This window comes from Felis catus, chromosome B1 (assembly GCF_018350175.1).
Source record: "Felis catus isolate Fca126 chromosome B1, F.catus_Fca126_mat1.0, whole genome shotgun sequence".
NCBI lineage: Eukaryota > Metazoa > Chordata > Mammalia > Carnivora > Felidae > Felis > Felis catus.
Genome location: NC_058371.1, coordinates 195,881,196 through 196,025,374, shown reverse-complemented (window position 1 = coordinate 196,025,374; position 144,179 = coordinate 195,881,196).

Below are 144,179 nucleotides of genomic sequence, written 5' to 3'. Positions count from 1 at the left end.
CATCTGTGAATCTTCAATGTCTGGAAGAAAGTGAATGTTTCATGAATGGTTGTTGAATTAAGGAGGAAAGAAAGGAATCAAAATTTATTGAGTGCTCACTTTATAAATATTTTTCTTATGTAATCGGTACAAGCTCAAAAGAACATAATTGTATTAGACATGTTTTGCAAGTGACTGTCCTTCACACTTCCTGTCCATAAATTTTGCTAAAGGTGAATTGCCCTCACCCACAGTCTCTGCTGTCACAAACAATTGGATCAGGGTGGGCATTTGCTCAACTTCAGCTTCCCCAAAGACTGACTAACATCCTATGGCTGGAAAGAAAAATATGAGCTAAGCCAATCGTCATAAGCTTTTAGGAACTTTAGAATTGGAAAACCAAGAGAATGTAGCCAGCTGGAGCCCAAAAGCCACAAACAATTGGGACCAGGGTGACAACAACCAACCTGATACAAAAAAAAAGAAAATTTAGTTTATAGGTAGAAAATAGTGAATGCGTGCTTTGGGAGCTTGGGAGAAAGTGCATGGAGAGAGAGAGGGAGAAAAAGAGAGAGAGAGAAAGAGAGAGTGGAGAGATAAAGAAAGACAGGAGATATAGAGAGAGAAGGAGAGAGAGAGAGAGAGAGAGAGAGAGAGAGAGAGATTATTTCCTGCTTTCCATTTACAGCTCCCAATAACTGACCATACATATAAAAGTTCTTAAACTTAAATTCTCTTGGGACTCATAATGTACTTTTTAAAAAGAGCTTTCTTGAACTTCCTTGAGCTCATCTCTAATGCTCACAATCTCCTGGTCAAAGCAGACATAGTAACCCAATCTTCCTGCATCTTTTGAATCTGTTTCTGTGTTTCTCCCTCTTCCATCTCTAACCAATAACAAATGGGTGAAAGGGTGGGACAGCCAAGATCCCTGGTCTCATATTGGGGCAAATCTGAGGTCTAACCTCCACTCCAGAATCACCCATCAGGATCATCCTACACTAAGTGGGAATTTTACCCAAGATCGATCAGCTTCCCTTCTTCTTTTTCTAACAAAACCTAGATTTGTTCTGATTATTTTATCCTCCCCCGTGTAGCCACGCCCTTCGGAGAAGGTTAATAGTATCACCAGCCCCCAATTTTATTTGGTTGAAGCAAAACATTGAAGGTCCCTCCCTTTGCCAATGATGGATTATGGAGGGAAGAGGGTGCACTTCTGGCCAATAAGATGTGAGAGGCAGTCAGCTGAGCGACTTCTGGGAAAATATTTCCTTTAAAACTAAGAGAGACAACTGAGGTGTAACAATGCTCCCCTTCCTCCACTAGACCTTGTTGTTTCTGCATATGGCGCTTACAAACGTGACAGCTGTCTTAAAATCATGACAGGGGCGGAAAGAACATACTGAGGGTCAAAATCGAAAAGAGGGAGTTGTTGATCTTTCTGGCTTCATTTTACCAAACTGGAGTTGGGCTAGAGGGTTCTGCCTCCATATTATTTAAACCAGCTGAAAGGCAGTTTCCTATTACTTGCAGACAAATTATCCTACTTAAAACACTAGTCTAAAGATACAAATGATTGATAGAAACAGTATGCTGAGCTTTCTAGTTTTTCCAGTTCTAACCAAGACTCAAACCCAAATCTGTCTAGCTCAACCCAGAAGAGGAATGTTAAGCACCCCTTATTTGTAGTGGTCTATTATTATACTGTGTTGACATTTATTTTTCCACGACCACACAGATCCTTCATTAAAAATAATAATAATGCTTGTCAGTAGCAACTGATTAGTGGAGAGTAAATTTCAAACTCTCCATCCTGGCACTGGATCCCCCTGAGTAGATTGACCATAGATTTATCTTGATTCGCAGCTCTTCTCACTCCTTCCCAACCACTCCATTCCAACCCCATCTCCCTGCATCTTTTGAATCCATTTCCGTGTTTCTCCCCCTTCCATGTCTAACCAATAACCAATTGACTAAAGAGCGGGACAGCCAAGATTCCTGGTCTCATATTGGGGCAAAGCTGAGGTCTAACCTCCACTCCAGAATCACCCATCAGGATCATCCTACACTAAGTGGGAGTTTTACCCAAGATTTCATCTTTATTTGGCTTTCTTTCTTTCCTGTCTTCTTTCTCCTTTATTTTTTTTTCTTCTTCTTTCTCCTTTAAAGAAAATTCACTTAAACACAATTTATCATCTCAGAGTCTGTTTGTAGGGAACACACAGACATATTGTATGTCCCAGTCACTCTGGGCTAATCGTGTTGTTCAGACATCCTTGTGTTTCTTTGCCTGTGGCGATGATATTTCCCCCAACTGGAAAAGCTCTCCCCCTCATGTCTGTGTGGCCATACTCTGGAATTACAGGGTACTCAACAATGCAGGCTTTGTAGCCAGGCAGTGTTGGGTTCAAATCGTGTAGCTCCTCCACTTAGAATCTGTGTGACTTTGGGCAACTTACCTAAGCTCTCTGCACCTCACTTTGTGCACACATAGATAAGGCTTGCCTCTCAGTGGTGTTTGAAAATTCAGTGACTTAGAGAATATAAATGTAAAATCCTCAACTTCCTCTTTGTTGGAACTCATCCTCTTCCTCTTACGCTATTAAGAATACTGTTATCACTATTATTATTTAAATTCTCTGCCTAAATTTTCATCCTCTCTGATGTCATTTTCGTTTGCTTCTGCACATACCAAGACCATTACTGACCATGCTCTATGCTTTCGTTCACAATCCTAGTAAATAATGGGTACATACATTCAGTAATTTATTCAACAGAGTTCACCCCCTAAGGCCACAAGACCTTATCTATCTGTCTTATTTTTTTTCTCCCATTGCATATACCTTATGCAATCCTTATCCTTATCTTATCCTTATCTATCTGTCCTATTTTTTTTCTCCCATTGCATATACCACCTTCTCGTTCCTAAGCCACGCCTTCCACCCAGTTGCCCAAAGAATTTGTACTTGAAAATTTCCTTTCTACAATGTTCCTCTCTTGTTACCAGGTAAGTTTCATCAGACGAGGGGCAAGATCTATCACATCGTGTCTTGAACTAACCCTCCCTCAGTGCCATATTCCTCTGTAGCTCTGACTCCATCGGTCTGCTCTCCCGAGCAAGAGTCTTCAAACAGTTGGCTGTCGCTGCTGTTTCCGTATCATCCCTGCCTCTTCGTAGAGATGAATCTTGCGAAGATCAATGACTTCTGTGCTCTGCTATCAGAGTTCACCATTATTTCCCTCCTCCTGTTTGACAGAAGACAGTTTCTTCCCTTTCCTTCCACCTTATGACGTTGACCTGGTTCTTCCCCCACCTAACTAGCCACACCTTCTTCGTTTATTCCTTGCTGGTTTCTCCTTCTCTTTAGCATTTGGTTGAAAAGTGGGAGTGCCTCTGGGCTCAGATCCTAAGCCCCCTTCTCTTCTATGTCCACGCAACCTTTGAAGGCAACTGTAATAGTCACATAAATGTGAATACCTTCCGGAGGCGCCTCCCACATATTGGAACAATGCGTGTCCTTTCATGAAAACCGGAAACACAAAGGGTACCTGGAAGTTATTACCTATTATTTTAAATAGAAAAAAATTATAATGTGTTATGTGTCGGTCTCAAACCTACAACCAATTTTCTAAAACCCAATAAAATGCTTATATACAAGTAATAAACTATTAGGTTAAGATAAAAAGTGCTTAACACAGTGTCTCCTGATCTGCAAACCAATAAAATGATTAAAAACAGGTACCTACTTTGTCTTCAGTGGTATAAATTCTCCACTATCTAACACATTATCCAAACACTACACCCATTTGTTAACACTCACAAATTTTAAAAATATTTGTCTGGGGGCACCTGGGTGGCTCAGGTGGTTAAGTGTCAGACTTCGGCTCAGGTCATGATCTCACAGTTTGTGGGTTAGAGCCCCTCATCGGGCTCTGTGCTGACAGCTCAGAGCCTGGAGCCTGCTTCAGATTCTGTCTTCCTCTCTTTCTCTCTGCCCCTTCCCCACTTGCTCTCTCTCTCTCTCTCTCTCTCTCTCTCTCTGTCTCTCTCAAAAATAAATTTTAAAAAGTTACAAAAAATAAATATAAATATAAATATATTTGTCTGTGTGTGTGTGTTCTGCCTTCCAGCAATGTCCCTGTACTTCCTACGTTGTCCTACATTTGACTTAAATATCCAACCCTTGATGTTCTTGTCCTCACTTCCTCTCTCTCTCTCTCTCTGTCTCTCCACACACACACACACAGCCACACGCACACACACCCCTACTTCCTTCCCCTCTAGTCTTCTCTGACTTAATCAAAGTCCCCATCCACCAAGGTGATTGAAGCAAAAACCTAGGCATGATCCCTTATCCTTTTCCACTTACTGCCAATATCTATCCATCAGTAAACCCTGTCAATGGTTTTTACAAAACACATCTTACATTAATCCTGTCACCCACCTTCACTAGAGGTGGAGTGGCATGTGTATTCCATGAGGTCCAATGATTTTTACTAGTTCAGTTTCCTAAAAAAGACTCCAGACTGATCTTCCTGTGTGGATTCTTGCTTTTCTGCCTCATTTCCATTGAGCAGCTAGATAATACAATCTACTTAGAATATCCCAAAGGTTCCCATTTTTCATGGGATAAAGTACAGATCACAGAGCCCACATTGTGCAGGGGAAGAGGTCCTGAAGCCTGATCCCTCTACACTAGCGTTTACCTCACCTCGAGGTCCCCAGGAAGGTTGCTGCACCTTCCAGAACTCCAAGTCTCCACCAAACCTACTGCAAAAATTCCTGACATTCAATATCTAATTAAAATATAAAAAGTCATTAAAACATTGGAGTGCCTGAGTGGCTCAGTTGGCTGAGCATCCAACTTTTGATTTTGGCTCTGGTCATGACTCACGGTTCGTGAGTTCGAGCCCCGTGTCACGTTCCATGACGACCGTGTGGGGCCTGCCTGGAGTTCTCTCTCACTGCCCCTCCTCTGTTTGCATTCTCTCTCTCTCTCTCTCTCTCTCTCTCTCTCTCTCTCTCTCTCTCAAAATAAATAAACTTAAAAAGAGAGAGAAAGAGGGGAGTCTGGGTGGCTCAGTCAGTTAAGCGTCCGACTTCGGCTCAGGTCATGATCTCACCGGTTGTGAGTTCGAGCCCTGCGTCGGGCTCTGTGCTGGTAGCTCAGAGCCTGGAGCCTGCTTCAGATTCTGTCTCCCTCTCTCTCAGCCCCTCCCCTGCTCATGCTCTCTCTCTCTCTCTCTCTCTCTCTCTCAATAATAAATAAACGCTAAAAACAGTTTTTAAAAAAGAGAGAAAGATTATTAAAAAGGTAAAAAGTTATGGTAAAGAACAATATTATAAGAACACTTACAACATCAAAGGTGTAAACCTCCTTAGAACAAATCTAACAAAATTGTGTCTAAGGCCCTTATAGAGAATATTGCGAAATTTATACAAATAAAAAAAAATACAACTTCAATGGGGAGAGACAACATGACCACAAGTTAAAAGATTAAATGTCACGAAGGTGTCCGCTGTCCTTACAGGGAAGGATTTTTAAGCGCAATTATGATGAAAAAATATCAATAGAAATTTTAAGCAAACTTTAAAAACTGATCCTAAAGTCAATGGGGAAAGTTACAGCCAAGACAACCAAGAGTATTTTTAAAATGAAGAAGGAGGGGTACTTGGCAACCAGATGCCAATATTTTCATACAGGTATAGCTATGAAAATATGAGGCACGAGTGACTAGCTCAAGAGATGAGTATCCCATAGGCCAGCAATAGGCTTGTACGTATGGGATATATGTGGCTCTGTGTAGTCGGGCACATGACAGGTAGCTGAACATTGACATGTGACAGATAATTGAACACATGTTTTGTATACGTATCAACCAACGAACTAGCTGAATAAATGAAAGGGGAAGATTACAGCTCTTTTCATTTTGGATCATCTAGACCACTCTCTATAATCCCAGCTCAGGAATGGCTATCCCACTTTAAAATTCCTTCTCTAGTAGAAAGGGGACCCCCCCAAAAAAATCTAGAGGAGAATAGAGCAGGCAGAGATCACAAAGAGCAAAGGCTAAGTGTGCAATTTTCGATTTGAGGGCAACGTGAGTCGCTTTACAAACCTTCCAGGGGACTGTGGAGGACTCAGAGCGGAGCCTGCTTTCATGCATGCAACTGGATGGCGGTCAGTTTTGTCACAATCGGTCCAGGGAGTACTTTGTCATATAATTGAAGGCCACATGGACTTAGGTAAACAAGCAGCGTTCGTAGTCAGACAGAGCCGAGTTCACATCACTCTGATGTGACCTACGACTGGTCACTAAACCTCTCTGCGACCTGATATTTTTTGTCCTTAGCTTCAGGATGATAAGAGACAGCAGACCATAACAGTAAGGAGTGTGGATTCTGGACCCTACGGCTTGTATTCAAATCTGCTTGGTAGCTGTGTGAACTTGAGTGATTTGTTTAACCTCTCTGAGCCTCAGTTTCATCATCCATAAAATGGGGGAAATAAGAGTACCCACCCCATAGGGTATTTGGAAAGATGAAATGGCTTAATATGTCTAAAGCACACAGAGGAGGGCTTAGTCTATAGCAAGCCCCGAAGATGGTAATAATCACAACAGCAGAACTTACCTCCAAGAGTTATGATGAGGGGTAAATAAAATGACATCTGTCAAGTTTTGGACACAGTGCCTAAAATATCCAAAATGCCCTATAAATGTTATTTCCTGCCTTCCCCCTACACTGTCTTCAACGGGAACAAATGTCGCTTCAGAGGTGGTGAGTTCCCCATCAGCAAAAGTGTCCAAGCAGAAGTTGGTTAACCGCATCTCCAGAATGTTACAGGGAAGCATTTGAGAGTAGGCACAGACTAGGATTGGGCGATCCCAGAGCGCCCCTTCAAATTAAAGATTCCGTGATTAAGTTGGAAACTTGGGAAAGTCTGTCAGAGGGGAATTGTGGGTAACCAAAACTTTCCTGAAATTTCCAGCTCATTTTCCAGGATAAATGCTAAATGCAGCCCCCATCTCCCTAACGCAGCACACCAAATATTACCACACACACACACACACACACACACACACACACACAAACACACACATACACGCACACACACGCATGTACACAGAGGCATCATTCATGTGTCGTAACATAAATCTTTTCACCACAATGACCACGGTTGTCAGTGAAAGAAATACTCTTGTTCAGTCCAATGCACTTGGGTAGCCCAAATAAACAATGGTATAATACCCGGCATTTATGCAGCACCCTTTGGGGCAAGGGCTCGCACTTTATACATATTTCTCGTTTATCATGGCCACATTCCTGGGAGACAGCCTGCCCCTCAGAGAGGCAATGGCATTGGGCTTTTTTGATTTCAAGCCTGGCTGGTGGGGAGAGCCGCGCTGTCTGCATGTTAGAACGTGTAGTACTTAAACGTCCTTCAGCCTTCTGGGGTCTGGCTAAGTGGCCCTTCATGACAGACTTCTGATGCCCCATTGGGACCCACAGTGCCTCTGGCCTCAGATGTTTCTTGTCACCACCACCACCGGGGGGCTTCTACCCTTGTGGGTTGAGAGCGGTCCGGCTCCGAGGAGAAGCTTTGTGATGTGCTGCGGCCACAGCGCCCCCTGGAGGGTGCCCCGGCACTTGCATCCAGTTTGGGAGCAAACTCCAGAGCTTTTTTGGAGGTCAAAATGACTCTCAGCCCGTGCCACTTACTAGCTCTGTGACCTTGGGCAAATTGCCCGACCTCTCAGCCATCCGACCTAGGCAACGGGCCTCACAAGACAATCTGCTCTGCTGTTATTTCGCTGTGAAATAAAACTTGTAAATTCCCTGGCATGTGTAGAAGCTGAATGAAAGCGTTTATTATTTTATAGGTGTCATCGGTGTCATTTTGCCTCCAGGTTACCGATCTTCCTGTTTCTGTACATCCGGTGTTATGAGCCGAATTGTATCCTCCCACGCCCCCGCCAAAGAAAAATTCATGCGTTGACGTTTGAGCCCCAGTAGCTCAGAGTGTGACTGTATTTGGAGATGGAGTCTTTGCGGAGATAAAGTTAAGGGGTGCCTGGGTGGCTCAGTCGGTTGAGTGTCCGGCTCCTGATTTGGGCCCAGGTCATGGTCCCAGGGTCGTGGGATGAGGCCCCGCCTCGGGCTCTGCGCTGAGTGTGCAGCCTGCTTAAGGTTCTCTCTCTCCCTCCCTCTGCCCCTCTCCCCTGCTTCCACTCTGTAAAGAGGTGAAGCTAAAATGAGGTTCTTAGGGCAGGCTCTAATCCACTATGGCGGGGGTCCTTAGAAGAGGAGGACGTTAGAGCAGAGGCACGGAAGGAAAACCACCTGAAGACGCAGAGGAAAGATAGCCATCTACTACTGGTCTCAAAGAAACTAACCCCACCCACACCTTGATCTCAGACTTCCAGCCTCCAGAAGTGTGAGACGATAGATTTCTATTGTGCAAGTGACCCAGTCCGTGGTACTTTGACATGTCATCGCTAGCGGTCTAAAACCCCAGTCTGAGCCAACAACCGTAAGCCCCAAACCTCAGGCCATGAGGTTCTTTGAATGACAAAGGCTTGGGGGAAAGAGCTAAGTCTCAGAAGCATGCTTAAGCAAGCAGAAGTTGTGATTCACACAGGAAGATGGTCGGATAAGCTCCTTGGTGAGAAAGCAAAATAAAAGCCGTTTGCTCCACTGGTGGATACCTCAGAAAGATCACTAGCTTCAGGTCAGAGGTCAGAGAGCAAACCCCACTTCCATAAGCGTTCAGCTGCAGAAACTTTGATAATCATTTATTTTACAGGCTTTGATTTTACCACAGTCAATTCACCTGTCGTGCACACCAGAACATCCTTAAGAGTTAGTATCCTTGAATGTTTAGGGCATAGCCCAGTGACCAGTTGATAGGAGACAAGATGTCACGTGTAGCACTCCAAGATTCTATTTCGAGTTATTCTCAAATCTTCATCTCACATCAGGCGAAAGGGAAATCCACCTTTTAACGAATATTGTTATTAATACAGAAGAGACGAGATGTAGTGGAATCATGGCAAAGGGAGCATTTGTCTCTGTATCTTCTACGTACGTGCCTTACACAGGAGGAGACAATAAATAATGTTTTAACAAAGAGCCAGATCTCATTCTATGCGTTTTATACACTTCGTGTAGAATAAATGTTAAACTGGAAGATGTACATAATTCTTGAGCGCTATATATTCAGGGGAAAAATATCTCTGGATGGGGCGCCTGGGTGGTTCAGCTGAACGACCAACTCTTGATTTCAACTCAGGTTATGATCTTAGAGTCACTAGATCTAGTCCTGCCCTGAGCATGGAGCCTGCTTGGGATTCTCTCTCTCCCTCTTGATCTCTCTGCCCCTCTCCCCTGCTCATGTCAACTCTCTCTCTAAAATTAAAAAAGAATTCTGGAGACACAACGATGTTTTTTGAGGATTAATAGTTGACCTCACGAAGCACAGCACAAAAACCATACCCTGAAGTCCTTTGTCCATGGCAAGAGATGCTAAAACGTCTCAAATTTTGTTCCTACCCTTCTTTGCTTTAATATATACCCTCTCCTCGAACTTAGGAAGTATGTGGGAGTTATTCTGTTTTTCCTAAGACAACTCTCTGACATTTTGTGTGTGGCCCTTTTATGTGTTGCTAAGAATAAGACCATCTCCTATCAAAATAATTTGCTACCTACCTTGTGAGTTTTGAGAGTTAATTAATGTGTTTTCAGTGCTATAGGTTTCTGAGAGGAAATTCCCAGAAAAATTTGGGGTCGTTATCATGTTTTGATTCAATAAAAATTGTCAGAAACAGAAAAAAAAGTGTCTTTGGAGGGCAAGTTTATACCTCTGGGACTTCGTCACAAAAGCAGAGTGACCCCTATCTCACATTTCCCCAGGTATGTTGAAGAATCTCATAGAACAGTCTCATACAGTGGAAAGGGCTTGAGTTTGGCCCTCAGGGAGCTCTGAATCCACATCCCAGGGTGGTGACGTGCTATTTTGGGCATCTGAAGTGACTCTCAGCCTCAGTTTCCATCCCCATTGTTAATCGGTAAGATTAAGCATTGCTATGGAAATAGCAATAAAACCAACCTTGCATGACCATGGTAAAAATATAATCACGACTGACAGGTACTGAGTGCTCGGCATGGCAGTGGAGTGTGTAACTCCCTCCCCATTTCAGAACAGATCTGTTTAGCAAAAGCCTAGGAATGTCAGCTACTAATCATTAGTCTCTCCTCTAGATACAAAGTGGTGAGTATCCGATCGAATCTCCAAATGTATACGAAGCACTCGCTGAACACCATATACAGCACGGCTGTGCCCTGAAGCTTCTAGATTAGCCCAAAAGGAAGCTGAGCCATGGGTAGGGCCTTCAGAGGTGTGTTGGCAGTTTTAGGCAATGAGGTCCAAGCAGCAAATAAAAATAGACCCCCCCCCACCCCCGCCCAACACAAATACATTAAACCTACCCTTGCAAAGCTTACAGTTCAGTGAGGAAGACGGACACACGCAGGAGAAGTGAATATGACCGACTCTTGATTTCAACTCAGGTTATAGCAGGTCGAGCGGTGATCAGTGCCGAGGGGATGACGACAGGAAAGCGAACGGTGCCGGGTGTGGGTTACAGGTTGCAATTCCAGCTGGAGCACCCAGAGGTACCCCATGGGGAAGATGGCATTTATCTAAGCGTGTGAAGGAAGTGAGGTCTTTACTCAGATGTCACCTGCTCAGTGATAAGTTGTGACAGCAGCGAGCACCACAAGACACGGCCAACAGCCTGAAGCCGTAATAGAGAGCCGGACACAGGACCGTGCGCCCCCCTTCACAAGGTCCACGTTACATTTACCCACTGTCACCTGGAGAATCGGTCACCGCCCTTTGAGAACCTATTTGCTGTGCTTATCCAGTGGCCAGTGTCCTTGCGAGCTAATAGTGGTAAACATCTTTGAAGACTATGCTCATTTCGTGGTCAAAGGATCTGTACCCGAAACATTAATTTTTTTAATGTTAATTTATTTTTGAGAGAGAAAGACAGACAGAGACAGAGCACGAGCGGGGGAGGGGCAGAGAGAGAGGGAGACACAGAATCCGAAGCAGGCTCCGGGCTCCGAGCCATCAACACAGAGCCTGACGTGGGGCTCGAACTCACGGACCAAGAGATCATGACCTGAGCCGAAGTCGGACTCTTAACCGACTGAGCCACCCAGGCGCCCAAAGTACCTGAAACGTTTTAAAAGCAGACAATTGTGGGGCACCTGGGTGGCTCAGTCGGTTAAGTGTCCGACTTCGGCTCAGGTCATCACCTCACGGTCGGTGAGTTCAAGCCCCACGTCAGGCTCTGTGCTGCCGGCTCGGAGCCCGGAGCCTGCTTCGGATTCTGTGTCTCCCTCTCTCTCTGCCCCTCCCCCACTCGTGCTCTGTCTCTCTCTGCCTTTCAAAGCTAAATAAAGCCAATAAACAATTTTAAAAATCAAAGAAGAAGCAGGCGATCAGGGTGAGGATGTTGAAAACATCAGGTTAATCAGCCCATTGCGTGGTTGCAGTCTTAGGTTTTTCAAACACGACTGCGTATAACTTGCTGAGATCGGGAACCTGGAGGGCTTTGGCGGCGGGGGCAGCACAGTCCATCCGTCCCGATGAAATGAGCCGCAGAAAGTAAGCGCTCAGAAGCAAAGCAACAGTTCTTTCCAGCTCTGCCCTGGAAAAATGTGTGTGGCTCAGACATCCCATCCCATGTTAGACTCGGCCCTGGAGGATAAAACACAAGACGTGAGAGAGCTCGGTTTCTCATTCCTTCGGCAGAGCCCAGGTCTGCAGTCTGGTTAGCTCGTCTCACCTAGGCCTGGAGGAGGGGTGAGAAAGAACGGGTTATAAGAAATTTCCCCTCAGGGTTGGGTGGCCTGTGCAGGCTGGGGTTTCTGTGCAGCACGATCGTGGTTTCTGCTAGCTCTGAAGATTGCCAGAATGCTTGCAGGGATTAAAAACAGGAAATCCAATGATCCACATAAATGATATTTTCCTAATGGTAATATTCCGCGCATTTAAAGGACACAAACCCTGGAATTGTGCAGGGAAACGGGACCCCTCCTGGTCTGCCTTTCATGTCAATAGCTCCACTATGTGAGTCCTATGTCATTTTTTTACACCCACTCAACCTGTGACTGTCAACTTAGGCAACGTGGGTGCTGAGAGTGTTGCCTTTACCGCTTGTCCCAAACTTGTGGGGTCATTCTTTGTGTGACCAGCCGCCCCCATTGGCTGCACAAGGGAGTCATTCCGAAAATTTGGAGTTACACGGCAAATTCGTCACAAGGTCACCAGTGTCACGTGCCCCCGCCTAAGAATTCTGCGTCTGTGTCTACGTGGGGGCAGCTGACCAGGAGGGCAGACATCATGCAGCAGTGGCTCCAGGGGCCGAGAAAAGGGGGAAAACCTGCAACCCAACGCAAAATATACACTTCTCTGATAGGAATAAAAACCGGAAGAAAATTTCTGAAGGCCAATTTGTACAAATGACCCAGAGCCTTTAAAAATATTCTTACTCTTGGGGCACCTGGGCGGCTCAGCCGGTTAAATTTCAGACTCTTGATTTCAGCTCAGGTCATGAGATCGAGCCCACACTGGGCGCCGCACAGAGCATGGAGCCAGCTTGGGTTTCTCCCTCACCCTCTCTCTCTGCCCCTCCTCCCCCCAAATAAATAAACATTTAAAAAATATATTCTTACTTTTTAAGTAAGATATATATATATGTGTGTGTATATATATATATATGTGTGTGTGTATATATATATGTGTGTGTGTATATATATACATATATATATATACACATATATAAAGATATTCATTGCAGCATTGTTCATATTAGAGGGAAAAAAGTGAGGAAAAATAGAAATATTCAATTACAGAGACTAGTGAATAAATCTTGATATATTAATAAGATGGACGATTGCACAGCTATTGATAATAATTGTTATAAATAACATCATATGAAAAATATTAGCATACTAAATTGCACATAATAGTAAGATTTCAAATATCTGTCTTTGACAAAAAATTTGTACTGAAAAGATAACAGCAGATATTTCCAGGCGGTACTGTCAATGATACGCATCCTATTCTTGAATAGAAGTGTTCTTCTTCGCTCAATACGAAGCATCAAGTGATATCATACGATGTCATAATCAGCAGTCGGCACATTCCAGCTCAAGGGCCAAATCTGGTCCACCGTCTGTGTTTGTAAATAAAGTTTTATTGGGTCACGGTCAGTTATTTGTCTACATATCGGCTGTATCTGCTTTTGCATGATAATGGAAGCTAAGTGACAGTGACTGAGGCCACAGGGAACTCAAAGCCTAAAACATTTACTAGATGACCCTTAGAAGAAAAAGTTGGGGGGGTGTCTGGGCGGCTCGGTCGGTGATGTAGCTGACTCTTGACTTCGCCTCAGGTCATGATCTCACAGTCCGTGAGTTCCAGCCCCGCATCGGGGTCTCTGCTGGCAGCGTGGAGCTTGCTTCGGATTCTCTCTCCCTCTCTCTCTGCCCCTCCCCTGCTCACGCCGCGTCTGTCTCTCTCAAACAAATAAAGACAGAAAAAGTTTTCTGATTCCTCATAAAAATGCAAATCAATGATTCTTAACAGAGGGTATTTCACCCTCATAGGAGCCATTTGTCAATGAGTGAAAATATTTTGGGTCGTCATGAGTAAGAATGTTGGTGGGGATACTGGCATCTAATGGGGTTGAGATCAGCAATCCTGCTAAACATCCTGCAATTCACAGGACAGCTCCCACCACAAAATCCGGCCAGCCCAGAATGTCAATAGTTGAGTCTGACAGAACCCGATGTGCAGATGGATAGTTAAACCAGTCTCACATCCCCCCGGCAGGTTATCCGATGTGACCAACCCAAGCCTTCTGAGATCCCTTCATGAGGTGAACTTTTCAGTGAAACTCCACAAGTCGAAGCACCTTGCCAGAGTTCACACAGCTAGTGAGGGACGAGGTCAGCCCGCAACCATTTTACTCCAAAAGACTGGAAAGACAAACACACTGATAGTTTCAGATGGTTTCAGGGGCCCTTCTAGATGACAGACTGCTCAACGAACCTTCAAGTACTTCCTTAGCTCTTGTGTTTGCCAGCTCATTCTTGTCCATGCACACCTCCCTTGAGTGCCCCTGTCAGAGACAAAATGGTGGCCCGAGCCCAAGGTGATCCCAATTCAGCATGGCAGTTCTTATGTTCTTAAAGTCTGCCCTGAGTTGAAATTGTTTCACTCTACATGCCTTGCCCTCATTTCAAAGGCTCCTAAGGCCCCCATTTTCAGGTTACAAAAACAGTCCTAAAAACCAACTTCTGCCAAATCGCAAGCAATTGACTAAATTACGCTTCCTAATCACCCATCTTTCTTTGCGTCTCAGCCGTCAAACCCCTTCTCGCGACGTGCTGTGGGGCCCCCAGCTTTCCAGCCTCTTCTCTGGTGTCGTTCTAATTGGCACTAATAGCTTCACTAAAATTCAGGCATCAAAAAGGTCCCGCCAATCAGTTTATCCTTTGACCCTGAGTGCTGGTTTCTCCGTCAAGTTCGGGCATTACTAATCCACCTAGCGGTTACTCCCGACAGCTTCCTTTGTCTGCAGCTTTTCTTCTTCCACTAAGAGCTAAAATGACGGCCAGCTGCGTTCATTAAAGTGTCCCTTCCCCTCGCTGACCCGTAAACCCCGCCATGTGGGGCGGCGTCTGTGACTCCTCATGGCCATTGCTGGTTGTCTTCCCTGGAGAGACCTGTAGAGTGAGGCCATTCCTGTGATTCCCCCCCCCCCCCCCCCGCCCCTGCCACCCCCCCGCTTTCTTCCTCACACCTGGAAGGTGAAAAGCCAGACTCCTTTGCCGAGCCTTCGATTTCATCATCTTTGTTTCTGTGCCAGGGTGAAAGATCAGACAGGTGATAAGAGTGAGGTCAAAGCCAGCGCTGTCAGAAAGTGGGAAACTGGGGGGCTTGGAGGGGACGTGCCTTAAGAGGATTTGGCGTGTGTGCTCTGCCTGCCCAAGCTAATCCTCCCTAAGCCACACCATAAACAAAATGTCCTCTTTCTTGGACAAAGAAATGCCCCGGACACCTGAAGGATATTTATTATGGCCCCACTATTCTCTTCCTTGGAGTAGTCAGCCTGCTCACATGTCTGGGAGCATCCTTGACTTCATCCTCCAAACTCAGAGCAGGTTCAGTTCTTTGCCAGGAGCGTCCAGATCTTTCCACTGGTGTGCACTACCGCTATAATCCCTAATATCCTCTAGGAAAAACGATGCTTGGAAGAATGTATGAAAACATTACTTTGTCCTCAGAATATGAGCTCTTGTAGTGACGTTTTGGGGTAAAGGGTGTTTTGACCTCTAACAAAGAGTTATTGGCATCCCCTGGACTGGAAAGACAGGGATAGGAATCAGGGTCTCAGTTGGAGCCCAGGGGGCAGCGCCGCTCACTGATCTAACATAATCACAGAAGCAATATTTCTTTCTGCTGGTCCCTCAAGAAGGGAAAGTGTTTAGTCAGATGAAACAGGTAAGTGGCATGGAGAAAGGTGTTCAGAGAGAATCATCCCTGTATCACCCATGGTATAATTGAATTATGCAGAAGCCGAAAAATGTAGCCAGCATGTGCTGGAATAAGATTTGAATCTTTGTAACGAGACCCCAGCCGGTCCCTCTCCCTACCTCCCAGCCTCAGAAGACGAGTCACATGATGGGGATAAAATAGGAAGAGCAACACTTGGGAATCTGCATCTATCTGGTCATTTCTCTGGTCATTTCTCTGGTTAGACTCCTCCATTTTCACCATACTTTTCTGCTGCCCCTTTCAGCCCTACTAATCCTAGCAACAGTCTTCCCTGCATCAAAAGCTTGACTCTGAACTGGGGTTCAGCTGATCCCTGGCAGGCTGATATTTGTTACGGGCTTAATTGCCTTTCCTCAGAATAGCTCTGCTTTAACAGATGGGAGTGGAGACATAGACACGTGTTCAGACCGCGGTTAAGGATCAATCTAGTCAGAACTGTTTAATTAATTAATTAATTAATCTGATTAGATACCCAAACATATGGTGAGAACGAAGAAAATTCTAAGCGTGACTTCGAAAGACAAGAAACTTACAGTCCGATAGGCGGCATGAGGTATATACAGAAGATACACACACGCGCGCACACACACACACACACAAGCATCCATACAGATAAAAGAGAACAACCTGGAGAAAAGAGAAGTGATAGAAGAGAGGCTGAGGCCACAGCGAGGCAGATGGAGAAACTTTGACTCTAAAGCAAGAAAGGGATGAAGTGATGGAAGTAACGACGGAGTGGGGCGGAGTGATTTGAGAGACAATGAGTATCTGGATGTCTGGGCAAAGGGGGAGTGGGAGACAGACGATGAATGTCACAAGGTTCTGCGTTAGGAAATTGGGTGGGTTCACTGGGAAAAGGGCACAGTTGAAACCACATTCTGGGCAAAAATTGAGGGAGGATGTAGTGTGGATGGAAGATGATGAGTTTCATTTTTGACGTCTTAAGCGTGACACAAATCTGGGTGCCCATGGTGGGGATGTCCTTCAGCAGTCAGATGTCTTACTCTGGACATCAGACACGAGGTCGGGCTGACGATGGAAACATGGAACCTATCAACAAACAAAGAGAAGACTAATTAATGGCTTGAGCCTTACGAACTCTGCTCTTTGGCACTTTCTAGGAATTAGCTGTCTGTTTGTGTGTACAGATCGGCTCCAAGGAATGGTTAACATGAGTGGTTGTCAAACAAAGTGCTTTGCAAAATGAAAACGCCACAGGAAAGCTAGTGGATCATCTCCCTGATGACAGGGACCGTTATGTAAGCCTCCATGCCAGAGGGCCACTGGGCCAACTCTGCTTTTTTCTGCTGAAGTGTGAATCCTCTGAGACCTTTCCAGACAAAGCACATCATCCTGTTTCATATTCTAGCAAAGGCTTGTAGCAAATATCAAATTGCCAGATTGAGCGGGGGCAGCCTCATTGGATTTGATAGATTCTTGCTTTCTTTTACTGCCAACTTTTCGTTGCCAAAAGCTTAGCTTTATAAAAATAGTAAATATGGAACATTAGTAATAGTGATACCTAATATCTGTGCTTTTCATGTTCTGGGGTCTGTGCTAAGCACTTGACATGAATTGTTTCATTTAATCATCATAAAAACCAAATGAGGTTAAAGTAGCAGCTATTACCACCACAGTGCTGTGTAACAAATCACCCCAAAACTCAGTGGCTCAAAACCATTTATCATCTCAGGTCAGCAGTTGGCTAGGTTGCGTCTGTTGCTCTAGGCTGAGCTTTTCTGGGCAGTTCTCCTTCTCACCGCAGGCCAGGGATCAGCTGGGGCAGTTCTGCTGCCTATGTCTCCACACTGCAGTCCAGATTATAGGGACAAGAGGAACAGTCCGCAGGAGGCACCGCCTCCCTTCCACCCACATGCCTATTGGCCAAAGCAAGTCACGTGCCCAAACTTCTGCCTTCAATGGCACAGAAGGAAAGGGTAAAAAAAAAAAATGGAGTCAGTTGATTCATCTACCACAGTCGGCTACCTGTATCATTCCCATTTTAGAGATAGAATTCCACAGATACAACTGTGAAGTTTCATGTTTCATCCTTCGTTTCTTCATTCATTTATTGTTTTCTCTTCTATTAAAAACGATACTGTTGCAGGTAACGTTGTCAAACCCGCCAAACCAGAAATGCATGACACAGCCCCTGTCACAAAAGATCCCACAGTGTATGCTGTGGGAAAGACGTACCTGTAGACACATTTCTGCAGCATGGGACAGCAGCTTCTGTAGAAGCCTCTACGAGATGCTCGATTAAAAAATAAAAACAGGGTTAACTCACTCTGCCTGGAAGAGTTGAGAAAACTCTGTGGGGAGGGAAGAGATAAGAGATGACGTCAGAACTTGGTCTTTGAGGAGGAGGACATGTTCTTGAGTATGTGTCTCATAATAAGGTGTCTAAATGAATGAAAAGACTTGAAAGGATAAGCAGAGAAATGATGTTCTCGCTGCAGTGGAGAGTTTCACATCTAACAAAACCATTATGAGGTCTGAATGAGGACACCAGCTTTTTAGCATGTGGGCATGCATAAGTGTGGGCATGCACACACACAGGCATGCACACGTTCATATACACACACAGGCATGTAGAGACACACACATTCACATACACATCCATGCATTTGCACACATATACACAGACACACACACACACACACACACACACAGGCCAACAGTCATAGCACAGGTATTTTTAGAAGGACGAAAAAACCAACATGGAAGCAATTTTGGCCACTTTCTCTAATTGCTCACCTGCTGGCCCTGTGGGATAGGATTTCAGCCAGGGTGTCACACACTGTGTAATTCACCCTGTGACCTTAGCCACGAAGAGAGAGACCTTCTCTCCCTTTCTCAGGTGTGGTTCAGTCTCTCACTAAAGACCCCCTTACCCTCATCTCTGAGTTCAGATCGGCACTTCTGTTCATAACTGGCGAATTGGCTGTGTCATACTGCCAGGTTGATTTAAAAGGAGGAAGTGTCACCTTAAGGTGCCCCTTCAGGAGGCTGGGGGCCAGCACTGGTAGGGCTGCAGCACCAAACAGGAGCGACGTGAACAACACCTAACTTTGCCAAATGTGTTTTGCATGCTGAGTGTGGTGCTAAGCACTGCGTATACGTTATCGCAAACATCTCTCACAGGCTAAGAAAATAGGAAAAAATCCAAAAAACAACAAGAAGTTTCAAATGTGTATTTTTTTTTCAAAAAAAATGCCTACTGTTTAAGTACCCAATTGTTTATTAAGTACCCAATTAAGGCTGATTCCAAAGTTCCAAAATCTTCCATTAGACCAGAGCCATTCCCAAGAGCACATTGGTCTTGAGCCTGAGGGCTTTGGTAAGCAGGCAAAAGGGTTGACTAGAAAGTGGGGTGTTGTAGAAAGCCCCGCTTTGAACCTCAACTCATCACAAATCTCCTGAGCAATGCTGGGCATGTCCCTTATCTTCTCTGAGCTTCAGTTTCCTGATATCTGAAGCAGAGATCATTAGAGCTACTTTTGAGGTTACGGTGGGTACTCAATGAGATGACACATGGAAAATGCCGTCAAATTTTGGCAGTATAACTTGATTTGGGATTTTTGTACACTGTGATTTTCTCATGGAGCTCTTCTTGGAAGAACTAGGAGAATGAGGGAGAGCAGCAGGACAAAGAAGGACATGGACCTATGTAAGAATGTGGTCTAGATGAAGTCTAGCTTCAGCCTCAATCCCAGAGGAGCTCGGGAATATAAATTGCACCACATAGTCTGTCCTGCCTTGAGATAAGAAGATAGGGCTGGTCCCCCTGCCCCAGCCAGTCAGTATTCTTTAGATGGTAGGCAAGAAGGGCTCACCATCCAGACGCTTCCGGGCAATCCATCACTGATGGGCAATCTCTCAGGGAAGATTGCAGATGTGAGCTATTAGCTGAAATACCTCCTGCACGTGGAGCATGAGCATTCTAACCAAACTGGCTAAAGGGATCCTGAGAGGTACCTGGTCGGCACCAACAGCATCTATTACGGTCCACCCTTGCAGCATCAGATTCATTTCATACCCTCGTTGGGTGTTGGGTTCGTTACATCCTATGGTGGTGAACTGCAGAATTTGGTCACCGTATACGGTGGGTGGTCTGTGCTCCCACAGAGACGCCTAGAGGAGGAAGAGGGTATAGCCTAAAAGAGTGATTGATAGCGTGATTCAGAAGATCAATGTCTTTGGTTTCAGATACTTGGCCTTGAGGTTTGATTTTCTCTGCTACTTGCTCTATAACCTCTGTGACCTACTTAAGCAGATTTGTCCCTTCATCTATGGAATGTGGACACGCGAAGACAGGGGCAGAGATGGGAGTGCAGCCATGAGCCAAGGAATGTGAGGGTTGATGGCAAACAGCAGAAGCTAAGAGACAGGCATGGAATGGATACTTCCTTTGAAACTTTAAAGGAATCAGCACTGCTGACACCTTGACTTTAGACCTCTGGCCCCCACAACTGGGGAAAGGAAGATTCCTTTGATTTTAAGCCAACCAGTTGGTGATCATTTGTATCAGGAAGCTGATAAAATAGCCATGAGAGATTGTTATGGGAAATCAACTTAGTTAACATAAGTACCCAGGGCAGAGACCAAAGCATTGTGGGAAATTTTAAAGCATTTGCTTTTATTGTATTCATTAGAATCATATAGACACAAATGCACCCAGAAGTTGTCTAAGAGAATTTATTGCTGACAGTGTGTGCCTATTATACAACCAGAGTGAAAGTATCAATTTGGGAACCCACACACAATTCCAAGTGGAAGGCTGGCACACATAGACTGGGACGTTGCAAGAATACTTTCAACCCATTAAAAGATTTTAACATTTATTTATTTGTGAGAGAGACAGAGAGACAAGGCGTGGGCAGGGGAGGGGCAGAGAGAGAGGGAGACACAGAATCCGAAGCAGGCTCCAGGCTCTGAGCTGGGAGCATAGAACCCAACGCGGGGCTTGAACCCACAAACTGGGAGATCATGACCTGAGCTGAAGTTGGACGCTCAACTGACTGAGCCACCCAGGCGCCCCTCCTTTCAGTCTTATTAAGTCTCACAATAGATCACGCATTTGCTCTTAGCAATTGTTCACTAAATGTGAAGCCGTCCAACTGGGATTCCACATGCTCTCTCTTTGTTTAAACACAACTCCTTGAATAGAGCGGCAAGGGTTTGCGATGTCTCCTGAACTAGATATAACCTGAACTAGAGTGCCTTTAGGCTTTTCGCCTTATCCTTTCTAAGAATGAAAGTCTACGTGAAGCACATGAGCAATGCCAAGCAAAAGTGCATGTTGATAAGCCAATATCTCCATGGTTCCATATTCTACTCTTTGCATGCTGGATTCTTCTAGAGACGAGGGGCTGAAGTTGGAGAGAATTTTTAAACAGTTTAAGGGAAGAAGAGGTTTCTCTAGGACATCATTTCTGTGCTTCTTTTTTTTTTAATCTTCCAAACAGCAATGAGTGCCCTTATCCACTTGCCGAAGTGTTAGAGATTATTTAGATAACTCAGTTACTGGTGGTAATGAAAGTTTCAATTCAAAACCCTCTTTTGGGTGTAGTGATTCAGAGTGAGAAGTGTTATGTTTGATTTCTTCTCACCGTAAAATCCAGATTTTGCACGGCTATAATGTTCCCTTTACAGGAAGGTTGGCAGGGCCAACATTTAAGTCTAGTGCAACCATGCCTAATGCTATATCCTGTCATTTTAATGTTCCCCATTTCTTCCTTTACCTGCCTTTCTACCATTACACTTTGCCTTTTAAGATGAATTGAAGGATCATTCTTACCCTAGGATTTAGAGTCTCTCTCTCTCTTTTTTTTTGGGGGGGGGGGGAAGGTGGATATGGACAGAGACACTACAGAATTTTTATTTTATGTTATTTTATTTTATTTTATTTTATTTTATTTTATTTTATTTTATTTTATGTTTACCAAACCTGTATCATGCACTCCATCAGGCAGTGGGCGCCTCTGTGCTCTTTCCAGAAAATTAAAAACATAAATTAAGTATAAATGGCCAAAGCCACAGAACAAGCAAGGCCTTCTTAGTGTCCACAGAGAGGAGTTCTATTACCACCACTTGCTTTAGAGAAGGGGGAAGTTACCTGTAATTCTTGTTCCCTTGAAGGTGTGTGTTTTATAATAGGTCCCCATTCACCACCCTGCCTTCCCTGAGGAGTTCTTAGCTGCTTGATTTTTTTGGCCGCATAAGAACTGTCAGTGAGAGGCTAGCACATTCTTATGACCCCTGGGGTAGATAGATTGCAGCTCTAGCCAGAGTTTATACTCTCTGTGTTTCTGGATTTTTATTTTGCCTCAAGCTGTACGTTAAAAGAAGTCCAATCTGAGAAAAATGACTCTGCGCATGGAGGACCACGCTTCCCTAAAGATGCCACGTCTCTATCAGCAGGAACCCGCCTCTTTAAAAAATGTGGAGAAGACGTGAACATTTTTTTAAGGCCCCAGGCTTCCTCAAGCTTCTTTTCTATTACCTTGAACCCAAACAACACAGGCTAACATACGTAAGGAAACATCTTGGTCTCTCTCCCTTCCCAGTACTAAACCTTCTCGGAGCAGGAGCGAATGCCAATTCATTTCAACCCCCTCGGCATCTCCTACTGATGGATAGTGGCTGCCTGTTTGAGGAGCAGTGGAGGCCAGGTGCAGACTCAGCAGGAAGGAGTGTGGTGATCGATCACCACCTTGGGGAAGGGGAAGGAAGTGGCAGTCCATGTGCCACGTATTTGCCATTCCTGGTAAGGACCGTCTTATTCATCTTTGTGTCCCTGTGCCTAGCATGGTGCCTGGCACAGAAGAGCGTTCCATAAATATTTGTTGTACTTAACTGAAGTTTCCATCCAGATCCCTCTTTTTCTGGGGCAGAGGGAATAGTCGTGGTAAGGTCATCATCTATTGGTGGGATGTAATGGTGGTAGGGAGAGGTCCCTCCAAGGGTAGAGTTTTTATGGAGCCAGTAGGTAGGTCCAAGTACCCTATAATCTGTTCGATTACTCTGCCATGGACCCAATGCCGCCCTGCTGTAGGAGACTTTTATGACCGTCAGATCTTTGTTGTTGCTCTGTTTACTTTTCCAAGGAACTAAATTATGGTCTCCATGTACCTGCCTGCCAGGCGGTGTCCTGCTGGGATGCATCTCTCAGTACCCCGACATGGCTCTGCCTCGCTACTGAAAACCAGGAATATTTTGCCTGCGTAATCTATCCATTGGGTTAGACCCTTACAGTCGCTACCCCACTTTTGATCTTGGGACAGGCTTTGGACCTTGTGCTTAAAACAAACCACAGGGCACCTGCAGAAGAACCCAATTTCTGAGCCCGTTCAACAACGCTGTGTTCTGCTACTTCCTGCATCCTTTCACCCCCATTGCCCCTTCACCATGGTGCTTCCCTTATTCTTTCCTGTCGCTGATGTCCCCATAATGGCACAATCTCCATCACATTTGATATAGCAGTGAAATGAGTTGTTTGCTTAGAGTTGGGAAGTCCTGGGTCAAGCACCGCCCCCCCCAACCCACCTTGATTTTTTGAGAAATAATTGACATATCTCCCTGTATACCTTTCAGGTGTACAGCACAATGTTCTGATTTGCATGTGTTGTCAAAGCATCACCACAATAGGTTTAGCTAACACCCATCGTCTCATATTTATACAATAAAGAGAAAAGAAAAAATTTCCCTTTGTGATGACTCTTAGGGTCTACTTTTTAACAACGTCTCCACTTACCATCCAGCGGTGGTAGCTGTAGTCTTCATCTTGTCCATTCCACCTCTAGTACTTTTCATTTTATACCTAGAAGTTTGTGCCTTTTGACCTCCTCCCTCCAATTCTCGCTCTCTATCACCCACTGGATTAAGTCTCATCTCTTTTATTTAGCATCTGTGTGACCCAAGACAAGTTACTGACCTGCTCTGTGGCTTGTTTCTTTTTTTCCTTTCCTTTCCTTTTTAATTAAAAAAAAAATAAATGCAGATAACAATAGTACCTATCTCAGTGGGCTGCTGGAAGGATTAGTTAACGATGCATGAATATTCTCTAACATCTTATAGAAATTCAATAAATAATAGCCGTTATTATTATGATCTCATCCCAGGATCTCTACTACATGAGAATTAAGGGAATAGATGAACCATCAAAAGGCATACAAAAGACCATACGGACAGACATCTAGGTTATCATAGCAAAGATATCAGAAACCCTTTGAGACCATATTTATAAAAGGGCAATGACCACCATCAAAAGACAATCTTAATCTCCAGCAAAAAGCCAGTTGTGGATTATTTACTAATAGAAGGAAATAGAGGAATTAAAGGGATAGCTAGAGAGCATTACATAGCCTTAACTTCTATCACCCTTTTCTTTCCATTTTCTTACTTAATCCTCACCACAACGCTCCTGTTTCATAGCTGAGAATATTGAAGCTGAAAGGTCTTAACCAGCTTGCCCATTATTAGATTACTCAGCTAGTTATGGACCTCAGACCTGTTCCCAGGTCTCCTATCCAGCCCTCATTCCATCGTGCCCTGTTGTCTCCTTACAGAGACATCTGAAAGGAAGGTCTTAGGGCCCTTACCAAGTTAGTTGGGAAAAGCCTGGGAAGACAGAGCTTGTCACTCATACTGAGGACTTTCTCTGCTGTTGCACTAGATGTGACAGTGCTGGGTGAAGATTTACCTGCCAGAGGTTCATCCCTTTCCATTTGGAGCTTTTGGCCTGAGGGTCCTTCTCAGAGGACCCTGACAATTGAGGGAGCTTGGTGTCATCACATCATCAGGTCACAGCCAGGCTCAGAGTGTCGACCTCTGCAAAAACACACCTGAACAAGCATCAGGGGAAGGAGAACACCTCTCTCCAACTGGTGTGAAGTGTTTGATGGAAGAAAAATAACAAATGTGTCTGCCATGAGGAGGCAAACTTCAGCTGTACCTGTTAGAGCGACACTGGCCTTTTTCAAAGGCACCAATAGCCCAACACTTGGGTTTTTCAGCAGCTCCTCAGAAATGTGTTTGAAGAAAGATGATTTCTGAGAGGGCAGTGTCTGGAGGCAAGTTGCCAGGCTTCTGATGAAGGGAGATTACTTACCAGCTCTTTTCCACAAGCTGATAACCCTGTCCTCCCTCTACGACTTACCACGCAGAGTGCCTGGTCTCTTGTGGTTTGGGATCAGAGATCAAAGGACAGAAATCTGTTGGTTGCCATGGAACAAAACCCACTCAAACTAGCTTCGATTCACGGGAGTTGGGAGGTTGTTGGAATTACTAGAGCAATAACAGCAATATCTTATGGAAAATAAGGGTAGGAAATGTAACGGGGCCACAGAAGCCACTGAGCACAGTAAAGGGAATGTTTTCAGGATTGAATGAGATCCAGAGATCCGTACTCTCTCTATCTTCTTCAATTCTACCACCATATAGTTTGTTACTGTTGTTTTATTTGTTGTTGTTGTTGTTGTTTTAAATCTCTGCTTCTTGATCTATTCATCTCTCTCTATATATGGCTTACGTGCACATCCCACCAGTTAAGATATTCCTTAGAGGTTGGTTACAGCCATTGTGAACCATGCACCATTTGTGAGTGAAATCAACTGATGAACCCAGTGTTATTTTTCCGGAAACAGGTGCTCTCCTCTTTAGAAAAAGGGAATCAAAAAACGCAAACAAACATAGCCGTGGGAATCACCCCTGTGACTGAATAGTGGATTGTTGTCAGAGCAGGATCATAGGCTTGTGGGCTTCCCAAAGATGGTCATGTAGAGCATTATGTAAGGGGCTTCAGAAGCGTATCAGCCACCAATAATGTCTCAAACACAATGGCCTTAAGAAGCGAGTGTCTCTATCTCATAGGCTGAGAAAAATAAGCCTGAGAAAATGAGAAGCTAACTTGCTCAACATTACATACACTTCTAGAGCAAAAGCCATGAAAATCAAACCCCCCTCCTTTATTTCTGAAGCTTTCACAGATAATCAGCTACCTGGGTGAGTTTAGCTCTGCCCAAACTCTAGTCCTCAACTCACAGGCCTAGACTCAGAACCTGCAAACACACAGAGTAGAGCCATCTCTTTGGATAGACGCACACTTTGGAGCTCGCGGTAACTGTTGAGGCATAAGAAGCCTGTCTACGCGTCTACAAGGAGATGATCCACCTTAATTTATATGAGAATTCCCAAACAGTTTGGATGAGTATTGCCTCCTTACAAAAAGGCTTACATAGGAAAGCGGATTGTCAGATATATGGAATGAGAATATGGGTATTTCCTATATAATTCAAATATTTCAGCTTATATGAGGATAGTACCCTGCTTGACCACCTATAGAATTATGATGGACCAGCTCCCAGGTCCCGCTGGGCTGTGTCTCGGGGCCCGGGCACCCCCTGTTCAGTGCATCTCAGCCATGCTTGTCTCGGTGACTCTCCTTTTCCTTATTTTCTGCTAAGCAAACTCCTTTCTGATTGTCAAATCCTTTATCCTTTTTTTTTGGATAGGCTCACCCCTTTCATCACTGCTTAGACCTGCCTGGGATCTAATCTACCTTTTCAAAACAACTTTTATACCTCTCCTCTGACCCAGTTGTCTATCCATTTTACAGCTTAACTCACTGAGTGAAGCCCGGTTCTTGGGGTGTGCTTCGTTCTCGCCTCTCGTACCTACCACCAATTCCCAGATCTACGTATTTAAAATGCAACTGAAAATTAAAGCCATTACAGAAGCTTTCCAAATGGGCAAATATTTGCCTCAATTATTCTATTTACAATTCCAAAAATATTTCTTCTGTTGAAGTCTGTGTACAAGAAGTGGCTCCAAAACCATTTTTAAGGGAGTTTTGACATCAATGAAACGTTATGCTGGCAGGGTTAGTGAAGTGCTTGATTAATAAAGAGTCTCAGTGTTTTCAAACACATATTCCAAGCAGCCTCATTTGAAGAAAACCACAAACGGAGAATGCTTTGCTGCTCTCACAGTCACAAGGGGGTTGTGTATTTCATTCCCGCTTACACAGTCCGCTTACTTTGGAGCTTGGGTAGGAAAGAAACATGGCCAGCAGAAATAAGGCTACATTCAGTGACCCTACCCTTCCACCATTGGCCTGATGGGAGAACTTTTTTACCCCTCTTTGCTACTGTTTTCTTAGTTTGTAACCTTTTAATGCTTCATAATTCTCTAAAAGACCATCTGAGAGAAAAGAGGGGGATACCTTAAGACTCCATTGTGTGCTAGCATCTGGGGATCCTGAGATTCCTGATTTCAGAATTTCCAGGCAGAAGTGTTGGCGTCCTATACAGAAACGTAATTGACCATGTTCATGTTAATTACTTTGAAGTGCTTTCCTCTTTTCCAGTGCTCTACAAAAACATAGCAATTTAAATTGGGTCATTATTTCGTATGTCTAAGATTCTACTCAGCTACTTAAGGTAACCATGGAAATGTAGTCAGAAGAATTAATTAAAAATGGGTTCTTTTACTTGCTAATAAAGGAAAAAAGCTAAGTGAGAAGTAAAAAAGGTGAAATGGAAGAATATATTGGCAACATAATTACTATAACAGGGACCTGTAATAATAATTTAGAGATCACAAAATAGCATCGTTAAACCCCTATTTCATTCTACTAATATGTTTTAGGTGCCAGCAATGTGCCAGTCATCTCTAGTTTCAATTACCAATGCACTTCATTTAATGCATTCAACAGTCCCACAAAACACAGCATTACACCAACGAAGAACAGAGAATTCGAGTGACTTATCTGAAGTCACATAGTTAGGCAGTGAGAAAGCAGATATATGGACACAGGTCTAAATCCTTCCACCGATACCCCTATAGTGCACCATGTTTCCCAGGAGTGAGATATAATTTAGACATTAATAGCCCACAAATCTGGCTACTATATTTATTTTTGCTATAAATTTTAATCTACTCCTACTAAAACATTTATAAGAATAATTACTACTCTTACACAGCAAATGTGAGTGTATGTGTATGTACATTTTTTTAACTTTTGTTTTTATATTCTCAGCCATTAGAGGATGCTGAAATGGATACAGAGAGGTAAAAAAAAAAAATTCATTCATTGGTTCATTGAATTGTACAAGTTACTTACTATCTCCCAGTCAACTTGTGCTATTAAAAATCCAGACATGGATAAGACAACCTGGTTAAATTCTCATGGGCAAGAGAAAAAAGAAGAACCAAGGTCATTCAGTTCACTTTTCCATGGTACTGGCCCAGTTCAAGACTTCATCACCCTATAAAGGTCTATGACAATGAAATATTCTGTTTTTCTATCTTTATTCTCTTCCTTTCCAATTAATGAACTAGGTTGTGTTCTAAATAATTAGTTGAGGGTGTTTTTTTCCACGTGGTGTATCATTTATCTATTGCCACATAAAAAATTCTAAACCTAGTGGCTTAAGACAATAGCTATTTCGTTTATTCATCATCCCGAGTCAGGGATTCAAGCAGAGCTCAGCAGGCTCATCTCTGCTCCGTGATAGCTGGGGCTTAAGCTGCAATGAATGGCTTGGGACTGACTTGGAAAGCTGGGTCTCTCTCTTTTCAAGGTGTCACCTGGAGTAACTTGACTGGGGCTGGAAAACCCAAGACAGATGCCCTTCTGTCTGTCATTTTAGTGGTGGATGTTGGCAGATATATACCTTGGTTCCTCGCCTCCTGGTCTAGCTCTCTCTCTCGTGGTTTCTCTCTCCAGCAGGAAATCCTGACCCACTTTTCATAGCACGTGGGTCTCCCCCCCAGGCAAAACTGAAGAATAGAAGTCCTGGAAAGACCTAGGCTTGGAAGACCCAGAACTTCATTTCCATCACATTAAATAGAGCAAATCACATGGTCAGAGGGATTCAGGGTGTGGGGAAGTAGACTCTACCTTCTTAAGAGAGAGCAGCGTGTATATACAGGAAAGGGAGGAATCGTTGGTGGCCATCTTTTTACACAACCTATTACACAACACGTGTGCCTATTCATATATCTTCCATGGTTCTTTATTGCTTGCATAATAATACCAAACACCTTTGCCAGGCAATTCAAGAAATTCTGTGATAGAGCTTAATGTCCTAGTTATGAATTATTTATGAATTACTTTGTCCCTGTCAGACCCTCAACTAATCAATTTACGGAGGGTCCCTGGTGTTTCATCTATCCATCTATTTTCTTTTCCCATATACATTTGAAGGCATAATTATACATCAAAACAGTTAAAATCATTTGGGGAGAAATACTCATCTTTTGGGGAGGCCCACCTCCCCCATTCTTTATCCTTAAAGTTAGTCATTGTCCTGCTTCAGTGTTAGATATGGGAACCAGGCCTGGCCAGGCAGAATATACCCATCTCCCCGGCCACATCCCTGATGCAAGGATGGTAACATGACTAAGCACAGCCGATGGAAGCCTCTTTAAGAATTTTGTGCAACAATCCGGAGAAGGCATAGCTACAACCTCTGGTGTTACACTGACATGAAGTTCCAAGAAATCTTGGAACTTCTAGAGCTATCTTTAACACTTCATAGAGGTAGCCTGCCTGAAATGGGAGCCAATAGAATGGAAAGCTGAGACAAGAGATGAAGAAAGAGAAGAGAATTTTGTCCCAGTCTTAACCCTTGAATACCTTCGAGTCACATGAGCCAATCCATTTTCTTTGGCTAACTTAGCAGGCTTGTGGGTTTTTTTATTTTTTTAATCAAAAGAACCATGACTAATATAACATTTCTCCATGTTCATCTGAACTATAGGGCGCTGAAATATTCCTCTGGAAATTTCCCAGCATCCAGGATCTTGATTCTTGATCACCTGTTATTCTGCCCATCAACCATCACATATGGCCCCCATTCTTCTTTCTTAGCTTCTGATCTCCTTGATTGCATTTAACGCTGATATTCAGCCTCCTATTTCTTGGCCCTTAGTGTTTCTCCTTGACTGTCATTCTTATTCTATTGCTAGCTTCTAACTTAACTCAGTTACCCTCCTGTACCTGCCTTTCCCAACCCAGATCTTGCCAGTCTCATCCAAACACTACCGATTTCACCCCACCCCCAATTTAATACATTTTCAAGTTTCTTCTCAAATATTCTCCCCATTTTAGATCTACATGACTCTATGCTAATAGTTTGGTATACCCTTGTAAAATTTATGCTTTCCCTGAAAGAAATGTAAATTATCAAAACTTACACAAGAAGATTTAGAAAACCTAAAGTGCCCAACAACCATGGAATAAGAGAAAAAAAGCATAAAACAAATTACTGTCCAAAAGCCTCCATTTCACATATTTATGTCCCTGTGCATTTGAGTTAATGTTACAGGTTATTTCTACATTTAAACTGGTTCAGAGACTATATAGAGGGGTACTGCTAAATTTATCAGGCTGAACCAGAATAATCAGATATGAAAACACAACAAAATGAGCCTATAATTAAAGATGAAAAAGTCAAACTATAGATACTATCACTTACAAGTGTGATGCCGATTCCTTTCTAAAATTCCAGCAAATTTAGTCCACAGTATGGTAAGGAATAATACAACATTTTCAAGTATATGTTGGGCAATATTTCATGACCATTTCAGAAAACAACTTTTAGTAAACTAGGAATACAAGGATGCCTCCTTAATGTAACCTACCTAAACCAATAAAGGCATTTCTCCTAAAAATGGGACAAGAGGCTAATTAGTATCTTGTCACTATTAAGTGCGTTTGTTCTCAATGGTCTATACGGCGAGAACGTAAGTGATTTTTACACATTCTGATTCCAGAGTCTGAGCTTTCTATATGAGTTTTAGCTCTCAGCAGTGTATATCCTTGTTTTTCAACTAGTCAGATTTCTCCCTTTGCTTCTAATAGTAACACTTCAAAACTTCTTTTAAGAAACCACCTCTTGGGACACCTGGATGGCTCAGCTGGTTAAGCATCTGAGTCTGGATTTTGGCTCAGGTCGTAATCTCATGGTTCGTGGGACTGAGCCCCATCCTGGGCTCTGTGCTGAAAGCTCAGAACCTGCATGGAATTCTCTGCTCTTCCCCTTGCTCATTCTCTCTCTCTCTCTCTCTCTCTCTCTCTCTCAAAACTAAATAAGTAAACATTTTAAAAAAAAAAAGTCACCTCTTACCTATTACATGTAGTCTTGATGGACATATCAGCCAAGCTGTCTTGTCCTCTTCCTGGCCAAAGAGTAGGCATGCAGCCAATCAAACCCCTAGCCTCTCTCCTGATTCTGTGCAATTTGTATCTTTAATGGAATGATCACATGTGCTAAATAGTTTAAACTGACTCACTCTGGTGGGTGTGATCTCAGTAAACTGTGCTTGTATTCCTTGTATCTTGTTCTCTCCAAGATACTACACATTCCTGCTCCTCAACCTAGCAAAAGCGTCTCATCTTTTCTTCATATCATGCAATCCTCAAGCAGTGAAATCTTACTCATATTTAGAGACAAACCGCCATCACCACTTCCTTTTGAAAGCTACCCAAAGAAATGAAAATCCCATCTATTTCTTTTTCCTATCCTAGCCCTTCACCTCTACCTATCTTGCCACTCTTAAAGCTTTCTACCCATGTTCCACTTAAATATAAACATGTTTTACCTTTATTCCAGACATAAGCCAAGCCATGTGTCCTGTTTTCAGTACAATTAGGATAGGAAAAGTGAATCATTAAGCAGGAATGGAAGGCTAGTTCCAGACCAAGATGTTTCCTAAACTCAGCCCATTAAACCTAAGAAGATAGATAGGGTGTGGTCACTGAATATATTTCTGAGAAGGCCCTGTATGTATGAAGCCTTCTTTGAGCTTCTAACTCCATCTGTGAATCGTGTGGTCAGAGCCCAATGACCAATGTGGTCAGCTGAAAGTACGCCCATGGCCACACACATGGAACAGACTGCCAAGAATGAATGACAGCAGCATCATTGTTGAAAGAAGCTAAATAAAAAATGTTCGTCATTCTTAAGGCTTACACTTCTAAGCCTTCTTTGTTTTCTTCGTAGATGACATCTCTCAAACCTCCAAAAGGCCCTAATACCAAAGCTCATGGAACACAGTCGATTAGACACAAGGGAAACTCAGTCTTCAAAACTTGACAAACCCCAGTTTCAGTACTGGTCCACCATGTATTAGTTACATGATTTACCATTCTTTGCCTTTAACCATGAAATGGGTATACAAATACTAGTTAGAAGTGCCATTCTGAGGATCAAATGAAATCATTCACGTCTGATGGCTACCACAGCGTGTATCAGTTTTATGAGTTCATGTTAATAATTGTCTTCTCTTTTAAAAATGTGAGGTGGAAAAAATTGGAAGAAAAAGTTGTATTCATTGAGGCTGAGTATGGTTTTATAATAGGATGAATAATCGTCCCAAAGATATCAGGAAACTTTATTTTTTTAATACGAAATTTATTGTCAAATTGGTTTCCATACAACACCCAGTACTCATCCCAACAGGTGCCCTCTTCAACGCCCATCACCCACTTTCCCCTCTCGCCCCCTCCATCAACCCTCAGGTTGTTCTCAGTATTTAAAAGTCTCTTATGGTTTGCCTCCTTCCCCCTCTGTAACTTTTTCCCCCCTTCCCCTCCCCCCTGGTCTTCTGTTAAGTTTCTCAGGATCCACATAAGAGTAAAAACATATGGTATCTGTCTTTCTCTGTAGGACTTATTTCACTTAGCATAACACTCTCCGGTTCCATCCACATTGCTACAAAAGGCCATGTTTCATTCTTTCTCATTGCCAAGTAGTATTCCATTGTACATATAAACCACAACCTCTTTATCCATTCATCAGTTGGTGGATATTTAGGCTCTTTCCATAATTTGGCTATTGCTTAAAATGCTGTTATAAACATTGGAGTACAAGTGCCCCCATGCATCAGCACTCCTGTATCCCTTGGGTAAATTCCTAGCAGTGCTATTGCTGCTCATAGCGTAGATCTATTTTTAATTTTTTGAGGAACCTCCACACTGTTTTCCAGAGTGGCTGCACCAGTCTGCATTCCCACCAACAGTGCAAAGATGAAGCCAGGAAACTTTAGATGTTACGTCATATGGAAAAAGCATGGCTGCAGATGTGATTAAATTAAGGGCTTTGAGATGGGGAGATTATCCTGGATTATCCGGGTGGACTTTAAATGAAATCACAAGCATCCTTATAAGAAGGGAGCAGAGAGAGTTGACACACAGAGAAGAAGATAAGGTGATCTGATCAGGGAAACAAAACGGAGCGAAGGAGCCACACGTGAAGGAATGATGGCCGCCACCAGGAGATGATAGTCATGGACCAGATTCTTCCCTCAGGCTTGTGGAGGCGTGCAACCCTAAGGACTCATTGGCTTTTGCTCAGCTCACTGTGGATTTCATACAGCTGACCTCCACAGCTCTGAGAATAAATTTCTGTTCTTTTGAGAACTGTTTGTTACAGCAGCCACAAAACTAATACCGATTTTGATATAAAAATGTGCGGTGCTCTCAGAGCAAATATCCAAAAATGTGAAATTGGCTTTGAAATTGGAAATGGGTAGAGTTTATAAAAGTATTGAGATGTGTAATAGGAAAAAAAAAAGATTGCCTTAAACATACTCTTGGTAGAAATATCAAGAAGAAAGTCACCAATGATGAGGTCTCAGCAGACAACAGAGGCATGCGTTATTGGAATCCTGATAAAAGGTGCTCCTTGTTACATGGAGCAGAAAACCTCATGGAACGTGTCCTACAGCCACGTGGAGAGTAGAATTTGTAAGTGATGAGCTGACGGACTTGGATATTTAGCTGAGATTTCTAAGTGACATACTGAAGGCATAGCCTGGTTTCTTCTTGCTGCTTCCAGCGAAAATGCAAGAGAAAAGGAATGGACTGAGGGAGAAAGAAACTGGTGAGCAAAACAGAGAGAAGATTTGGTGACTTGAGACATTGTCAGTCTGTCCGTATTGCAAAAGATGCTAGCAAATTAGGATCTCCACGGTTAGGAAAGCATGTTCTGGAAAGAAAGATGGCTTGCAGTGGGACAATATACAAACGATGAAAGCTACCATGAAGGAAAGCAGCATCACAAAGAAAGCACCGAGACGGAGGCAGTGTCAGAATATTGAACCTTCGACAGAAATTTCTCCCGAAATCTTCCCGTGAAATTAAGTTCGGAGGAATGCAGGAGAATTAGAAAATCTGTCCCTTACAAGGACAGCAGGGTGAGTTATTTCACATCTGATGATCTGTGTTTTTTTCTGTAAAATGGAAGAGATTGGAAGGAGGAGAGTATTACCTGCTAAAAGCAAGAAGGTGGGCGGCCACGTAGAAAACTCCAGAAATGAAGTCAGGGTCTGAATTGGCTTCATTGGAATAGTGATGATGACTATGATAAAAGGACCGACAAACACCAATGGTGGCAACTAATATTTGTAACATATTTACAATGTGCCAGACATGATATGAAGAATTTTAAGAGTCACTATCGCATTTAAGTAGCACATAAAGCCTAGGAAGGAGATTCCCTTATTATTTTTATTTTTTATTATTATCTCATAGTGCATAACATAATACAGCACATAACATCATCTACTATGTATAACACAGTAAATGTATAATACGTGGACATACGTGATATGACATATAATTAATATATTATAAATATATGTCTACTTTTTTGTTACTGTTAGTTTACAGAAGAACAAACAAGCTCAGAGAGGTTAGGTAAATGGACTAAACCCACATACCTGGTATACATCCGACCATGGATTCAAATCACGGTCTGCCCACTGCAAAGTCTGTTTTCTTGACCATTATAGTCACCATCACCATCTCAAGCCCTCTCAGAAGTCTGCATAACTTTCCATCAGTACTCCTTATCTTCCCAAATCAACATCATTGGCCCCTGGCCCCATTTCTCCACCAAAGGAGCTCCTCCCACCATCATGAGGTTCCCCCACCACTCACATACCCATCCTTGCTTCTCTCAGTATTCGATGCCGTGCTCCCCTCTTCCCCATGCACCTCTTCGCTCCATTGCCGGCAATGACACCACGCTCGTAGATCCTATTTCTTTTGGTAGAGCCAGGGATATCGCATTTTCCACAAGCCTCGTCTGAAGGTTTCACTGAAGCGAGTATTACCCCAGAAGACTGCAGAGCTGGTCTTCATTCTCACTCTATCACTGAGCCTCGGAGCGGCCTTGGGCACTCTCCATTTCCTCTACACCTCAGTGTGCTCATTTCCAAATAAGGGAGATGATCCAGAGAGTCTAAATCAACTCCCACAGTCTATAATTTCAAGTTCATAAAAAGGACATTGAGAAGGAGAAATCTTGGCTGTCTGCCTCAGGGAAAAAATAATTAAGATATCACTTTGCAAAAGGAGTAAGTGAATTTCAACAGCATCATGCCTGTCTCTGCCTGGAGTTGGCTGCCTCTCCAGGCCTGGACTCCCTTTTGGACACCATAAATTATCCAAGGACATAGGCTAATTGACACAGTTGAGAGGAGAGGGACACAAATAGTCCCAGGCTTGGAGAGTGAGACCTCTGTGGGGAGGTTAATAGAATTGGAACAGCTCAGACTGGAGGAACAGCCGCTGAAGGGAGCCATCATTCTGCCGACACATTCATAAAAAAGATATTGTGAGAAGGGCAGGGATCAGTCTTCGTATTAATCAACAAGGGCAGAATGAGAATTAACAAGCTGTAAGCTGCAATGAGGAATATCGAAGCTAAATATCAGGGAAAATGTTGGACCATGGGGAGCAGTTAGGCAATGGAACACACTGCTAAGAGAAGCCATGAAGTCACTCTAATTGGGGACATTCAAGTCAGAGAACAGATACACATCTGTCACAGGGGAGGGAATTCCAGAGGGAAATTGAGAGCTGACTCTCACAGACCTCAGTGACCTCAGTGTAACCAGCCCTCAGCTTCATTGGTGGACACAATCTGGGGTCCAGTGTGAAGGCCAAGTGGGGTGAGATTGGAGGAGATAAACATAGACTCAGGAGGGTATAGTTGCTAAGACCACAGTTTTTAGAGTTTTCATGAACTGGATTCAGAACCTAACTCTGCCACCTACCGACTTGCACAGTTTTCTTGGCTATGAAATGGGGACCATGATGACCACCCTGTAAAGGCTGCTGAAGGGTTACAGAAGGTCATGTCTATGAACCACTTAGCATGGCATCGGGCACATGCGAAGTTCCAGGCAGATGATGTGTATGATGAAAACAGGTGCTCTCTGGGGCCGAAAGCAAGGCAGAGGGAAGGTTCCAGTCCCCAGCTTGTTTCAGTGGTGGGTCCTCTACCTTTGAAGAGGACGGGGCTGGGTCTCCAAAACTGTGATATTCAAACACTGATTATGTCTCCCTTGCAGGAAGCATCAGTGTTGGGAGGAGGGCGTGTCCAGATTTGATGGGGCCACATGTGTGGAAGACAGAATGCATTTCTGGCCTGCCCAAGTGTTAGGGAGTACTACTGGAGGCCCAAAACGAGAAAATGAGTTTGGAACCATCCGAAGGGTAGGAATCTCTGCCTGTGGTAGATGTTCTCTGTGTCTCACAGCATGCCCCTTCAGCCCACCTCTGAATCTACCCACAGTGGCGGACGGTCCCACATGAGCTCATGCTCAGGTTATGACAACGGCCTACTTCTAATGCTGATCTTGCCACTTTCTGCTTTTGAAGGCAGGCTTTCCTGAAGCTAGGGGAGTCGGTGCAAAGGTAGAACCCAGAAGGGCAGGTTTGTTAATGCCTGAAAGGTACCCCTCAACCAACACAAGTTAGAAGCCAATGGGTATGTCACCCCACCTTCCCTTCCTTCTGGTAGAAATTCTGGGATGTATTGACTCTTCAGAGGTCTCCACAAATCAAAACCCCTCTGCCTACAGCAGAAATACCCCTCCTATCAGCTTTCATTCATGCTCTGAGTTCGTTTCCCCATCCTCATTCCTGCTCCCTGGGATTACTTTCCGAATAAACTACCTGCACACATTCCTGGGTCAGGTTCTACCTTGCAAGTAAACAGAACTAAGGCCATGTCTGAAAAAGACAAAAACTCAGAAGGTCAGAAATTCGAGGGACGCTTCAACAGACCAGCTTTGAATATTAGGACTCACTGTAATAATACTTAGAATAAGCATGTGTCCTCAGTCTTTAGTTTTGAACATACGTTGACATATATTGGTGTTTTAATTAAGAATTGCCCCTTATGATATGACTTCCATCCTCCTCACAGATGTGAAACAAAATTTTAAGACTTCCAAATGACTTCTATCTTTCTCTCTTCTCATATCTGTCATGGCCGAGATGCTATCTTGGTCCTTTAATCATTATTTTTATGGTTCAATCTACTGAGGCATTTGCCTTCTGAGATTTACAGAGAGCATTTTGAATTCAGAATTAGTTTCCATCCAATTCCTCTCCACTTCATGTGGATATTTGTGTCTTATCTTCCCAAAGAATAGGAATGGACAGAGGTCATGGACACAGCCGGCAGCATATGGTTATCATTTTATTGTCTGGATTTATGCATTATAGCTGCTCCTAGCTGCAAGGGAGGCAGGAAATTTGTTTCGTTCTAATGTGGAAATGATAAGCAAAAAAAGGAGTAAAGAATGAACACTCAGCCAGTGGAAAAGATTTTTTAAGACTTTATCAGATGAAATTTTAATCCCAGGTTTTTATGGAGAGCGATGGAGCTATTGAGTTTTATTTAAGGAAACTGTGACCTGTTAGAGATCATTTAAAACTCCCACAGATATAGAGGTGCTGGAATAATAATCATTGTTTGTTTCATACATTATGCTGGTACCTGGTATATAAAAAGAATGGGGCGTCTGGGTGGCGCAGTCGGTTAAGCGTCCGACTTCAGCTCAGGTCACGATCTCACAGTCCGTGAGTTCGAGCCCCGCGTCGGGCTCTGGGCTGATGGCTCAGGGCCTGGAGCCTGCTTCCGATTCTGTGTCTCCTTCTCTCTCTGCCCCTCCCCCCTTCATGCTCTGTCTCTCTCTGTCTCAAAAATAAATAAAAACGTTAAAAAAATTTAAAAAACAAAAAAGGAATGGTGTTATATCTACCGCCGTGAATCTCGCCGTGAATCTCCCAGTGTATTAGATCCGTAAGGAGCTTGCAGCCTCTTTGGAATACACACAGATCACTGCAGTGTAGTGTAGATGGTGCAGCGACTGTGGTGGGCATACAGCATTGTGGGAGCAGAGAATTGGGGTGGGGGCACCTAACCCGGTTCTCTGGATGCCATTCAGAGAAAACTTCCTGGAAGATCTGTGAAAGGGTTTAACAGGTAACTTTGGATTATAGGTGGTTGATTTTGCTTAGAGTGAAAAAGAACCATTAGAGTTATAAGCAAGAGAGGGAGGTAATCCGATGGACCCTTTATAAAGAGTGGTCTGTTGGTTACGTGGAGACTGGAAGTAGGGAGACTGGTGGCCAGTCCCTGCAGTTTGCTGGGAGAGAGAAGGTGGTCTGTTCTGTAGCAGGAGCTTTGGAGACGCCAAGGAGAGATCAAATCCAGAAGATGTTTTAGAGCTATTATATGTCATTGAATTGAACGTAAAGTCGAAGGGAAAGAGAAAAAAACAATGACACCTAATTTTTTCAGCTATGGTAGTTGGAAACACGTGGGTTTTATTTGCTATGATGGAGAAGACTGAAGAATGGACGACGTGGGAAGGGAGATCTCTCATGTTTGTGTTAAGTTTGAACTGCCCATAAGTTAATGAAGTGGAGATGTCAGGAAGACTGGTTCGTACTTAGAGGAAAGCCTAAAGCCCATGGGGAAGCATGATCACTTCCTTTATGGAAGCTTCCATGATGCGTCCATCCCTAAATCTGATTTTTCAGGGCTTCTTTAGAACCTCCAGCCTAGCTCTTATCCAACTCTGCCACGATTCTCTTTATCCAAATTTCTACCTACCTATAACCTTGTTGAGTTCAGCCACTACACTTTATTTATCTTTTCATTCCCATCAAAAGATCCACCATATGATAGGATGGTCACAGATATCTTTTGGTGGCAACAATATATATATATATATATATGTGTGTGTGTGTGTGTGTGTGTGTGTGTATATATATATATATCTTTTTTTAAGAATAAATGATGGGGCTCTTGGGGGGCTCAGTTGTTTGAGCTTCCAACACTTGATTTTGGCTCAGGTCATGATCCCAGGGTTGTGGGATTGAGCCCCACATTCTACTACATGCTGAGTGTGGAGTTTGTTTAGGATTCTCTCTCTGTCTCCCTCTCCCCCATCATGTCCTCTCTCTCTCTCTCTCTCTCTCTCTCTCTCTCTCTCAAAATGAATATTTACAAAAAGAATAAGTGAACATCCTCATTGAGTAGTAAAAGCATAAATGACTATAATCATCTTCTCATTCTCTATATTTTGCAGGTACTGAATGTGACACGTTAGGGACTCTCAGCCCATCTTCCAATTTTAAATCTGTAATTCTTGCCTGTAGACCATGCAGAATTGACTACATTGACTGGTTCCCATGGAGTCTAAAAAGAAATATCCCACTTTTTAAAAATCTTTATTTATTTTGAGCTAGAGGGAGGAAGGGGGAATTCCAAGCAGGGTCTGTGCTGTCAGCACAGAGCCAGACGTGGGGCTCGATCCCATGAACCATCATGAGGTCATGACCTGTACTGGAATCAATAGTCATATACTCCACCAATTCACTTTTTAAATAGATTTTTCACAGGTTTTAGAGACACTAGCAGAATACCCATCCCTTGGCAAATCCTGTTGCTTACAGAGGTTACTGGGTAAGTTTTATTAACATTTGATTAAACTGGACTACTGAAGAAAAATGTGTCCGTACTGGGGGATGTTACCAATAATAGTCCGTACGTACACTCTTTCCGTTTCAATGATCATTTTCATTCCCTCCCTTTTTTAATATAAAAGGACTAACCTCTCAGAGTTAAGTCTTTGTGCATAATTTAAAAATGAAGCTAGAATTTGGGCCACAAAATTTGATGTACATTTCCCTGTAACTTCTCCGAAATAGAAAATAAAAATCTCCATGTTGAAAATGTTATGAAATATGTTGTTTAATTGCACAAACTTTGATCCAACATGGAGTAATACGTTCAGACACCAAAGAGTCTCAACATAAATTAGGTGTTTATTTTGCTTTCCTTTCTTTCAATTCATATGTACCCTTAAAGATTTGCTGCTTATGAGTGTGTTGTGATTATAAGCGCTAAAACATGTTATCTGCTTGGGATTTTCAAAGTTGTAACTTCGCAGTCAACATCAATCTGTAGCCTGTTTCAGTTACACTCATTTGCAGTGATTAATTAACCTTGTGGAAAAGTTGACACTTCTCCTGGGGATCATTCTTTGTTATTTTTTACCATGCTTTTTTTTTTTTTGTATTAAACTACTTATGTGTATATCTCCTGAGGCCATATAATTTAATACTTGGTGATTTCAGATAGATTTAATTGGTGGAAAACCTTACATACTATTGCTAATGTAAGAGAAAGGCTTAGGGAAAGCTAAATTGAGTTTAGAAATTGTCATACCGTCGTGTTTGCAATACTTACTGTAATAGTCTGCTTTTTTTTTTTCAGATTATTTTCCCCAAAATAAAAAATAAGTGGATTTCTATGAAGGAAAAGTGACTTTGTGCCCCCTACCTAGAACAATGCCTGCCACATAGCATTTGTGTGATCACTTCTTCCTGAATGACTGACTCGTTTATTTAAAAGCTATTCTTGGGGCGCCTGGGTGGCGCAGTCGGTTAAGCCTCCGACTTCAGCCAGGTCACGATCTCGCGGTCCGGGAGTTCGAGCCCCGCGTCGGGCTCTGGGCTGATGGCTCAGAGCCTGGAGCCTGTTTCCGATTCTGTGTCTCCCTCTCTCTCTGCCCCTCCCCCGTTCATGCTCTGTCTCTCTCTGTCCCAAAAATAAAAATAAACGTTGAAAAAAAATTTTTTTAAATAAAAAATAAAATAAAAAAAATAAAAGCTATTCTTACTATCGGGATGATCTTGCTTCTTTTCAAAGTATCAACGGTTTGATCATGTAGTGATGTGGCAACAATACTCAGTCACATGGGTACCGCACTTTAAAATTAACAATGTTGAGGTGTCTGGGTGGCTCAGTCGGTTAAGCTTCCGACTTCAGCTCAGGTCATGATCTCGGATTTCATGAGTTTGAGCCCCATGTCAGGCTCTGTACGGACAGACAGCTCAGAGCCTGAAGCCTGCTTCAGATTCTGTGTCTCCCTCTCTCTCTCTCTGCCCCTCCCCTCCTCGTGCACCGTCTCTCTCTCTCTCTCAAAAATAAATAAACATTAAAAAAAAGAAATCAGTTTAAAAAAAAATAAAATAAGCAATGTAATTTGCAATTCTCAAAGTGCTTTCACTCCCTGGAAATTCACAGAAACTTCACGAAGCAAAGAGTATTCACGTCTCCTATAAACCAAGGCTCCTATAAAAGGAAAGACCTAGACTCAACATAGGTCTGAATTTGAATCCATGTTCTTTCATGTGGACCACATTTAGGGGGTAGAAGACATCATGACATCAGCCTCTGGAAGGCTGATGACGTATGTGGGATTAATAAGCCCCATTGTATCTGGATGGTGTCTTGTGGAGCAAGGAGTGGCCACCACCTGAAAGAGGTGATAGTCTACCGGAATGGTAAGAATTAACAAAACTGGGGAATGGAGATGGGAAGGAAGAGAGCTCCAAGCACAGAACTAGAAGTTGCACTCTCCTCCACCACCCCCCTTCCCCCACCCTGCTTGTCTCTCTTATCCCCCACGTGGTATTACTGTTTATACTCATCGATCTCCTCCTCGCCCACTACATTGCAAAGAGGCAGGGACTCTGTGTAACTTATATACCTCTGCCTCCCCAACTCTTGGAAGGGACTCTGGCACATTCTAGGCACTTAATACATTTCTGTGGGGTAAATTAATGCTGAAGGGAACACATGTGCAGGGTACATGACACAGCAGTGGTCCTTTGGAGAAACTGTAAGCATTTTCATCTCCCCAATAGGTTGAACTGTATCGGATGCTGATGTTTGACTGCTCTTTATCTATTTACATGGAGATTTTATATAGTTCATCTTGATAGAACATAGAGAGGAAATCAGGAAGGGGAGAGCACTTAAAGTTAGAAGCCAAGGAAATGACCAAGTTAGGGAGGACTTGGCATGTTGAAATAACAGATAGACTGACTAATGAATGGATCAAGAAGATGAATGGATAAAGAAGATGTGTACACACACACACACACACACACACACACAATGGAATACTACTCGGCTATGAAAAAGAATGAAATCTTGCCATTTGCAACAATGAGGATGAAACTAGAGAGTATTATGCTAAGTGAAATAAGTCAACAGATATCATATGATTTTACTCATATGTGGAATTTGAGAAAGTCAACAAATGAACATACGGAAAGGAAGGAAAAATAAGATAAAAATAGAGAGGGAGACAAACCATAAGAGACTCTTAAATACAGAGAACCAACTGAGGGTTGCTAGAGGGCAAGTAGGTGGGGGCATGGGCTAAATGGATGACGGGAATGAAGAGGGCACTTGTTGGGAGGAGCACTGGGTGTCATTTGTAAGATATAAATCCCTGGGTTCTACTCCTAAAGCCAAGACTACACTCTATGTTAACTAACTTGAATTTAAATACATTTAAATATATATATTGGATAGATCCTATGAAAAATTGGTTGCCATTGAGGGGACTGACAGGACCAGAGAGATCTCTCTGATAACTTATAGCAAAGGATTCAGAGGGAGAAAATAGAAGTCAGAAGGTAGCACGGAAGTCATTGCATCATTAGGCAAGAGACGGTTTGCGCCAAAACCCAGTGGCATGAAATGACTCAAATATGTTTGCTCACAGCTGAGACAGGTGGGATTTACTCAAAAACTGGGGATGCATGAAATGGAAGGAAATACACAAAAGCACCTAAGTAGAATTTTCTGATCTGACCGAAGCCAGTTCACTCACCACAAGATCTGAGATCCCACCTCCTCACCCTTTTGAATTCTTAGGGCCTTCGTCCACCGTCTTCCTTAATAAATTTGCCTTGTATCATTTAAGATGCTTTTAAGTGTCTTAAAAGATGCACTATTTATAATGAGCAAACCCCAGGATTTCCCCAGGCAATCACCCTAGACACAGCTAAAAACTCAATAGACAGGCAGGTCAATGTATCTCTGTCCCTGTGGGTGACTTTTGCAACTAGCTTGCTTGAGACACTTCACCAGGATAGTACAGTGTGTAAAGTCTAAGTGTTTTTTTAGTACAACTGGTTATATCTGTTTAACCATTTCCATGCTAAAATTATTCATGCTTGATCCTTCCAGCTTTCAGACGTCCGCTTGGTGTCTTCTGGATGTCATAAGAATCCTGTGGTAGACAGGACTTTGGGTTAATAGGTGCATTTATAGATAAGGAAACTGGGATCAGGGATATTATATCTAAAAAAACAATGATGTAAAGGAGACAGAACACTAACCCTAGGGGGACAGAATGTATTTTTGAGCACTGGCCCATCAGCACTGTTTATAGCAGCTCTACTCAAAGTGTGAGCCACAGATGTTTTAACCCGAAGCAGTGAGAGTAGATTATAGAAACTTTTATCACAATTTGGCAGAATTACTTTGTATCTGTTGAAGCTAATAAAAAAAAAAAATCAAGCTTCCATTTTATAAACTTTTCTTTTTTAAGTGTATTTTTTTTTGTAATTCATCTTTATTTTATTTTGCAAAAGCATCAGTCCATGATTAATTGAAAATTTTAAACATAAATCCTTTACTACAGCTCATTTGAGACATGTGGAGCTCCCGGAGATCAGGCAATTACTGAAGCATGCTAGGTTTTAGCCTCATCACTTTTAAAAACTGAAAACAATACATCATTCCACCTCACAGGGCTGATGAAACAATAAAAGACTTAAAGTAATAACTAACATTTGTTAGTTATAGGTCCTAAGGGTAGCGATTTCCTTTTTTTTTTTTTTTTTTTTTTTTTTTTGAGAGAGAGAGCATGAACAGGGATGGGGCAGAGAGAGAGGGAGACACAGAATCTGAAACAGGCTCCAGGCTCTGAGCTGTCAGCACGGAGCCCGACGCAGAGCTCAGACTAACAAACCATGAGATCATGACCTGAGCTGAAGTCAGATGCTTAACCAACCTAGTGCTTTTATAACCAACTGAGTCACCCAGGTGCCCCTAAGGGTAGTGATTTTTAATATATTCTCAGTAGTAGCCTCAAGAATTGGCAGAAGCTGAGCTAGTGGAGGATGGGGCTTGGTAAACAATTTCGACACCACCCTGGCCCAACTCCTCACTGTCTTTTCAAGCTAAGTGGGTTTGTTTTCACCTCTTTTATTTCTTTATTTAAAAAAATTAATGTTTATTTTTGAGAGAGGAAGAGAAAGAGAGTGGGGGAGAGGCAGAGAGTGAGGGAGACACAGAATCTGAAGCAGGCTCCAGGCTCTAAAGCCATCAGCACAGAGCCTAATGCAGGGCTCAAACCCACAAACCATGAGATGGTAACCTGAGCCAAAGTCAGACGCTTAACTAATGGAGCCACCCAGGAGCCCCTCCTTTTTTTTCCAAAACATTTTCGCCTCTTTGAAATGTAAGATTTCTGTTCTATGATTGCCATTAAGGAAAGGTGTCCATTAAAAAAAAATTCCAACTCTTCTCTAGAGTGTACAAAGTGCTTTTATACTCATTTAATCTTCACAAAAACCACGTGATGACCAGACTATTATTTCACAGATGAAAAAAATAAATGACAAGCTTACAAGGTGGTCAGCATCTCAGTTGGTAAGTGATGGATCCTGACACAAGCCTGAGCCTTAGGATTTCATACCCTGGTCTCTTCCTGGCAACCTAGCAAATATAAAAAAGAGCCTACGGTTTCTGGTACATTTTTTTCTTTCCTTCTACTTCTACATTTTTTCTGCAAAGTCTTGGCTCACAAAAAGAACCCTCAAAAAAGAAAAAAAAAAGATCTTGAAGATCACCAAAAAGTACATATTGTGCTCAGGAAAATCAAATTTATACTTCCTACACACATCTCCTTACTGATGCTTGCTGTGTGTGTGTGTGTGTGTGTGTGTGTGTGTGTGTGTATTATGGAGGGAATTATGTTCCTCAAAATTCATATGTTCACGTCTTAACCCCCAGGGCCCCAGAATGTAACTGTATTTAGAGAAGGTCTTTAAAGAGCTAATTAAATTAAAATGAGGTCATTACAGTGGGCCCTAATCCAATATGGCCCATGTCCTTACAAGAAAAGGAAACAGGGACACAGACACCTCAGAGAGAAAACGATGTAAAGACACAGAGAGAAGACAGCCATGAACAAGCCAAGGAAAGATGCTTGGAACAGATCCTTTCTCATAGCCCTCAGAAGAAAGCAAAGATGTCGATACCTTAATCTTGGACTTCTAGCCTCTAGAATTGTGAGAAAATAAACTTTTGTTGCTTGAGCCACCTAGTCTAAGATACCTTGTTATCATATTAAAAGGATATAGCGAGTGTATAATATTTACAACAGTGTATGGAATCACTTGTTACCTTTTATGTTCCAGGTGATAAATACACATCCTTTTATTGGCTATTCCACAGATTCAGGAAATATTGCGTTTGCAATCCAAGGCAAGTGAGTCACAATTTTGAGCTCCTCCTCTCTTCTTGTTTTCTTTTAAAATTCTGCATTTTCAGAGGAGTGCTAAAGCCCACTGACAAGTATTTTATTAACAGGAACTGAAATGTTCTTTGGAGCTAGCTTCCCAAATTTCTACAGAGATCTCACTGCCATCCGTGAGGCCATTAGAAAGGCATCTGTCATTCCCAGACTTAATTTTTCATCTTGAAAAGGGAGGATTGACGAGGATTATCTCTAAGGCAATGCTTTATGGGTGTAAGAGCACTGAACTTGAAGCAAAATTGTCTGAATCCAAGTCCTGATTTTATCACTGTCTAGCTATGTGATGTCAGGCGGGTCTCTTAGATCCTTTGAGGTTTTATTTACTCTTTGGTAAAAATGCAGCTAACATACTGAAATTGCAATGTGGCTATAAACACATGGCAAGATAATAAATGTGAATACAGTGGGAACATTGAAATCTCCAAACCAAACTTGATTTTATTTTCCTTTCAGTTCTGAAATGCTAGGTCTGTAAGCACTTTGACTGGATTGGATAGTATCTCAAAACATAATGTGAACTAACTTCTAAAGGCCAAGCAAGATTGCATATGTAGAAAAAACAGTTCAATCATCCTACATTTTTATTTCTTACCAAGGTATTTGAAAAGGCAAGAAGGATGTCTTCTGGACATGACCATGACATGCCAAAGCGTGATGTCAGTCAGTGTGGAAATCGATCGTCGCCTCTTCTAAATATCCCTGCTGCTGGCTGGGAGGTCTTGGATATGTCAGAAGTTATTTTGCCTCATCCAACTTCCTAGTAACAAGCATCTCCCAATGTTTGGCCAATAAAAATCCACTCCTTTGTGCATGCTGAAGTTTAAAATGCTGCTTTGGTCGATTACATTATAAGCTCAAAAACTTTCTGCCCAAATTTTCCGCTACTAGATGTGAAGGCAGATGCCTTTAATTTCAAATGAGCAAGTGAAGATACTACAGATTCTCAATGAAATGATAAGATCCAACTGCATTCTTAATACTCACAGTCAAGCCTGTGGACTATCTTGTAGAGCCTAAAGCATGTATCAGCAGAGACTACAGTTCTCCAGAACAGTCTGTCCCTAGAGCAGAGATGGAGGTGGAGTTGAGTTAGCAACTCAGAAAGCTGAGAAGGTATTGAATAATTCATCTATTCACTCAACAAACGCTCATTAAACATCTGTTAGATGCTCATCAGGGTATTCCTACAAGGGAAAAAAAGTAACTTGGCTTTTCTTTCTTAATAAAATTCAGTAAACATGTTGAGGGCCTAGGGTGTAATCTTCTAGAAATAAATGTGAATATAAGAGAGGTTCTTTCTTTCAAGAATTCATTGAGGAGACACACCAAATCACTTATTATACACACAAGGGCCAACAGCAAAATGGATGTTACTACTTTATTAATAGCAAAGTCAGCAACGGACAAACTGACAACTCATTACAGAAGATGCCTTAGATGTCTATACCTGAAGCAGAAGGTTAAAGCCAGATCTTTGATCACCCAGGCCCGTGAGATCGAAGCCTTGAGATCTTGCTACCTTTGACCCACAGCAAAGACAGAAGAATTTGTGGAAGCACCAGAATCCACTTCTTTGGTTTCAGAGAAGCGAGAAAGTGAGACAGAGAAACAGAGTAAGAGAGAGTGGCAGAGAAATTTGAGAGGTATGAGAGGAATCCAAAAAGAATTTTTGCTTATTTGACCAATCAGATTAATGATTTCCCTTCCTTTACCTGGAAAGTAAAGGAGATCAGTGACAGGAAAATGTTGAGGCTTTTCCTTCTCTTACATGTTAGAGGGAAGAAGCTAGAGACAGAAAAATGAGTTAGAAAGCTATCGGAATTGGCCAAGGATAAGGTCCTCCGATGGACCCTAATGCTGTTAATACCTAATAAAAAGGTATATCTGAGAGAGTTTGTGTGAGAATAAAGCCATAAACAGGTAGTCTCTGAACAACAACAGAAGAACCTCAAAAGAAACTACATTTTTGAAGCCTAATCATCCAAGGTGATGACTACTAATTTACTCAACATTTTAAAGCACCTACTAGGTGCATTCATTGCACTAGGCTTGTTGCTCCATAGATACAGACATAATCTCTTTTGGGTGTTATATGTAAGTGATTTATCACTGAATTCTACTTCCAAAACTAATATTTCACTCTATGTTAACTAATTAAACTTTAAATTAAAAAAAATGTTTAAATGTAAAAAAAAAAAATCTTACACTTTCAAGCCAGCTATATCCATAAACACACAACGGGAATACAATATGGCTGTCACCATAAAGGATGAACATGCCATATGGAATCCTTGCTGTGCCCCAAAATGTGGAGGAAGTCTCCACAGAGAGCAAAGATATGAACTGAGTCTTTGAAGCAGGAGAAGGGGGTCACTGAGCAAGTTGACAACATAAAACGAAAGTTGACTAAATGGCCAAAGGAAAGAAAGTATGGCAGAACACGCTGTGCGCCAAGAACCATTCACTTGTCTTTTGAGCTCCTGCCCTAGATGGGGACACAAGAGTACATAATAGAGAAAGTCTCTGCTTTTATGAAGATTCCACCGTGGTTATACAGGAGAGGGAACACAGGCAATAAACAAATAAATGATAAAGATATTATTAGAAACCAGCACAAGTGACCTAGAAAATAAAATAAGCTAATGACACTGCCCCAGGAGACCTATTTTATTTGGGGAGGGGGTCAAGGAAAGTGTCTTTTGGTCATGACGGTTGCACTCGAATGTTAGGAGCAATTCAGGTATGTGAGGACGAGAGGGAAGAACACTCCAGGAAAATGGGGTAACAAGAGAAAATGCTCAGAGACCAGAACAGGTTTGGAAGTTTCAAGGAAAAAGTCAAAGGTCCACACAGCTGGAGCTTGTGAGTAAAGGATCAAAGAAACAGGAAGTGGCCGGATCACGTGAGACCTACGAATATCTGACATGGCAGGGCATAGAGTGGGGAAGCTGGCAGCAAGATCAGATCATGAAGAACTAAAGATACTCCACTATGAAATCAGGGCTCCCGCCCATTGTATTAGTCCAATCCTGCTGCTATAACAAAATACAATCAACTGAGCAGCTTATAAGCAATTACGAAATGTGTTTTCACAGTTCTGGAGGCTGAGAAGTCCAAGATCAATGAGCCAGGGGATTCGGTGTCTGGTAAGAGCTCACTTCCTCATAGATGGTAGTCTTCTCTCTGCGTCCTCACATGGCGGAAGGGGTAAGGGAACTCTCTGGGGTCTCTCTTACAAGGACACTAACCTCATGCATGAGGACTCTTTTCTCATGACCTAATTGCCTCCCAAAGGCCCTGCTCCTAACGCCATCATCTTAGGGGTTAGAATTTCAACATATGAGTTTAAGGGGGATACAAGCATTCCGTCCATTGTACTCATAAAATTGGAAACTAGTGAAAAGGAACGAGATTATTAGGAATAAATTCTAATCTCGGCTTGGTTAGCCAGCCCAGTGGGTTGAGGTACCCTTACCCAGACCACATCTAATCTCCCAATAGCTTAACGATGGTCTATAAAGGGATGCTCCTAGCAGGCGAGACTAGGGACTAAGTACAGATAAATTGCCTATGTTACCCTGGAATGCAGAGAGAAGCAAGCACACAAGATTGGGGTTTTTTCTTCTTCTTCTTCTTCCCCAAGCCCCTTGGACACAGAATGTCCTCTGTGAACTAGCCAGGAGAAAGAAACCTGGCTTTACGGTGCATGTAATCTGGAAAGCAGGGAAAGAAACATTTAAGCTGTTACTCAAACAAGTTTCATTCCAATTACTACTTTCCTCTCTGTCAGAATCAATTATTCTCACTTTTGACGTGGCCACGGCTTGCTGAGGTGAGGGAGGCCTCTGCCTCCCTATTTTTCTCGCGATCTTTTTTGTTTGTTTGTTTTTGGCCGCTTTTTGGTTGTGGACGGTTGTCTAGCGTTGTTGTTGATTTCCCCGCTGCAGCCAGCACCACAGAGTTGCTTTTCCACGGCCACAAAATGAAATGAATGTACACAGGGAAGGGAGCCTCGCTCCAAGTCAAGTGCTGGACAGCTTAGCTTCACATGCACTCAGTTTCCCCAGCAGAGACCTGTTTGCTCTCATGGCTTCAAGACACAGTGACCGTTTGCTTTGTGACATCCCCAACATCAGCACTGGACTTCGGCCAGACAAGGAGTGACGGGCCAGCTCGGTTTTGCCTCGTGACCCTGGGAGAGACGCTAGTCCCCGACGACGTTGATGGCCTAATTGTAGCAGCACACTGAGTGAATCACGCCACAGTTGGGCGCCTGTCAGCACCTCTGTGACGCTATCAGCTGAGGCTGTTGAGTGTTCATGACATTGAGAAAAGGGAAGTGAAACGAGAACTTAAGTATTTCCTAGGATGGGGCTATTAAATTGAATTTGACCAATGTTCCTGCAGTCAGCTTGGGTCCCTTTCTGTTCTGCCGTCTTGCGTTGCTTTGCGGCATTCCTTGCCCTGTCGTCTAAAAGTCAGGCACGGCTTTCGAAATGATGGCCAGTGTGCGTGTTGGCGGGGATGAAAATTTTTATTAAAATGTATTATATCGAAAAATGTTGGGTTTTCTTTTTTCAGTTGCAGTTTAGAAACATCTCTTAAATCACATGTTGCTTCCTTGTTCATATGCCAATGGACTCCAGGAAATCTGGCTTAAAACTCGGTAGGGTGACAGTAGGGAAGATGTGGGAACATTCAAGGGTGCCCTTAACTTGTTTTTGTTAGAGCATATTGAATTTATTTCTGTCCTCTGCTTATTTCCTGACTTTTATCACATTTACGATTTTGCTCACAGTGTTCCTGGGCTTGTCTTAGTCAGTTCTAGCTTCTGTAATAAATTACCGTAGACTAGGCGACTTAAACAACAACTTATTTCTCACGGTTCTGGAGGCTTCTCCTTATCCCCTCATGTGACACAGGGAGAGTTATATGATACTTAGAATTTAGGTGAGACTTTGGACTTTAGAGTTGACGCTAGAACGAGTTAAGACTTGGAAGCTGTTGGGATAGAAGAATTGTATTTTACCTACAAGAAGGACATCAACTTGGGAGAGCCAGAGGCAGAATGTTATTGGCCGAATGTTTATGCCCCCCACAAAATTCATAAGTTGAAACCCTAATGACCAATGTGAAGGAGTTCGGAGATGGGACCTTGGGAGGTGATTAGGTCATGGTAGAGGCCTCATAAGTGGGATTAGCTGCTTCTTCAAAACTTTGCTTAGAAATCTCTTCAGTTAAACATCCAATTTCATTGATCTCAAGATCCACCTTGCACAAAACACTAGAGCACAAATAATTCAGTCAAGTTATTTGCTGCTTTATAACAAGGATAGCCTTTTTTTCACTGTCCAGTAACATGCTCCTCACTCCCATCTAGGATCCTACCAGAACAGTCTTGACCATCCGTATTTCTATCAACATTCACAAATCCTCTCAGGAGACAGTAGCTTTCTTGCAGCTCTCCTTTTTCTTTGTTGAGTTCCCACGAGAATCTTTTTCATAGTCCATTCATGACAACCCTGGCTTTCCCTAGCATGTGCCACAAAACCCTCCCAGCCACTACCTCTTACCTACTTCTAAAGCTCCCTCCACAATTTGAAGTGTTTGTTACAGCAGCACCCCGCTTTCAGTACAAATTACTGTCTTGGGTCATCTTGGGCCGTTAGGACAAACACCATAGATCACAGTTCTAGAGGATGAAAAAATCCCAGATCAGGGAGCCAGCAAATTCAGCGTGTGGTGAGAGCTCTCTTTCTGGTTTGCAGACGGTCACTTTCCTTCTGTATCGTCACATGGCTGAAAGACAGAAATCATCTCTCTTGTGTCTCTTTGTATAAGGGCTATATTCAATAAGCTAGTGTCTGAAACTCTTTATTTGCCAGATTTGCATCCATATCCATGAGTTGGCTATATTTGAGACACACACCAGAAATATCAGTCCTGTATCTGACGTGCAATCATTTTTCATTCTTCCAGAAGAATATCAGACACAGTAACTCAAGGAGGCAAGAAGTGGAGATTGTTTTCTTGTCTGCTGTATACACAAAGAACTGAAGTCGTGTAAACATAAAGTGGTTTAGGGTCTTTTGATGTTGACTTGTCCGCCTCTCATCCCTTCATCTAGTACTGGTAAATAATAACTGCTTAATTGTTAAATAACGAGCGGTTAATTTGTCAGTCTACTCATTAATTGAGGAGAATACAGCATCCTTGACTGTCACAACTGCTCCAACAGTTTTTGGTCTCTAAACACACAACCCTGTGCTCAGTGCGCATAGGAACATCCAATAATGTGCTGCCTTGGGTACAGGAAAAGATGGCACGAATGCCATTATTTAAAGACTTTGAAAGTGTTTTAAAAACGCTGGAATCATCATCATTAGAAACATAAGAACTTTATTTGATGTCCTCACAATGATCATATGGCTCTGAGTTGTTTATAAGTTACACATGGGAGGAAAGGAATGGCGTCCCATAGTGAGTGTTTTGATGCTCGTGGCCCCTGAAGGTCTCTCTCTGGTCGTCTCGCCATGTTCTTCCTTCATCACCTCTTGCTTCCTTTATCCTCTGAATTAGAGTGTTTAGGCTCTTTCTGCCATCAAAGGACCTAATCTGGATTCTCGCAATGCCTACCAACAGCAGCTTTCATGGCCTGGAAAATCTCTGTAAAAACTACCACCAGCAAGATCGCTCTAAGATACCCACTCAGAAGCCCAGAAGCTAGATGCAGTCTGGTCCTAAGAGGCAGACCTTCACCCCAGAGGTGTTTATTTTTCTTTTAATCAATTAGTGAAGCAACACAGACATTACAGAAATGCTGAGGGCTCTCTCCCAAAGCACCAGCAGAACGAGGTGAGAGAAGCCGGGAGGATCCCCTGGTGAGTCTGGGCAAAGTTCAAGACAGCCCTGGGCTTTCTCAACTCAGCTCAAAACTCAACTGCTCACCGCAAGGCCTTCTGAGTGATTTTTGTCCCGCTGACATTGGGCATTAAAGGAAAAGATAATGACCGGCCTTACTGGCCCCTATGACCTGGAAACGATAGATAAGCATGTGAGCTGCTGTCTGCCCAAGGTTGCAAAGACAGTGAGCCTCTGTGCTAGACGGTCTCAGAATAGATTCACCGGATGCAGGTAAACCATCTCTATGTTCCCTTTCCCTGGCGGCGTTTTATCCACGACTAAATGACTCCTGTGATGGACTCTTACCACTTTCTAATGTTGCAACTATTAAATTAAATAATTTCAATTGCTGGATATGCCTACAAAATATATCCCAAAGTGATCTTGCGTTATTCATTGTTTTGCTCTATGGAGGCAAAATAAACGGGAATGTTTTCCCACTTTCTATAAGAAGTCTTCAAATATCTGAAGATAGGAGGTTTACAACCCTAATTCTTCTTTCCAGGCTAACTCCACTCCTCACTCTACTCCAGCCTGGTTTTTACTCTCACTGAAATTCCTCAACATGCCCACCAATAAACTTACAAATAACTAATCCTGTGAACAGATTTTAGTTCATACCTTACTGAACCCCTCAGATGCTTCTGACAGGCATAATTACTTCCCCCTTGGAACATTTCTCTTGACACGTCTTTCCCAGTTGTACACACACACACACACACACACCGCACCATCGCATGTATTTTTAGTCACCCTTCCGCACTAGTCTTCCCTGCTTTAATTACCCACTAAGTGTTGACATTCCTTGGATTCTTGTCATTGCCTTCTTCTCTTATCGCTGTAGGAACCAGCCTACAGGGAATGCATCCATGCCTGTGCTTCAATTGTCATCTACACATTAATGGCACCCAAATTACACTTCCTGTTTGAGCATCACATGACTATATTCAACTTCACCAAAAAAACACCTCGCTGGGGTCTCAAACTCAGTAAGTGCAAAACTAAGATAATTGCCTTCCTCACAAGAATGAGTTCTTCCTCTTCTGTGTTCTTGCTCTCCTCCCCACCCCCCCGTGCTCCCCAATATAATAAGTTGCTTTGCCATCTATCTCTTCAATGACACAGTGAAAACCACCTACAACTTATCCTTGATCTAAATAATTGCATCCACCATTTTCCAACCAATGAGGAATCAAAGCTGGGATTTAAACCCAAGGCTCCTGCCTTCTTGATTTGAAGCCAAATGATTTTCCATATATTTATTTTTGTGTATTTATCTTTGTAATATATCTTTTTTTTTTAATTTTTTTTTCAACGTTTATTTATTTTTGGGACAGAGAGAGACAGAGCATGAACGGGGGAGGGGCAGAGAGAGAGGGAGACACAGAATCAGAAACAGGCTCCAGGCTCCGAGCCATCAGCCCAGAGCCTGACGCGGGGCTCGAACTCACGGACCGCGAGATCGTGACCTGGCTGAAGTCGGACGCTTAACCGACTGCACCACCCAGGCGCCCCTGTAATATATCTTGACCCAGGTAAATATATGCAAACACAACTTCTCAGAGAACATTTACTATTACGTGATGAAATTAATTTCAGTGACAGATACAGCATTTATTTCCATTCCATTCCATTTCATACCATCTTCAAATGGTATGCAAATACAGAATTTGATACATCCTACAATTGGTTGTGAAATCTTTTTCTGTCAAGGAGAGGTGAGGCAACAAGGCAAAGTTCACAGCTGAGGCCAGGCACGCTTTGCCAACGGTGAACTTAAACAAGGAGAACTTTGACACTTGCAATAAGGGGAAACCTTTCCATGAATTGCTGCTTTATTAAAACCTTGCCCAGCAGATGCAGTTTAAGTGGAAAGGGAATTTATGCTGCTGTTTATAGGACTGTGGGGTCAGATGTCAACCAGGGTCTTCTTAAGATGAACTTGAGGAGCTTGCCTCTCCTATGTCAGCCTCCACCTTTTACCTGATGACAAATATTTAAGAATTGAATAATTCTGTGAAGGAAGACATGATGCCTTTTACAGCCTGCAACCTAAGGGTTGCCATGGATGTGAACCTCAGCGTTTCCACAGCATTTCTAAATATTTGCAGAGAACCATTTCCTGCTTCAAGAATTACAAAAGTCTCACTTGGAGATTAAACACTTTAGGGCTAGTCAATTATTTCAGGGGAGTTGTACTTTGTTGAAACCAACGTTCAGATATGCCACAACAACATCGGGGCTTGGCAAGCTTGCCTCATCTAAGAAGTTCAAAATGAAGGCTGAAGGTTCCATCCTTAGAGCCCTTGGTCAGAGTCGGACAACACAGTGGGCTGTTACATAGGGGACCATTCTCTTGAAAGCACGTGGTGGAAATTGGGCATGAAATCCTCTATTCAGGAAAATACAACTTGGTATTATCCTAAAATGTGCATGATTAGGTGAACACATTCAGATAGAATAACATTTCCTCCCCAACCCGCCCTCTGAACCTTCAGTCGCCTCTCAAATGATTTCATTATTCAGATTATAAAATTTAACCTATTTGCCTGCTCTTGCTGCCAAAAGTTTGCAAACTGTTGCTGGAATCTGCTAGATATTCTGAGGTTGAATTGTCCAGTGTCTCATTTTTGCACTCGGTATCAAATATACACGCTGTGCAGAAGAAAATAGTAGCCACCATTTATTAAATGTCTACCACGTTTCATACTCTATGTGACGCTCTATGTTGACCTTGTCTCCATTAATTTTTGTAAGTATTCTAGGAGGCAGGAGTTATTTTAAATATGTGTCTATTCTGCCTTAATATAAAAAGAATTCAAGACAAAGAAGACGATAGTAAACTTATTCTCTGAAAGAGTGATCTAAATCTCAGAGTACTTAGGTAAGTTTCTAAGGGACATACAGCTAAGGAGTGGCAGAATTGGGGATTTTACTCCAATAGACACAACTCCAAGGTCATGCGGTGTCCACCACACCATCAGTAGGGATTATAATTATTAGCAAATTGACTGGTGGCCCCTAGTGGAATTGAGGGTGGCAGAGCAGAGCATAAGATTCGAGAAGCAGCTGTTAGATGGAAAAATCCAGAACCAGGAATGAGAAAAATCATTCTTTAAATATCTGTGGCATTTAATATCTCACAATGGGAGTACCACAGCCATTTTTGATGAGATGGTTTTTTTTATTAAGCAGAACTGCCCCCACGTTGCAGGATGGTGTCCATTGCTCTTTCCAGAAACTTAACGCCAGTAGCATCCCTTGTCATTGAGACAAACAAAAACACCCTCTGCATTTCCAGATGCCCTTTCAGGGGGCAGTACTGTTCCCGGTTACGAATCACTGCTTAGAGGAAGGGGGGGACCTATGATTCTAATAATTATATGCATTATTATTCTCATTTTTCCAGAAGCGGAAACTCTAAGTTCAAGTTTGTACCTTTGGAATGGAACCTATCACTGAATGGTGCTCTATGTTATTCTCTTAACCCAATGATACCACTGTCATAATTGCCATAATATTTCTTTTCTTGCCAAGATGATAATCTTTTACCTAAAGAATCATTTTATAGACACATATGCAGATCATTTGTTTCCTAAAGCAGGACATGGGTCTTCTATATTCTCTAGAATGTTCTTCTTATGATACATACTTGAATAATCTGCTTTTTTTAATTCCAGTATAGCTAACATACAGTGTTATATTAGTTTCACGTGTACGATGTAGTGATTCAACACTTACATACAACACCCAGTGGTCATCACAAGTGCCCTCCTTAATCCCCATCACCTATATCACCAACCTCCCCCCCAGGACCCTACCCCCTGGTAACCATCAGTTTGTTCTCTACTTAGAGTCTGTATCTTGGTTTCTCTCTTCTCCTCTTCTCTTCTCTTCTCTCTTCCCTTTGCTTACTTGTCTTGCTTCTTAAATTCCACCTATGAATGAGATCTTACAGTATTTGTCTTTCTCTGACTTATTTCACTTAGCATTATATTCTCTAGCTCCATCCATGTCATTGCAAGTGGCATGATTTCCTTCTTTTTATGATTGAGTAATATTCCATTGTGTATATATACCACATCTTCTTTTTCCATTCATCTATCACTGGACCCTTGGGCTGCTTTCAGAATTTGGTTGTTGTAAATAATGCTGCAATAAACACGAGGGTGCATTTATCTCTGAATTTGCGTTTTTGTATTTTGGGGGTACTGAGTGATGATATTACTGGATCATAGGGTAGTTGTATTTTTCATTTCCTGAGGAACCTCCATACTGTTTTCCACAGTGGCTGCAGCAAAAGGCAAACCAACGTTTGTTCCATTTCTGCTTTGGAGTCTAAACAGGGAAGACTTCACAAAATAAGTGGTGATCTGGTAAATACTAATTCAACATTCAATATTAACTTAATATTTACTTAATATCTAAAGAGTGGTCATACATAAGAAATGGCATCGTGATTGAGACCACAGCAAAGTCTGTGACATGGGAAAGCATTCAGAATATGATCACACTTAGCTGGCCCAAAGGGTTCAGGTTATTTCCAAGTAGGAGAGTGACTTAGGGTTTCTGCAGAGCCTTTGAGTTGCACTGAGCAATGGCAGACATCTCTCTCTAACCAGTGTGGCCCCATGTTTGTCCATTTTTGCCCTTGTGCATGAGTGGCAGAAAATGACGATGTCCTAGCTACAAAGCCTCTACTATAGTGTGTGTTTCTAGTGAGCACCCAGGAAAGCATGAACTCCCAATAAACACATCACAAAGCACTAAATAAAAATGCAGACTCTTCGGAGTGAGCCAGATTTCATTAAGGCAAGAAAAGGAATGCGTACCACCTCTCTGGGACATTTAGTACAAACTTCAAGCCTATAATCTGCCATCCAACTTTAACTCCATCTTTCATTAACACCCAAACCTGATTCCCACATCTCTCTTTGCATCGCTTTTTTGATAACGTCTTCCTTTTTTATTCTCAACCAGCTAGCCTATCTCCACCTATTACCACCACCCTAAACTCATGTTTTGCCCTTCTCTGCTCCACTTTTCCCCTGGAATCAAACTCGCATAATGGAGGGAAGTTTCCAGAGTCATCTCTCTTCTTGCATCCAGTTGGGTGCAGCAGTTGTGAGGGGAGGTCCAAGCAGAAAAACAGAATAAATGTAGAATGTGGTGGAGCACTTATCTCCCACTCCCTCCCCACTGCTTCCCCGACTTGCTGACGTAGTTCTCGTAGTGGCCTTCTTCCTCCTGGACCACAATTCCCATAAACATTTATTCCTCTATGTTGTGGGGCTCAGTGGGCTTTGAAGGGAACTTTTTCCAGTCTCTGAATGACTTAACTGCCCTTGATGATTCCCCCTGAACCCTGACTCCACCTTGATAAATGGTTCCCCTTTATGAAAGTCTCCAAAGTCGAACCATCTGAGTGGAATTCACTTTTGTTGGGATTCTAACCAGTGTGTCCTTCCTCCATCGTTATCCAGCAGGCCTTGGAAATCCACACCTGTAATCAGCAAGATCCTCTTGATCACTGGCCCCTTCACAGAATGTTCACTCTTCCATCTTGCCTAGAAACCTAGCTGACTCTTTCCAAGTTCACTTTCTCTGTAGCTTTGCAAGTGGATGATCTTTTATCCCACGCCTCGTGTGGCTTAGGAGCAGGACTGGCCCATCATGATCGTTCTCTGGCCACACACCAAAAGCAAAGGAACCCTTAGAGCTTAAAAGGGTCATGCTATCCTGTTTTATCTCCATCTTAAGTTGTTGCTGTCATCCACTGAACTTCAAGTCTCTTCTACTCATTCATTGAAGTCTTTAGGTGTTAATTCACCTTTCACAGCATTACTCTTGTCTTTTAGTGACATCAACATTTCTTCATTCATCCAACAAATATTTATTGAGTGCCTATTGATAGACCATGTTGTAGTTACTGGAGATACAGTGTTGAGCAAGACAGAAAGAAGCTCCTACTCACACACTAGTGTGTGGGGGCAAGGGATGAAATTCGGCGTGGATTAATCATTTAAACCTCAGCTTAACCAGTGTCACAGATGACTACTCGATAGGGCCCCAGGTATTGCGCAAGAGAGCAGCCCTGTTAGTCTCTTTATTCCTCACTTTCCTTACCTCCGAAGACTTTTCTTTCAACGTGACTTTACTTTCTCACTCCCATGTGTCATAGTCACATTGTCCTCAACTAAAACCTGCACTGCCTACAAAATCTCAAATTTAAATATAGAATTCTCTGGTTCATATCTTCTATTCTGTGGCTCACTTTCTCTAGTGACCCTCCTACAAGTAGTTTAGCCTCGCCAGAACCTCCAGTCGATTGATACCATTTTTTTCTCACTAATCCTTAGGGTTTTTTTTTTTTTTCTGTCTTTAGGACAAATGAGAGAGCTGAACTGAGACTACACATTAAGCCAGAGATTCTCAAGTAGACTGAGTGGTCCCAGCTTACTGGGACTGATAACACAACATCTTCCCTTTGTCCACCAGCCCAAGGGTAATAGTGCTTTTTGATGTGGTTAGTCTCTGGGCAACACTGTTCAAGTTGGCAACTCCATCACCTACATAACCAAAGCCCTGCAATAATATTCTTCTGTTTAAATTCTTCAAGTTGCTGGGGGAGCCAGAGGGGAAGTGAGTGAGGGGATGGGTGAACTAGGTGATGGGAATTAAGGAGGACACTTGTTGTGATGAGCACTGGGTGATATATGACATTGTTGAATCACTCTATTGTACACCTGAAACTAATATCACACTGTGTGTTAACTAACTGGAATTTAAATAAAAACTTTTTTTAAAAAGAGAGAAAACACCTATATGTTCAGGAAAAAAGAAAGAGTTGACATAGTTATAGAATTATGAAACACATATATTTCTACTGGAAATGTAAATTAAAATAACAAATTAAAATTGAAAACAATTTACATCACCTTACATAAGTGGGCATTTACATACCTAGCACTTGTAATTCCTAACAATTAGAGAAAATCTTGCCCTTAATACTCTTGTGTGAAGGCTTGTACAAGATTAACATATTTTTTAATATTAATAATCAGAAATAAAGAAAGAAGGAATCCCAAATGATAATTAACAATGGTATGGATGATAAATTATGAAGTTTAAATACATATGATAAATTATGAAATATATATAATGGAAAAAACTACCTTAGAGAACTTTAGTGGTTATTATTTACCTGTTCTCTGCCTCAGTATCTTCAAAATATCGTATCTCCTCTTATTATATTATCAATACCAATAATGGTATTATCACACAGAAATTAATTCAGAGAAAGCACAGTATAAAGATTGTTGTGTCCAGTGTGGACATGACAGAGTTTTTGAGACAGCCCCATTATATGAGAAGCAACACTCATTCACGTGGTCAACATCTCAGACAAGCTACCCAAAAGGTATTAACAAGATCTTTTGCCATATGATCATGACCTTTGCCAAAGAATGTCCAAAATACAAGCAAAGTGGCCAGAAGGAAATAATCTCCTGGTCAAAATTAAAGCTTAATCAGATGTAAATTTATGACATTAATGAAGTTCCATCTCTATCTCCAAAAAGCTGGGCATTAGCTGAGTCTCACCACATCTTAATTTCTAAGTCTACAATAACAGCTTAAAGACTGATCTCTGCAATCCAACTGCTAGAGATTTTGTCTTGTATCCATTGCCAACTATATGACTTGACATAGTAAACTGTCTGTGTCTCAATTTTCTTATATATAAAATAAGGATAATAATGCATAGAGTGATTGAGAATATTACAGCAAATAATATTTATAAAAGGCTTCACCCAGTAGCGGGCACATTCAAGTTCTCAATAAATATTTTGGCTACATTATGGAAAGAGGCTAAATGCCCATCAACTGATGAACGGATAAGGAAGATGTGGTTTATATATACAATGGAATACTACTTGGCAATGAGAAAGAATTGAAATCATGCCATTTTCAGGAACATGGATGGAACTGGAAGGTATTATGCTGAGTGAAATAAGTTTGTCAGAGAAGGACAGATATCATATGTTTTCACTCATATATGGATCTTGAGAAACTGAACAGAAGACAATGGGGGAAGGGAAGGGGGGGAAAAAACTAGTTACAAACAGAGAGGGAGGGAGGCAAACCATAAGAGACTCTTAAATACAGAGAACAAACTAAGGGTAGATGGGGGTGGGGAGAGGGAACGTGGGTGATGGGCATTAGGGAAGACACTTCTTGGGGTGAGCACCGGGTGTTGTACGTAAGCCAATTTGACAATAAATTATATTCATAAATATGTATACATATTAGTTATATATAAATAAATATTTTGGCTATAATTAGTTAGCTGTCTCCATCACGGTAACTGTTTAACTCCTAGAGGTCACTCCCCATTTATCTTTATGACTCCACATTCCAAAAAATCCAATATATAGTGTCTGTTCAATGGGCATTTGTTGACTTGCATTCTTGTTGATCACAGAAAACCCAATGAGGTCTTTAGCATTCATGTGAAGCTTATTCAGAAAACCCTTAGGAGTTAATTGGTACTGTGCTCTTGGTAAAACATGGCTTCCTTGGTAGCAAGAGGGGAAAAGTCTATATTTTAAAAGGTTTCATGGACTGCCAAGAACTGTTATAAAACAATATTTTGATGAGTTATACAGTAAATGAATCAGAAACATATGAGCTTAATTTCCCTGAAAATACATGTGGGTTTAAAAATGAAAGGAAAGGAATCTTGGCACATTTCGCTATGCCAAACCCAAAATGTTAGAAAAACATTTTAAGATGTTAGGATGCACAAATCCTAAATGCAGCTCAATTTGCTCATCCTTCAGTGGCCTGCTCCCAATGTACCTGTTGAGTCTGGTCTGCCATAGTCATAATGAGGAAAACCTAAAAAAGAAAAAAGAAAAAAAAAAGCATATTGGCATCAGACAGGAAACCAGGAGTTCCAAGTCTAGGCCTGGCTCTGTCACTGGCTAGCTGTGGGACTCTAGATTAATCACTTAGCCTTCCTGGACCTCAGCTCAGGAAAATAGTTCATGACTTTCAGACCTCACAGGGTTGTTAGAAGCTGCTAGAATAGAGTTTAGGAATGTGTTAAGCCCCGAATGGTAGGGGCCAGATCCCAAAGTGAGATGGTGTCCTCAGGGCAGGATAAGTGTCCAGAGGACCCCAGATCAACATGCCCGAGTAAAACGGGCATGGACATGATAAACACATGGCCAGCTGTCGATAGCTCTTCCACAAAATCAAGAAGTCATCCATGGTGCATTATCTGAACTCCTCATGCTCACCCGTAACCTCAACTGTCCTTTGCATCTCTTGCCTTTTGCCATACCTGCAGAGAAAAAAACCCACCATCAGATGGTTGGAGACCTCAGGTGTAAGGTCCTCAACATAAGTTGGACTCTCAGAGGTCTTTATCCAGTTTTTTGTTTCCGTTATTTCCATTCCGTTGCCGGGTCTGCTCTTTTCCATTATGCTAACTTCAGACCCATCAATGAATTCAAACCCTCTGCTAAAACTACAATCCTCTTATTTGCAGCAAATCTGGGGACAGCAGGCATATGAACCAATCAGCATTACTCTCCCCTCTCTATTTACTTTTGTCAATACCCACCTGTATTATTTAAGTATTGCTGTGCAACATATTGCGCCATCGCTTAGCCACTTAGAACAACATGTATCATCCCAGAGAGTTTCAGAGGGGTGGGAATTCAGGTGTATCTTGGCTAGCTGGTACTGTCTCAGGATCTACCCCAGTTTTGCACTCAAGTTGCCAAGCGGGAGTATAGTTGGGTGAAGTCTTGGCGGGGGCAGGGGGTGGGGTCTACTTCCAAGCTCTCTTACCTGGTGGTCGGCATGTCTCAGTTTTTTCTTGGGCAAGAGGCCAAGAAGTGAAGAGGTGAAGGTGGTTTTTCACCACATGAGCCTCTCCCTCAGTTTCCTGACATGTTCTCAGGACATGGAAATTGGCTTTCCCTAAAACAAGTGACCAGAGAGGAAGAGAATACCCCAAAGACAAAAGCCAATCTTTTATAAACTAATCACGAAGGTGGCACAGCATCAGCTTTACTAGGAAAGTATGAGAACCTGTCACAGCCAACAAGAGGTCATGGAGGCTGTAATGTAGTAATCAGGGTAGGATTCTGGAAAGAAAAGAACATCAGGTCAAAACTAAGGAAATTCCAATAAAGCGTGGACTTCAGTGAAAATAATGTGTCAATAGGGTTTCATTGATTATAACAAATGTAGCATACTAATGTCATAGGTTAATAATAGGGAAAGTGGAGGATGCCTGGGTGGCTCAGTTGGTTAAGCGTCCAATTCTTGATATTGGCTCAGATTATGAGATCGAGCCCTGTGGCAGGTTCTACACCGAGCATGGAGCCTGCTTGGGATTCTCCCTCTCCCTCTGTCTCTGCCCCTCCCCGGCTTGCACTCTCTCTGTCTCTCAAAATAAATAGGCAAAAAAATAATAATACGGGGTCGCCTGGGTGGCTCAGTTTGTTAAGTGTCCGACTTCTCTCAGGTCATGATCTCACAGTTCATGAGTTCGAGCCCCGTGTCGGGCTCTGTGCTGACAGCGTGGAGCCTGGAGCCTGCTTCAGATTCTGTGTCTCCCTCTCTCTCTGCCCTTCACCTGCTCACACTTCTCTCTCTGTCTCTCAAACATGAACAAACATTAAAAAAATTAAAAAATAATAATAATAATACAGAAAATGGGTATATAGGAGCTCTCTACTACCTTCACAATTTTCCTGTAAATCTAAAACTGTTCTTTAAAACAAAACAAAACATGTTTCAAAAAGGTGGTCGTTCTCATTTTAAGAAATGAATAACTTTTGAAAGGTACCATTTTTTCACACATTCTACTAGCAAAGGATTTTCAAAGGTAGAGAAATTCAGTGTTGCCTAGAAAATAGGTACTCACACTCTGGAAGTATAAATGTATGCAGCTGTTCGAGAAAGCAATTTGTGTTATGTCACAGTTGAAAGAGGAATACAATTTGATTTAGTAATCTCATTTCTAGAATGTATTCCTATGATGTCTAGTGCATTAGTGAGCAATTGTACAAGGACGCTTCTTGAAGCTAAATGCTTATCGGTATGAAACTAGGCAAGTATATAGCCCTATACCTGTACATCCGATACTATCCAGCCACTAAAATTATGTACCTGGAAACCTTGTGCTCATATTCCAGTTTTGGTACAAATTTGCAGTGTGGCCCTGTTTCTGTAAGTGTAGTATGATCCTACAGGTGTAAATTTACACACACACACACACACACACACACCCTTATGTATGTATATAGATGTTAACGTATTAGCAGTAGTTAATGGAGAATGTGGCATATAGAATTATCATCTTTATATTTTTTCTGTTTCTTATTGATTGTTCCAAAGTATTATAAATCTATTTTATGTGTTAAGGCCATATGATATTTGTTTTTAATTTTCAGACACCTAAGGCGTATCTTACCTTGGTGAATGAGTCAGTAACCATGAACCCCCCCTTTTGCCCCACGTTGAATGCCCAAGGATCAAGATTCTCAACGTCCAGCCCCATTTTCTGACTGTAGCTCTTTGTGTGTGTAGTTTTTTTTTTTTTATTTAAAAAATTTTAACGTTTCTTTATTTATTTTGAGATAGAGGGTACAAGTCAGAGAGAGGCAGAGAGAGAGGGAGAGAGAGAATCCCGAGCAGGCTCTGCACTGTCAGCACACAGCAGGACTGGGGGCTGGATCTCATGAACCATGAGATCTTGACCTGAGCCCAAGTCGTAGTCCCAGAGTCAGACCTTAACTGCTCAATCGGCTGAGCCAGCCGGGTGCCCCCTGGCTAGAGCTTTTTGGATCTTAACCAGCTAGGGGGGTGGGGGAAGGATTGCAAGGTGAACAAAAGGAAACTGAAGCCTCTGGCCGTTAAACAACTTGACCAAGGTCACGCTATTAGCAAGAGGCCTCAGCGGTATGCATACGTTGATCTGTTTCATTCCAGAGCCAGTTTTACAACCGCCCACCATTGTTTTGAAAACTGAACGGAAACTGTTCAGATCTCCACTCCGCTCAGTCTTCCGTGTGGATATCGAGCCCCTTTAAGTAATTTCTCAGATCTTTTCCTTTATCACCTGTGAAACTGAGGTAACCACACCCAGTTTGCAAAATGCTGTGAGAAGTGCCAAAGCAGGCGCTTAATAAATACATCTTGCAAAAATGGATAAATGTAGAGATGATAAACATTAGCAAACCAGAGTATGATGACCAATTTTGTCGACGTACTCGTAGAGTTAACAGGTTCCTAATTATAAAACATTCTTTACACGGATTATTCATTTTAAGCTATAGAATTGTATACATTTTACTCACCACTAAGTGGTTTTTTATCACTTTGATCTTTCTCAGAAATGTTCATTCTTTCCCAAATGCACCCTATAAACTCTCTTGAAAGGTGTTTATTTTTTCCTTTGGAAAAAAAACTACTAATTCTTCTGCTTGCCAAAATAAGGAATATATTATATAGGTAGTTAAAGATAATATATTAAATTGTATTAAAAGCATTTTATCAATTTCATAACTAGAATAGGGTACATTAACAATAAGGATGTTTTGACATTAAGAATCTGTCAATATAATATCTAGAAATATATCCAAATCTCAAATAAAATACCTGGAATATTTCTATAAAGTAGAAAATTTAGGAAAATTTGAAAGTGAAGCTATAGTGCAAACATTGATGCGTCTCATCAGCTAATTGAAATTGACACATATTAAGAAATACCTTGGGATTAGCGCTGGGTGTTGTGCGGAAACCAATTTGACAATAAATTTCGTATCAAAAAAAAAAAAAAGAAATACCTCAGCATCAGGATTATTTTCCCCATTTTATGCCAGTATCTGTCAATTACAGGATGAGAGCATAAATAAATACACATATGAAGGTTGATCTTAATCAGGTTTTTTTTTAAATACAAGAACGTAATTTTATTTGACAATTGCTTCTAAAGATTTATTTCTTAAAAATAAATAAAATCCACTTGTTCCCTATATTTAAGTCTGGTTTTTTTTTTGCTTGTCCCTTTTTTTCTTTGCTTGCCTGTTCTGTTCCCTAAATTCCATTATATTATGCACAATGTTGCATAATGTTTTTAACTATATAATATACATATATAAATATATAATGTATTACATATAAATATACATTTTATAAAGTACTATAATGTACAAAATATTGTATATTTTTAAATGTATAATATAATATAATATAATATAAAGAAAAGTAATTAATTAATTCCCACACTATAATTCAGGAAGTGACGTCTTTAACTCCCTAAAAATAAATAAAAATAGAAAGACACTAAAGTAAATAAATAAGTCCCTCTTTTGAAAAGGAACACAAAGCTGAGAAACAGGAAACTGAATTAAAATTCTTTAGCATTTAAACTTCCTAAGTCAAGAATTTCCACGGGCCTGATAGGGATGAGCTCAAGGAACCAGTGCTGTGGCTTTATCGGCAACGAGGATGGTTAAAATCCAGGACCTTTATGACCTGCTCAGTGGAGGGTTTACATTGAAACTGTTATAAATTATTACAGAGGTGAAGCCAAGCCAAACAGTCCAACATAAATATATCTGCAGACACACTGGCTACTATATATTCTAAACACTGTCAGTAAATGAATAAACAGAGGTTTCTAAATCATTTAAGAAAATATATTTATTCGCAAAATCAGTAATTTTTATTTTGTAGCCTGCACCCCTCCGTTAAAAAAAAAAGAAAAAAAGAAAAAGACCTACTATATCAAATGTGTTGGAATCTGTAAAATCGCGCGGACTCCCAGGCGGCTCCTTTCCTGCAATAATGGCTAGAACGTCGTGCGTCTCTGAAGGATGCGTGAATGTTTTTCGGTTGGGACACTTGACGAATCGCTACCTGTTGAAATGGTTCCACTGCGTGACACAAATTAAATATTTGAGCCCCACCATTTCGGCAGACTGACTCCGCATCTGTATAAAGGGACAAAGAAGTATAACACGACAGTCTGATTTTCCTGGGGTTTCGGGGAAAGCGGCAGCACGGCTGGCTTGCCCGTATGGGTGAATCACAGCCAACCAGAGGAGACCAAAGTTTGTGGTCTGCTTTTATTTGCCTAGTCATATAACTCAGGCCTTTAAGTCTGCACATTGTTGACCGAAACATTAATTGTGGCAAAATAGTTTGTGTCTGTACCGACAGAGTAAAACCAGAGTAACCCACATGTATGACCATGAATTAGTTTAAACAAGGGGATAAAAGCTCCAAACCTCTGAAGTTAAAGTCACTGAGAGGTCTGCTGTTGAAAACAGCTTCAATGGAAATGAGGGGATTTGGGGGGTGGGGGAGAGGAGAGGAGGGTGGGATGGGTGCCTGTTAAAGTAGTAGGGATTGGAAGTCAAAGCCTTTCTGGTTAATATTTCTTTCTCTCTGTGCCCCGGTATTAATCAATGTAATTGTCTTTCTCTGTCATCTGAATTCCCTTATCTATTAAACAGAGCCAACTTGTGATAATCTGCAGCCCACTTTTCCTAAGAATAATTTGCCTTCACTTCTCCCTTTAGATAGGTAGTATCTATGACATTTTGATACAATCAACAAAAATTGGACACGGGGGAGAAAACCAAACCCAAAAGTGTCAAGCTGGATGTCACAGGATATGAAAGGTTTCTTCGGAGAACACGAAAGGACATCTCCTAAGACAAACGCATCTAAGTTTAGGATGCAGGTCTCAGTGTGTGAATAAAAGTTAATGCTACTTTTTTTCTCCTTTCACCCGAAGAATGTCCACTTTGAGGCTGAGCTAGAGACAAAATATACCCTCTTCCCAATGTCTTTGTTTCGTATTACCCAGGCTTCAGGACATCAGCGCGGGAAGTTCGGTTCCCGTAAGTGAGGGAAGACTTTATCTTCTCTTAAACAGCCCAGCACCCCTTAGGGTGAACAGATTTGCCCAGAGCCCGGCCAGCAGTAACACGTGACCGTGGAAGATTACAAGCATTCCTCACTGATGGGAATAAAGCTCCAGATCCCCAAATGCCATCCATTCCAATGGGCTAGGACAGGCTTTGTTCGTTCATCGGTTTGTTTCTTTGGGGCAGAAAGTTTTTTTAATTATAGGTGAACCACCTTTCCTGGATTTACAATAGAAATTAATGACTCTCCCACCGACGTGTCTTTGGAACTAGCTCATCGTACCAGTTTCCTAGGGCTGCCATAACAAAGTGCCACGAGGCGGGTGGCTCGGACAACAGTCTGTTCCATGCCTTTCTTGTGTAATGACAGGCAGACCTTGTAGGCAAAGCACTTCAATTTCTGCCTCTGCTCTCACATGGCCATCTTCTCCCTGTTCGTCTACCCCCTCTTCTAGTAAGGACGCCACCCTACTCTGGGATGATCTCCTCTTGACTTATCTCTGCGACAACCTCGTTTCCAAATAAGGTTACATTCTGTGGCACTATGGGTTAAATAAATAAATGAACTTCAGCATATAATTGAGGGGAAACAGTTCAGCTCCTAACACCGATCTATCCATATATCATGCTTCTTCAAGGCTATAAAAGTATTTCAGCCTTAAATGCTCGTACCTAGCAGTTCTCGAAGGGTGGTCCTACAGCCTGCAGGACCTTCGCAAGGAATCTGTAAGGTAAAAACTATTTTCCTCAGATGTTCAGAATTATTTGACTTTTTCACTCTTATTTTTTTTTTCACGGGTCCACGGTGGACTTTTCGAGACTCTTTATAATATGTGATGACACCATCCCTCTGATGACTAACAGCATCGGTGTGCATTATCGTGTTTTTCTAGAATTTTCTAATGTTGTAGTTTTAGAAAATAAATGTGTGCATTTTCTGAGATTAACTCAGGCTTATGCTTTAGTACTTCTGCTGTGGTTTTAGCTTTACTTTGGAAATGTCTGCTTTAACCTCTGTAACCTATTTTTGTCCAAAAATCATTTGTTTGAAATTCCGAAATTAACTTGTGCCAACATGAAACAACAGGCAATAAGTACACTTTGCTGTATTTATTTTTACACTTGTATTTCAGCATAGATCATTGGCTTAAAAAGGGAGATTGGAAGATTTGTTCTTACGTTCCATCTGCACCATTTACCTCTAAATGTATGAACAGTATGCTGAAAAAGATATGCTGAAAACTGTAATATGAGGAAAGTAGAGAGAGAACTGTAAGTAAAAATGTGACTGTGGAAAAAAAACATTTTACTTGATTACATATCACACAATACCACATTTTCTTTAATGTTTTTATTTTTATTGAGACAGAGGGAGACAGAGCATAAGCAGGGGAGGGGCAGAGAGAGAGGGAGACACAGAATCCGAAGCAGGCTCCAGGCTCCAAGCTGTCAGCACAGAGTCCGATGCGGGGCTCAAACCCACAAACTGGGTGATTATGACCTGGGCCAAAGTCAGACGCTCAACCGACTGAGCCACCCAGGCGCCCCAGCAATGCAGCATTTTTTAAATAGTATTAAGGTGCCAGTTAAATTGAGATGTTATTCTAAAATCAAGGGTCCAGAGTTGGGGAAACAGAAGCGGAATATTTTAAATCAAGGTGCAATAAGCCCTTTAAGCCAACAACTGTTTGTTGCAACTTTTCAAACTAAAGTGGAAAATCCACGGACGCATCTTCCAGGGCTCATTATGTGCATTGGCTGAAGATGGACAGTCAGTAGCTAAGAGCTGAAGAAAACCCGCTGCCGAATGTCTGCTGAAGAAAGTCAGCAGAAATCCCAGCACGGCCACTTTCCCGTGACACAGTAACTTGGCAAATGAAAGATGTGGCTGCAAATATGAAGACTGAGTTAATATCTCTACTGCAGAATTAAGCCATGTTTCACCATTATAGACTCGCAGGGAATTTTTTTAAGTGGACGAGAAAAGCCAGTGTTACTTAAGAACGTCTTTAATCAAGCACCAAAAGTTATTAATGTTATGACAACGCAGCTCTTGATTACCAGCCACGTTTTAATATTTCGTGGGGTGAAATGGGACGTGTCCATACCGCACCCCTGCTTCAGAGCTCCGTCTTTTGGTCACCTCCGGGACAAACACTGATGCAATTGATTGACTTCCAAGTTGAACTATTATTTGGCGTTTTCTTGTTTTTATTTTTGCTTTTGCTTTTTCATGAAATACCATTTTCATGGGAAAGAATGGCTGGCAAACTATGTTTATTCAAACTTGATTATTAGACAAACATTTCCTGGAACATTAATGAAGTGAGGCCGTGTAGTCAAGAAAAACAACAGAGTGCCGCTTGTGATGCCAATGACAAAATTCAAGCTTAAAAGTGAAAATTAGAACTTTGGAAATCTTGTATCCCCCACCATGAGATAGACAGCTTCCCAATCCTTAGACTTTTCTGATAAGATCGGTGGTGATATTAACAAATGGAAATCTTAGTATTACTTTAGATCTGGATAATTTAATGACCTACTGTTTGTTTGTCTGCTTTTTCAAATGACCATTATACAATGTTACATAATAGGTCAAGATGGACCAACAGATTTTAGTATAATAGAAAACCAAAAAGTTTATCAATACGGTTCCAGATTATACATTGCAACTGACCTGTTAGAAACTACGACTGGCAATTTTATTGCAGTATCCAAGAAGAATATCCACAATTATTTGTAAACTTAATTACAGTGCTCTTTCCTTGTTTAATTATACACCTGGGGGAGGCTGGATTACCTACATATAATTCGACCAAAACAATGTATCACAAGGACCGAACGCGGAAGCAGGTAGGAGAGGAGCTCTCCTCACTTAAACCAAACGCTGAAAAGGCGTACAAAAAAGTAACACAATGACATTCTTCTCACCCAAATATAGTGATTTTTTTTTAATTTTTTTTTTCAACGTTTATTTATTTTTGGGACAGAGAGAGACAGAGCATGAACGGGGGAGGGGCAGAGAGAGAGGGAGACACAGAATCAGAAACAGGCTCCAGGCTCTGAGCCATCAGCCCAGAGCCCGACGCAGGGCTTGAACCCACAGACCGTGAGATCGTGACCTGAGCCAAAGTCGGACGCTTAACCGACTGAGCCACCCAGGCGCCTCAGCAAATATAGTGATTTTTCGCCCAAGTATGTATGTTAGCATTTCGTAATTTATTATTACTTTTAAACGGATTAATAAATATTTTAATTTTTCAATTTAGATACATATAGTAAATAAATATACATACATAACTAACATCCCTTGGGGGTTCCCAATATTGTCAGTAGTAAAAGCAATCCTGAGATCGTAAAGTCTGAGAACTGCTGATGTAAACAATCACTGACAATCTTTCTTTACCCGTCCCCTTGCTCTTTGAATCCAACTTGCTTGAATTCAGTTTCATGTTCTTTATTTCAAAATCATAACTCCAACCCCTGCTAGTATAGCCTGTGAGAGAGAGTCACTCTCTGACTCTCCAGGATGCTACATTAGAAGGAAAAGGGAGATGAAGAAAGGAAGGAGAAAGAAGAGTGGAAGGGAGGGGAGGGGAGGGGTGAGGAATGGTTGGAGAGGTAAACACTCTTTCTAACCCTCCCCCTATAACAATCCAGAAACTAAAGTGTCAATACCCGGGGCAGCAAGGAACTTCCAGGACCCAGACCCAGCACTAAAGCAACATCTGTTCTCACCTACGGATGCTATTATCATTCTGACTCAGTTGTTAGGGTGCTTAAATAATACAACATATGTAAGGGGCTAGCACAGTGCCTGGGGCATAAACAAGCGGGGTGACTGTTACATTTTGTTATAATTACAATTTCCTCACCCTGCTCCTAACACTGCCTAGCCCTTGACTTGCAGCCCTTGACTCTTGAGCGATGACTATATGTTGCCTTATCTTTTCACAATAGGACATCATCAGTCTTGAGTTATGCAATAAGGGCTGAAAACATCCCCAGAATATTCCAAAACAATATTTGCTTTGGGATGCAACCCAACACCTTTCAGAGGAGCCTGAACAAAGTGTTCGAAGCATATGCATACCTTCTAAGCATTGGCTTTCGCTGCCGTTTGACAGTTGCTAAAGGAAAAAGAGCGAACTTGCAAAAATACCCCTGAGACACTTCTTGGTATTTGAGTCTGGCTCAAGGCAGAAAATATGAAAAGCCCTGTGTGAAACCTGTCTCTGGTTAGAGACCTCTGGCCAGCAAAGACTGACCCCAATACTCTTCATAAAGCAAACAAGCCTCTGAAAACCTGGCCACTCACTCCCGAAGCCACTCAAATTCCAACACTGGGAATCGGACTTATTACTAATACAATTTCCTTCATGAGGAGATGTTGGACACAGAGAATATCCCAACTAGGGCAATCCCGATCCCCAATCCTTCCTATTTTACTTAGGCTGTAGGTGTATTTACACAAAAGTTTGGGCAGCTTTAAACCACAGCTAGTCAGAAAGCTCCTGGACGCTCGGACTAACTCATCCTTCCCCACTTGAAAGGCATCTTTTGGCCCTAGAAGTAGCCAAAGGAGTTTCCGGTTCACTTGGAATCCAGGACTCTAGCACAACACGGCTTTTTGCTTTTTCTTTTTTTTCCTTCTTCCCCTACCTGCTCAACCAACAAGCAAGCTAAGACATTAAGTACTTTTCCACGGCTCTCCACAAATACAAAATTCTGCTTTTGCTCACATATAAATAAGGCCTCAGAGTTTACAAAGTGCTCTCTTACCCGTTTCCTCATTTCATCCTCACAGAAGCCCTGAAAGCGAGGTCGTTGGAGGCCCCCAGTTGTTGTGGGGTAAAATAAAAACAACAGCCTTTGGAGTCAAGGCAACTGAGCTTAAAGTTCAGAAGTGCTGGGAACTAGCCTTGTGACCGCATATCGGTTAAAGATTAGGTAAACCACGAGAGATTAAAACAAAAAACTAACATAGTAGCAGCTCAGGTCTACTTACCTGTCATATCACAGAATCCAGAAGTTTACAGTCTCCTAGGGTGAAGTCTAATATTTTGTTGTTCCACCGTCTTTCACGCGCGGCTTCCACATCATACCTTAAGACAACTTCTTGGGCTTCGTCCATCCAGTTCACGTTGCAGCCATCGCAAAGGAAGAGACATTGAAGAAGAAAGGGAGCAGAAGGTACTTAACAGATGTCCTCCAGGCCGCCGTATCTGCCTTCTGCTTACATCCCAGTAGTTAGAACTTGGTCAGGTGACTATAAGAACTGTAGTCTTATTTTAGACCATGTGGCCAGCTAAAAATCTCAAGTCATATTGGCAAAAATTAATGAGATGAGTTTTGAGGAACAACCAGCAGGCTCTGCTCTACTCTTAAGCAAGTTACATGGACTGTGTGAGCCTATTTCCTCATTTGAGAAACACAGAAACCCTTATTCACAGGCTGGTCCTTAAGCACAGACCTGACGCATCGAGGCAGATGCTACCCGAATCCGGGACCTTATTCTTGTGATAGGTGAGCTTCCAAGATCCTAGCGTGGATTAAATAAGAACCCAGCAGGAGAGTAGAGGTTTACGTGCCAAGCACAGAGAAAGAGGCATTTTTGGGTGAGATAGAGAAGGAAACCAAAGTCAGCGCTAAGGAGGTAAAATCAAACCAAAGATAATGTGATAGAGTGGGAAGGGGAAAGACCTGTGAGATTACTTGATCGATAGCTATTTAGTAGCACTGGATTTCCTTTTATATTAGATGTTGATAAGGGTGAGGTTCTAGAAGAATCAACCCAATTTTGAAGTCTCGTGTCAAAAATAAATAAATAAATGAATAAAATTTAAAGATAAATAAAATCTTAAAAAAAAAAAAAAGGCAGGGGGGTAGGGCTGCCTGGCTGGCTCAGTTGGTGGAGCATGTGACTGTTGATCTCAGCATTCCGAGTTCAAGCCCCACGTTGGGTGTAGAGATTACTTAGGAAAATAAAATCTTAAAAAAAAAAAAAAAAAAGCTAAAGTCTAGTGTCAGTGCAGGAAATGATAAGGACTACATGAGAATATTTGTAAACCAATTTTGTGAACTATGTAGTGCCACTCAAATGTCAGAAATGCTGGTAGTGTTGCAAATCAAAAACACTATCTTACCACATTTTTGTGATCTTAAGTGGAGACAGCGCCTTAAATCTCAAGTGTCCAAAGTGTGTATTGCTGAAAATGGGATTTAGAGCCAGTACAGGCCAGGGACCAAAGAAGCTTCCACCTCGACTGAGAATACAGTTGTCAGCTGCCCTCCAGTCTTAAGCAAAAGGGGCAGCTCTGGATTGAAGTTGAGGAGACCTGGTCTCCTGACCTCATTCCATTCTTCACTAGCTTTGTGGCCTTTGGAAGTCACTTGGCCACACTGACCCTCAGCATACCCAACCATAAAATGAAGTGTTGTGTATCTATCAGAGAGATCCTGGGTCCACATATTAAATAAATATTAACACAATAATTTCTCTGCGTCACAAGCTTTGCTAGAAGCTGATCAGCTATCATGCACTACCCAGTGTAAAAGCCTCATTAGGCTGTGATGAGGAGTATAAGTTTGGAGGCAGACCCACCTAGAACCCTGGCTCTGCTTCTTGCTGGGTGCATTGATTCTGGCCAAGGCACTTACCCCCTCTGTGCTGAACTCTTCTCATCTGCAAAAGGAGGACAATAGCAATGTGTGCTTCGTAGGACTGCAGATGCATGTAAAGTGCTTCTAGAATAGTTTCTGTTCAATGTATAGACTATGCATTCAATGTATATTCAAGGTATAGTGCTTCTAGGATAGTGTTCGATGTATACTAGCTAGCATTATTATTGATGTTGGTGGTGGTGTTCCAGCAAAAGCAACTGCTTTGTCCACTTCCATGTACTTCTTATTCTTGGCTTCGCTATCCAGATGCTCCCATGGATGCCATTTGGGGCGACTACTACATGACAAGCAATTGACAAAGACACGGAGTTCCACTGTCTGTTTCTTAAAGCAACCCTGGAATTGTTCCTGATGCTGTAATCAGAAGAAACTCAGGCTTTGTCTAAGTTCACACTGTTGACAAGCAGTAGCCCTGAGGTCTGAATGAAGTCTCTCTGGCTCCAACAACTGGGGTTATTCAGCCTCAACCGATTTGATTTTTATATCGCTACCTAATATGTTCCAATTATTTGTTTCTCCCACCTCTCTGCATAGAAGGAAGAGGGATTTTGCTTAATTCACCCCTAGATGTTACTTATAGCATAAGCCCACAATCTTCACTCAAGGCCTCCATGGGTCTCATTCTCTGCGCTGCTCTGTCATTGACATACTTCCTTCCTCTTAGTGAATTCTGAGCTACTCTTCAGAGGAGACCTCCCTTCCAATAACCACGCGTCTCCAATCTTGCTACATATTCCGCTTTCCATGATTCTCTTCCCTCTGCTCATGCTATGTGACAACTCAGGCTTCTTCTTTAATATTCAGCTCAGAAGGGGCCCATCGTAAGTTACGAAGGGAAGGTACAGTGAGTGAAGGTTTCACTGAAATCCACTGCAACTGGATCTTTATTTATAGCATCTTTCTACTTCTATAGAATGAGGATGGGACATGCAGTTCCTTCATTTTCTGCAAGAGGCAAGCTTCCCCCAGGTTTCCAACTGAAGTCTCATCCGTCAGACATTTAGTGACCTCAGACCCTGACGAACGGACTTAGAGAGAGTGGCCCCTCTGAAGGTGCAGTGTATGCTGGCCGCATCTCCAAATATGTGCAATTATTCCTGCTTCCCCAGTGTAGCCAGGTATTTATTGAGATAATTTGCAATTTGAATCAGAGCCATAGATGTGACTGAATAGAGCAGTTTGAGGCATACTACGTAAATGCAGTCAAAGACCTTCTGTGCATCTTAATTCCTAGTTTGAGGTCACTTTGCTCCAACTGCCCTTGAAAGCGTAAGTTCAGCTGCATCGCATCTCTTGGGGCTGAACTGTATACATGTGCACATAATTATTATGTTTTAGTTTATGACACATTTACTCCAAAGAATCACACATACCTGACCTCAAGCCCGCTCTGGGAAAATGGGACAATGGCAGTCCGTGTATTTGCAGTCCGTGTAATACACGTCCTGGAAGTGAAATAGACAAGGGCAGGCAATTTTGTTAGTCCTTCGACAAAGGATGACTCTTCAAACTCCTGAACAACGGTGATTTTAAAGATCCCACACTCAAGCAATACCTTATCAGAGCTGTGCAAAGAATTTTGTGAAAAAGGGTTTGCATTTTAGTTGAAAGAATATCTTACCAGTTAGACATATAAACGGGATCTACGTAAAAATATAAGCCTTGTTGGTGTCGCAGAAAGAACAAAGGAATGGAGTTGGAAATCAAGATAAATTCCACCTCAGCTACATGCTGGGTAACTTTGAGCAATAACCTTAAACTCCACTAAACCTCAGTTATCTCAGCTGTAAAAATTAGAATAGTAATAATTTGGGGGAGCTTGGGTGGCTCAGTCGGCTAGGCTTCTGACTCTTGATTTCAGCTCAGGTCACGATCTCATGGTTCGTGAGTTCAAGCCCTGCATTGGGCACTGCTGGGAGGGCAGAGGCTGCTTAGGATTCTCTCTCTTCCTCTCTCTCTGTTCCTTCCCCACTTGTGCTCTCTCTGTCTCTCAAAGTAAATAAACTTACATTTTTTTTAAAAAAAGAATGGAAATAATTTGTAGTTCCTGGAGGATCCAGAGTCATTAAAGGATGTTTTCTATGTTACGACTTTCCTAGGAAAATAGAGTCTTAGAGATGGCTGCAGGTATAAATATGAGGACAAAGAGAAGAAGGCCTGTGCTGTGATTGACAGATAGTCTGGCTAAAGCTGAGTAACCTCAAGTCCTGGATCTAAGTTCCTGCTCCGAAAGCCCAGCCACCTAGTCACGGCAGCCTCAGAGGTGAACGGCTTCAGTGAAACCAACCAAAATGCACAGCAGATGGAGGTAACTCACAGAATGCTACTGTAACTGGATCTGAACTTGAACCCTGTCATAAAACTGCATTGGGAAATTGCATAGCTATTTATTCGAAAATGGAAGTAGGTCCATGTCAGTCGTTATTTCAGAACTTAAACTGAATTGTGGCCAGGCACTGGGGAAAGTTGAGATCTCATCAAAATAAAATGGAAAGGGGTGTGTGTGTGTGTGTGTGTGTGTGTGTGTGTATCCAGGCAGGTTGGTGGATACTTCTCAGAAGAAAGAGTAGAGAATGAGGGAAAAGGATGGCAAAGAGACAAATGACCAGGATGCTAGAAGAAAAAAAGGATGTCTAAGGTTTACCTTAAAGTTATTTGCACTGATCTAAAGTGCCATTATCTCAAAAGTACAGGGAATGTTTCCATGCCTACTCTGGCCCTGTATATATTGTACAATTTTTTTTTTTGTCATTATGAAGGAAAGGTTGAATTTCCTGGATCAATGGATAAAGGAACAGCCACAAACCCAAAATGAACAAAGATAGCAAATTAGAGGGGCACCTGGGTGGCTCAGTCAGTTGAGCGTCCAACTTCAGCTCAGGTCATGCTCTCGTGGTGAGTTCGAGCCCTTTGTCGGGCTCTGTGCTGACAGCCTGTTTCGAATTCTGTGTCTCCCTCTCTCTCTGACCCCCCCCATCTCTCTCTCAAAAATAAATAAACATTTTTTTAAAAGATAGCAAATTAGAGCCAAAAGTGACCCCAAGAATATGAACATGCCCCCTTTACGCCCCCATGGAAAACTCTCAGAAATATTAGGAAGAATATTGAACTTTTCTATAAAGACATTGTGGGGATTGAGATGATCTTATCTAGAACTTAAGGGGTAGAAATAGACGCAATGTTTTCAAAGAGGAAAAAGACTGTGTCCCAAGAATGAGATTATTTTGAAATCTTTTTGAGTGTAGGCTCTCTCTGCCATTAAGTCATCTGTCTTGATCAGAAGGGTTTTTTTAGATGAGTGTCAAACTATAAGAATGGAATGATCTTGAGGAACATTCTTTTTTAAGATAGTTTCTGGATTTTTAGAAAATAAGGTGATCGTGGCAAATTAAGAATGTTAATTCTTACCCAAGTTTTATTGACCAAGAAGCCCTCTCCCCTGGGGAGGAGTGGAACCAATTGACCACATCTTTATCTGCTTCCTTCTCTCGGACGTACTGTTCTGATTACCTTCAGTTGGCACTGTTTCTCTCTCATCATTTTATTAATACCATTTTCTATGACTCAACCTTATCATGCTCCTGTAGCCCAAACTTTGCTAGCTACCTCCAGATTAGAATAACCTCTTGAGTCCGTCCCCACTGTTATTTTAGGCTGCTTCTTTTAGGCTGCTTCCCCCACCATGTGCCGACCTTGAAGTTTAGATTTTGGAATGTAATCTTATATTTTTTTTTTGTTTCCAAGTCCTTAGAAGACAGGGAACTGTAGCTCTGAGTATAGAAAACTAGTGTCATGAACTTGGCACCCCATCGATGTCCAATACATATTAATCTCCTTTTTTTTTCCTGTGGGAGACACAAGACCATCACAATCTATTAACGAACAAGCACTTCGTAAGAGCTGGAAGTGAGTAGTGAGCTAATAACAGAGGCTGCTATATAAAATATATTGACAAAGTCAGTTAAGAAGTGCTGTGTCTTTCACATAGAAGACTAGTAATGTGGATTGTAACTTGAATGCACAACCTATCTTTCCAGTTAAGAAATTACCCTGTCCAGGGGCGCCTGGGGGACTCAGTCGGTGAAGCGTCCGACTTCGGCTCAGGTCATGATCTCGCGGTTCGTGAGTTGGAGCCCCACGTCGGGCTCTGTGCTGACAGCTGAGAGCCTGGAGCCTGCCTCAGATTCTGTGTCTCCCTCTCTCTCTCCCCCTCCCCTGCTCATGCTCTGTCTGTCTCAAAAATAAAGAAACACTAAAAAAAATTTTTTTTAAAGAAATTACCATGTCCATGGAATAACCATATCCACTTTATTGTAATACTGTGTAAACATTCGGCCCCCTTGCTGCCTTTCTTTCCAGGGGCTATTTCTCCTCTTTCAGCTTTGCAAAAGAATGAGGAAATAAGAATTGGAGGTTAGGGGCTTGGGTTTTGTAGTTCGTTTCATTCTAAGAAGGCTACTCAAGATTTGAAACCTGAAATATTTGCTGCTTATCAAAACAATCCCTCCAAAGATGGGATGGAAAGAACAAAATAAGCGAAGATGTTTGGCTGCGGTGAGATTCCAGCAGTCTCAGAGAATCTTCACTTGTCCCATTGGGTATGCCGATGCTGCCTACACCTCCGTGTCCACTGAAGGAAAAGAGCATGGCTTCCCATGAGTTATGGAGTGGCTCTAGGCAGCTAGCCAATGAAGAAAAATAGAAAGCAAATATGAGTTCCTGGATGGGGATGAGTGGGAGGAAAATGAACGGAACACGTATTGTGTCTCTACTTTGTGCCGGGTGTTATGGCTAGGATGGTTTTCTACAGTTTGGGTAGAATCCAGTAAGAAAGATATCAATATGGTTGCCATTCTAAGCGTATGGAACCTGATGTGCTTACAGTTACACAGTTAGTAAGTGTCTGGGATACTTAAGGAGGTCTTTGGGGCTCAAAAATTCTATCTATATCTACTATGCCAGTGTTTCCTGTGTATGTCTGAGTAAGAGAATCACCTGGAGCACTTGATAAGATATATTTTTGGGCCTCCATCTGGAAATCTTGCATCAGTAAGCCTGAGATGGGGGTAAGCATGTGAAATTTATCAATTGTATCAAGGGGTCTATATGACCTAGCAAGGCTTGAGTCCCCTGCTGCACCACGATACCCTCCCAGAGATACCCAAAGTATCAAAATATCCCAGGGTATCAGAATAGCCCAAGACAGATAAGGAGTTAAAGGCTTTAAGTGTCTCTATTATCTCCCTTCCCTTCCAGCCTTTGTCTATCCATTTCATTATATATATATATATATATATATATATATATATATATACATATATATATATATATATATATATATAAATTCATGTCATGTCAACTCAGCTTAAATCACCTCTTTCCACAAACTGACCTGCCAAACCCCTATACAAATTTTCTGAAGTCCGCTCTGGAGACCACTTAGTTTGGACATCGTCACTCTGGAAAGCCTAGGCAAAAAAGGGGAAATCAAATGATTGTCCACATGAATGTGGTTTATGGGACCTGAAAGTTCTCTTTCTTAACTCTCATTCCTGTGTCTGCTCTTCTGTCTCTGCATGTTTCTGCACCTCTGTGTCTCTGAAACTTGTATGGATTATCTGCGAATGCCTGCCCCTTGCCACTGAGCTCTGATGTGCTTATGAGCTCTCATTTATTAAGGCAGGGTTTCTAGAACCTTCTCTACAACAAGCTTATTTCGTAGGAATCAACACTTAAGCTGTTGTGAAATATTTCCCTTGAAGTGCCCCAAATGACAGAGGAAAGTTACCTGGGCCCCTGGGACATGTGCAAAGGAAACCACAGCATCCTACAAAAAACATGAGACTCATTTAAAGTTTCTATTTCTCTTAAAACTTCATACGGCCTGGGCTTTCCAATATTGAAAATAATTTAATGTTAAACCCATTAATTAAAAATTTAATATATGTCATAAAATTGTAATTTGTGTAAAAAATAAAATTATTTAATAAAAATTAAATTAGCGAAATAAAACTTAAATGTTTAGACTTAAATATGGGCTTTCCATGTTTAAGATATATTGCCATTTGCTCTCATTAACAAGCATATTTTCTTAACATGGATAAAATTGAATCTCCATGTAAATATATGTAGATATTTTTATACTTGTCTCATCTAAAGGCTTTGCCATCCTTATGCACAGCTGAAGACTCATGGTATTCATCCACCAGCATGCTTTAACACCTCGGCTTAAATAAGTTTACTAGATCAGCTAATTTTCCCAAGACACAATGTGACCCAAGACGGTAGTACCCTTAACAGCAGGTGGGAAAGACAAGCCATTAGCAATGGTATGAGTTTACACATACCCTGATGCTGAGTGTTAAGTAAAAGGCACTCCGTCTGTTGACCGGTCAGTCGAGTAGAGGTATCCGTTGGGGTCAGACCGGCTTCCCAAGTCCTCTCTCCCTCGACTCCAGACTGAGTAGTTGTGCCTAAATTGTCTTCCAGATTACATATGGCTTCCCCATGCACCATCATATTTGATCTTCCCGTTAATTACCTTTATAGAATTCACAGAGCAGAAGCTGCAATGAGAGACGGCAAGATGGCAAGACTTGCCCAGAATTACATAGATAGTCCAGTCTCTCTTCAGGCTCCCATATTTCTCCCATTCCCAGCAATATCTTAGACATTTTCATAAGCACGAAGCGCATTTGGCCAATCATGGCTGAGCTGAATTTATTATTCCTATTTAAGGAGATCGGGAGTGCCAAGCTTAGAATTGCAGCTCAGTCCTTCCACCCTTCTGCAACTGGGGTCATTTAAACACCTCACCCTGCTTGCAAAAATCCTATTGATGAGTTGACTAGCATTTGCACACCTCCCCACAAACCAGCTTTTAGATTCCAAATACGGAACTGTGCACTGCCCGACTGAAACATCTCTTTCTGTGTTATTGCTGTAAAATCAAGAGACTATATTTTCAAGTTCCAAAGGGCTAGACTGAAGTCAATATTTGTAAATATTAACTACCACATTTTTTCTTCCAGTCTGATAACAAGCAATCCAAATTGGATTGGGGTCTGCACAAAAAAAAAAAACAAACAAAAAACAAAACAAAACAAAACAAAAAAAACCCTCTCCATTTATATGAACTGTGCTCTTTAGCAGAATGGTGGTGGTATAAAAAAAGGGCCCAATTCAGCTCAGAAGCCTAGACTCTTTATCGCCCATCAGTCAAGGTGAAAAGCTCTCTGAAACTCCAGTGAGATTAGATTTAACATAAACTTCCTGAGCTGAATTCCATTATTGCTAAAATAACTAGAAGGAAATCATTTAAATATTTTCCAGAATGCCAATATTGGAGATTTCTTGGCTTTTGGCTAATAGAATTTTGAGAAGAGTTCATCCTCCCTCAAAGTGTCAAGAATGACTTAAGTTTTAGATCGAAAAAGGACATTACAGGAGTGTTAGTTCAACCTTCCTGCTAATGAAAGATATCCTGACAGAACTGAACCAAATTTTACTCCAGATGTCCAGTAATGGGTTCCATTACTTCCCAAGAGGTGTCCTTCCCGTGTTGAACACCAAATCATGTTGGTAGATATAACCAAAGTGACAGGAAGTGACTATAAGGCCCTACTGCTTCCCCTAGACAGAGAAAAGAAATAGGTGATAAGCTTCTTGTCTTCTTATAGCCAGGTTTGATATGGCCATGATGAAAAGAGTTAATAGTTCAAACATCTGCTAGAGATCTCATTCAGTTAAAAGAAAAGCATGCAATAACTTCTTAACTCCCCCAGGTATTATTTCCATTTTCGGGATATGGAGAAAAAGAAGTACTGTGTGGACAGTATTCGTAAGAAGTAATTACTAGTTATATGGAAATGATTTCAACTTGAAAAAAGGGATTAGTACATTATATTAAATTTCATATAATTGAGAAAATCAACTTGGTACAAAATTGGACCTGAAGCAACTTTCGAAGAGCCAAAAATAAAAGTCCGTGTAATCTCGTGATATTCCAATTCACTTACCCTATTACCTTTCCACCAGTTGGTATTCACTGAGCGTCTACATGCGCCATGCTCTGGGAGGCATAAAGGGAGTAAAGATGAATATCTGACTGGAGGAGCTGGCAATCTAGCAGACAAAACAAATAAATCCAGGATTCAGGCCTGTGATCCTAACTGTAAGACAAAACGTTGTGTTCTCTTGACTTTACTCTTCTCCTGTAGGTGTAACAGGATTTGGACAAGGAGTTCTTTGAGTGTCCTTGCAGCTGTGAGTGGCAAGATCACTGATGGGAGGGCTCATTCCAACATTCAACTCAAGTCAGCACAAATGGCTTTAAAGTATTTTTTTATTTACTGATTTATTTTGAGAGAGAGAGAGAGCAAGAGCTCACGAGTGAGGAAGGGGCAGAGAGAGACAGAGGGAGAGAATGCAAAGCAAGCTCTGCACAGTCAGCACAGAGCCTTCACAGGGCTCGATCTCACGACCCTGCGATCATGACACGAGCCAAAATCAAGAGTTGGATGCTCAATCAACCTGAGTCACCCAGGCACCCCAACACAAATGGCTTTAAAACACCTCTAATGAGCATTCTAGGAACATGGGAGGGTGAGAAGAAGAAAGCTAAGGAAGATAACACTTTTAAGTGCCTAATATTATTAGTTGTCATTACGCTGGGTGTTTTACATTCAATATCTAACTTCACCAAAAGAAAAATTACATGGAGCTAAGTGTTATTATATCAATTTTATGGCAGAGGAAACTCAGGCTGTGTGGATTCTACCATGTGCCTGAAATCACATACTGGTAAGTACCTGAGTAAGGATTAGACCCTTCTAAGTTCCCAACAAAACTTCACATCGCAAGGCTAAGATCAATCTGTTTTCCAAGGTTTTGAAAGTGTATTCCAAGTTCTGTTTTTTCTGCATCCCTTATGTGATATCATCGACAAGACTGGTTGATTGAATTTAATTCAATGCCGCCTTCAACTCACATTCCAAAAAATGTATCTGCCAAATTTTGGAGACACAAAGATGAATGAGACATGGTTTCTTTCTTTGAAGAATTTAAGTCCAGAAAAGGAGACAAAATGCTAACACAGAAAGAGAGCAGTGCAGGATGTGTTTGTAGACATTAACCCAGGTGGTGTTGTTCACTGAGTCACAACTAACTCCCTCTGTGATGGGATTCCACTTGGCTCTCTATCCTCTGCCCTCCTCCCTCTTCCACAGGCTCCACTGACATTTTCTCAGCTCCTGGACCTCTCGTGCAGCCTTTCTCCCACTCTGCTTGGGTGAGCTATGGTGAGGTCAGCTGTAGATCAAGGGAGGGATGCTGGAGAAGGTTTTGCATGTTTGATGCCCATGGTTCTCTGGAAAGAGCACAGCCTGCGATGTAGGGCCACATGGGGAAGCACCAGGGTCACTCATGAAGAAAGGGGAACTGTGGATGGCACCTTTATGTGATTTCCAGGAGAAAGACTGGGCAAGGCAGGGCGAGCAAACCGATTGGATTCTTTGAACAGCTGGAGCAGCACCTGGGCCAGGGGTTGGCCCTGGTTGTCTGGCCCATGACTCTGGGGATTTTAGTCTGCACTAATTAGTGGTCTGGAGTATGAGATCCCAGCAATGGAGGCAGTGGCAGACTGGACTTCATCAGTTGTTCCAGAAGGGGAACTAACTGGTAGGTAGCCAGGGTCCTCCAACTGGGTCAAAACAGCATTTTTTAAAAACTATATACACTGTATGTCATCTCAGACACCCTGGAAAGCTCCTATCATTAAGTTCATGCTGTGTTGTAATTGCTTATTGAGTTTGCCTTTCCCTCTTGATTAATCTGGCTCCGTGAGGACAAGAACAACCCTAGCGTCTAAGATATAGAAGATGGTCTGATAAGTGGTTTGCGTAAAAAATAATGGCATTTAGGTTGCGTTCTGAAGGATGAATAGATCTCTAGGAGCACGTGTGTTGGGTAGAAAACATAGACAAAGGGAGAGTAGACCAAAGGCTTCAAGATATTCCAGAAAGTGTTATTTGAGAATGACAAATGTTGTTAGGTTTTTTAGGTTAGCATTCGGGGAGAAATATCAAGGTGTAATGAGGTTAGAAAAGATAACTTGAAGTCTGATTAAGAAAAGCTTTAAATGTTAGGCTAAGGGATTTTGATGCTACGCAATGGAGTGTCATCAACTCTCAGCACTAGAAGATGGCTGGATCAACAAGTACCACGGGTGGCTTCTCAGCATGAAAGAGAAATAGGAAAGATCAAATGTGTCCTACCATGACCGATGTCCAGTGTTTAACCAGCACGGTTTAAGTAGAAATGCTTTTGCCCCCACAGCCAGCCTCCACATTCAGTTCCCTGCAGGGTCCATGATCAGATACAGTGTCATGTGTTGATGAACTCCAAAAGGAGCTACAAAGAAATCCCTCAGCTCTTATTACCAATAGATTATATCTTGTGTTTCACCTCTTTTCTGAGTGTAGAACGAGTAGATGAAAAAGAAGCCTCCAGAAGTATAGTTAGTGCATATTTCCAAGTAATATGTAATGCATAATATATAATTGCTAAAGTCATAAAATATCTGGTCTCTAAGCAAGTTATATTTATCTAATGACTGTCCAAAGATCTTTAAATTACTGTTTAATAACTATCCTGCTCTCTTATTAAGGAAAAACCATACATGGTGTGATATTGTACTATCGTTTATTATTTTTCTTCAGACACAGACATGACACCATAACATTAAGAAGTCATGTCTTTGGCCATATTCAAATAAATAAAATACACTAAAAGCCGCAATCTGTGAAAGATCGCAGGGTTTCCACAAGAAAATGAAAATGTAGATGCAGACCTCTGATTTGTTCAGTCCCGTCATGAACCCTTTGCAGTCTGCTCCGCATGAGACACAAAGGGCTTTTGTGACGCATATGCTGTGCATCACAAATGGAGAGCCCCAGCCAAAGAAAATATACAGTTACCAGAAGAATAAACCCAGGATGAAAAGCACAGAGGTAGCATCAATAGACGTCTAATGTGCCATTGGCCCCATCTGGTTAGAATCACATCATCAAAATTAGAACTGGAGTAGACCTTCCAGGTCATCCCTGGAACACCTTGCCAACACAACAATCATCTTTTTGAGGACCAGGTCCGGTTCAATATCATGTGTCTCAAGAGACAAGAATTCCACGGATTCTGTGGGCGAGATATTTACCATATTTAAAGAGACAACTGTAGTCATAGTAGAGATTTCAGTCAGTAAAATAATTGCATTCAGCCTTTGAAATATAAGGCATTGGCTTTTTTTTTTTTAAGTAGGTATTTTCTCCATAGAAAACAAAGAGCTTGGTGCCTGAAGAATCACAAATGGAACAGACACAAGAATTGCTACAAGTGGCACACAGATCTAAGGGAACCTCAGAACCATGTCAAAGGACCTCACAGAATCAGTCCAAAGAAAGTCTATGTCAGTGTGCAGTCTTCTTCTATGATAAGGAAGGGGCTGATGCAGGAGCTTGCTCAGGGGCTGGAAAAAGACATAACCAGAGGTACAGGCTCTCACTCTAGGTAAGAGAGTACCCTCAGTCATCTTTTGGAGCTAGTGGGAGAAAAGAGGACAATTGGATATTAAGAGACATCCTGTGTGGAAAGCCAAGAGGTAGAATCAGAACACGTGTCCAATTTTCAAAGATAGAGCCTGTGGAGTCAGGAGTTTGGAAGGAGGAAGATAAGATCGAGTACAAACAATTTGGGTTCAAAAGGAATGAGGGGGATCTTCTAAGTGATTCTGTTTGAGTCATTTTAGGGGCGCCTGGGTGGCTCAGTCGGTTAAGCAGCCAACTTCGGCTCAGGTCATGATCTCTCAGTCCCTGAGTTTGAGCCCCGCATCGGGCTCTGTGCTGACAGCTCAGAGCCTGGAGCCTGTTTCAGATTCTGTGTCTCCCTCTCTCTGACCCTCCCCTGTTCATGCTCTGTCTCTCCCTGTCTCAAAAATAAATAAAACGTTAAAAAAAATTTTTTTAATTGTTTTTTAGTGAAAGCTTTGGTTCAAATGAGGCCTTACATGGTGGCTCGGTATATGTGAGACATATACAACATAGAAACAGCAGCCTTTCTGAGGGAGACGTGACGTGGGATCAAATCAGTAATACGGAAGCTCTGATGCCCAAACCTACCTATTTCAATGGAGGACCTTGCTATACTTCTGTGGAACCCCCAGAGTTGATTTAAAACACGAATTTGCAACAGTAGAGTTACTAATCAATTATGTTGAGTATTCTGTGGTGGGACACATCAAAATGGAGGAGGTATTGCTCTTTAATAAAGAATTCTACCCATGGAACTCAAAGATTGTTTTATTTAGGGCAGTATCCTATTACCTCGCACGTCCATGTGACTGAGTTGTCCTCACAAACACCACAATCATATTTGTTTCCGCAGACCGTGTGATGAGCTGCCTGTGAACACTGTCTGTGGCTTGATTTATGTATACATCAGCAAAGCAGGCCAGCCCAGCTTAAAGGGTTCAAGATGGGGAGTGTAGCTAAGAGACAGAATGGTATGTAGAGTTGAAAAGAGAGAAGAGAGAATAGCCAAACTAGAAAACAGGAGAGGAGTTAGAAAAATAAACCCAGGGTCAGTAACAGAACCACCATGGATGAAACTGGGTGCTGTGGTTTATGGATATGCCATGAGTATTACAACATGGATGTTTTCTTGAATCGAATGCATAGACCATCCTTCTTTCTTGCTAACAGAAATATGCCTTTGTTTGGATAATATACTCTCCTCCATCCAACCAAGTTTAACTAGATCAGTCATAGTAATTCCTTTCACTTTGCCAATAACTGACTTAGGAATAGGCATATGATGCCATTGTGAGCAAAGGGGAGCTCTAATACACAACTTGTGTGAAGAATTCCCTGCTCTATGATGGTTTAACTGGAGTAAGATGGTCCCTCTTCTTTCCCAGATGGTAAGTCTGAATAATTGAAACTATAGCAGTCATCCTGTGGCTCTGAGATAACTTCCCGAGTGATAATGTTGACACAGCTCGAATCATCTAGGGGTGCCTGGGTGGCTTAGTCGGTTGAGCGTTCGACTTCTGCTCAGATCATGATCTCGCAGTTCGTGAGTTCGAGCCCAGCGCCGGGCTCTGTGCTGACAGCTCAGAGCCTGGAGCCTGCTTCAGATTCTGTGTCTCCCTCTCTCTCTGCCCCTTCCCGCTCATGCTCTGTCTCTCAAAACTGAATAAACGTTAAAAAAAAAAAAGACAGCTCGAATCATCCATATTCCACTTCCATTCTACTGAATGACCCAACCTTGAACTTCCCTACCTTGTGGCTTCTCTTTATGGGAAATATTACCTTTTTTTTTTTTTTTCATTGCTTAGGTTAGTTGAGGCAGAGGCTTCTGTTAGTTGCAGGCTAAGCATCTTGACTGATACCAGAATATAGAAAGCAGCTTTATAACCCAACCACAGTTGGAATCCCCTTAGTCATTTCTTATACACGTTGTTTGGTATCTGTCACTGAACTGAATCTTGAAGCAGCAGATATTCACTTAGTAGAGAAGGCCCAAGAAATATGACTGCAGAGGGACATGGCTGATTTTGTAAGGTGAAGCCACACTTTTATCACAGAGTCCAAGTGAACAGTTTAAATGTTTATGCCTACTGGACTGACCTAGGACACATGGAAGAAAGAAAAATCTTTGAGAAAAAAGGAAAATCAATCAATAACGTGTGTAATCTCCTTGAGCATAGGCACCATGTTTTCTGTATTTTTGGGTATCCAATACTCAGCAACAGGCCTGGCATATGGTAGGTTATTTACAAGTGCTGAATTAAGCAATTGAAAGAGACTAGGGATCTAGTAATTAACATTATTCTTTGTTTAATCTCGGCCTTTCCAGTCGCTTATGGCATATTTCAGTAGATAAGGCTGGGCTGGCACCAGGAACTAAATGCAAACACTAGTTTGCATATTAAGCATGAGTTGCAAACGTGGCACAATCATGGGAATCTGAGACAGAGACTGTTGATTATTCATTAAAGTTAAAATACATGTTCATCTTCCCAGGATGGCAGTAAGAGTCACAAGGCATGAATCTAAAACCTACATGCGTGAACATCACAGCTCACAATAATCTGACACGTCCTACCTTCTGTGACCTTTCCAACAATGCTGGGCTCACCCTAGACTACAGTTTCCAGACTCCCTTGCACGGTTTTTCCATGTGAAAATTTCCACATGGAAATTTGGAAAGCTAACAGAATGTAAGTGAACTTGATGGATGCCATTTCTGAGCATAACTTTTAAGAATCAAGTGTGCTATCTTCATGTTCTCCCTTCACTACCCTGCCAGCTGGACGAAGACAACAATGAAGCCCGGAGAGAGCACCAGAGTCACAAGCTGGAAGGCACCTGGGTCTGTGAATTACCGTGACAAACAGTCAACACCAGCCAGTAATAATATGCAGTTGAGATCGTTCTGTTACATATTATGCCGTCTTTTTTGGCCCACTTTAAATAATCAACCTGTCCACACCAGTTTGGCTTATAAGCAGAATACCAGCCTTGTCGACATCGCCAGATGATAGAGATAACTCTGTTTTAATTTTTTTGTTTTTGGTGAAAATGGATGTGTTATATAGTTCACGATGCTCTGATATACACTAGTTGGTACTAGCCTCCCAACAATCCCATGAAATAGACAGAGTAGATATTGTTACCCTCATCTGAGACATGAGAAAAATTGATGGTCAGATACTGGACAAATTATCTAAATCTACTGAGTGCTAGATTTAAAACTCAAGAATAAATCCTTTTACTTCAAAGTCTTTGCTTTTTTTATTCGAAATATGCTGAATGCCTGCCTCCATACAAAATATCTTCTTGATGGTAACTTGACTGCAGAAATTCTCCCAGGGGATTAGAGATTATTTTCAGAGCTTCAACTCACTTGAATTCTAAATACAAATTTAAATATGGAAAGATTTATAATTCCAGAGGATTTAGCAATGAGGTCGGCTCTACTACAGACTTTTTTTTTTTTTTTTAGATTCTCTCCGTGCCTCAGACTTGGATGGTTCCCACTGAGGTTGTTGACTCATTCTTCCCAAAAAGAAAGGCTTCTGTGATGCATCACTAAGAACAGGTCAGCCCCTCTACTTGATCACCTCTCATGATGGAGCACACACTACCTCAAAAACTTTCTCGGGGTGCCTGGGTGGCGCAGTCGGTTAAGCGTCCGACTTCAGCCAGGTCACGATCTCGCGGTCCCTGAGTTCGAGCCCCGTGTCAGGCTCTGGGCTGATGACTCAGAGCCTGGAGCCTGTTTCCGATTCTGTGTCTCCCTCTCTCTCTGCCCCTCCCCTGTTCATGCTATGTCTGTCTCTGTCCCAAAAATAAATAAAAAAACGTTGAAAAAAAATAAAAATAAAAAAAAAAACGTTCTCAACCTCTTGTTAGGGTGACCAGCTCATCCCGGTTTCCAAGAACTTTTATGGTTTTATAACTGAAAGTCCCATGTCCTGGGAACCCCTCAGTTTTTACCAATCTGGAAAAGCTGGTCACCCTATTACTGCTGAACAGTGGAAACTATTAATTTCCAATTGTAATTGAAATGATAGCTGCCTTGCTGTAACTTCTGACTAGTTTCTATTATGCAACCAAAATTTATTTCCTGGTGATATCTGGATTGTCCCTGGTTTTCTATACCTACCAAAGTCTACAGTAAAACTGCACTATCATAAACTGCAAGACCAGTAGATCAGGGGCACCTGGGTAGCCCAGTCAGTTGAGCGACCAAGTCTTGATTTCAGCCTACATTATGATCCCAGGTTTGTGGGATTGGGATTGAGCCCCACATCAGACTCCACACTGAGTTTGGAGCCTCCTTAAGATTCTCTCTCTTTCTTCCTCTGTACGTTTCCCCTACTTGGGTACTTTCTCTCTTAAAAAAAAAATCAATCAATCATAGATCTAAGCTTTTAATCTTTGGACTAGATAGACAGGGCCTGATGTCACACTATCAATAATCCCCGTCCCCTAGATACATTATTCCCTCTATAAGCCTATAGTGTTACCCTTTTGAAATTGTTTTCCTTGTTCTCCAAGTAGAGTTTTATGATAGAATTAATGACAATGAAAATAAAAATACACCTACTGTAACCTTTCATGGATAAAGATAATTTATTAATTAATAATTGAATCTTAAAAAGAAATTAGTTATTTTCCCACTTCATGTTCTTGAGGGAAAAAATAATAATTGTCTTCTAAGATTTCACCATTGAGCTTACTGTCTGTGAGAATTGAACTTTTTTCTTTCTTTCTTCTTTCTTTCTTTCTTTCTTTCTTCTTTCTTTCTTTCTTTCTTTCTTTCTTTCTTTCTAAATATAAGCGCACCACTTACTCTTTGGGGAAAGGAACAGTCTCTGTTATTGGGTACTGAGGGACCACCAAAACCAGGAAATTCATGTTTTATGAGTTTTCCCCAAATCAAAGCAACAGGGTTATGGTCAACATCACCCTTTCATTCCCACTGGGTACTTCCAGAGAGGTGCCTTTGGGGGCAAAGGAAACTTTTTGCAGTGTAAAGCACATGCACTTCATTGCTTTCTTTCCTGCTGAAAATCAAGACTGGGATCCTAAGAGCCCATAAGGTTCTACACCAAGCCAGACGGGTCTCTTTATGCTGTCTTGACTTTCTTGCTACTTATGATATCTGCCACCTGATAAAACACTTCATAAACCCAATTCTTGAATGTATAGTCTCTGTACATAGCAAAATGAAAACTAAAATGATGAGTATTATCACAACGACCAAGATGAATCTGAGAATTTTGAGAAGCAAATGTTTTTAGCGAAGATTTAGATTGACAGTACTTTGGGAAGGTTATAAGGTTAAAACAATGTAGTCTTGTAAATGGTGTAGGATTTTTGAGGGCTAAATTTTCAAATGGTAGGATGTTAGAATGAAATGGGACTTCAGAGATCATTTAGTTAAACCATCCCTATTCTGCCAACGGGAAAACTGAAGTCCAGAGAGCACAGATCATCACACTGATGGTCCATGGAAGATTCTGCAGACAACCAGACTGATCTCTCATTCAAATTCAACAAGTCATAGTGATTCTCTACCGTTGGGGAGTGAGGCAGCCCTTTGAGAATTGGATTCATGTCATGGAACCTGCCAAAATGCACATACACTCAAAATTTCTCATGTAATTTCAGATTTATATACCTTGGGAAGTTTGTCTTGGGATCCCCTTGGACTATGCTCTTAGGCCATGCTTGATTTTCCAAGGGAAAAAATCAGGGAATTCCTGAATGAGCTCTATATTAAACGGATACTTAAAATTAAGAATTCAATTGTTTGAAATTCAATACTTTTTAAGAGAAATCAATTTTGGGCTGTTGTTTTACATTCAAACTAAGGCTCTATGAAAGTTTTATGTTAATAGATTGTTTGGACACTAGCATTAAAATCAGAAATTCACTCAAGGACTAGTAGGGTAGGACCTGGGTAATGTCACTCAAATTAACACCTTAAAATGTCTAGATCTAATTTTTCTAAATCTAACTGTGATTCAAAATTTTTATAAAAAGTTATGGAAAACAACTTAAACTTTTTTGCCCCAATTTTAGAATAACCTCTACAGTCCAACTATACTGCAAGTCTTTGATGAACAGTGATAAATAATTGATACTAGTAACTAGTATTTGTTGTTCCCTTACATGACACCAAGTGAGTTTATGGGTTTTATCTTTTCATAACAGTATAAGTTGGGTATTTATACACATTTTTAACAGTTAAGAAGAATCAAATCTCACAGAGGTTCAAACATCCCCTAAGGTCATCAGCTAGTGCAGTCATCCGCTCTCAAACCAAGAGACATTTGGTGATTTCTGGGAGCATTGTTAGTCATCATATCTAGGAAAGTGATATTCACATCCCTTATCTCAGGCCAGGAATGCCACTAAACATCCTACAATGTATAGAATAGACCTCCCTCACACAACAAAAAATTATTTGGCCCCAAATGTCGATGCAGCTGAGGTTAGAAAACCCTAAATGATTAAGTGTCAGATAGAGAATTTATACCTAAAGAATATTAGCCAATAATGCACACTCAATATTTGCTCTCAAAGTACATGTTCAACATTACTGTTTTTTTAAAATAATAATAGTTTTTCATTTTGAAAACTTTGGTTGTGCTCACTTGACAGTTTTTAAGTCACAGTTTGTAGACTTTAAGCTACAGGACTGGGTAAATCTGGGTAGATTATGACAACAGTATTTGCATATGTGTGCCCCAGGAGCTGGTAAGAAGAATGGAACCTGCCCAAGACAATCTCAGGGACAGGTCCAACCCGATAGGGCATCAATACTTAAATAAATATCTTGAAGATCACATTTGGGTCACATTTTATTGGGGGAGGTGCTTTGTAGAGATTGGTAAAATTGAGGAAGCTTGTATGTTTAATATTGAATTATTTTTCCCAAGCATCTTTTATACAATGAGCTGGGATTGATACAATTCTTAAAGTTGTAACTCAAGGTCTGCACTCAGGGAGATGTCATCCAGGCTGGCATGGGTTTTAGCTAAGTACAGGTCATCAGTTCCACGCTGTGCCCTGGGCAGAGAGCAAGCTGCTACCTCCTGTCCTCATCCACCATTCCACTAGGAGGTAAAGGCCATGCAAGCCCTCAGAGGTCAGTGGAGAAAGCATGACTTTGTGAATCCAAAGCAGACTGAACAGACCACTCTTTTATCTTGGTGCAAAGGTTCAGCCTTTGTTCCGGGACTGATTTCTTTAAGTGCAATCATGGACAGCCTTTAATCAGAAAAAGAAATCCTGAGGATTCTGGCCATTGCCTCACACAGTAAGTCATGGATCTCAGACCCCACTTATTTGCATTAATCCAGTAGAGCATCGGATACGGCTCTAATGGGGCATAGAAACAACTCCTTTGTGCCAGATAGTCTATATTCATTTCGCAAGTATTTCGCAAGCATTTGATGTTAATTGCACAATTTTTTCATAGTACATACACTGGTGAAACAAAAAGGATAGAAGAATATTATTATGCTCTTAGGACTTTTACTCTAATTAGAAAAATTAGACTATTAAAATAATAAATTTGCCATTCATTTTATTTTCCAGACATTAAAAAAGCACCTATCATGTATGAAGCACTATGGTAGGTATAAAAAGAAAGCATAACTGAATACATGAGCCCTCTCCTCAAAAAGCTTATAATGTAGTGCAAGAGGCAGATAGATGTATAGTGAGAAGAGAAAAGAAAGGAAAGGAATGGAAGAGGAAACGAATTAAGGCATAAATAAGGACTCTAACTTTTCCTTTTTGAATCACCTTAGGAAACATTAAATGTTCTGAGACTTAGTTCTCCCATCTGTGAAATAGGCACAATTATACCTATTTTGTGGGAAAAAGAAATTTTTTAAAAGTGCTATAATAAAAGAAAGACTATGGGCATTCGCTTGTTCTCAAGTCCAGAGATTCCACAAAAGACACCCTTGACTTCTATAGCAGCCCTAGAGAAGCCAATGCTGGACAAGCTCCTCCCATTCTCCCCATCAAGGATGCTCCAACCCAGAAGAACCAAGGGGATCCAGACCCTGAGACCAGGAGGCTAGAAGAAAATGGAAAAGTGATTTGGCCCAGCCACCAGGTAAGCGAAAGACACACAAGGACAGGGGCAAAATAGGTGGAATTCGCTCTCTCAGGGTTTCCCAGTGTGTTCCTTAGATGACAGGCTTTGACAACATGGGTTGCTAGAACATTGGCGGTGAACACTATCTTCCTGACTTTTAATCTTCAGTCTTGGCTGTGTGTCATTACCATCTCCTAGAGTTTGTCTACAAGTATAGATGCTAAGACCCCACCCCAAACCAGTGAATCAGAATTTCTGGAGGTAAAGCCCAAGAAGCTGTATATTGAAGAAGCACTTTAGGTGATTACGAAGCAAAGTCCAGTGTGGAAATCATGGTACGAGAGCCTTATGGGATGAGGAGAGGGGTGTTGTGGAAAATAAAACCTTTTCACTTCTGATTTAGGTTTGTCAGTATGCGGGAGTGACTCTCAAGATGAATTGGGCTCATACATGAGAAGACGCATTCTTTCTTTGATTATATGATTATTAGCATGTCTATCTGCCTGGATATTGTAACACGCTGCCCTTCCCTCCAATGTCCCATCTCTGGGAATCCTAGCTCTTCTTTCTTAACTTCCACATGCATTCACACACCAAATCCTGTTCATCCAACTTTTTCTTTATATTTCTCAATCCTTCTCATTTTCCTCTCTCCATTTATACCACCTTAGTTCGAGCCTTCATCATCTCTTATGTTCTCATTTTGGAAGCCTATTTTATTTATGTGAGTAAGAAGACAAAATTAAACATTAAGGTGGAAAAAGAAAAGTGAAAGGTGGGGGCTAGCATGTAAAGCAACTACTACATGTAAACCTTGTGCTGGGGTCTCCATACGTTACCTATTTTTACCCTGCCAACAATCTCATGAATTCAACGGACACCCCAGACTACTCTATAGAGGAGAAGCTAAGATGATTAATGATTATTTCCAATGTTGCACAGCTAATAAATGACTAAGCAGATTCTTGAAGCCAGTATCCTTCCTACAACCAAAGATTTTAAGAATTTTTACAATAATTGCCAGGTCATCCTTCCCAATGGCTAATCCACATTCCAAAGTTTTACATAAATATCTTTTCATTGTTTTCTTTGCCTAATGGACACAGGGACCAATGTTCCCTGTCACTCATCTATTTGAGTGACCTCTTCTGATTTTTAAGTTAATCAATCAGTCTTTCATACACTGCATTCAGTTTCCATTGGATTGGCACTGGGGGCCAGAGATCAGGAGGGAGGGAGATTACAAGTTCACTGCCTTTGGAGTACTTAAGTCCAATAGAAGTTTGACAGATGACAACCAGGCAAACCAGTTAAGTGCATTCTCTGAAGTCAAGTCCTGAAATAAATAGGAAGGCTGTGTGTGAAATGAGGCAATAGTCCAACAGCCCTCTTACCCAGCTGAGCGACCTCTTAGAGAAATAAACAGCATCCTTTTAACCATCCAGACAGGCTCATGGTTGAGTCCATTTATCTGTACCATCTACAAACAATATTTAACTTAATCTAAGGCAAAACAGGAGCACAAACATTGAGGTCTGGGTCTGTAACCATTCCTCTAGCACCGCAATGTTTATGGGAACATTCAAGGCCAAGAAAGAATATGTGGGTTCTCAGTAGACCTGGCCCTCCTTGCTGGATGCCAGGTTTTTACTTATTCCTATAGCATGTGCTTCAGAAGACCTACATTATCTAGTGGTCCTTTGGAAAGGGGCTAGGGGGTATATGAAGTCAAGAGTTTGTGATTCTGGGCTGAGCTGTACTTCTCACTAGTTGTGTGATGTTTAGGAGTGTCGCTTAGTTCACTCAGTCTCTGGTCAAAAGTCCAAAAAGGGGGTTGGGCTAGATTCCTCTAAAAAAGCTCTTCCAGCTTCACAACTCAAGAGTTTCATATGAATGAGGAGTTCTAAAAGAGAAAGTAGGATCAATGCTTCTTACCTGAGGAGATATAGAAGTAGGCTAAGTAGAAAGAAGATCTTGGGGCATCTGGGTGGTCCAGTCGGTTAAGCGGCCAACTTCAGCTCAGGTCATGATCTCATGGTTGTGGGTTCGAGTCTCTCATCAGGCTCTGTGCTGACAGCTCAGAGCCTAGAGTTTGCTTCACATTCTGTGTCCCCCTCTCTTGCTGTCCCTTCCCTGCTCATGCTCTGTCTCTCTCTATCTCTCAAAAATAAGTAAACATTAAGAAAAGAAACGAAAAAGAGAAACAGAAAGAGGGTCTTCCGGCTCCCTCTATCTCTAAGTCACCTGTGTGTGTGATTGCCATTGTCTACCAGTGCTGGCTAGGAGTGAACTGGTGCTTTCTCCTAATCCTACATGTCTGTCCTGTGCACCTTCCCAGTGACATACCTGCTAGGGCTGTCTCTTAGGCTCGGCACACCATCATTCCCAGGTATCACACAGTGTGTCAGAGAGGGGGTATCAGGTAGCACTATGCCAAAGTACAATCCATGGAGTCTAAGGTGGCATCCTCGGAGATGCCAAGGGGAAATTTGGATAGAGGCCAAACAGAGAAGCAACTTAAATGACTTCTCCAAATAGATTTGGGTCTTCAAAGGCCTGGGTAATATCTATTGTTTTTGCCTGCCCACCATTCATACCTCTCCCTCCAGTGAACACAGCCCAATTTCTCCCCTATACTCAGTGCATACAGTTTTGGTGTGGACCTGGGAGCCAGGCCTGAACCAACCACATGGTCTATACCCTGAATACAGTAACTGGCTCAACAATGGGTACATGACCTATCTGGGGTTAGTAAGAATCTTACGAAGGTTGAAGAGAGAATTCTCCTAAGACTACCCGCAGTAAGGATGATGTAGCCCCGGAGCTGCCATGAGTTATGGAATATGAAAAAAAAAGCCAAAAAAAAAAAAAAAAAAGGAAAGCAGAACTCAGAGAGGAAGAAAACGGGTCATGATGATACTGACTAAATCCTTTGATTCAGCCATGCCTGAAACTACTTTTTCATTTATGCAAGCCAATGGAGTCCCTTTTCTGCTTAAGCCAGCCAGTGGGTTTTTTCCCACTTGAACAGAAGATCCATGACTTAAAATTGAATGCAAACATTGGACCTCATATTTGCTTGCTAAAAAAATTTCAATAAATGGTTTGACAGATTCGATGATCTCTAAGACATTTCCAGCTCTATTATTTGGTGGTAATTTTTTTTTGTATATATAACTAATCTGTCTGAGAAAAGCAAGATAGTAGAAAGGACAGCAACTGTGAAATCAGGCTGACCTGAGTTTGAGTGCCAACATATGCTTGTAAGTTTCTATAAAACAGGAAGTAATTGTATGTGGAATCGAAGAATTTCTTTCCAGGATTAAAATTAAAACACTGAGCACTGAATACATTGCCTACCACAAATATGCAGGCAATGGATGACAGCTGTCATGACTTTATTTGTTCATGGAACCAGAAGCCTCATCTAGTGGTGTCTACTATGAATGTAATAATTACAATTACAATGGTAATAATTATAATTTCAGGCTCGATATAGTTTACAAAATATCTTCTTACCCACTGGCTTATTCCTCCCACTATCTCATGCTCAGAAGGAGTGACATTGGGTTTGATAACTCCCACTTTAAAGAAGAAACCAAGGTCTTGGAGCCAGTAACAAGCAGAGTCAGGACCGAAGTACCAGTATTTTGACCCCAAACTCAGAGTCCGAACTTCTCCACTATGCAGCCCAGCAGGTCTATGCCCATAACGCACATTCTCTTTCATAGTCCCCACTGATACCCCCTAAATTGCGTATATAACAGATTCATAGAGTAATGGAGCTAGAAAAATCATTGGAAATTCCAACCTCCACCCCTGAAGACTTCCACCAATATCATAGTTAAAAGTGTAGGGTGGAAAGTAAGAAAGAGCAGGGTTAGAATGCACCAATTTAGGGCTTTATGACCACAAGCATGTAGAAAAGTCCTGCTGAGTTGTAGTTTTCTTACTGTATTGTAGGGGTCCTCCAATTGTTTGCCTCTTCTGCTTATAAGAAGAATTAAATGGGCATATATTGTAATCAGCATAATGCCTCTCACATGGAAACTATGAATGGCATAAATTATCAAGTTACTTATTTTTGTGATTAGTCTTATTATAAACCCACGATTCGGCACTACCTATGCTTTTTCCACTCCCTATCTCTCTATACTATAAACTTTAAGAAATATATATTGCACTGAGGCGAGAGACTGTGTCTCCATTGCCTTTGTATCCCCAAATCAATTCCTATTTCTCAAATGTCACCTTTAGTGAATGATTACCATGCTAAGGCATTTATTTAAGGTATTGTCCTAAGGGAATCATTACCTTTGAATTCTTACGAGGGCTCCTTTCCCCTCACCAGGGAGAAGACCACAGAAGTTAGTGATGGTGAGGGAGTTTGAATCATACATTTTTGTTCTTTCAAGGGTTTTGTGTGTGTGTGTGTGTGTGTGTGTGTGTGTGTGTGTTTTCATCTGTGTTTACCCCTTGCTTCTTTACACACCTGCTTCTGATCCAGTGAGGGATAGAGGGGCTGGGTGTGAACCCCATTAGGGAAGATTTGGACTTTATCCTTTGCTTGTGTTCTCCACTTGTGATGTGTATTAAATTCTCTTTGGGACACACGCTATAAAGTACAAGAGGCCTTTTTGATTGAACAGTGAAAGGAGCCTATTAGAAATGTGAAATCATAATTTCTGGAGGTTTGGGGACTTAAAAAATGTGGACAGCTGTTGGCTGAAGAACTGAGAAATGTTTAAGTCAGGAAAATATCCTAGGTAATGGAGCCAGAGAGCCTAAATCGGTGGTAAATACTGCTAAGCCATCATTACACACTAAATAGTTATTAGTCATCTCTCTGTTTTTAACGGAAAGCTTAAGGGTCTGAAGTCCCAAGCTTAGACTCCATTCTCTCTAACAAATCAAAAATCTCATCCCCTCCAATAACAGAAATCTGCCAAGAGAACATTAAAGGTCAAGCTAAACCCACAAAAGCAAAGCAATGCCGATTTCAAAGACCCTGAATGGAAAAATACAATTAAAAGTCACTAATTCATTCTGAGCAGGAGAAACGATTGAGAGCTTGATTTAAGGTCAGGAGCCCAAGGGGCAATGGTGAAGGGAAGCAGGAACCCCAAGCCAAACCATAAGCAAAGTGGCCTGGAATCTCTCAAACTTGGCGGGAGCCTTTCCCTTTCCAGCCCCCTCTTGGGTGAGTGGGTCACAGTGTGGTTGGAACGTTGAGTTGCCCCCGTGGGACCAATATCGGGAACTGAATGTGAAGACCTGGCCTCCAGTGGGTAGGCCTGTGCTGTGGACCTGGCTCTGTCCCAACTCCACAGTGATTTTCCTGCATTACCCTATACAAATCATTCACCCTACCCTGCCCTACTTTTACCTAATTACAAAATAATTTCTTCTAATGAGGCTCGGCTTACCAGTAAGCCTGCATTTTGTGGTTTGATGAATGCCAAGAAGACACCGCTGGGACTTGAGGCCCAGCTCCATAGTGTTCACATCCCCCCATTATACTTCTCCCATGTCTGAAATACCACCATTTATAAATATATTTCATCTAAAAAACATCTTTTGAGTGCCTAGACATTTTTTTTTCATGCCAGGCATCGTACTAGGCACTAAATATACAAGAGTGAATGAAACAAACATGGATCTCATACATGGGCTGGTTGGAAGAAAGAGACTGAATTAAACAGGTAAATGCACATACACACATGTGAAAATTGGGAGTACCCTATAAAGTTACTGAACAAGTTACTCTGGGAAATATTGAAAGTCTGAGTCTTAGTTAAGGCCACCGAGAAGGTGATTTATGGCTTGAACAGCAAGTGGCAAAGGCATTGTCTGGAATCTCTGGAATACAGGTAGATTAGATTATTGGCCTGTAGCCTGAATAAGAACCACCCCAGCCACCCCAGACCTATGTCCCTCATATACCATAATAAATGTGGATGGCTACTAAGTTTTGGGGTAATTTATTATGTAGCATTACTGTGGCTGTAGCTGAGTGCCATGAAATTCAAGAGAAAATTATAAACTTTGAAATGCCAAACTTGAGAGGGATGTGATATTCCTAAATGGGGATGATATCAGTTCAGCAAGTGAATGCACAATTTTGTAAATATACAATGAGTTCTCAGCTCATGATAAACCTTTTGGAGTCTCCAGCATAAAGATTATATTTAAAATCTTTGGTATGAATGACACCATCCAGGGGAAGTGTATAGAAAGAAAGGTCAAGGAGTCCTTCAATATAAAGAGGTCATGAGAAGGATACTTCAAAAAAGACTAAGAAATAAGAACCAGAGAGGCGATAGGAAAACAGAAGAGCATGGGAACCCAGCATCCAAGGGAGAAGATGTTTTCAGAAGTAGAGAACAGTCGCCTATGTCAAAATTTAATATGAAACTCTATCGGTTTTCTTCTGCTGCTATAACAAATAACCACAACCCGGTGCCTTCAAGCAACACAAATTTATTATCATACAGTTTTGGAGATCAAAAATCCAAAATGGCTCTAACTACACTAGAGTGTCAACAACAATGCATTCCTTCTGGAGGCTGCAGGGGAGAATCAATTTCCTAGCCTTTCCCAGCTTCCAGGTGCTGCCCACATTCCCTGTTTCCCTCTCGTACTTAGAAAAATCCTTGTGATTACTTTGGGCCCACCTGGATACACCAGGAGAATTTCTCCATCTCAAACTTAGCAGATTAGCAACCTCTGTTCCATCTGCTACCTTAATGTCCCCGTGCCCCATAAAACATAATATACTCACAAGGACCAGGGATTAGTAAACACACAGCTCTGGAGGACCATTGTTTTGCAAACCGAACACACTAAATAGGATGAGCTTTGCTTTTTGGGAAAATGGACAGACATTTCTAGAAAAGTTTAGGGCTTCTAGTATGTTAGTAGTTTTCCAGAATATTAAAATAATATCTCTCTTATACACAGAATTATCAGAAAGACACTTGAGAAATCAGAGAAATAGATCTAACCATAAAGAAAACCCCCTTCCGCTACTTTTCCAACCATGTGGTGGTGGGGGAGGGGGGGGGCGAGCACAGAATAGAAAAATCAAGGAACAAACCAAAAAATTCTAGAATAAACAGAGATAATCCGCATAATATGAGAACATTTAAAATTATTCTAATGAGGATTCCCAGAGATAGTTGAGAAAAGATCATTTAAATAAGATAAGCATAATGTGACATGAAAGAATTGATTAGGGGACAAGAAGGTATTCGTGGACATTGAAAACATGGTGGCTGAATTTTGTTTTTTAAATTTAATAAAATGGTCTAGGAAAATACCCCAGAACACAAAATAGAAACAAAGAAAAGAAGAGTAAGATAAAAGTGAAACCTTAAAGGATCAACACAGAAAGGTCATCCTTCACCCAAAATAGTTCTAGAAAAAGAGAAGAGAGAATATGAAGACTTAAAAAAAATCCTGCAAGATAGCAGAGAAATGGGATATATTACTTTGAACTCAGAATTCCACACCTAGTCATAATACTAAGTGTGAGAGTAAAATAAAGAAATTTCTAGACATGGAAGGAATTTGCACATTTGTCTTCAGGTTTCTGGGGTTAAAAACAAACAAAGAAACTTAATCATGTATTCCAACAAACCAAAAAAGATACAAGAAAGAGAAACTTGTGAAATTAACTCATAGTGTTGATAGAGGCTGGGTTCTCCAGGTCTCCCTAGGCAAACAGTGGATCCATTTCCCGGCACGCCCCCCATCCGCATAGGCCATCTTTTTGCTCTTTGTCAGTGGAATATGACTAGAACTCACATGTGCCACTTCTAGCCCAAAGAGATTAGAAGCACACATGCCTTCCCCATCTCCAACCTGCCTGACCACTCACTGCCTGACTGCAGAGGCGATGGAGACCTTTAAGACCTGCATGAGGCACCGGAGGGCAATGTCCATTTCCAGAAAGTCTGCCTGACACAGAGCTGTCTTCTCGTCCTATTTGGACTGGGATGTGAGTGAGGAATAGACTTTTAGAAAATAAACTTCTGAAATTTGGAGATATTATAGCCTTAAAGCTAGCCTGACTAATATAAGAATATAATGGAGGGGGGAGAAATTCTGGAAAAATGGCCCTGCAGCAGGCTTGTAAAGCACTAAGTCCAAATCTAAGCAGAATTCAGAGGACTTCAATAGTTTTATGTATAAGAAAAAGTAAACTTTATTAAAGGATATGATTAAAAAGCCAAGAAATTCTGTGCACATGGTAAAGAGAGTACACCAAGAAAAAATAAAGGGTTTATAATATTTATGGTTTAAGTATAAAGTGAACTAAGATGTAGCATGATATTGAGCAATTAGAATAGGGGGGAAAAAAGGCCTATTTGAGCTTAACTTTGGAAGCGTTTTCTGTCAGTCATAAATGACGTAGAATTACATTTCCTTCACTCTGAGTTCAATCCCACCACTTGGTTCTATGACGCAGTTGCTGTTATGACATTGACATTGTCATAATACTGTAAAGACTAATTGCTTGCTTTCCAATTTTTAGAACCAATTTTAGAGAAAAAAAACCAAATATAGTCATAAAAGAGAATGTACATATTGAAACTCTGACATTGCATAAGTAATCGTACAACTGACATCACTTGGGAGATTCAAGGAGGCAGGAAGGTCAAGGGTGTGCTGAGGCTCTAATTTTCTCACTGTAAGTGGCGGGGCATCAGAAAACCCTCTCTAGATTTGATGGATCAAGACACACAGTTTTAAATATAGCCTTGACCCAAACTGGGGAGTAGTGTATGTGACCCAGTGGACTAATTCTCATCACAAAGGGTCAACAGAAATATATGTCATAGCAAAATGGTTAACATTACTTTGGTAACAATTAGAAGAAATAAAACCATAAATAATCCTACTAACGAGCTAGACTCTGGAAGGAGGGTCGGAATGGGGAATAAGATTAATTTCTCACTTACTACTGGCATTCGACCTTTCAAAGAATGTACCTATATTACTTTTATGGCGCCATCAACCAAGCCTGGGAAAAGGAGGCAGAACAGGTGTGCATGAGGATGATAGGAGGAGGAGTGGATGAGGGTTTCAGTTCAAACTTGTCGAGTTACTGATTTTCACATCTTTAGATCAAACGCAAGCATTCACGCTAAACTCTCTGAGAGTGGGATTACAGAAATACACCGATACACAATGGAGGGCTTTGGTGTACTCACTTTGAAATCCACATTTTTTATTTGGGGAGGAATTTTGTGTTCAAGGTTTCTGTTTGTTCTCAAATGCATCCACTTCTTTGACTTAGAAGAATTTCACATTTAATCACGTTGAATAAAACCAAAACACCAGCAATGGCTCGTTCGCTCATTGTAAAGATCTTATTTTATTTTATTTATTTATTTTTAATTTATTTTTATTTTTTTTAATATGAAATTTATTGTCAAATTGGTTTCCATACAACACCCAGGGCTCATCCCAGCAGGTGCCCTCCTCAATGCCCATCACCCACCCTTCCCTCCCTCCCACTCCCCATCAACCCTCAGTTTATTCTCAGTTTTTAAGAGTCTCTTATGGTTTGGCTCCCTCCCTCTCTAACTTTTTTTTTCCTTCCCCTCCCCCATGGTCTTCTGTTAAGCTTCTCAGGATCCACATAAGAGTGAAAACATATGGCATCTGTCTTTCTCTGTAGGACTTATTTCACTTAGCATAACGCTCTCCAGTTCCATCCACGTTGCTACAAAGGGCCAGATTTCATTCTTTCTCATTGCCAAGTAGTATTCCATTGTGTATATAGACCACATTTTAATTCATGTTTTCCAATGTCTTCTCGAGTGCTTACATTACTAAAATATTTTATGAAAACACCAGTTTTTTGAGTTTGTAGGTTTCCTACCGTACCTTAAAGTCATGTCTCAGGAACTTGGTTTGTCATTCAGTTAACAGGCTCCTTTCTAAGCCCCTTCCTCATGGGCGGCATGTGGTCATTTGTTGGTCTTACCCAAGGAGAAATGCACAACAGAGAGGTGTACATACGTGCCCGGACTTTGGCAGAGACAGAGGTCAGGATGCAAGGGGTGTAGCTGGTGGTGATTAAAGTGCTGAGAATACCAGCCATGGATGTGAGATGAATGTGCTTGGGCAGAGAGTAGAGGGAAATGAGATGAGAAATAATGGCCAAAGTCAGGCAGTCCTTACACACCAAGATGCCGACTTAAGCATAAAGCACAGAGACGAACGTGTAGGTGGAGGGAATGGATGCGAACTCACTAGACTATGAGTCACTTTAGGGCAAAAATTGTCATTGCTGACCTTTCATTCTCGAATCTTCCTCTCCCTGATCCCATTATAGACACATCTCAAATAGTTATTAAGTGAGATGGCAGAGGAAGAACTCAGAATGCGCGAAGATGAAGAGAAAACTTCTAGCAGACCCAAGAGAAATTACGTTTGCTGAACACGATTGTCGCCATAAGGTAGGACTTTGTCCCCTGAGCACGAGCGATGCAGAGCGCCTTTTATATAGGAAATGCTCAGTGGAGGCGGAGGCCTCAAGCAGTGCAAAGGGGGACAGAGGATCCCAAGTGGGCTTTGTGCTGACAGTGGAATAAATGAAGTGCAGGGATGCCTGGGTGCCTGAGTTAAGTATCCAACTTCAGCTCAGATCATGATCTTGCTGTTCCCGGGTTCGAACCCCGCATCGAACTCTCTGCTGTCAGCATGGAGCCCACTTTGGATCCCCTGTCCCTCTTTCTCTCCGCCCCTTCCCCATTCATTCTCTCTCTCTCTCTCTCTCTCCCTCTCTCTCTCAATATGGGCTGAGATAGGCACATAGGAGAAGAAGAACGAGTAGGTCTGTTCTTCTGTCTAAGTGAAGGAACTTAGCAGAAACATAAAGTCAGTGTTTTCCTGAGGCCGTCCAATTGGAAGCAATGAATTATTAGCATGAATACATGTACTTCACCTCTTAGGTGCTAAAGCCAGTTTAAGAGTACACAGGTGAAACCTGCTTTTCTCTCTCTATTTCTGTATCCCAACCTATGAGTGTGGAGCAAACTACACTGATATCAGAAAAGCAGCAGGATATTAGTACTGTATTAATCACAAAACTACTTGGCGCATTTTCTTTCCAGGAGCAGTCGTTTGATTTCTACACCACAGGTGGAGCTTGGGAGGAACCACTGCTGGTCAGAATTCTGCAGGCTCTGTGTCACCAAGGTAAAGATACTTTCCTTGGAGGCTGGGCCATTCCCAGCCAGTGAGAATTTTCACAGTCTACATTTCTCTATGGGCTCTCGTCAGTTCTTGGGATACGTACATATATACATATTGAGAGACAGACAGAGAGAGCGATCAGTCTTAAATACTCCTGGTTCTTCCAAATCCCAACCATTCAATCCTTTTCTTGGGAGGATGCATGGCAAAGTGCAGTCAATTCTCATTATCTGCAGTAGCTATGCTCTATACAGTCACCACAAAGACTGAGTTAGTGCATACAGAGCCATTGCTCCTAGGGGAAATGGAGGGTTGGGTTTTTACAAACCTCTGGCCACAAAATTTTTAGCAACCAATCAGTATGTAACCTTGTTTTATATGTGTCTGTGTTTAAAGACGTCTCGCTTGATATATATCGTTCACTCATGAGCATTGAGTTCGTAGCCAACGGCACCGTTGCTCATGCCGGGACAGAGCTAATCTGGCACATTCTCTGTAAGGCGCATCACAGTCGCCTTGCGCTTGGGGGCACTAGACAGCACTTCAGGGCTAGGCTTGGGAGCCACTGAAACATCCAAAACAGCACCAAGAAAAAGCGCCAGAATTCAGAACACTTTGCACTAAGTGGGTACTGAAGAAGATGCTTGTTTGCCGTAAAAGGTGCAATAAGAAGGCAGAGCGCGTCACCTCGTTTCATCTCGGAGCAAAATGTGTGCGGCAGGTGACTGCATATGTTCACGAATGACCACGCAAGCACCACGAGAGTGCATTTGGATGTTACGATACATTTGAGCAATAGGTCAATTCGCAAATACGGGATCCATGAATAATGAAGACCAATCGTATTTTTTTTAAAGCTGCTCTCTGTTATTCAGTCCCTGTTCTATGCGCTAGGTTTTTACCCCAGGCAGTGCTCGCAAGAACTCACTGAGGTAGGTACAATTCTCAGCCCCAAGTCAGAGATAAGGAGACTCTAGACTGAGGGGCTCAGGGCTGGGGCCAGCATTCGGTCCGCAGCCACACGACCCAACACCTGTGCTCCCAGCCACATTCCCGGATGCAGGGCACAGTGCACGGGTCTCTTTCTCAGCCTGGCCCACCCGTCAGCATGCTTTCCTAAGTCAAACAACCATATCCCCCAACTTGAATTAATGTGAACTCTCCCTGAGGGGACAGAATGAGGCTAGGATCGGTTTTTGTTTTAAATGGCACTTGTTTCTTTCTTCTTGCCAAATACAGACAGCAGTTCCTCTGCGCAAGGCGCTGGCACCCGGGGGGAGGCGGTGGTTACCAGGGATGTGAGTAACCGGCAGCTGCAAAAGTGATGAAAGCTGCTGAGGCTGAGACCCCCCAGCCCCCGTATGCCCCACTGAAGGGATTCCATTCAAGTTTAATTTGGTGCATTTACTCATCCCACGGCCCTGGACGCACGGGGGTCTCCACACCTCAGTGGCCGTGTCAGTCCAGTGAGGGCAGTCCCCCTGCCGAGTTCTTCCCCACCATGATGGAAGGGGTGGCAAAGAGCCATGAGGGAAGGGTGTGGTTCCCCCTGCCTATGCTGCCCATGCCCTCACCACCACGTTCCACCTGCCCCATTTCGCTCCCCACACCCGCCCCACCGTGGCTCTGCACGTGGAACACATATGATTACCCTATATCCCCAAGAGCGGAACCGAATGTTCAGGGCAATCATGAAATGAAGGTAGGGAACAAACGTCCCGCTAAAGACGCCGCTGACCTTGAGTTTGCGGGCGTGCAATGGCTACGAAGGGATTTCGCATTTACTCCTCAGCACAGCCCTGCGGAAAAGGCATTACCCTCTCGGTTTTACAAACTAAGATGCCAAGTCTTAGAGAGGGTCGGTGATTTGCCTCCCATCATCGGGCTGAGAAGCAGGAGAGGAAAAAGTGCCTCCCAGTCCAGGGCTTTCTTGATGCATCTGGCCAGGGCAAGAAGAGAGGCAGAGCCTTGGAGCAGGTGGCGCAGCACAAACAAAGGCTCACACACCTGATGCACTGCCTCCTCACACAACTGCTGAGGTCTCTCCGTTCATGCCCTCGGTGGACACTCATGACCCCCGCAACAAGCCAGGGACAAAAGAGACACAGCTTCTGGAGCCATACGAAGACGCACTGGGGAAGCCAGGCAAAGCGAAGCACGGCAGGTGTTAGGAGAGCAGGTACCGGAAGGTCCCAAAATGCCAGGGAGTCCAGGGAATGCTCACGGAACAATGACGTCGTGGACGGTACTCTAAACACGGTGGCAGGAAGCAGCTGCAAGGCAGAAGGAGGTCCAGGTACAAGAGGCCAAAGGTAGGAAAGACTTTGGAAAATCTGAGAAGCTAAGAGTCCAGAGAAGAAAGAGGAGGGGGCGGAGGACGAGCAATGGGGCTGGGACAACAGAGCCGGGTGTCGTAAGACCCCCTATTTCAAGGACCCAAAGAGCTCAGTACTGTGGGCCTGCCACTGGGCCTCTCAGCTGTCCAGGGTTCCTGCCTGGGGGAGGAAGTCAAGCCCATTAAGCTCTCTAATCTCTCCCCCCTAGGTCATTTCCTCCAGCTACGAATGAATCATACGGTTCCCTCCTCCCCATCCACATGGCCTGGGTACCACGCCTTGGAACAGGGGCCTGTTTTCCAGGTGCGGTCTCACCAGTGCCATATAAAGGGGGATTATTCCCCTTCCTGCAGCTTGACTCCTCACACAGGCCGGCCCCCGGCAGGGCTGGCTTTCCTTGCGGCCAGATCACATTACGAGTGAATATCTAATTTGCAAGTTCTATGTCATACCTCAGTCTCACAGCCCTGCGGCTTCCAAGCGAACATTCACTTCTTCCTCCTTCAAAATTAGCCGAGTGCCCAACAACGGGAGGAGGCGAATGGAATGTACAAATGGTCGAATAAAACGGGAAGGCCCGGAGTTGCTATCTGACCACGAGGACGTAACTTCATCCCTTAGTTAACAACCTGTATAACGGGGTCCTAATTCTTGCTGCTATTACAGAGCCCAAAATAAAGTGGAACATTTAATGGACTGGAATTCATGTCCTAATACCAGCTTTCCCACCGACCATCCCTCTTGTCTTCAGTCTCCCCATCTGTAACATAAACAGATGGAAATAAATAGGCTCTAAGGTCCCCTTTAAAAACAAGGGGGTTTCTATGCTGGGCTGTGTGACTAGTGGCTGAAAGATTGTTCCAAGAGTTTTGAAATCCTAAGAATTAATATCATTGGTTACCTTGTTATATTTTTTAAGCTCTAGATCACTAGGATGTTTTGGAGACGACGGCAGAGGGTAGGTAAGGGTAAATGATTTTTGGTAGAGTAGTATCATGATCCCAGTTCTCCCCACTCCCAGATCTGTACTATGTAACTTCATAGAACATCTCACCATAGTTTTGTTTTGGCCTTTTTTTGGAACAGTCTGATATGGGTGCATGTGATACAAGAAGGCTCAAAAACTTTATGCATATTGGGGTTGCTTCTCTTCCTTCCTCCATAGCCATGCAAAAGACATGCCCAGGAACCCACTGGCCCCAGAAAGAGGAGGAGATGATGTAGAGAAGAGTTAACGTACAGCCACGCAAGCAAGCCCAACCAAATTGTAGCCTCATGAACAATCCCAGCCAAATCCTACCAAGCCCTTCCTGAAAGATCTGATCCCTGCCGATAAGCTAGAAATAAATATTTGTTGTCATATACCACTGAGTCTGGGGGAAATTTGTTACACGGCGTTATTTTAGCAGATGACACAACTCTGAACCTAAGTGCTTCATAATTTCTTTAATCTACAGAAAAAAACCGTCATCTCTAACTCACCTCTCTGTCTCAATTTCTCTATTTTCATCTGTCTTCTCTCTTTCCTCCCATCTCTCTAAATGGTGTGTCCAACACTGAGCCAACACTAACCCTACTGTCTCTGGCCCAGTCCCTTCCCTGACACTGCTTTATCCATCACCTCATCTGTCAAAATAGTTCATGCATCTTGTCTCTAAGCATGACTTTTCTCAGGAGGTGAATTTAAGAAGAAAACATTATTTGGACGAAATAGGTTATCACAACCCATTTTGTTTGGGGGATTTAAAAGAAAAGTGTCCAGGGAGCTTGGGGGGCTCAGTCATTTAAGTGTCTGACCCTTGATTTCGGCTGAGGTCATGGTCTCACAATTCATGAATTTGAGCCCTCTATCGGGCTCTGTGCTGACAGTGCAGAGCCTGCTTGGGATTCTCTCTCCCTCTCTCTCTTGCTCTCTCTCTGTTCTCTCCTGCTTGTGCTCTCTCTCTCTCTCTCTCTCTCAAAATAAATAAACTTTAAATAAATAAGAAAATGAAAATGAAAATAAAAATAAAAATAAAAGAGTCCATCCCCTGGTAATTCCCAGAGGGACAAAAAGATAAGCATCCTAGAAATAATCTCGACCAGCTCTGTTGGTCTAAGGTTTATACCCTGGGAATGGCTCAGTAGGAGGACTTTGACTATAAAGCAGTATCTAGGGCTGGGCTGGTGGAGGGGGCGGGGCAGTAACAAGTGTGGAAGCTCCTTAGTGAGGCTTAGTATGGAGGGAGGATCATAGAAATCATCATAGCCCGTGCAGGAATATGTCCTCACACATCAGCCTAGGCTGTTACAGAAGGCAAAAGCCTCACGTATGGTGGCGAAGTGTCCAGGGATGTGAATCTCCTGCACCAACAATTACCATCCAGAGATTCAACTCTGGATGAATTGAATCCTGATGAGTAGAAGGGAGTCGGCTTTTTTATGATAATCACTATTGGCTCTTACTCTGAGACAATATAAACAATAAAATAAAATGTATTTACTTATATTTATGCTATTGCGATTTACTTTTTAGAAATGTTAAATATGCTTCCAGAAACTTCTTCAAATAAATTTTAACTTAGGGTTCCCTTGGTTAGGGCCCAGGACTAGAAACTAAAACATTCAGTACACTGCTTTTATTCTTCCCCTTGCATAGGAAGCCCTATGTCAAAGAAATTTGAAATAAAAGTAAGGGCTCTTAAGGGGGGGCATGTAAATATCTTATGGGAGGTGGACATTCAGTGGGTATATTGCATATGATTTATAACAGCAAGCATTCAGAAGATGTGCATTAAAATGTGCATGCATTTCATAAAATTGTTTCTAGAATTCTAGCATTGATAGAATTTAAATTCCATCAGACAAGACACTCTGTCACTTATTTGTAGCTATATACTTAGTGCTTCTCAAGGTAAGCTCAGATATTTGTGGAATGGATGGATGGAAGATGAACAGATGAAACATTAAATATATATTAAAAATATATAATATTATATTGATATTATATATATTGAATACCCACCATATGCCAGATATACCTTTAAGCTGAGGGGATACAAAAAAAATAGGGGTGCCTGTGTGGTTCCGTCAGTTGAGCATCAGACTCTTAATTTCAGAGTTATTATATTGAGCCCCACGTTGGGCTCTGAGCTGACAGCACAAAGCCTGTTTTGGATTCTCTCTCTCTCCCTCTCTCTATGACCCTCCCCCCTTCTCTCTCTATCTCTGTCTGTGTCTTTGTCTCTCTCTCTCTCAAAATAAATAAATAAGCTTCAAAAAAAACCAATAAGACAAAATATTTACCTTGAAGAAACTTCAGCCATCCAATTCTGATAATATTTGACAATCCAACAATTAGGCTGCTCTGATTTATGGTGGAATATAACATACATCTTTAGACAAATATGGTTTCACTTGGAACAAAAGCACTTCGTTGTGTCATCTCGACCAAGCCATTTTTGATAGAATGTTTTTCAATGAGCTTACAATCTCGGTCTTTGGGTGACTGTAGCCCCCATCGAATAACAGGTCTTTGAGGACCAGAACAACATTCCATTCTCAATTCGTGACAGTTGCAGGTGCGTAAGAAATATCCATGTTCGTAGAATCTCCAACCGAATTAATGAACACATCTCCCAAGTTTAAATATTTATAAGAACAAGCCTTCCCATTAAGTCTTCATTTTTAAAATACATAAATGAATGAAAATGAACAAAAGTTTCATGATCGCAGGCCGATTGGATGATTCTTTCAAAAGCGTGCACATCATCCTATTTTGCAGAGCTGTGTGCGGACAAAGGACGCTATGAGGTATGAATATGCTGAGACCAGAATAGGTCAAAGACAAGAGGGGAGTGGGGACGATGTCCTCTAGCTCTTCCCTCCAGGAAAGATGTCTCTTTCCTACTCTAGTTCTGAAGCAATTGTACATAAAATAAGGATGTTGGAAAGCGGGAAATAAAATATTAACTTTATACTGGTAAAGACTAGGTCCACGAGGTATTTGGAGTTCCTCACAATAAACCCCAGAATTACACAGCCATCTGCAGGCCACCACAAGCTGTGCTGGGTCACCACAAAGGAGGCAAATCTCTACAAAAACTGTCCTGCTCGTAGCAGAAAGAACGAGGTCTCTCTGTGGGAATCTGGTTTCCAAGAGAGAGAGGGGAGACAGTGGACAGGCTTATGAGTGTCTAGTTTCTCCTTCGTAATTCAGTCATCAGAAGAGCCCTCAGGAACCACCGAGTGAGGCAACATGAGAGGCCAGAAGTGTTACTCTCATGGGTGCTCCCCACATGGAAGGATACATACGGAGTGGAGAAGCATTCCTGCTAATCGAATCTTAGTCCCAGAGGACTTGGGGACGGGCAGAGTTCTGGATCAAGTTCACTTCTGAGAAAGGGTGAACTTGAGAAGTAGGGTCTAGGGGGTGATCTAAGATCAAAACCATCAATGACTTGGTTGACAAGAAGCCTCGAAACAAGCCTGGAACTCCAAGGTCTCCCAGATAAGTTCTGTTGTTGCAGGTGCCCTCCATACCCCCTCCCTTTCCACTGAACCCTGGCAGCCATGTATTTCCTCTGTTCTTCTGTCACAGCACTTTGAACTATATCATTCTCCCCATTCTTTTCATAGTCAATTTCATATCCCTGCATGGTGCCTTTTTGTTTTAAGTGTCAGAATTTCCTTCCCTGTTTCTTGGGACGGGCATGCATGAAGTGCAGGTCTCGATCTTCAAGAGACTCTTTAATTAATGCTTAATTTACTGTGTGGCATACAGTGAAGAAAGGGGCATATAGCTTCGTGTAGAGTCAAATGATGCCAAGGGAAAAGGAACGAAAAAAAAAAAAAAAAAAAGACATCGGGCATTTCCAAAGCCTCGACTCTGAAAGTTGTAGGTTGACATTGATTAAAATACCACACATTGTAAAACGTGTGAAAGAAAGTGAACTGGGGCCAGCAAAAATAGTCTGTTCCCTCAGGTGAGTAAAATCTTGGATTACATGAATTGCATGGATGCTAGACCTAGCTGGAGGTTATCCTAATTTGAACAAGGCATCATCTTTCCACACCGCAACTGGCACTTCATCGTACGACTGACGTCAGAACGACCAGGAATGGTGTTTCTGTAACATGGATGGTCGTTTCTTAACTACAGCACTGGGCTCTCCGAGGTCACGTGTTTCAGGAAATCACTTGCTTCAATCGCTTTGCTCTGTGCAAGGGGAAGGAATAAACATTCGTTAAGTATTTAGGAGACGCGTATATCCTGCGGGTTCTATTTATCTTGAAGAACCCTCAGTAATACAAGAATCCAACGAGCGTCTGCTGTTTACGGTGTGGGTACCTGCCTTCTCTATCTTTCTTCTTCACATCTTCATTGAGATGGTATTCACTGCTAGAAAACATTCACCCTTTTGAAGCGTGCACACCGATGACTTTTAGTATATGCAGTCCATGACCGGAGTCTAAGTTTGGGACACCTTTAACACCCCACGAAGAAGCTCCATACTCCTTAGTGGTCACTTGCCACCTCTCACCCCATACTGCTAGCCCCTGGAAGCCACTAGAATGCTTTTTTGCCTCCGCGGATTTATTTGCCCCTTCTGAACATTTCATATAAATAGAAGCATGTGACTGTGGGCTCTTGGGGCTGGTTTCTTTCACTTAGTGCCATGTTTTCAAAATTCATCCGTGTATTAGCCTTTTATCGTACTTTGTTCCCTTTTATTGCCGAATAATGTTTCATTATATATAGATAACATATTTTGTTCATTCCTTCATCGACTGATGTACGTTTAGGTTGTTTCCACAATTTGGTTATCATGAATAATGCTGTTATAGGTATTTGTGTGCAAGTTTTGGGGCGGACATATGTTTTCATTTCTTTTCCCCTTAGGCCTACGAGTGGGACTGCTGTGAGAATGTTCCTTGATTTCTGAGCAAGGGGAAGAATCCTTGGGCGGGGGGGGGGAAGGAGACTCTGTATAAGTAGAACCAAAACCACTGATGCTACCGTATCAGAGTATACCAGCTTCCTCTTGCTGCTCTAACAAATTACCACAAATTTAGGAGCTTAAAACAACACCATTTTAAAAAATTTTACTGAAATCCAAAATGGGTCAACAGGACTGCACACCTTCTGGAGGCTCCACAAAATAATCTATTTCTTTGCCTTTTCCAACTTCCTGAGGCAACTAGCTTTCTTTGGCTATGGCCCCATCCTAAATGTTAAAAGCTAGCAGCCTAGTATCTGCAAACTCGCTCTCATGCTCTCTCTCATTCTCTGCTTCTCTGTCATTCTCCTCTCTCTCTCGCTCTCTATCCCTCCCCAATAAGACTCTCATAAATTGTGGGGTCTATTAATATCAGGAGCTTTGAGGGTATCATGTCCAGTCCATTGATATTATAAACTTGAATTACCCAAGTATAGAAACTTGAATTAATTTGGGTTTTATTAAACGAGAGAAATACATTTGCTATTCTCATTTGGACAGTTAAGAATATTAGTACCACAGAAGTACTTGATTACAGTTGTTCTATTAGTGGATCCTTGGGTTAGACCTCTAAGGATCAAACCTGAGCTCTATCATTTACCAGCAAAGTGGCTTTGGCAAGTTATTTAACCCTTCTGTGCCTTAGTTTCTTTATCCATTCAATGGAGAATATAAGAATATTATTTCACAGGCTTGTTTTAAGAATTAAATAAAATTTAAAAAAAAGAATTATGTAAGATAATGATACACGCAAAGTGCTTAGGACAGTGCCTGGAATGCAGTAAATGTTAATATATGCTTACGATTATAAAACCATTTAAAACTTGTTTAAAAGAGTATCAGTCAGGTGAAACTATATGAAGCAATGAAAATGTGTTTCTATGAGAGAGATAAGTGATTTACAGGAAAGTCTCCAGCTTTGTGTCTTTATAAAAAACTATTTTTCAGGCTACCAGTGTTTAAGACTGAGTCAAGCTGGTGGTCCCGGTGCTGAAATATTTGGATATTATTAGAGATCCTAAGCCTCATAACAGAAAATGAGGCTAGGGGTCTTTAGTGTCCCAATGTAGCTTTAATTTCCCCCTGCAGAACAACATTCATAATTACCATATGGTGGGTAACATCTCTGGAGGACCTACCGTGTGCCAGGAACTGTTCTGAGCACTTAATAGAAATTAACTCATTTAATCCTCACTCCAGCCTGTAAGGTAGATCATAATCTCCATTTTATAGAAACAGAAGCTGAGGTCCAGGGAGTCTAAACATCTTGTTCAGTGGTACACAACCTGGTAAGAAGCAAATCCAACAGGGTAAGTTTGATCTCTTGTTCTTAGGGGTGTGGATCTTCCACAAGGGAGACGGTGAACATGGTGAGTGTGGGAGCCGTCTCTGAAGCGATTTTTTTAAAGAGAATCAGTTGGGTAAAGTTTTATGAAGCCATGAAAATATGTGTCTATGAGAGAGAGAAGTGATTTACGGGAAAATCTCCAGCGTCGTGGAGATTTTGAAGTCTGAGTTTGAAGTCTGGCTTTGTGAGGTACACAAAGCGTGGGCAACCTCAGGCAAATTGCTTAACCTCTCTGTGCCTCATCTGTACATGGTGGTGGACATGACCTCTACTTCATGGCGTCACTGTGAGGAGTAAATAACATTTACAACATTGCCTCACCCACAGCGAATGCTCAATAAGTGCCTCCAAATCAGAATAGGGTTTTGTGTGTGTGTGTGTGTGTGTGTGTGTGTGTGTGTGTGTGTGTGTGTGATAAGTTCTGCCTTTTAAATATCTTCAAATATAGGGGCACCTGGGTGGCTCAGTCAGTTAAGCGTCCAACTTCGGCTCAGGTCATGATCTCGCGGTTTGTGGGTTCAAGCCCCGTGTCGGGCTCCTTCGAATTCTGTGTCTCCTCCTCTCTCTACCCCTCCCCTGCTCATGCTCTGTCTCTCTCTGTCACTCAACAATAAATAAACGTCAAAATAATTGTTTTAAATATCTTCAAATATTAAAGAAAATTAATTCTACCATGTATGCTCCATCACACTCCTTGATACTTGCTTTTAAGCTCATCAGCCTTCCTGTGAATTTTCTTATTCATTTGTTCATTGTCTTATTTCTTCAGCAAAATGTTTTGAGCTTCATGCATGAGCTAAATCCTGTATCAGAGATTCTCACATCGAATCCTTACAAACCACCTGTGCATACGATATTTTTGTCTCCATTTTCTTTTTTCAGTGAGAACATAGAGACTCAGCAATGCTCTGCTGGGTCGTGGAACGAACACACTGAGCAGCCACAAAAGACCGTGAGGTTGGCTTCGGGTAGTTGCCAGCTCTTGACCTTTAAAGGCGGATTAAATCTGAGCTTCAGTTTCCTCATCTACAAAACAGAAATGATAATATCTACTTTCCAGCGTTCTGGTGCAAGTAGCTCAATATATTGGTACGCCCACATGAAATTAAGGTTCTGATAAATGGTTACTTCTGTTATATCTATTCATTAATTTCTTTGTAAAATTTAGTCTGCTCTTTCTAATGAGACACTAGCGGGCTCTTTGCATAGAATGCATTAGGGCAAACTTTCATCTAAGTTTTTTTTTTTAATGTTAATATAAATGATGAAAAGGTAGCCTGGAACATTTTACACATCTGTTACAAAACTCCTGGGAGTTGACTTGAATCCAAAGCAGGTGGCTGGGCAGGACATACTGGTCTGTATGCAGAGCTGGACTTCCCTCAAAAGCCCACAAACCAAGGAAAAAGTCCAAGAGAACTGTGAGAAAACAGTAATTAAGAACTACAAACACAGCTTCTCGTCCTTGTGATAAAGTTCCTGTGCAGAGCCATAGAGAGATCAATTCCACATTTTGAATTCTTGCCCCTAACTCCAAAGCATAACCAACAGGAATGAAGCTCTATTAACACAGAGTACCAATCATGAATCAAATGTACTAGGTATTTTATGTGAAGTATCTCTTTTTATTATCCACAAAACAACGGTTATGGGTTGAATTATCCACCACCCCCCAGATTCATATGTTGAAGCCCTAACCCTCAGCTCCTCCGAATGTGATTTCATTGGGGTATAAGGCCCTTGCAGATATAATTAGTTAAGATGAGGTCATTAAGGTGGGCCCTAATCCAATATGACTTATGTCCTTTTAAAAAGAGGAAATTTGGACAGAGACGTACACACACACACACATACAGAACATCATGTGAACATGAAGGCAGAGATTAGACTGATGCTTCTATAAGCCAAGGAATACCAAGGATTGCCAGCAAACCCCCAGAAGCTAGAAGAGAGGCATGGGACAGATTTTTCCTTAGAGCTGTCAGAAGGAAGCAACCCAGCCAATACCTTGATCTTAGACTTGAAGCTTCCAGAACCATGAGACAATAAATTTCTGTTGTCTAACCCAACCAGCTCGTGGTACTTTATTATGGCCGCCCTAGGAAACTAACACAGCAACCCACAAAGAGAGGCATTGTTGGTTTTTCGGAAACTTACACTTAGAAAATTTGATTGTCTTGCCCAAGGCATCACAGCTGGTGATTGGTAAAGTTGGTGGGACAGGCTGCTAGGCTATGTGAGTTCCATTATCCACTTTCTTTCTAATCTTTATGTAACAACAAGATGTCCCTTGTATTTGCACTGGACAGCTAAACCTTCTCAGAAATCGAGTATGTTTTACAAAATAACTCACAACCAGAAAGACTGTTGACTTACCCCCTCGAGAAACATCCCAATCTTAAAAAAATAATAGCAAACATTTAAACAGTACATTTTGCACTTACTGGTATTGGCTTAGGTTTTCACAGAAACCCCTATGAGCGAATCTTGCCATCCCCAAGGGGGAACATACACAAAGAGGCTGTGAGATTTGCTAAAGTGAGGCAAATGAGCATATGCCCAGGCCAACCCTGGAGCCATAGGTACCTAGTCTGCCATGTTGTCTTCCTACCATGAACAAAAGCTTAACCTGCTTCTTCCACATCTGATATATCTGCTTCTTAACTGTAACCAGGCAAAGTACTAGGTGGTCAGAGTATGTATCAGAAAAAGCATGGGGGCGCCTGGGTGGCGCAGTCGGTTAAGCGTCCGACTTCAGCCAGGTCACGATCTCGCGGTCCGTGAGTTCGAGCCCCGCGTCAGGCTCTGGGCTGATGGCTCAGAGCCTGGAGCCTGTTTCCGATTCTGTGTCTCCCTCTCTCTCTGCCCCTCCCCCGTTCATGCTCTGTCTCTCTCTGTCCCAAAAATAAATAAACGTTGAAAAAAAAATTTTTAGAAAAAGCATGGCCTTTGGAATAGGACACATGTGAGTTTGTCAGTTACCTTGAGCAAGACCCTCAGTCTCTTTAACTGGAAAGTGGACTATAGTGAAGATTAAGATAAACTATAAAAAGTATCCCACAGAGAATTCTACTATATAAGTTGTATTACACTATTCCAAATAGCACTTGGCTTAACCCCAGCTTCCTTATTTATTCAGGGCACTGTCTTGAGTTTATGTCCTTCACTTAGCTGTTGACTCATATACATACAGATTGTTGCGTTACGTGGCGGAAATAACACTTTCTAGATTTTTATTTCTATGCAAATGCAAGGAATTAATTGTAAGGAATCTACAGAGATACAAAAAAAAAAAAAAAAAACAATGCCCAGAACATAGAAGGTATTAAATACATTTTGCTTGGGGTGCCTGGGTGGCCCAGTTGTTTGAACATCCAAGTCTTGATTGCAGCTCAGGTCATGATCTCAGGGTCTGTGGGAGCAAGCCTCGTGTCAGGCTCCGTACTGACAGTGTAGAGCCTGCTTGTGATTCTCTCTCTGTCTCTCTGCCTCTCTCTCTTTCTCTCTCTCTCTCTCTCTCAAAATAAATAAATAAACTAAAGAAAACATATTTGCTTATGAATAAAAGCTATTACACCCACCTAACCCCCAAGATTCAGAAGAACTTGTTGCAATGGACATAAACAGGATCAGTTTCACCCAGACAGTATTTGCACGAGTGAGAAAATGAAGAGAGCCCCTTTATTCTGGAAAGTTAGAAACCATAATCACTAGGTTCATTAGTAAGAACATCTCATGTCTTGGGTTTAATTCTAACTAAAATGCAAAGTTTCATTAAAAAAAAAAAGAACTCTGTGCAATTTCTTCTAAGTTAACTGTGAATTTCATTTTAAATCCACTCATCCCCTAATTCAATATTATTACACATAAAACATATTTTAAAGCATGTCCCTATGCAAATATTTCTTAGAAATACATATATGGATTTGTCTTGGAGGAATTCTGATAAATGTGTTGAGATCCTTGTCTAAACTGGGTTTGCTATTTGATAACTGGGGATGTTAGGAAAACCTATCTCATACTTTTCCTTTGGACACCAACCCCAAGTGATCACCGAGCGTTCAAAGTCAATACCTATTAATGCTTGTACATATGGTATTAATTCCACATTAATTCTGTCAAAAGTGATATCATAGTTAGAAGTTCCAAATGATGACATCACTAAAACAACTTGGTTTTCATGAGCGTGGGACCAGTCAGTGCCAAAATCCAGTTCAATGTATTCATCCGTCTATTCTGACAAGTTCAGTTTAATTAGTTCATGGCCTCATAACGAACAAGAGACTGGCTTTCTGTCCGATTGCCAGAGCCATTTCTATTCTCTTCAACTTAAGTGCCAAATGCTTACACTGCTTTGCCCAATTTATACCTTTGCCTATAATTACTGGTCCCCAAGGTGTGATTGTCCTTTTTCATAAGAGTTTGTGCAGCTGCCAACATGAAGTTGTAAATAAATTGTAATACCGTTGCTATGAGGTGTAAAAATCCCACAGCTCATATCCAGAGCCTTGTATAATAAACTCGAGTAAACATTCCATTTCCTGCAAATGATTGTGGTCTGTGACTAGATTTAGAAAACAGGGCAGTAAGTCAGCTTTCTTTAATGAGTCGTTGAAAACAAAGTCGTATCCCATGAAACCAAAACCTGTCTTTGACAAAAACAAATAGCTTATTTGTAAAAGACCCTCCAAAGGGGGATAGATTTTTCTGAAGCTCATGATCTGAGTTCCATTTTTGCAGTTGGAAGAGCTTGAACAATAGCGACCCTGCTCTCTCAACAGCACCCACTGCCAGTGAAGCCCAAGGCATTGGTTTTCTAACAAGGGAGATAATGTGCTATGGGAGGAAAGAAGGCGAGAATCAGACGGAGAGAGACCCAGCTTGATGGCTGACTCTTCTACTTGCTAGCTGTGCAACATTGGTCATTTAAAACCTCTGTGCCTCAGTTTCTTCAGCTGTAACTAGAGAGAATGACCTCCACTCAGAGGGTTTGGTTTGATCACACAATGAGATAATTAAAAGCAGAACACATGTCTCTAGCAATAGTCCTGTCTGACAACAGGTGACACAGGATTGGCAATTTCTTCCTCTTTTTTCTTTATAATAGACACAAAACCTACATTTCTCGATTTCCACAGAACCAACCCTTAGGCTTTGTGTGTAATGGGCTGCAATTAAGGAACAAGCCATATATTTTTTTTTTCTAGCACTGCTGTCCTTAAAAGCCTCGATAATGCTTTCTTTTAAAATTGCCTCATCTGTGAAACATGGTCAAGACTGCCAAAGGGATACCCTAACTACAAACTCTATAATGTCTAAAAATTTATTGAGACTCTTGGAATTGTTCTCATTTTATTTTTTGAATCAGAAGTTTCCCTGATTATCTTTCTTGCTTAATTACAATAGAATTTAAGAAACATAGATGCTTTATAATAAATCAGAATTTTATCTTATGAAACACAGAGAAACCATGGCTTCCACTTTACTATGAGGTAAAGTCTGTAATTGAATCAGTTAGGTCAAGAAGCAATCATTGATTAAGGTCATTGTGTGCCCAAGAGCCCAGATCTTTTAGTGGGAAATTAAATTAATCAAGGCTAACAATTCATTCTTGTATATCGCAAAGGCCATTAATGCTACCGAATTTTTTTCACATGGTTTCTCCAACCATGTATATTTCTCAACTTCCTTTGTAGTTAGTTTGGGCCCACTGGACTGGTTCTGGCCAATAGACCAGAATCGAAAGCGATGTGTATTATTTTCAGTTAAAGGAAGTTGAGAGTCAGTGTACCTCCTCCACATCTCTTCCCAGCTTCAGAGACCCTGGAAAACACGTACCAGGCGTCATAGTAGAAGATGAAGTAGATAGAACCCGATGATAGAATTTTGTGCCAGTGAGTGATCAGATATCATATTAAGTATGTGGTGGTCATTCGCTGCAATCGTTTGTATGATCCCGTGCCCTTCTATTAGATCTCAGTTCAGAGTTTGCCTTGCTTTGTGTTCTAGAAAAATCATCCATTTGTTTCTCAGCTTTTACCAGATGCTGTGTATAATTAGGGTCACATGGCTAGTCCTCCTTTAAAAAAATAAAAATAAAAACAAAATTAAGTTCTGTCATTCAGTCATGCTTGGGCTTCCAAGGAATGTTTCCTATTTTCAGTTACCATGGGAAATCCACCATCATTTTGGTGACCATAGCATCCTCCAATGGGGGTCACTTCTCCTGGGTCCTACCACGTCTGCTGGGCACCCCATTTTCCCAAGGCTTCAGTGTCTAAATTGGCTTCCTGTAGTTGCCATGAAGAACTACTATGGAGTGGGTGGCTTAACAGAACAGGAATTTATTATCTTACAGCTGTCGAAGGTAAGTTCAAAGTCAAGGTGTTGGCAGGCTGCACTTCCTTCCCTGCCTCTTCCAGCTTCTGGTGGCTGCTGGTATTCCTTGGCTTCCTTGCCTTATATCTCTGTTTTATCCCCACATCACCTTCTCCTCAGTGTGTGGCTTCTCTTCTTATAAGGATACTTTCCATTGGATTTAGGGCTCATCCAGATAAGCCAGGAGGATGTCTTCATCTCAAGATCCTTAACGTAGTTACATCTGCAAAAATCTTTTTTTTTCCAAATAAGGCAATATTCACAGATTCCAGGCACTGGGACTTAGACATATCTCTTTGGATGCCATTCTTAGGCCTACTAAAATACCTCCTATGCTGATGTGAACAACACAGAACACTCCCCCCCATTTATGTTGCCTTCTGACCGCCGCTTCTAAAGCAGAGTTGCTTTGCTTCTCAATGTCAGTTCTCTTTGCAGAAGGATAAAAAGGATGTTCCTTTAGTTTCTTCCTTGCAGCTCCCACCTCCCTAGGACTCAGACACAGGCTAGGGGAAAACAGATAAGCAGGACTTCATTAGACACTAACTGTCAAGGCCAGGCCCCCAAGCCAAAATTTTCCTTGGGAAGAATATTTCTTCCGCTAAAAGACATGAGGGTCCCTCCTCCTGGCTAACCTACCTAGCAGTTCACTCGCTCTTTGCTAGGATTTTGGTTTCTAGGGATACTCAAAATAGAGCCTCAAACCTGCACCCCAAGTATAGTTAGTTTGCGTTTCCTAGTTCCATGAGACTCGTAACCCCTAATCCCCGTAACCAGACTTACTCATTTCTCTCTTCTTGTCTCTCACTGTAGATAGGCCTATTGATTTTCACTCAAGGGCACCGAATGGATCAACTAATGTCACATTTCAAAATTAAATTGTCAGTATTCCTATTTAAATAATTAATTGTTCTGTGACCGTACTCATAACATATCAGAACAGAATCGGACCTTAAATCATGTTTTTACGACTCTCATTTTATAGATGGGAACACAGATCCCAAAAGGGCAAGTGACTTACTCAGGATCACCTGACGATTCACACCAAGTACAATTATTTGTTGGAGTTACCCAAGAACATTGGTTTCCGGTTAGAAAACCAGGGTTTGGACCAAACCCTGGCACTTACTACCTGCTCGAGACTGTTCCAAGGAAGCCACATGGCCTTTCTCCTCTTTAGCTTTTTCCTGCTCTGCAGAGTGGAAATAGATACCACCCTTCTGACCATCTGTGCAGCTCAAGTAACCTCACACAGGTAAAAACTGTCTTGTGAACACTCCTCGACCAGAACGAGCTTCCTGAGAGCAGAGAGCATATGTCATCCTTGATTGCCACTCCAGCATATAGCTCAGGGACTGACCCAGGAGCAGTGTTCAGGGAAAGTGGAGACAATGAGCAGGTGAATCAATTAGTTAATAAAAACTCATGCTGTGAGAGAGGAAATTAGTATTACCCTCAAATAAAAGGAGACTGTACAGAAATAGGGATTAAGAGCATTGGCTCTGGAGCCTGGGTGCCTGGGTTCAAATCCACCACTTACTAGCTGTGCTACCTAGGGTAAATCACTTAACCTCTCTGCTTCGACTTCTCATCTGTAAAAGGAACAAAGTACTGGTACTCATCAATGGAGTTACAGTGAGACACACCAATGATACAAGGCCTGACAGAGTGACTATCAATGAATATTTTCATTGTAAGTGTCATGTTTACACCCTTTCCTGGAATGCATTCTAATCTAGCTCCCCTTTTGTGTTTTGCATCCCATTTCGGCACTCTGCCATTACGATGGGTTTCCACATGTTTTATCTTCGTTTCAATTATTAAAAGAAAGCGGTGATCACAGACATCTTGGTATTAACTTATGCGTGCTCACCATAACAAAAAAAAAGGCACACAGACTGACAAGGATAATACAACAAGATGACATCTGGAAGCCCTCTGATACTGTGAAAAAAATGCCACTTTGAAAGAGGATGCCAGAGTATTCGACGCTTCACCAATGAGATTCTTGGAAACTCAGTCAGGAATGCTACGATTAACCCGCGCTTCTCTCTTAGTCGCTCTCCTAGGGCTCCTTTAAATGCCTTTGTCTATTTCATCTGTCCTGAAGTCTGGTAATACCATGATTTTATTGTCAACAAACGGCTACATGTTTACAACCAAAACTACCAGTTACTCCAGAGAATCGTCCCCCTCCCCCTCACTTGCTCTCTGTGGCACTCCTGGAACCCACCTCTTCCTCCAACAAACTTACATTTCACATTTCAAACTCAACACAAGTGTCCCTGTCACTTCAAAAAATTCTCTACCCACTCCTCCTCCACACACTTAACTGTCAAATCCAGAAGGAAAGGACCCAACTCTGATGTAAATTTCCATCTACAGTAACATAAGACAGTGCTTCTTATGTTGTACGTACCCAGAAATGTCTTTTTGAATGAATCATAAATTCATGAAAAAAGGATTTGGGGTTAACTTTGATAGGTTGTTTTAACAAGCAGAAGGCCAAAAAAAAAATTAAGAAAAATTTAAAATATATACTTGGAATTAAAAAAAATACATCTTGATTCTTTTCCTGATAATTGGGGAAGATCAGTAAAACTTGGCATTATTAATCTAGCTTGTGGAATACTGATGTTCTGTAGAAATTTTAAGACCAATTGAATTAAACTATCCCAAACCACATAAAGCAGATAAGAGGGTAAAATGTGGTCAGCTAAAAAAAAGTGACAAATGTTTTATTACCGCAGCTCAAACTCAATCAATGCCTACCCACACTAAGCCACAAAGATGAGAAAAATAATAACTATCCTGTCCTGGGACCTCCTATGCTTTAATGTTTACAAGTCCATTCTTTTTTTATAAATATTTTTAAAGTTTATTTATTTTCGAGAGAGACAGAGACAGAATGCGAGTGGGATAGGGGCAGAGAGAGAGGGAGACACAGAAGCAGAAGCAGGCTCCTGCTCTGAGCTGTCAGTACAGAGCCTGATGCGGAGCTCGAACTCACGAGCTGTGAGATCATGACCTGAGCTGAAGTCGGACGCTCAACTGACTGAGCCACCCAGGCGCCCCGATAAGTCCATTCTTTTTACCTTGCAATCAGACATTATCATTATTATTTTAGAAATTAAAACAAAAAAAAACCTAAATGAATGTTAAATGAACTACCCAGAGGGAAAAAGCCAGTGACTGGAGAAGCTAGAATTTGAATTCATATGCATTTGATACAAAGTTCATGTGCTTTTTTCCTCCACCAGGTTTCAATAGGTTGGAGAGTAGAAAACAACCCAGAATTTGAAAATAATCAGCTACTTGCACAACCCCTGTACAGATCATCAGAAGTTTGAAAATCCAGGAAAAAAAATGTTTTCATATAATGGAATTGTAAAACTATGACATGCAGAGCAGAACAAGAAGTGCTTTATCCAGATGCGAAACTAAAGTCTAGGAAGGTTAAGGAGCTAGTTCAAAGTCATATTACCCTCAACTGTTTATACGTGCTTTTATTAAGCTCTTCATTCAATAACTAACTCATCAAAAATGTTTGAACAGGTATTTTTCTAGTCACCAGAAACACAGGGATAAACAAGAAATGATCCCAAGCGTCAGGAATTTTATAATCTGTTAAAGGAGACAGGCACACAAATATATCATGGTAACACAGTGCAATCTAATACTCCTAACACAGCCTTCCTTTGTGTATCTTCCTAGCCTGACTTCATTGTTTTTGAGCCCTCCATGGTCCCACATCCAAGAGCTCCAGAGAAAACACAAAATACTGGAAATATAGATCTACCACAAAGTTAGTTTTATGCATCTAATGACCCTGGCACAATTAGAGAAGGGCTGTAAGTTATGATCTGTCCTCTTCCTCTCTCTCCTCTTGGTAATTACTCCTTCCAAAAGCCTATCACTCTCATAGAAGCTACCAGATAGTCCATGACCTTCTCTACACCTACTCTCTGCTACAACTATTTTGCCTAAGTTGGCTACCTGTGAGAAAACTTCCCTGGGACTTTGGGTCTTGGTACCAGGACCAGCAAGATTAGCCTCCCTAGGGCAAGTTATTTGCCCTCTCAGGGTAAATGACGTGAGACATAAATATCAGGGGCCATCAGTATCATGTGATGGAACTATCACTTTTGGAAGAGAGCCGATCTATATCTGGAATCCCTAATATCTGACTACCTAACTGCCACCACTTCTTAGATATCTCAAAGCTACTGCAACTCAGTATGTCCAAAGCAAACTTAGACTCTTTGCCCTAAACCCGGGCATTTGCCAATATTCACTGCTGCAATGAGCAATGCCCGAACCCGCTTAGTCATGCAAGCCAGAAAGTTAGCATCTACCTTAGGCCTTTCCTTCTCCAACACCCTTCATAGCCCACCATTTCTTGCCCTTATCATTATCACTCCTAAATAGTTCTGTTTTTTACCCACATGTCTCCATATGTATCAATCATAAGCCCAAGCTACAAAAAGGTTGTAACTGATCTATCACCATCCACTGCTGAACCCACAGTCCATTCTTCAGGAAGTGGTCAACTTCAAATATTCCAGTCTTGGCTAAAACCCTCCAATGTTTTGCATGTACTTCTTTAAATAAAACGAAAGTCCTATAATACTCTGGCCTTTGTCTCCCTTCACTCTCTCCTCCATGCTCAAGAGGACCTACTCAGTCACGAGATGTTTGCAAACAATCTTAACTCCTACTTCTCCACTCAGGAATCTCGCCGTCAGGGGAAACACCTGTCACCCCCACGACCAAGCCAAACCCCTCATCATCTGTCTACAGCATCTTGTATCTTTCAGAAAACCAAAGTGACCCGAGCTCAGCTGACGGAACGCAACACAGCTATGGTACTCCACCGTGTGATTCTCTGAATAAGATGAATTTCTTCCACCAAACTCCATGAGGTAAGAACTGAGTAGGTAGAGACCAGGTTTGCTTTCTCTCTCCATTATGTCCCTAGACTCTATCACAGTACCCATGCAATGAAGCCGAAATATTACACGGTGACCCTTAATTTGTTCTCATGCTTTGCTCTGGTGACAGTAGAAAATGACAAGCAATTTCAAAGGTGGAAAACGGAAGCGAAATCTCTTCAAACAATTACAATTTACAACTCCGTAGAGAGAGATCTCTGCTACGCTTTGAGAAATCTATGCAAGTTCTCTTTCCCCCAGACGGTTGACTCCATGCCAATCCCTGCCTTGCTCAGTCCCAGGTAACTCTACTGAGCACCAACATCCAGGAATTCTTGCAGAAACCATCGTCGCTTCCCTAAATTCTGCTCAATGCCACGACCACTTGGGGAGTGCCTAGCACTCTAGGTGAGGAGGACTCGGGATGGAAACCTTGGCCTCGGTCATCAATATGCTCCCAGTCAGTAGTGCTCCGGAAGACCACTCCCTCCAGGCCCCTTTCTCAGATACCTGCTCCCATTTCTGCTCTGTTGCTCAGTCAGTAAAACCTGCAATAAAAAATACTGTTGACACAGACACTTCAGTGGGAACTTAGCCAGCACTGGGAGCTTTTGTAAAGCAAAAACAAAAACAAGCATCATTTGGGCAATTTCTCTAAGTTTTCCTTTAAAAGCATTAGCATTCTTTTTTTTTTTTAATTTTTTTTTTAACGTTTTATTTATTTTTGAGAGAGACAGAGAAAGAGTACGAGTGGGGCAGGGGCAGAGAGAGAGGGAGTCACAGAATCTGAAGCAGGCTCCAGGCTCCAAGGTGTCAGCACAGAGCCCGATGCGGGGCTCAAACTCAGGAACCGCGAGATCATGACCTGAGCCAAAGTCAGACGCTTAACCGACGGAGCCACACAGGCGCCCCCATTAAGCATTCTTTATTCATAGATGAGCTACATGCTGCCTCCAAAGAACCATCACTGAGATTTGTAGAGACAATAAATAGTCCCCATGACTCCTTACAACAACCTGGTTTGGCAAGGGACAAAATGGTTACCTTTATGATCAGTTTTAAGTGTTTCTGACTCAACCCTAACACTGTATCTGACTGACAGCCATCATTAAGTACATCTTCACTGAATAAATAGAAGAGTAAGTGAATGGGTGACTGCTTTGTCCTGCTCTCAAGAGGTGTATGTGCCACTGTAGGACTACCTCCCGATTCCCAAAATCTCTCCGTGAACCCTATGTTGATATTGAGTAAACATACCTGGAAAGAAGCAATTTAGGGTGGTTTTAAGAGCAAAGATCCTGTTCCCAAACTTGTGGCTAATTTTATGGCTTAGAAGTTTTCATGGGACCCATTAATAACCTATGTTTTACCTTTTGAAAAAAGAAACGAAGGGTTTGACCTGACTCACCTTGGAGGGAACATCCATACCATCCTGACATTTTGAGACCATGCAAATGCCTTCATTTGCCGCAGCCTTCTGGCTCCTCCACCATCTGGAACGACAGCCAAATAAAAACATTAATTCTGTTCTTCAGAGATGCTACCGATAAATTACACATGGGAGCTTTCCAGAAAGGACAAAAGAGCATATAGGTTTTATTAGCGGGCAGTGTCCCATCTCCTGGAGGAAATGTACTAGGAAGAGCGGGGTAGAGTTGGCCTGCAGGGTGCTTGCTGTAGTGACAAAAGCAGTGGACGGAAAGTCCAGACGATGTCAATTTAGCCCCAGCTTTGCTGCTAAGGAAAGTAATCAACGTCCCCATGCCTCAAATTCCTCTTCTCAGAATGAAGGAGTTCGATCTCTAAAACCCTCACAGGTCCCACCCTCCACGACTTTCAAACCTCTTTGATATTGGCTGCGTTCTAGCTATTTCGTAATTAATATGTCACATGTCCCAACCCAGTCACCAGGTAGAAATAGACATGTAACTTGTAAATTTCTGATTGCCCAAAAGATTGTTCTAAATGAAATTTGACGTAGTTGATCTTAAGATATCACAAGACATTTTTGCAGGGGAAAAAAAAAAGGCCGAAATCCTGTCTTGGCCAGAAAATATTCATAACTAACAGACTTTCACCCAATATTGAAAATGAAAGTGGCTGGGGCAAAGTGTGCCAGAGACTTGGGCACTTCCCCAGAGCTTCGCTTCATGTCATAGAAAAGTCGGCTGGTAAAACATGGCAGAGATCCCCGCTGATAGTCCCAAGAATAATAAGTGTTTCTACCTGATAGTAGTGAATAGCGTCTTCCAGTTGGCGGCAAGCATTTCCTTTCTAAATAGCTCAAAACCTAACGTGATACAGTTTGTAGATTTTGGGGGCAATTCTTGGAGTCTAATAGAACGTTGCCTTGGATGGTTGAAATACACTACAGTAAAAGGATCCAGGCTCCTTTCCGCTAGGAAAGGGCACACCTAATGCTATTTTAAATGGCCTTGTTTTTTAGGAAATGGTCCTGTCATTCAGGTTGAAGGATTCAATTGCGTGACTAATTATGTTTTCCTTTGCAAACTAGTTCACCATCCATTATGCAAAAGACTTAATGAGCTATTTCTAGAGAGGGCAGGCTGCATACAGTCTTCTCTATGAAAACATTCGCAGAATAAATTTAGAGCAAAAATGCCAGCTCCAATACCATCTTCTCCAGCGGCCCTTCTCATTGGTAGAATTAATCTCTCTTGTGTAACGTGCTATTGGAACTCGTTGATTGTTCTACTCGTACATTTGGGTAAAAACGAATACATTTAAAACACAATAGAGGGGAGACCGCAACTCACTTGGACATGCATGGCATGGCATCTCTATCTTTTATATTAAAAAAATATGACTTTTATCCCACCACAGAAAAAAATGCAACAGGACTATTGATTCACAACTGATCAACCTGATTTCAGGTACTGCTGATGGTTATAGGAATCGGCAGACTGTTCCGTAACTTTTTTTTTAACTCTAGAAGGCGGAATGCTATATTGGCATCTTTATATGATGTGAGCATGTGGTAAAGGGGCAGAGTGGTGCTCTCCTCTGCCTTCCTCTGTACCCCATGCTCTAGTAATCTTGGATCATATTTTAGTTATTTTTAACAGCTTTATTAAGGCATATTTTACATATTTCATGCCCAGTCATGGTAACCCTCATCCCTACCCCTTGCCCCAGGCAACCCTTAATCTACTTTATGTCTCTATAAATTTCCCTTTCTAGACACTTCATATCGATGGAATTCTATAGCATGTGGTCTCTTGTGTCTGGCTTCCTCCACTTAGCATCATGGTTTTGAAGTTCATCTACAATGTAGCATCAGTAGTTATTCCTTCTTATTCCATTGCACAGATACGCCACATTTTGTCTATCCATTCCCCAGTTGATGGGCATTAAGCTACTTCTACTTTGGGGCTATTATAAATAAAGTTCCTGTGAACGTTGACTGGTGCACACATCAGTGTGTGGATATTTCTTTCGGGTAGATATCTACAAGTGACCTTTTTACTGTTTTTATTCAATTCTTGCACTCGCGTTAACTCATTGGCCATGGGTCTATATAAGTAAACCCTCCCCTGTGGAAGCACATTAAATGAGTGAAGTTTATTCCCTTGCAGGGAAAATAAGACATGCACAAGGAGAATATAAGCGATGTCCTAGAGAGGTAGATTTTGAAGGAGGGAGATAGTGGGTTCGGTAGAAAAAACAGAAAGACTTGCTGCATGAAAGTCACACTTGTGCAGAGAATAAATGAGATTTCAAGAGCTGGACTTTCTCCATGCAGACCACTTTCTTTTATTTATTTATTTTTTAGCTTGTTTTATTATTTTTTTAATTTACATCCACATTAGTTAGCATCTAGTGGAACAATGATTTCAGGAGTAGATTCCTTGGTGCCCCTGACCCATTTAGCCCATCCCCCCTCCCACAACCCCTCCCATAACCCTCAGTTTGTTCTCCATATTTATGAGTCTCTTCTGTTTTGTCCCCCTCCCTGTTTTTCTATTATTTTTGTTGCCCTTCCCTTATGTTCATCTGTTTTGTCTCTTAAAGTCCTCATATGAGTGAAGTCCTATGATTTGTGTATTTCTCTAATTTCACTTAGCATAATACCCTCCATGTAGTTGCAAATGGCAAGATTCCATTCTTTTTGATTGCCGAGTAATACTCCGTTGTATATATATTCCACATTTTCTTTATCCATTCATCCATCGATGGACATCTGGGCTCTTTCCAGGCTTTGGCTATTGTTGATAGTGCTGCTATAAACATGGGGCTGCATGTGTCCCTTCGAAACAGCACACCTGTATCCCTTGGATAAATGCCTAGTACCACTTTCTTTTAAATGCCCCATATTGCACTTACTTACACCAAGTGTGAGGAACAACAGTCACACTGATTTCAGGGTCAGGATGTATGGCCTGTGGGCTTGACTCAGTCTCTCTCTAAGTGTGCGTCTAGATTCTCTGGGTTTTGTGGTTTTCTCACCATTCTCTTTTTTTTTTTTAATTTTTTTTAACGTTTATTTATTTTTGAGACAGAGAGAAACAGAGCATGAACGGGGAGGGTCAGAGAGAGAGGGAGACACAGAATCTGAAACAGGCTCCAGGCTCTGAGCAGTCAGCACAGAGCCCGACGCGGGGCTCGAACTCACGGACTGCGAGATCATGACCTGAGCCAAAGTCGGCCGCTTAACCAACTGAGCCACCCAGGCGCCCCTCACCATTCTCTTTAAGAATCACCCCTTTCCTCTTGAACCATTGCTCCATTTTACCTCTGACCTGCACAGGGTTGGAGGAAGACGTCCTTGAGATATTGGATAGAAGTTGCTTCTTCAAAAAAGTATAAGTTTTCCTCCAAATCTATGCACAATCTTTTATAGAAATGGACTGACATGAGAAATAGCTCACAAGAAGAGGTCCCCCGTATGCAAGCTGACAACAGGGAGCTCGGCTGTATTGTAGAACAGCTGAGCGGGCCCTACCTGACTACCAACAGGCGTATCTCCCTGATCTAGCGGGTACCAGTCTGCTCTCTAGACATGTGAACCTAGTTGTGCTAGCCTTTCTGCTTCTTTAATATGTCCAGTTACATATCCTGTTAAAGCCTTTGAATTTACTATTTCCCCCTGCTCAGAACGTTCTCCTTCCTATAATCCAAAGAGTTAGCTCCTTATTATTTTTCATTATCTACTTGTAAAGCCGTCCTCTGATGGAGACCTTCACTGACGACTCCAGGCAAGAGTGACATCAATGTATGTGGTGGACCCAAAATGTAGTAGGTGCTCAACACATCAAAGCTAGAATTAACCATTGATATTAACACCAATAGTTTGCTAGGACTGCAGTGACAAAGCACCACAAGTGATGGCTTATACCACAGAAATTTAGCTCACGGTTCTGGAGCCTAGAAGTCCAAAATCAAGGTGTCAGCAGGCTTGTTCCTTCTGAGGGTTGGTTGGCAAGGATCTGCTACAGGTCTCTATCCTTTGCAGACACCCACCTTTCCCTATGTCTCTTTATTTATTTTTTAATGTTTATTTATTTATTTTGAGAGAGTGTGTGTGAGCAGGGGAGGGGCAGGGAGAGAGGGAGAGAGAGAATCCTAAGCAGGCTCTGTGCTGTCAGCACAAAGCCCAACATGGGAGTCAATCTCATGAACCGTGAGATCAGGACCTGAGCCAAAACCAAGAGTTGGACGCTTAACTGACTGAGCCACCCAGGTGTAAGATCATGATCTGAGCCAAAATTAGGAGTCAGATGTTTAACCTACTGAACCACCCAGGTGCCCCTCTCCTATGTCTGTTTAAATCATCTTCCCAGGGTGCCTGGGTGGCTCAGTCGGTTGAGTGTTCGACTTCAGCTCAGGTCATGATCTCACAGTCTATGAGTTCAAGCCCCACGTCAGGCTCTGTGCTGACAGCTCAGAGCCTGGAGCCTGCTTCAGATTCTATGTCCCCCACCTCTCTGTTCCTCCCTGGCTTGTGCTCTCTGTCTCAAAAATAAATAAAAACATTTTTAAAAATAGTAAATCATCTTCCCTATATGTGTATCTCTGTGTCTAAACTGCCCCTTGCTATAAGGACACCAGTCATATTAGATTATGGCCCTCCACCCTGATGACCTCATTTTAACTGATTACCTGTATAATGACCCTATTTCTAAGTAAGTGCAGACTCTGAGGTCCTAGGGACTACACTTTCCCAAGTAAATTTTAGGGAGACATAATCCAGCTCATAACACACACTATTAGTCAAAATCCTATGAAAACGACATTGTTCCAAAAGGCAATTACTGTTGGAGGAGCACCAATGGAGATGAAAGCTGGACAACTCTAAGCAAAAAGCAGACAATTGCATGGGAGGTCTTGCCCATTGGATGAGACGTACACTCAAATGCATTTGACTGACCTACACTGCTCTTCAGTGGGGCATGTCGCTGTCTCAATAAAGCAGACATTCTCCCGGTCAGGAAGACTAGCCAAACCAGACCGGGTTTTCAGTAAGGAGCTCTAACTCACCCGGACCACTCTCTCATGCACCATGTAAAGTCAAGAACGCATTTAAGCCTGTGAACACTGACTATTCAAACACTAAACTAATCAAGAGTATGGAGACAAAGACAACAGAGTTAGCTAAAAGAAAAGTCAAACCTAAAATGTTTCTCTGTGTTATAATTCACTCATCCTGCCCTGGCTTATCTACTTTTTCCTAATTGAAGGTCATTGTCCATTTACCAACAGCTTAGGTCTGCTACACAACCTAATTTTTTTTTTTTTTCTGACCAGTGGAGAGGATGCAATTAAAAGAAGGAAATGAGAATTTCAATTTTGGATAAACAACAAAGCCTCTGACGTGCAAATGATTACTTGCTCCTAGTGAGGTAAAGTAAGTGTGAATGTGTAATATTTGACATATCCCAAAAGAATTTGCATTTTAATGCTACATCTTATGAAACAGGTTGAACAAGAGCTATCTTAAAGTCAAAGGAACTAATACGGAGATCAAGAGACTTGGCCAAGGCCCAAAGAGCACTTGAGGCAGCAATGTGTGGGCTGACGTGGGGGCTCCAATCCTGACTTCTAGTCCAGCACCTTTCCCAGATTTTATGGCTTGAGGAGAGCTACAAGAGAAATGTAGAGGAAAGGGCAGGTGTACTTTGTTCCAACATCAGTCTTGGCCACCCCCACAATTTATGGGTAAAGTTGTCTCAGGTCACCCAGTGGGTGGCATGGATAAACATCATTCCATGCTCAAGAACACAATATGACTACTCAAGGACTTGGACATTAAATTTGATGCCCCTTGAAATATTCTAGGTTCACTACGTTTTTAAGGGTGTGTGTGTGTGTGTGTGTGTGTGCCTGCGTTTATGCTTTAAATATCAATCAACTACCAGAAAAATGAGCATGGATAAAACAGGTCAGGGAGAAGCCAAGGACATGGAGAACATAATGAACCCCATGAGGATGCAGTTACCAACCTCTTAGGTAACTGCTGCTCTAGGTTTTACACTTGGGTCTCTTTGGCCCAAGAAGATATGGAACATGTGAAAAAAATCCATATGGAAAAATGTAAAGACATTTTGCAGAAAATTAGAATCTGGGCTTAAGAGAGATGAAAATTTCTTCAGAGGCTCTTGCCAACGCACCTCATAGAGGACACATGGAAACAGACCAAAGCAGCCTGTCAGGCGGCCTCGGCCAGGGAACATATTTTTTAAAAAAATATGTTTGTCATTTATCTCGGTAATTACAATCCAAAGCTGTAGTGCATTATGAAGGTTAGAAACTTGAAACATGGTGGAGGAATAGAGAATATGTTTCCTTTTTTTAAAGTTTATAACTCAGGAGTTGAGCATCTTGATGTCCAACTTGCTATGACATCAAAGGAGTTCAGCATGGGAAATGGAGAATCCATTCCCCACCCAGCCCAGCTGCTCCAGTGTGCCTTCAGCTGCTTATTCTTTTCTGCTTCCACTAGAATTTTCTAGAATATGTGTCAGTTAAGAGCTGCACAGCATCCATATTTGTAGCAGGAAAGAGAACCTATCGCAAATCATCGTATCTCAACTTTTGATCAAGGAAGTCAGTTAGGTTTTCTGAACCTCAAGGTCCCTGATTAAGCAGTCTAGTGAAAAGCCACCAACTCCAGAGGACAGGTCCTTAGATACAATAGAGGTAAGATACTTCAGGTGGTAACCTCAAATGGAAGGAGATACCACCATCTATGGTGCTGAGCATTAACACTGGAACCCAAAACCTCAGAACTGACAGAGGTTATGCCAAGTCTGTCCCAACCTCAGGAACGACTTTGTATGACAGTCACCTAGGCCTTTGTGCCACCACACCTCAAGAATGTCCTTTCCCCTGCTTTGGAAACCAGGCCCTATGGTCTCTTAATGCGAAGCTCATTTAGACTTCTGTATCTCAGCTCAGACGCACTCAACAATTATGTATAGAGTCTCCGTTGTGTGCCTGAAATTTAGCTAAACATTGGTCAAAGTCAAGTCTTAAAATACGGAGATACAGGACGTAGGGCATGGAGGGCCATGCTCTGACTGTGGTCAGATCAATTTTTCCAAGGCTGACAGTAATGAAACCAGTCATCACAAAAGCCTGACAGGTGCCCGGTGGTGCTCTCCGTGCTGTGCATAAGCAAAGCCGGTGGGGGGGGGGGGGGCCTTTGAAGAACCATCCCTGTGATCTATTTAGACCACACACATTCTGCTAAAAGGAGACAAATACTCAAAATCATGGGGTAAAAGCCACAGGAAAGGTGGGTGTGAGGTGTTAAGAACAAAGAAAATACTTACCTCTGTCTGGGACCTCAGGGTGTGGGGTCAGGTACAAGTTTCTCTCTGCACCCACTCCCATATGAGTAAGGATTAAATTTAAAACACGCATAAAGGTCCTCCATGAGTGTAAGCCCTTGTACATGTCCTAGGACCATGACATTATCACTCCCAGAGACAATAGCTCTTATCCACCCCTCAGGAATCAGCTCAGGCCAGAGTGACTGGGTGACCCAGTCAGTAAAGCGTCTAATTTCAATTCAGGTCATGATCTCACGGTGAGGGAGTTTGAGCCCCACACCAGGCTCTGTGCTGACGGTGTGGAGACTGCCTGGGAGTCTCTCTCTCTCCCTCTCTCTGTTCCTCCCCTACTCATGCTGTCTCTCTCCCTCTCAAAATAAATAAATAAGCATTTAAAACATTTTAATAAAAAAAAATAAAAGACCCAGCTCAGGCGTAGTGACATCCACTATGCCCTCCCCTAACCACCCCTACCTAGGTACATCATGCCTCCTTTCGCACTCTCATAATACACCACGTCTGCTACATCCCAGCACCTGCCCTACTTCGTTGAAATCACCACTGTTGCCCTGGGCTCACCCTCTGTGTGCGCCCCTAGGGAGCGGAGACTACATTTTATTTTTCCTTACATCCCAAACTCAGGTGCAGGGCCCACTACAAAGCAGTGGTTTCGTTATTGAGTAAAGTGCCTCTCCATAAATATTTGTTGAAAAAAATAATTATTTACATAAAATGGTAATGAATCAAATTGGATTCCTTACTGAGAAATCTGGGGTGATCTCAGAACCACTGGGACTCTGCACCTCGGTTCCAGAAGACCCCAGAATGCCACGCCTATGGCTGTGTGTTCTCCACAGACACATTCAACCACTGCTTCCCCGCAGGCCTACCCCAAAAAACAGTATTCATGGTAGGGGGTGGTTTATTTGTTCCAGTTAATTGAGAAAATACTACGTTTAAACGTTTTGTTTTGATTTGATTTGTCTCTACCAGGGGATTTCTCAGCCCAAAGGCCTGCGGAGTATGGGAATTCCCAGTCATTTAGTCCAGATGCCATTTTGTTGGGGAGCTAGTCCTTAAGGACAGGTGCTTTCCTGCAGGGCCCCACACCTGGGCAGATGGGCAAGACAGCAAAGCAAATGCTGTGTACAGACGTCCCACCCTCAAGAAAGAAGGTCCAAGAAGGAGCCAGGGCCACGAACTAGTGCCCCTCAAGGTGTAATGAGTCAAAAATCATTAATAATGATACAAGCAACACCATCTGGGGGGAGGAAAGCTTGATCATTCATGTGGGGGAACCACAAAGAGATTTTGTTACAAGAAAGAAAAAGGTGAAGGAGCTAATAGTCAGTGGCAGTTGTCTGATGGTAAGCAACAGAAATCAATTATTTGTAGCCTAAGAAAAAAGTTACTAGAAATCCAGGGGATGGAAGAACTCTAGAAGAACTGGGTTTCACAAAGACCCAGGACCCAGGATGGTTTCTGGAGATCCAGGTAGGGAGTCCTGATGGCTTAAAGCCACCATTGTCAAGAAGAGTGGCAAGTGACTCTCAACAGTAGCCAAATTATGGAAAGAGCCTAAATATCCATCAACTGATGAATGGATAAAGAAATTGTGGTCTATATACACAATGGAGTACTACGTGGCAATAAGAAAGAATGAACTATGGCCTTTTGTAGCAACGTGGATGGAACTGGAAAGTGTGATGCTAAGTGAAATAAGCCATACAGAGAAAGACAGATACCATATGGTTTCACTCTTATGTGGATCCTGAGAAACTTAACAGAAACCCATGGGGGAGGGGAAGGAAAAAAAAAAAGAGGTTAGAGTGGGAGAGAGCCAAAGCATAAGAGACTGATAAAAACTGAGAACAAACTGAGGGTTGATGGGGGGTGGGAGGGAGGAGACGGTGGGTGATGGGTATTGAGGAGGGCACCTTTTGGGATGAGCACTGGGTGTTGTATGGAAACCAATTTGACAATAAACTTCATATATGGAAAAAAGAAAAAAGAAAAAAAATGATGAGTGCCAAGTGTTTCTGTCTTGGGGGTCCCTCCCCTCAAGACTCAGATCTCAGGGAGAGAATCTCTGATTGGTCTCACTTTGGTCACATGGCCACCTATTGGCCAGGAGAAGCAGGTCACCTTGACTGACTGTCTCTTCACGGAGATGTGCAAAGTACAATTGCAGTGCGACTCCCAGAAGGGGGATGGGTTTTAGGCGGCAGTGACAATAGCCGATTGTTACATTCCTTCTCCTCTCAGCCACCGTATGAAATACTATGGCTCCCATTTGATCGAAGGAAAGAGTGAGGCTCAGGAATTTAAGAAACCAGCCCAAGGAATATGAATAGAGAACTTGCCTGAGTTTAGAGTCCAAGGGCATCACTATTACAATCCCCCCCCACACACACACACACATCGGCAGCAAACTCTAAGGTCTTTGCACTGCAAGCAAATCAAGCCGGGCCTCGAAAGGTGCGCCGAATTCCAAGTGGCAGAGACATAAAGGAAAGTGGGACACGACCGCGCCATGTGCTATGGCATGCATTTGATATTTGCAACATTCCCTTTCGCGAGAGAAGCCAGCATCCTTCGTAAATGCTATGGTGAGAAAAAAGCATGCTCCGAGTTTCCTCGGAGACTCACAAACATTCTACTAAAGGGAAAGCGATCCAAGGCAACATTTGTTTAAATTAAAAATAACAATAAAAAGAAAAACTTGACATCTATTCCTGGCCAAAAGGTTGAGCATTAAATAACATTTAAATTTGGCTTTGATAAAAAAAAATGTATGTTGTTTTGGATAGCTATATTTAAGCAATTTTTGCAAGCCTCAGAGGGAACTAAAAATGCCTTAATTGCTTCCTCATTTTTACATGTTCCATTATATGGAAAGTCAGCAGCATCTGTCACCAAATTACCAGTATTACAAAAACATTGTATATTTTATACATGGAAGAACCCCAAATACCTGAAAATACCTCCAAGTGTTTGAGGAGTCAGTTGAGTATTTTTAAAAATGTATTTAATTTCTAGTTATGCCTGGGTGCCTGGGACACACCCGAAAGCCTTTGTTTTGTTGTTGTTTTTGGGTTTTTTCATTCACAATAAGGAATTTTCCATTGAAATTCTCCTTAGTAGACTTGCTTATGAGGAAAGTAGCTGTGCATCTTCTAAAAAGCAAAACATAATTTACTTGATGCTTTAAAATATGAAACCTTACGTTAGTAATTAAAAAGACAAAGTGTGTGGTGAATGGAAATTAATGTTTCAGGAATACCTGCCATGGGCGGGCAAGTCTTAGGCCTTTTCTGTTCCAAAATATCAGTGATCCAAACACCAGCACATGCCAATAATGTCCATCTCATCCAGGAATATTGCCCTTTAGAGGTGAGGGGACTAGAGCCGAGAAGTAATTTGCTCCAAGCCACATCATAATTTAGTGATGGGATGGGGTTTTAATCTCAACAACGTATGAAACTAATGCTCTTGTCTTTTTTCTTTTTTTTTTTTTTTTTGACAGAGAGAGAGAGAGAGAGAGAGAGAGAGCAAGCAGGGGAGAGGGGAAGAAGGAGAGAGAGAGAGAGAGAGAGAGAGAGAGAGAGAGAGAGAATCTCAAGCAGGCTCCACACTCAGTGAGGAGCCCAACATGGGTTTTATTCCCACGGGGATCATGACCTGAGTCAAAATAAAGAGTAGGTCACTCAACCAATTGGGCCACCCAGGCATCCCAAGCTCTTGTCTTTTTAAAACAGAAGGTGCATTTTTATAAGAGCCAAAGGCCTTGGGCTTCTATCCCTTCCCCATTTTAAATCATCAGGATGAAAACAAAAACAGTAAGTATTGGATGCTTTGACTCTTCATTTGACTCCCAGCTTTGCCTCAGAGGCTCCGTGATCACCATCATCTCTCAGTGCCATGGCATATTTGTCACTAACCCACATCGGTCACGGGATTGCCGCCATGCCACTATCTCCCTGGAGCGCAGCCGCTCTGCAACTCTGAGACTTTGTCCCTAATCCTTCCCTCCCCGGTAACCCCCAACTCATCACTCAGGTGAGTGCAATTCCATCTGCATACCTCTCCAACTGGCTTGCTGGGGCAGGGGCCAACTCTTATTCGTCTCTGCGCCCCACCCCTAGCACAGAGCTCAGCAAACATTGGCTAAGTAAAAGAATAAATAAAAGGAACGAACACATCCCATACGATAACGTGTAAACCCTCCAAAAGTAATAACAGAGCAACAAACACAATCTAGCGTTATTGACTCCTTCTAAAGTCCTTTTTACTCATGTGCCTTTTCTGTTTCTGGCTGTTCCCTTTGCTCCAATCAGACACATTCGTTTCCCTTGAGTTCACCTTTCGCTGCTTCCCTGATATCTTGGCTCTCTTGTTATACCTAGAGTACATCCAAACTATAATTAGACATGTATCACATGCATGGGCCCTCACAGCCTGGCCCGAGCTTTCCTATATAAACAACTCTACCCAGTGAACTCTAAAAGCAAGACAAAAATAGTCACTATTAGATTCTCTTAGAATGCCCTTTCTTTTTCTTGGTGTGGTCACTGCCTTTTGGATTCTCAAGGACTCGTTGATAGACACCTCCACTATGAAGACTTTTCTGACCCACACCCCCATCACTGGTTTCTTCCATTAAGACACTTACTTAAGGGGTGCCTGGGTGGCTCAGTCAGTTGAGCATCTGACTCTTGATTTTGGTTCAGGTCATGATCTCGTGGTTCGTGGGATCGAGTCCCACATCAGGCTCTGTGCTGATGGTGCAGAGCCAGCGTGGGATTCTCTCTCTCCCTCTCTCTCTCTCTCCCTCCCCTGATGTCCCTCTTGGTGTCTGCAACACTAAGTATGTCTTCACGTGGATCTTTGGGAATCAATTAGAGGAAGAAGAAGAAGGAGGAGGAGAAGGAGAAGAAGAAGAAGGAGGATGAGGAGGAGGAGGAAGAGGAGGAGGAGGAAGAGTGTGGTTATGAATGAATAAGTGTGGTCATATTTTCAGATAACACGAAGAATCTTCCAGTCTGTAGGTGGATGTGCAACCTGCTGCCACTTGAAAGCCTTAGAACTTCACCGCTGGCTTACGAACTGTATTCTCTGCCCTCCTGCTCACACATTACTGTTCTAAATCCCTCTTACCTTTTTTTACTATTCCTTCCAGGCAAACAAAACTGCCATTGCATTGATTTCAAACGCTTTATGTATTTTTTTGTTTGATTGCTGGGTATGCATTTTAATTACTTTGTATTACTTTGTTACTTATGTAACGGAAATCCTGAGTAAAGCAGCTCAAACCACTAAGGGGATCTCATGGAAGGATGTCTGGAACCTGATGGGATCCTGGAGCTGGGTTATTGCAATGGGAGATAAGCAGTGCTGGGGCTGGCGCTGTGCAGAGGGCTCCAGAGTGTCCCCCCCTCCCGCCACTGCCCCGACCTTCTTGTGCGTCTGCACTCCTGGCCAGTGGGATGCCCATGAAGTTGCTTCCTTCCCTGCTCTCATGTCCAGGCAGCTGGAGAGATACTCATCTGTTTTGATTTCTAAATTCCTGAAGAAGCCCCCCGAGTGGCTCAGAGTGAGCCTAAGTCAGGGACTCCACAGCAATATATATTCTGAGCACAAGCAGTCTCAAAAGATGTAAGGAAAGGGGGCTGCAGGCTGCAGGCTTTTAGAGGGCCAAGGTGTACATTAGCATATTAAAGGCTCTGAGAAATCCTGCAGATTAACCCAGCATACGCCAAGTCTGTGTGAGCACAGGTTACCTTCTCAAAGCATTAATTAATGTCTCCCCCAAACACTTGAGACTCACTGTGTTAAACTTGTCGGCCTTAATAGCGGGTGCTTCCAGCTCCCAGCCCAGGGACCAATTTCCTCACGCAGGCTCCGTGAAACAAGCAAGGACAATCTTAGGGTCTCCTCCCTGCCTTTGAGGTTTCTATGTGTTGTTTTTTTCTTTTTAATTTTTTCTAATGTTTATTTATTTTTGAGACAGAGGGAGACAGAGCACGAGTGGGGGAGGGGCAGAGAGAGAGGGAGACACAGAATCTGAAACAGGCTCCAGGCTCTGAGCTGTCAGCACAGAGCCCGGTGCGGGGCTCGGACCCACGAACCGTGAGATTGTGACCTGAGCCAAAGTCGGACGCTTAACCGACTGAGCCACCCAGGCGCCCCATCTATGTGTTTTTAAATAATTTATGTCCTGTCTATGTAGTCAAGACATTGACTTGCAATTGGGTCTAAACCCAACGGCAGTGTGGACCTGACCCGTCCACCTGCCCTCTCAACATGGTCACTCACACATTCTGAGCCAATTTCATTCACTTCTAGGAGGAGATCATAACACTTAAATCGGAAAATAGACACTCTGTAAGGTCGTAGGTGCAAAACATCTAGGAGAGTCCTTGGCCAGCAAGGAGCCTTCAAGAGATGGGAGTCGCTTCCCTTTCATTGTCCTAACCTTTGGGGAAGGGTGAGTTGTCAGAGAAAGAGCTAGTTACATTCTCATTCTCTCTCTCTCTCTCTCTCTCTCTCTCTCTCTCTCTCTCTCTCTCTCCCCCTGTCTCCCCCTGTCTCCCTCCCTCTCTCTTTCCTTCCCTCTCCCTGAATATAAAATATGGATATACCATTTGCAACTTGCAACTTCATTTCACTGAATTCAAAATTACCATCCTTTCCTCTCCTCTTCCTCTTTCTTTCTCTCTCTCGGTGGCCTCTCTCCCTCACACCCCTTCTCCTACTTTATTCTTTCCCTCTCGCTGGCTTTCATCTTCCGCGTCGCTAGAAACCTGCCAAGTATCTGCAGCCTGAGGAAGAATGTCAGTTCATAGGGGTTGGTCTTCAAAGGATTGGGGTGGGGAATTCAGTGGATGGAACCCGGGGCCCAGAGCAAACAGGATGTCTTGTATATTCCTGAGACTTCTAAGTGTCAGAGGACATAGCATTGCTCAGGTGTTCAGGACATGCTTGATATCTACGACCCATCTCAAGGATCGATCGCGACTCAATTTTCGGACTCTCTCCTGGCAATATTGTCCTTTTTTTCCTCCTCCTTCGCCTCAACCTGCTTCCTCTTCTTTTTTCATTTTTTAAAGAGAAACTAGCCACAGGAATGCTAGCTCATGGGGTCTTAGCTCCTCCCGCCAGGAAGTGACTCAGAAGATACCACTCAGCTCCATCAAAGTCCCTGCTTCTCCCCGTTTCCCTGCTTTGATCATACGCAAATTAGTTTTAAAAATCTATGAACTGTACTAGGTACGGGTCGGCAGGATTAGTGCTTTGGGGTGATTTTTCTCTGGGCACTTCGGGGTATTTATGTATTAATGTAATACCGGAGAAATAGATGTGAACAACATTTCTGCGTCTGTAGAGTTTGTGTCTCTAGTAAAAGAGGCATTACGAGAAGACCCTCACAGAGGAAACCATTTCTTCCTGCAGAGAATGAAAAACCGTGGGTCTTGGTTTCTTTTTCTTTCTTTTTCTTTTTAATATAACTTATTGTCACGTTGGCTAATATACAGTGTATACAATGTGCTCCTGGTTTGGGGAAGTAGAGTCCCATGGTTCATCTCTTGCATACAACGCCCAGTGCTCATCCCAACAAGTGCCCCCCTCAATGCCCATCACCTATTTTCCCCTCTCCCCCACCCCCCATCCACCCTCAGTTTGTTCGCTGTATTTAAGAGTCTCTTACCGTTTGCCTCCCTCCCCCTCTGTAACTATTTTTCCCCTTCCCCTCCCCCCATGGTCTTCTTTTAAGGTTCTCAAGTTCCACATATGGGTGAAAACACAGGACATCTGTCTTTCTCTGGCTGACTTATTTCCCTTAGCATAATACCCTAAAATCACCTGGAAACATTGTTTCTATTTCCTAATTTTCAGCCATTTCAGAATCACAAACATTTTAGCCATACTCTAGGCCACATGCGTTTAGGGGAAGCCCAGGTTGTATTGGAGACCATGCTTGTTTCTTAAGAAACAAACTGAGTAGGGGCACCTGGATGGCTCAGTTGGTTAAGCATCCTCCTTCAACCCAGGTCATGATCTCAAGGTTCATGAGTTCGAGCCCCATGTCCAGCTCTGTGCTGTCCGTGTGGAGTCTGCTTGGGATTCTCTCTCTTTTTCTGCCCCTCCCCCACTTGCATGGGTGCTCGCTCTTTCTCTCTCTCTCTGTCTCAAAAATAAATAAACTTAGAAAAAGAAAGAGAAAAAAAGAAACAAAATGAATGTGATACATTTCCCAAGAGGGCTGGACCTGAGCTCTCCAAAACCGAGAGACGAATCCCGCCTCCTTTAGATGTCCATATTTGTCTCTCGGGAGTGTTTCCAGGAGGGCACCATGCGGTAAAGGGGCTGAAGCTGTTCAGGGCAGGGAAAACACAGGAGGGGTCAAGTGGTTACCTCACCCCGGCCCACAGACACTCAGTGAGTGTCTACTGAGTCTACTCAGTCTACTGAGTCTACTGAGTCGGTGGAGTCTACTGTCCTTCGCCGGGTTCTGGTGGGCGCATGGCCCACATCTCCACCCCAGGGGATGCTGGGCTTGGCTGGGACACAGGCCCACTCGACGTGCGCTTTGGTTATGCAAAAACTATTTCAAATCCATCGCCGCTTTTTTGCAGGCTCTAGTCTGCTCATCTCTCTCTACCATGAAAACAGCAGGTCCAGCAAAAGCTGCGCCTTTACCCTGGTTCCTGGACAGCAGCCTACCTGACGCCACCGACACGTGAGAAAGAAATGTGTGCCGTTACGGCCTTTGAGATTTAGGCGGAGGGGGCTGTTAATGCAGCAAAAAAAAAAAAACCAAACGAATACTACCAATTTTCCTTCCTTTCTTCTATCTCGTAGAAAAGCATTCTGTAGTTGTGAAACTTCTCTACAGTATTCTGCATTAGCCTGATAGTAACAGCTATCACTTCTACAATTAATATGGTTTTTTTTTTTTAATTTATTTAAGGGTGAGTCAATGCCTCTGTACCAGCGGATTTGTGTTTCCCGGTTTCTATAAGAAGAGAAGTGGCCCAACAATTTTCCCTGAAAGAGGCCGGCTCCTTCTCTCATCCATTCTGTGACAGTTACGTACTTTTTATAAGTGTGGGTTGCACCATTGAAGGCTAGTAAGTACAGGCAGCAGAATTTGAGGGACACACTCTGGGGAAGACCTGAGTTCTGGGTGGAGTGAGTACAAATACATTCAAAAAGTGAGACGCATTTTTGCTCCGGTCGACGTCTCCTTGTCAGACAGCAAAGGGGCTGTCCTTTCCTTTAATGACATTCTATGTATGAAATTATTTCAGTTCACCTAAACATATAAAAACAGAGCGGACCCTAAGATCCAGAAGACCCTTTTGTGTCTGGTTCATCCCAGGTCTCCAGTGTCTATGCGAAACCAGGCCTAGATAGTTCTTGCTGAATGAATGAATGAATGAATGAATGGGTGGGGTGCCTGCCTGAAACGTATATGGAACATTATTCCGTGCGTGCACGGTGCTAGCCCCTCAGATCACCAAGATGGGAACGATACAGTCTCAAGCGTGAGGAAAGCACAGATACACTGAGAGCCGTCCTCAGCAAAACACAACGAACAGTGCTCGGCACGAAGTGACACAAAAGCCGACAGAAGAGCCATCAA